At 55.4% G+C, this 140,720-nt stretch overlaps 1 protein-coding gene and 1 long non-coding RNA gene across 15 annotated transcripts; both read right to left on the bottom strand.

The window, feature by feature from the left end:
- Nucleotides 1–5,749: 5,749 nt before the first annotated feature.
- On the bottom strand, nucleotides 5,750–66,888 carry SCN8A (sodium voltage-gated channel alpha subunit 8). 9 transcript variants are annotated; one of them, XM_054183069.1, is made up of 27 exons: nucleotides 66,757–66,888; nucleotides 55,561–55,890; nucleotides 44,675–44,794; nucleotides 43,398–43,486; nucleotides 43,053–43,181; nucleotides 41,167–41,258; nucleotides 37,087–37,308; nucleotides 36,285–36,348; nucleotides 35,489–35,630; nucleotides 34,517–34,723; nucleotides 33,682–33,969; nucleotides 32,938–33,297; nucleotides 30,995–31,130; nucleotides 28,866–29,104; nucleotides 28,263–28,436; nucleotides 26,964–27,320; nucleotides 25,362–25,832; nucleotides 24,870–24,987; nucleotides 23,294–23,448; nucleotides 22,221–22,394; nucleotides 17,692–17,814; nucleotides 14,189–14,473; nucleotides 13,703–13,756; nucleotides 12,586–12,723; nucleotides 11,794–11,898; nucleotides 10,469–10,739; nucleotides 5,750–9,579 (listed from the first exon to the last, which is right to left on the bottom strand). In XM_054183069.1, exons 2-27 carry the CDS (start codon nucleotides 55,834–55,836, stop codon nucleotides 8,432–8,434), a joined length of 5,937 nt encoding a protein of 1,978 aa, XP_054039044.1. In that variant the 5' UTR covers nucleotides 55,837–55,890; nucleotides 66,757–66,888; the 3' UTR covers nucleotides 5,750–8,431. The 9 variants fall into 9 exon arrangements, with proteins under 9 accessions (XP_054039044.1, XP_054039045.1, XP_054039049.1 ...); XM_054183070.1 differs by lacking the exon at nucleotides 17,692–17,814; XM_054183074.1 differs by lacking the exons at nucleotides 41,167–41,258; nucleotides 43,053–43,181; nucleotides 43,398–43,486; nucleotides 44,675–44,794; nucleotides 66,757–66,888 and having other exon boundaries at nucleotides 55,561–55,691.
- A 3,993-nt stretch (nucleotides 66,889–70,881) lies between these two features.
- On the bottom strand, nucleotides 70,882–79,649 carry LOC128901240 (uncharacterized). Of its 6 annotated transcripts, none has more exons than XR_008463447.1 (8): nucleotides 79,588–79,649; nucleotides 78,826–78,930; nucleotides 78,087–78,257; nucleotides 77,545–77,623; nucleotides 74,713–77,233; nucleotides 72,073–73,162; nucleotides 71,813–71,965; nucleotides 70,882–71,409 (listed from the first exon to the last, which is right to left on the bottom strand). It is a non-coding gene; the product is annotated as an uncharacterized LOC128901240 (long non-coding RNA). The 6 variants fall into 6 exon arrangements; XR_008463446.1 differs by having other exon boundaries at nucleotides 74,713–76,079; nucleotides 76,177–77,623; XR_008463445.1 differs by having other exon boundaries at nucleotides 74,713–77,620.
- Nucleotides 79,650–140,720: the final 61,071 nt, after the last annotated feature.

Below are 140,720 nucleotides of genomic sequence, written 5' to 3' on the forward strand. Positions count from 1 at the left end.
CTCTTCCCCTTCTCTGATAGATGGACCCCATCAGCCCCCAGCAGACCTGGTTTCTCAAAGCGTGTGCCATGGTCTGGGCAGCCAAACACCTGGCTGTGGCACCGGTCCTGCAGCCATTTATTGCTCTGCCAGATCCACCCGGCCCAATAAACCCCCGTCCCTTTGACTGGGAGGATTGATGGAAAAACTATCGGCGCCCCCGAGTCCCTGTCTGTCGCTCCCAGGGCTCGGTACTCCTTCTTGGTACTTCTCAGGCCATTCCTTGGAGTGTTGTTGGTGCCCACGTGAAACAACAGCAGCAGATAATAGTCAGAGGATTGCACAAGGCTTGGGAGTCTCCCGGTGAGATCCCTGATGCCCCCCAGTAGGAGGCGTAGCCTGCCGGGTGGCTGGGTGCCTCCAAACCGCTCAGCAGAGTCACCCACTGCTGGCACCAGCAGCAATTCCTGGAAAAAAATTTCAGGAATGACAACATGCAAATACAACAAAGAGCGCAAAAGAAGTGCTTAAGAACAAGACTAATTCCTAATGGCGGAATCACGGACTTTCCGAGTCGGAAGGGACCTCTAGAGATCACCCAGTCCCACCCCCCTGCCGGAGCAGGGTGGCCCAGAGCACGTCGCTCAGGGCTGCATCCAGGCGGGTCTCGAAAGCCCCCAGAGAGGGGGACTCCACACCCTCCCCGGGCAGCCTGTTCCGGGGCTCCGTCACCCTCGCCGTAAAGAAGTTTTTTCTCATATTTGATCAGAACTTCCCACATTCCGATTTGTGCCCGTCACCCCTCGTCCTGTCACTGGGAACCACTGAAAAGAGTCTGGCTCCATCTTCCTTCAATCCACCCTTTAGATACTTGTCAACGTTAATAAGGTCTCCCCTCGGCCTTCTCCAGGCTGAAGAGTCCCAGCTCTCTCAGCCTTTTAATGATATTCAAGTTCTAAGAATAAGCTTCTAAAGACCAATCTCAAACAATCCCAGCTGTGTATTCATTCAAACTCGTATTTTCCAGCCACTACTAACAGCAAGGCTCAACTCGAGCTGCTGCCATGCATTAAGGGATCTGCAAGGAGACACCTCCTTTCGTTACTGGTTTTCAATCCATACGTACAGGATTGAGTTTAACGCCTTCTAAAGCATTAATGGTTTTATTGCTAAAATTTCTTGGGTTAACGTTAACAATAGGTTTTTCTACTAAAGAAAGCACGTCTTGAAAGAGCTCAGGGGACTTTCAAGAACTTTAATACCTAATTCATTTCATGATTTATTTAGTCAGTTTTACTAGAATCAGGCCACAGGTTACTCATTTTGGGGATGCCCCATCCCTGGAGGGGTTCAAGGCCAGGTTGGACGGGGTTTGGAGCCACCTGGGCTGGGGGAGGTGTCCCTGCCCAGTGCAGGGGGTGGAATGAGATGAGCTTTAAGGTCCCTTCCCACCCAAACCGTTCTGTGATTCTGTGACTCGCATCCCCTCAGGCTGTGTTTATTTGTCCCCCTGGATCGAAGCATGCTGCCTGCCCGGGGTTCCAGAGCCAGAACCCTCCAAGCTGTCCCTTCGGAGTTTTTCCATCAGAGAAAACCAGGAGGAGGCTGGAAATAGACCACGTCTAGGTCTCACATCTTCACACGCTCATCATTGCCTTGGTGGACACACATGGACGCAAAACCCTGTAAGACTCCCAAGTTTTCCAGCCTTGATGGAGCCTGGGAACCAGAGAAGACACGCACATAGGTGACAGAACTGCATCAGCGATGATGCAACTTCGTAACTGATTTCTCCTGATATGAGAATGTCCTGATATGAATGTTAGCTAAACACTTTCATCATCAAGGAATAACAGCATTTTATTACCTGGCCCAGCCAAGCACAGACTGAGCGTACTCCAAGGTCAAATATTTTGTTTAGCTGGGCCTTCAAATATTCATGGATCCAAAGAAACATAAGGAATTAGCTTACACCTGATTGCAATTAAAAAATACTGCACACCGTTTGTGCTGCTATGGGTCACACCCTTCCAACCCTACTGCTGAGGACAGACGAGTGCTGAGCACCACCAGCCATCACCGAAAGGGTGAACTATTTATCTAATAATTATTTTTTTTCTAAATGAAATGGTGCCCACTTCCCTTAGTGGGATCTTTCCTGAAGTACTGGTGAAGCCGGTTTCTGGCGCAGTGATGCTCCTCGCGGGGCGGCTCCGGCCTGTCAGTGAAGGTCAGGGCTCAGCGGCCGCCCCGGTGCAGGAACCACAGCTCCTGGGGGGAAAAGCTGCTTCACCATCTGCCGCACCGTCCTCCGGCCCCGCGGCACGTCTGCCTCGGCCGCAGGGAGCCCACGAGCTGCTCGGTGCTGGCGGGATTGGCGCTTGGAGGATGCTGCATGTCTGATGGCATTAGGGCCAAGAGGGACAGCAGCGTTCACTCTGGAGCGGAAGGAGGGCTGGGGCCCGAGAGCTGAAGAGGCTGCTCAGGGGTTGCAGGTCCCCCTGGAGCGGTGTTTGCAGGGGTAGGTTAATGGAAGGGAGCGGTTGTGGCAGAACACATCCCCTCATGGAGCTGAGCACTTGGCCTCCCGAAAGCATGACCGGCCTGAACACACGCTGCTCAGGCTGGGGCGAGCTTGGCGTTGGGACCCTGCGGGTTTCACTGATGTGACTTTTCTCCCCTGGGATGGGGAGCCCGGCTGCTCCTCTAGGGCAGGGGCTGGACCACATTTCAGGTCAGCCCGACTTTGCAAAGTCCTGTCCCCCACTGCCAGTTTCTGCTCCAGCAGCGGTGACAATGGGCTGGGGATGATGAACCCTGGGAGACACAGTGCCGATGGGTGCTGCTCCGCAAGGGGGCCGGAATGACAGGGCAGGCAGGAAAAGCCATTCAAACAAGGTGGATGTACCCCGTGATTGCAAATTCCAAAGTAAGAAGACGTACAGTACGAAGGAACACCCTGTATGAAATTCCGCCATCAAAGCCCCAGCCCACTGTTCGACCGCGTTCCTCCTCCCTCCCTCTCCCTGTCAGCCTCGACCCCCTCCCGCCTTTGTGTGACACAGACCAGAGAATCACAGAATCACAGAATGGTTTGGGTGGGAAGGGACATTAAAGCCCACCCAGTGCCACCCCCTGCCCTGGGCAGGGACACCTCCCACCAGCCCAGGTTGCTCCAAGCCCCGTCCAACCTGGCCTTGAACCCCTCCAGGGATGGGGCAGCCACAGCTTCTCTGGGCAACCTGGGCCAGGGGCTCAGTCCCCTCACAGCAAACAATTTCTTCCCCAGATCTCACCGAAGTCTCCCTCTCCAGTGTAAAACCCTTCCCCCTCGTCCCATGGCTCCCCTCCCTGAGCCAGAGTCCCTCCCCAGCTTTCCTGGAGCCCCTTGAGGGACTGGAAGGGGCTGGAAGGTCTCCGCGGAGCCTTCTCTTCTCCAGGCTGAACCCCCCCAGCTCTCTCAGCCTGTCCCCACAGCAGAGGGGCTCCAGCCCTCCCAGCATCTCCGGGGCCTCCTCTGGCCCCGCTCCAACAGCTCCATGAATAAAAACTAAATAATAAATAAACAGTAATCAGTAAACAATAAAACTGGGGAGCAAGGGCAGCACAGGGGAAAACCCAGCGTCATGAGGAGGTGATGCCAAGGCAAAAAACAGCTCAGCCCGCCGGTGGGGACGCGATCGGATGGAGCCGGGCCGGTTTGGGACATTTGTAGCAGCGTTTTTGTCACTCCCCCCCCCGCGGTGCCTGGGATTCTCGGTTGCTAATTCCGCCTCACAGACCCCTCTGCGGGAGGGAATGAGACGCCCAGTTTACCAGCGGGTACGACTGGGGCAGGAGCCGGGAGCAGGAGCCGAGTTGCGCTTGCTGCAGGAGACGCCCTCACGCGCGCCTCAGTGATGTTACAGCACACAGCAAACTGGCAACGGGGAAATGATGTTTTAATTTTACTTGTTTAAAAAAAAAATAAAATTAAATCACACCGGCGTTGCTGTCTCGGTGTGGCACATTGCCCCGGCGATGTGCAGGACGGCACAACCATACTCCGTGTCCCGCACTCCTCGGCTGTCTGGCCTTAACTGAGCGGCAAAATTCACATTTCTTGAATAATTGGACCAAAACTCTGACAGCAAAAATAACGTCGAGGCGCAACCCTCAGCCATTTGACTGGCTTTGGGCTAAATCCTGCCCTCCAAGGAGGCAGAGCCGGTGCCAGAGCCCGGCCCTGCGGGTCCGAAGCTGGAGGGACAATGGGCCGAGAGTGGGGGGTGGGTGGAGGGGTCACCTGCTGCTGGCTGCACCCCACTATTAGACCCTCCAGCACCACTGAGCCCAGGACCCCGGGCACTGGGAGCATGTGGGCTCGTGCCCCGGCTGTGGGCAGGGTCCCCACCGACGGGTCCACGTCACTGCACGGGGACCCTGCTGGTCCTGAAGAAGAGGGAGGTGACACGGGGGTCCTGCAGCGACGTGCCCGAGCCGGGGTTGCAGCGGGAGGTCCCCCAGCACTGTCCATGGCCAAGAGCTCGCTGGCCACTCTACACCCGCCTGGGCTCGTCCGTAAGTGACTGTTACTGCAGGTGAGGGGGCTGCAGGGTCAGACGCGGCACAGCCAGGCCCTCCCCTGCCGGGGCTGGTCCAAGGTGGGTGGCGGCGGCAGGGCTGTCCCCTACACGCAGGGCAAGGGACGTCAGGGACATCTCTGGGCCAAGGGCACCCATCTCCGAGACGGAAACACGGAGCTGGTGCCAGGACAGGGAGACTGAGCCGTGTCCCCGGCACCCACCGAGACCCCGCACCGAGTCACCCCCCCAAACCACTCTAACAGCAACTTGTCCGCTCCCTTCCGCAGGCTTTGGGTAAAAAAGCCTTGAGGACATATGGGGGGGTCTGGAGGGGAAGGAGGATGCAGACAAATAACCGGGACACCGAGACAACCTTACCTTGTTCAGTGAAAAGGGTAACATTTATTTTCAGTTCTTTTGGCTTATAGTAACGCAATTGTTAATCATGTTGGGTAAGATCGTTATGAGCCACCATGCAATTTCTAATACACTAATCTTCACTATTGATCTTTTACAGCTTTAACATTTTAATTATTTTTTTTTTTTGCGGCGTAAAATTAAATAATTCAAACTCAGGTGTGGCCTCTATGTAACATCATGGTTTTATTTTAATTTGTTTCGTTCAACATTGGCTTCTATATTTTAAGAAAAGGTGAACAGGAAAAGTGAGTAAAGCAGCTTGAATTGGTATTTCTTGATCGCCCTTCCCCTCTGCTCTTTGAAGAACAGTCACAAATTAACCCAAAAGGGAGGACTTTGTAAGTGGAGGCGGGAAGAGTTGTCGTCTTGATGTTTGGCTACGACTTTTTAATTGACACCACCCCCCCTTGCTTTATTTCCACCATCCTGAACATAAATCCCCTGTAGGCACCTGAATTCAGGGGTTGGCGAATGACGCCGAAGACCCCAACGCTCTTTGGCCAACGTCTCCTCCCTGCTCTTGGCCTCCCCCGGCGCCGACGTGCGGGAACCTGGCGCTGGCAGCACCTGGAGCCATGGCCGGAGGAAACCTCTGCCCGAGGGAGGGAACTCGGGGAGAAAAACCACCCCCAAAAAACCCCCCAGGAAGTTTTTCTTGAAGCGGAAGGACTGATGGCGGCCAACCAACAGCTGAAGAACCGCTCCGCTCCCGTTCAGTCTCAGCACCGCTGGCCTCTCGCATTTAATACAGATCTGATGGTAAAAAAATGAATACATAGACATAGTTTCAAGGGACTTTTTATTTTAAAGTAATTGAGTAGCTTAATGAAATGGCCAGCACGACCGCTAAACGTACCAAGCTTCACCTACGAGCCAATAGCCCAGCTTAAGAACAATTATGAAGTTTAGCCAAATCTTGCATAGAAGTGGTCAACTTATTGCACATTGGAACCCAAAGATAGATATACTTTTGCTGTTGCAAAGATCAATTGCAATAAAGCTTTTTTTTTTAAAATCTAGGTTTTTTTGGGGGGGAGGAGGGTAGGGGTTGGTTTGTCTTTTATTTTTTTTTTTCTTTGGGGGACGTTTCCTGGCTATCTAAAGTCTAAGGAAAACAGAAGAATATTAAAAAAATAAAAATAAACATGGACAATGGCATAAGCCAGAAGCCATTCTATTATTTTTGTAGTTCTTTGTATTTACAAAAAGGCATGCCGATAAAATAAAATGATATATTACAGTATTTATAATATTCTCTTAAAAAGTTCAACCACACTTTTCAGCTATTTTTTTTTTTCTCTTTTGTGCTGTTTACAACGTAGCCTGTACATATGTATGTAGTTTTTCTTTGTTATGATACATCACATCCTAGGAGCGACTGGGGCAAGAGCTGACAGGGTACAAAAGGTTCCTGGCCGCGTTGCTGGGTGCAGGACGGCTCCGCCGAGCTGGCGATGGCGAGGGCGCCGGCCCCGGCGGCTGCTGGGCGGCTTCCTGCTGGGTTTGGGGTTTTTAAGTGACTCCTGTCATTTTCCGGGTTGTGAGATGATGCCAACTGAGGTCCCTCCTGCCATCCACTTCCGTCCTCTTGGGTTTTTGCCCCGCCATTCCGGGGAATCGACTGACACCGACCCCTCACTCTCCTTCCCTGGGCGAGCGCCCGCGCTGCGGCCCCCCGCGCAGACGCCCCTGGCCCCAACGGGAAAAAACCTGCCAGCCAGAGCGGCGGCCGAGGCCGGCTTGGCGACAAGGACAGCACGGAGCAGGACGTGGGGAGGGCCGGGCCTGGGCGCTGAGGAACAGCGAGGTTGGGCCCGGGCGCCATGTCAGCCACCGCCGCAGCAGGGCTGGGAAAGGGCAGCTCCGGCCCCCACCCGCCCCGGGGGGCCAGTGCGGCCCCCCCCCATGGAGGTGCCTGGGGAGACGGAGAAGGCTCCGGAGCCTGGGATGGGGCCGCTCCTTGCTCAGAACCCTCCCGGCCACCAGTCCCCCCACAGCGGCCACCCCCAGTGCTGCCGCAGGGCCCGGAGAGCCGGGGGTCCCGCAGCCACCCCCCGGGCCAGGGCACGGCCCCGGCCCCCAGTGTGACGGCCTCGGGGACGCTCCCCGTGTCTCCGGTAGAGATAACACACTGATTTTTCACAGCACTTATCTCTAACCGAAAAAAAAGAAAAAAAAGAAAAAGAAAAAGAGTGTCTACGCTGCAGGATGGAGGCTGAATAACGATTGGTATTAATGATAAATATTGCAGGATACAAATGAACTTACTGACTGGTATTTAAGCCCTAGATTTTGGTTTTACAGTGACAAGAGTATAACAAGCCATTCTCAGTTTTTATCACCTCCCCTCGGACGAGGTCCAGAGCAGCATTTAGTTTTGTCATATTTCAGTGTGCAAAAAGATGGCTGTACGGAAAAAAAAAGACAAGTCGTTAAACATACACACACAAGTATTTCCTCCGCTCGTTTCTTTTTGTTGGTTCCTTTTTGTTTGGTTTTTTTTTTTTTTTCCTCCTACTGGCGGGTGTAGGACCGATCGGGAAGGACGGGCAGAGGGGCCAGTTAGTGTGAAAGTTTATCTCCAAATACGGTGTACGGTAGTCAGTGGAGTGCCTGGAATTTATGGCTTAAACACACTGCTGTGGACAGATTACTGAGTGTCTTGTGGTCTAATGGTTCCTCATGCATGGTCCCTGGTCACGGCATGCCATCATGCAAGTCGCTTCTATGCATTGAACAAGCACTTTTTTTTTTTTTGGGGGGGAATCAGCCCGAGCTGCCTCCAGGCTGAAGGTACCCGATTACCCCATCTCCCAAACCAAGTAAAGCCCATGTAGAAAGTAGAATGCAGATAATAAATACCAAATAAACTATGACAATTAAATGGCATGGGCTAAATGGGTGGTTTGTTTCCTTTTCTCGTTTTTTTTTTTTTACTTATTTTAACTTTTTTTCTTTTTTTTTTTTTTTTTTGCTGCTTAACTAAATGCAAATCTAGTTTTGCATGAACAAACCCTTTAAGATTGTGACTTCTGGGTTTTCTTTCGATAATAATCAACAAAATGGGAAAATAAAATCCATTTTTGGCTGCTTTGGAAAATATATGAATCCCAGCAGCGGGTTTTGTTTCAGAGTGTGTGTGTGTGTGTGTGTGTGTGTTTTATTTCGCTTGTTTGTCCTAAGTTGCATTGACTGATGTGGAACATGCAGTATCCACCTGCCCAAACAATAGAAAATCCATTTTTTTTCCTTTTTTGTGTTTAAATGTTTGTTTACAAGGGTCCTTTAAACAGGTGGTAGGTCACTGCTTTAGATGCAACGCTGTCACACAGTAAGCAGACTATGTTTGGTATAAGATCTTCAGGTAAGTGTCTCCACAGCTGTTCTGTATTGATATATTTCAGGAAGTTTGTAAACAATCTTTTCGCTTGCAAATATTTTAATTTGTACAATTCTATTATTTTGTCTCAACACTTGGATTCCCTGACGTCTTTTTGTCTTTTCGCTCTTTCTCGTCTTCCTTCCTCCGCCCGTTGCTGTTTCTCCTTCTCGGGCTTGGTGACGCTGTCGTACGAGGGGAGGGACGCGGTAGATGGGGTGCCTTCCTTTTTCTCCCTGTTCGTTCCTCCATTTTCCAGTTTTGTGGAGACAGGCCTTCGGCTAATAAAGCCCCGTCGTGCTAAACGAGCCCTGTAAGCCCTCTGGATGACCACCGCCGAAACTTCTTCCTGCTTACGCCGGAGCGTTGTTGTGATAGGCTCATAAGACACTTTGGAAGGGTTGGACGCCACGAATCTTTCCTCCATCTGCTGTCTCAGGATATCCAGCTCTCCACTGTCCCCCAGGACGCGTTTGGTGAAGGCAAACAGGATGTCTAAACAGTGGATCCTGTCTCCACTTACCATAGGCAGGTCCATGGCGATGAGTTCGATGGTGTTGGGTTTGGGGACGCGGAGAGGATGTTCCAGAGCATCAGCAAAGTCTGCGAGCTTGCTGTACTCTATGAACTGGGTGGCGTCAGGGTCGAACTTTTCCCAGATCTCATAGAAGGTCTCAAAGTCGTCCTCACTTAGTGGATCTGCGCTCTCCTCTGTCGCCACGCTGAAGTTCTCCAGGATGATGGCAATGTACATGTTGACCACGATCAGGAAGGAGATGATGATATAACTCACAAAGAAAAATATCCCCACTGAGGGGTTCCCACAATCCCCCTTAAAACCACTCCCAGGATGCTCCTTGTCCAGGTCGCAGTCTGGAGGCCGGTTTAGGATTGGCAGCAGGAGCCCATCCCAGCCAGCTGATGTGGTGATCTGGAACAAGCAGATCATGCTGTTGCCAAAGGTCTCAAAGTTGAACATATCGTCTATGCCAGCCTCATGCTTGACGTAGGCAAAGTTTGACATGCCAAAGATGGAGAAGATGAACATGACCAAGAACAGCAAGAGGCCAATGTTGAACAAGGCAGGCAAGGACATCATTAAGGCAAAAAGCAAAGTGCGGATCCCTTTGGCTCCTTTGATCAAACGCAGGATACGTCCAATGCGAGCCAGTCGGATGACTCGGAATAGAGTGGGTGACACAAAATACTTCTCAATGATTTCAGCCAGGAACATTCCTAAAGAAGAAGAGAAGGGACAAGTGTGACAATGCAGATGAGCAGTCTGCTGCTGCTTCTCAACCTAGTCAAGGCATTGGGCACGCAGAACACCTTGGTCAGATTTTCAAAGGGGGTCTGCGATTAAGTGGCCTCACCTTCAGGCAGCTAAGTCTCAGCCAGCTGCTCTGGCTCCCTAAGCAGATCTCCGAAATGGAGAGATTCGTTCCACCTGGATAAGGATGGACGAGTTGTTTCTTGGAGGCATCTAGCTCTTGGTGCCTAACTCTGACACGGGAGTCAGGCCATGGACTCTACTTTGAAGGCGCTAAAAATATGCAAGATAAACCTTATGTCAAGCAGTAGACAAGCCTGGGTCTGAGTTTCAGACCGCAGGACACTAAATGTTGGTGGTTTGTCAGTACACCTGGGCAGAGCTGGGTGCAGCCAAGCTTTTTGAGTTACCCTGTTGTACTTGTGAGGTTATGCGTGTTTTACAGATCAGCCACTAAAAACCAAAACCCTGTTGGAGGAAACTGGTTGATTCAACATTCAACCAAACTGAAGAGTGCAAATCACATGCTGATGTAGGAAGCACTGCAATGCTATTTTCAGTGCTTAATAAGCATTATAACATTCGGATGAGGTGAGTAAAACTGTTTTTAAAGACAGGGAGAGTTAATTGTCAAGTGTTTTACTCCATACAACTGGAAATGAATGCCAGAACAGAGGGAGGAGGGCGCATTAGTCAGGACTTCAAGCTGCCAAATTCTGCCACAGTCTCTTCACAAGGCTAAAAAGAGAACCTCCAAGTGCTGGCACCTCTTCAAAGACAAGAACGTGCTCTACTCTGCAAACACCAAGACAGCCTAGCGCTCACAGACCTCTATCTAATTGGTGTTGCACTTACCCACGATGGACAGAATCACAACCACGAAGTCAAAAATGTTCCACCCGATGGTGAAATAATAGTGCCGCAAGGCGAACATCTTCAGCACACACTCACAGGTGAAGAAGATGACAAACACCAGGTTGATCCAGTAAAGGATGTCCTCCATCTGCTTGCTTTGTGTGTCCGTCTCCACCATCATGGTCACCATGTTGAGGCAAATGAGCATCATGATGACTATATCAAATGCTTGCTGAGTAACAAAGTCAAAGACAGCTCCTTGGATGCGGTTCTGTGCAACAGGAGAGAGACAATGAACCAATGAAGTTTGAACAAGAATCATAGAATCACAGAATCTTCATGGTTGGAAAGGACCTTTGAGATCATCGAGTCCAACCAAACAACCTACACTCTCTGCCACTAGAGCATGCCCTGAAGTGCCACATCTAGACGTTTCTTAAACACCTCGAGGGATGGTGACTCAACCCCCTCCCTGGGCAGGCTGTCCCAGTGCCTGACCACTCTTGCAGTAAAGTAGTTCTTCCTAATATCTAATCTAAACCTCCCCTGCCGCAACTTCAGACCATTAGTCAACAAGAATCTACCGTTAGTCAACAAATTATATCACTGTTGGTGGAAACAGGCATGGGGACATTGTTTTTTCAGTATTTTATGAAGTTTTCAAGGCAAGCTCTAGCCACGATTCAATCTGTTTGTGGGAAAGACAGGAAAATGCTATTATTTACACCCCAAACATGCTACCGCAGCCCTGTTACCAGCATATCATCCTCTTTGTTGAGACCAAAGGCAGGGTGATGCCCTTCCATTCACAACTGGAGAAGGCAGACAGGTCTACCTTGCAGTAGTACCTGCAGAGTACCTGAACTAGACTCCAACCACCTCCCTTGCGTCCCAGCAGCAGTCTAGTCCCAGCAGCAGGATGCCTTATCCACCGCAGCATCTAAGGGACTCGCCTAATGTCACGCACAAAGCCTTTCTGAAAGCAGGGAAACGTGCTTAGGTCTCGATGAACGTAACCCAAACGGCTGCCTGGGTGTCCAGGACCCCGCTCGCTAATGCCAGGAGCCCTCCTACTCTCCATCTAGAGCCTCTCAGCCAGAGAGGGCTTTCAGCTTGTTTTGTCGATTCAAGTGAGCCAACTGATTAACATCAACCGCAGCTGTAGCATTTTAACCTTTCTCAGGTCATACCTGAATTACAATGACAAGAACATGGGGATGTGGAGTCCGGCATGAAGTAGAACAAAGGATGCTTTTGGAGCTGAAGCTCCTTTGAAAGTCTACTCTGCAGGTTTTTCCCTTCAGTTCCCTTTATAACATACTCACCAGAGGTCGGGGAATAGGTTTCTGAGGTTTCTTTGAACCCAGTTTTTTCATGGCATTATAGTACTTCTTTTGTTCTTCTGTCATGAAAATATCTTGACCTCCAAAGTAAAGGGGCAAAAGGAAAACTGGTTACAATCAGCTCCTACCCCAGAAGGGAAAGGAATAACATCCTAGCTAAGTCATGAGGATACCTGCCATATGGGTAGTTGGTGGCAGCTATTTTAGACAGAAATAACTTACACTAATACCCAAGCCGTACTTATATTTCTTCAAAGAAAACAGTTTTTTTCCTATGAATAACCTGTTTTACCACGCTGCCTTCTTCCCCATCCCCTCTAGCTCATTAGTGACAAACAGGCAGCAGAGGTGCCGGGCCATTTAGCAGGAATATGTGCAAATCCTCGGCTTCACTTACAGAGAAGAAAAGCAGCGTATCAGAGAGGGGGGGGTGGGCAAGGAAGACATCTTACTTCCAATCTGTACATTTTAGTCAAGGCAAAAAAAAACCCAACCAGAAATGCACGAAAATGTAGTCTAGGGAGAATGTCTCATCTGGCTAGAGCTTTACACAAAGCTTGGGGCTGCCTCTTGGACTCCCTGAGCCTCTCGCGCCCGGCGCAGTGGGGCTGGGCAGGGAGTCACAGTGGTCCCGCAGCCCACGGCTCCAAGGGGGAGGCTCCTGCCCCAGCCTGAAGGTCCTTGGCCTGTATTTTGCAGGAAAACCCCATCATCCTGAAGACTCAACGTTCCTCCGACAGCTCCCCGACTAATGAGCAAACACAGAGCACTTATCTTTTTCTTTTGTTGATTGAAGTTGTCAATGATGACACCAATGAACAAGTTCAGGGTGAAAAAGGAGCCGAAGATAATGAAGATAACAAAATATATGTACATGTAAATGTTGTCCTCGTACTTGGGTTGCTCTTCTTGCTGAATGGGAGATAAGAGACACAAATGGCATTTCAAAGACATCGTACAAATACAGCCAAAATGAGATTGGCCATGTTTCAAGTATTCCCATGTAAGCAGACAGTCATGCTTTATAGAGCTGGAGTTATACACGGAAAACTGTGTTCTCACACTGTTCAAAGCAAAGCAAACGTATATCGTACGTATATACCAGGAGGATGGTGATCTAATTTTCAGAAATAAAACGTGCTACAGTTTAAACTGACTTTCACTGTAACTAAATGAGGCTAGTGCCCATAAAATAAATAGGTAATTCGCAAATCACAAAGGAAACGATCATTTTAGTGGCAAGCACTGTCCAAATGAAGACATCAGTCTTTCTTCTGAAGAGGGACATGTAAGACCATCAGCTGATCACAAAGAGAAGATCATTTTTCACACTGTCCTGACACGGTCACGCTACTTGTTTCCAACCCTGCACTAGGCATAGGACAAGAAAATTCATTTAAAAATCTTTGTTATAAAACCCGAGAGACGAGAAGGAAAAAAAAATTAGAAAGCAAAAAGGAAGTAATGGCATTTGCATGAGTCCAGCATGCGAGAACAAGAAGAGTGCCTGGAGAAAGAGCTCCAACCCAGACAACACCTCAACACTGGATTAAACCGACACCTGGGCTCCCATGCAGACGCAGGGCTCATGGAGCACCTTCGAGCTAATTCCTCCCCATAATTTATTCTGCTGATGAAACACACTTCACTGTACTCCCTTCTTCCCTGTATTTCTACTCCAGCAGGAGTTTCCCTGCCCCTAAAGCAACCAGGAGAACCCTGGGAATTTTCTTGAGCGGCGTTTAATTTAACACACTAACAGAGCAACTGAAACAATCACAGCATTAAATACATAACGTAAGCTTAGTTCTACAACTTTCAATCTTGATTTCACCAAAGTGAAATAGCAGAGTGAAGTATTGGGGGGTGAGACTGTGGTCACGCACTTTACCTTTCTGGAGTCCACCGCGGCGTACATGATGTCCATCCAGCCCTTGAAAGTGGCCTAGCAAAGAAAACACACCTTCTCTCAGAGAGAATTCACCCAAAGCAAAAGGCCAAGTCTGATTCGTGCCAGGTAGGTCAAGGGTTCCCTGCCACTCTTGATCGCCCCGTATGCTGAATGCCAATATTACTTAAATACTTCTCTTTTCATTTAATCCAAACAAAATGAATCAAGATGAATCTAACCAGGTTTGCTGTTGTCTCACCGAAGGTTTGGGAGACTCTTTGAAGAGCAAGAGTTGGGGCCACCCGCTCTGCTGGGAGGCCCACATTAGGCAATGGGCTAACAGAAAAAATGGCGATTTCATTCCAGACCCGAACCCCAGTGGGATGAACGGAATGCTGTATCTCATGGGGAGGGGGAAGCAGTCCACGCGCACGAGAAGCGGCTTGTATCTACCATTACCGGGGAGATGGTGAAAGCAAAACTTACAACTTGCAGAAGAGCCAGATATCCTGCCCCAACGTTGTCAAAGTTAATTTTCACGTTCTTCCATCGAATCTCAGTGGAGTTGGGTGGCATCAGCGCTTCGCAGTCTGTCTTGTTGTTAACAATATCTATTTCAAAGCGCTCCTCAGCTGTTTCATTAAAGCAGTAATGATATTTCCCGGCAAACAGGTTAACCCCCATAATGCTGAAAATCAGCCAGAAGATAAGGCAGACCAACAACACATTCATAATGGAAGGGATAGCGCCAACCAAGGCGTTGACAACCACCTGTGTTGGAAGGGGTGGGAAAAAGTTTCAGTATAAAACACGAGGCAGGAAACAGCAAGCATCAATACGGCTGGTGTTGAGGGGGGAATAGGAGGTAAGGCCACGGACACGTCTGTGGCGTTGACTCCACGCAGAAGTTGGCAGTGAACTTATTCCAAGCGGTAAAATAATTCTGCTCAAAAGCCACCCGCTGAAGCTCTGTTTTTGAAACAAAACAGGCCAGGCCGTTAGATTTGCTGGGTTCGATTTTGGATTGTTATGTCTTTAGTTAAACAACAATTATTTTAAATAATTTTATTCGCCAAAAGGGAGAGGGGGACGTCACTGAGTGAGGCTCAGACTCTCTTCTTAGTAACAAACCGGCTCCTAGCTACAATTTTCTCAGAGCCAAGTCCAAGGACACTTTTGCTGATGGATTTGAGGGGTCTCAGCAGCCAGTGGCCCTTCTGGCCATTCCCCACTTGCAAACAAGGCTGTTGTCACTTGGAAGCCGCCTCCTGCTCCCACCCAGCTCGCCAGCAAACCGGGGGACACCGACGCTGTAGGGGGGGGGACGGGACCGAGCCCGGCGTCGCTCTGTTACGACTAAGCAGCGAGTCGCTGGAAACATCGAGATCATGTCGGTGACCAAGCAAGGCCAATCATGTTGTCTCAGGCAGACAGCTGAGCATGCAGCTAGGCAGGCTCAAGAAGACAGAAAAGCCATGTTCCTTCCTCCAAACTGCAGCAAACACAGCAGGAAGCGATAATGAGTTTTGTCAGAGCTCGTATCTTCCACCATCTCCTAATTTTAGCCTTTCGGAGTGCGGGAGCACCATGTCCCTTAGCATCCCTGGCCAACACATGACAAGCTGTAAGCTCTCAGGCTTTTAATAGAGTTAGGTCAGCAGGATATTAAATCTTTTATTATGATCTCCTAATTTAGATTCCTTTAATAGATGAACAGGATCTAAACTGTTTTTACCCCTTTGCCTTAGTTTTGAAAGACTCCTCAATACACAGTGACTGGGGACTCCTCAACTGGTGCTGGCCACCGCCGAGAGTCCCCTCTCCTCCGACAACATCCGTCTGCCGGATGCAGCCACCACCCCCACGCCACTCAGCGAGCTCCTGCCCTCCGTTGCAGGAAGGAAATTGAAGAAAACGGTGATCTAGACAGTGAGGAGCATTACAACTCTAAAATGACGTCATGGATCCATCACCAGTGGGGGATAAAGACACAGATTAGAGACAGGTCCTCCAGATGGGCTCTGTGCCCCAGGTGGGATGCTCCGACACCAGCACGCCTTTTTGGTTTCAGATCCTTCGGTTATTAATACGCTGCTTATTCCAGTTTATCACGGGCAGCGAAAAAAAGGCGTCACACCCTCTTCAGGCACGGTCACCAACGCTACGTTCGTTTTATACGGTATTCGAAAAGACGCGAGAGAAGGAACATGGCTTTTGTGTGCAGACTGACAAAAACGCATGCACGTTTCACAGCATCACTGTCAAACTTCCTGAATCATTTAAGAGCAGAGCAAGCTCTTGAAAATGCAGATTACTATGGAGTAGAGAAAAGCAAAGAACTGCATGTTATGTTTCCTTTGCAAAGGCATTTCAAATCTCTATTCTCTGGCTCAGCAGAATTGTTCTGGTTGTATGGGGCAGCAACACTTGTCTTCAAGTCAAAACAAAGGAAAAATAATTGGGTTTAGGTAACTAACAGGCTGCAGTCACAAATCCCTACCAATTTAGCTCTGGTGAAAATCCCCCACTTTAAGCGTGAGAATTTCCTGATTGTGCATTAGAAATCACAGCTTCTCTCCAGCACGGCTTAAAAATAGCTGTTAATATCTACAGGGTTAGTGCTTTTTCCTTTGTGATTGTACCCTTAGGTGGGACCTGAACCCAGCCCCGCAAAAGCTCCAGCTTTGTGCCTGTTTTCATCCTTTGTGCCTGTATTATAGAATGAAGTTCAGAATTAGGCAGAGCGACACAAAGAAATAAGAGCAGGGTAACATATTAGGGAAGAAATAACCCTCTTTGGATTTGTTATGGTATCATTTTCTCCTATCACTTCCCCCCTGATCCCTTCGTTCCCTCTCTCGCGCTGGGCTTTGTGCTCAGTTACTCCACAGCAAATTCCAGGGAGATCAGAAGGATCCAAGTGGAATCACTACAGTGAAGTAAAACTCTGCGACTGCTATTCCCTTCCCTTTTTTTAAAAAATACCTAGTTTTATCTCCTATACTATCTCTAGTTGTGAGCTAACTGGGATTTAGCACGGAAGACCTACATTACTGTTCTCAGAGCAACTGGGAAAGCCATTAACCCAACATACCCTCTACTTAAGAGAAACATATAATTTTTTTGCGTGTTCTTCTAAGACTACTGCAATCCCAAATGGAAAAAAAAGCACCGGCATATAGAATATTAGTGGCCAAGTAACGAGACACTGCAGGAATTTTGAGTCCCCAAGCCAGGGGTGCCCTCTAACAATTTGAGGAAAGCTTGTTAAGTTCAATGCTTTGCTTGTGCTTCGTTGCTGGTTCCGCAGTGACAGGACAGGGGACCATAAAGCATGGTAAAAGGGAGGGAGAGGAAAGGAAAAGCTTCACTCTCAGACAAGGCTTCCAGTCGCCACCAGACTGGACCGAGAACAACAAGGTGCAACAAGAGGAATTAAACCAAAGCCTTTTTTTCAAACAGCTGAGCTCCCCGCCAGTCCCTTCCTGAAGGCCTGAGAGATCCCTTCACCCCCTCGCAGGCAGATTGCATTTTTAAAAACCCCTCCGAAAGAGACTTTCAGCCCAATTCCACCAGCGGCCAAACCCCTCGGGGGGCTGGAGACACTGCGGTGGTTCCAATTCTGCTTCTTTGCACCTGGTGATTCTCCCTAGATAAGAAGAGTCACAGCTGAGAAGCCCCCTCGGATGCTCGAGGTATAAAGCCAGGCTAAATGAGAACAGCCAAGTGTTAACATCGTCTACAAATGGCATGTGGTTTGGGCCAGTAATTAATGTAATGAGGCAGCTTAATGCGTCTCCCTTTCTTAAGAGGGGAGGGTGCGGCGGTGGGCAGGGTGCGGGGACATCCACGGTAGAGGTGATCGAGTCAGCGGCTGCGTCATGATTCTCTTTGGAATTCTCTTTCCACCAGTTTTGATCAGTTCTAGCATGCTTAAAAAAAACCGCTCCACAGGCATGCAGAAGGATCAGCTGCTAATGGCATCTTACCCTCATCCCCTCAAATCGGGACAACGCTCTTAAAGGCCTCAAAGCTCTTAGTGTCCTAAGGGACTTTATGGCACCTAGTTCCGAGTAGCCCAGGGCATTAGCTATAAGGCTGACTAAAGAGACCTACACAGAAAATAGAGAAAAAAAAAAAAGAGAAAAAAAAAGAAAGAAAGAAAGAAAGAAAAAAAGAAAGAAAGAAAGGAAAAAAAAAAAAAAAAGGAAAAAAAAGGTTCCAGACTGTTAGAGCGAATCCCCTAGCACTGATTGCCCAGCCCAGACGGCCAGCCTGGACCACCCCCGTAATAAATACCGAAGACATGACACCAGCTGCCTACTTCACTTGACTGAAACGACCTGGAAGGAAATAATGCGGTTGAGAAAGGCATAAGAAAAGGACATAGGGGAAAGATAAGTGAGAGAGAGGCAGAGACACACAGACGGAGAAGGGGGCTGTCGGAAGGAAGAGCCCAAACGATGACAAAAACCTTACCCTCGCCCTTTACTGTCTGCAGGATCCCAGCGGCGCCCATTAAATTTAAGCCAGACAAATGTTAAAGGTACCTATGAGAAAGAATACAGATAAATACACACACTGCACGAACTGCGCTCGACCTGCACAGCAGCTCACCCTGCTCCCGCCAGCGCCCGCGGCCTGCAGGGACTCTCCTGCCAAAATCCTGAAAAATGGGAGTGCTGACCCCCCCCCCAGCGCTGCCACGGCCGACCCCAACTTTTACTGCCTGAAAGCCCAGGGGCGGCCGTGTTTTCTCTGCCTGTGACACCCAGCGACGGCTGGGCACTTTTTTTTGCCTGCTTGAAGCTGCCGCCCCCTCGGCGAGCGTCCGTCCCGGGGAGGATGAGGATGGACGAGCCCAGGCGCACGGCGATGGTGAGGGTTCCTCGGGCTCGGGCACCAAACGACAACACAGCTGGGGACAGCTTTCCTACATCCCCTTTTCCTGACCGCTTTATCCCTTTCTTTCCTCCCTCTATCCCTTTTTTTTTCCTATATCCCCGTTTTCTTTTTCTATATCGCCATTTCTTTTTTCCTGTATCTCCCTTTTCTTCTCCTATATCCCTGTTTCTTTTCCTATATCCCCCTTTCCTTTTCCTGTATCTCCATTTTTTTCCTATATCTCCATTTTTTCCCTATTTCCCCTTTTTCTTTTCCTATATCCCTGTTTTTTTTCCTATATCCCCCTTTTCTTTTCCTATATTCCTGTTTTTTTCTATATACCCTTTTTTCTTATATCCCCGTTTTTTTCCTATATCCCTGTTATTTTCCCTATATCCCCGTTATTTTCCCTATATCCCCTTTTTCTTTTCCTACATCCCTGGTTCTTTTCCTATATCCCCTTTTTTTCCCTGGTATCCCTTTTTCAACACCGTAACCACACACAAGCTATCTTCTCTAGCGGCCTGGAACCAGATTTAGGCTTGATGCTCTTGAATTATCGAATATCCTCCACCGGCCGGTTTGGGGGCAGCGCCGGGTCCCGCCGGATCGAGCCCCGACAGTGCGGGGCCATCGACCTTACACCCGGCACCTGCGTTCGGGGCCGGAGTCTGCTCCCCCCGCCGACCCCCCGAAAACTCTTTGGATTAGATCAGACACGACTTGGCCATGTGTAAATAGCATCTACAGACACCATTTCATCCGCGTCGCACTATGGTCTACTTTGGGCCGGTATCACATTACAGGCATGGATAAGAAACAGATACGTCTTTTTTAAGGAAAAAGAAAAAAAAGACATCAATATACAGTAACAAGTAATGGGAAAACATGAGACCTCCTCCGATAACAGGTGTGGGGGGTTTAGCTTAATTCTCAGAATAGGACACTTCCTATTTCTCATTCTGTTTTGAAAAAGGGATATTAAGATAATAGTGTGAAATTAATTATAAGAACAATTCTTATTGCACCCATATTCCAGGGAAATTTCAGGGAGACTTCGAACGCATGAACATGTGGGAAAACTTAAGAGATTTCATCTTATTCTGCTGTTTGTGCACGTGCCCCACGCTTTTTCTGTCTTCGTATCCGCCCCAAAATAAGTGGTCGCAATATATCACAACACGGTTTTTCCATGTGGTTTTCTGCTTTTAAAAATACACCGATTCAAAACACGCCAGGGGCGTCCCAAAGATTTACAGTGAAGCCTTTGTGAAGCAAAATCAGCCTCCTCGGGACGGGACCAAGCCCGGGACGTTGATGTCCTGGTCCCAAATTTCAGAACACAGATAGGATTTGGAGGTGCGGGCTGTAAAGGTCCATATACAGAGAAATTGAGCATTTTACCCCGTAAACGTAACACAGGGTAGAGGCTTCACTGAATCCTCACTTTCAGAGCTTCCTCCCCTTGGGATAACGCCTGGCTCCCCAGCAGGGCACGAACACAACGCCGTGACACGGCCAACGGCGGGGTTGGCTCTCAGGGGGCTTCCAGCGTTATTCTCTGGGGACGCTCCGAGAGAAGACACAGCAGGTGCCGATGTCGGACAAAGGGCATTCCAGATTGACTGAAAAGCAGAAGCCTTCATTATTACCCAGGAAAAGACTTTGTCTTCACAAACGCACCCAGCAAGCTTTGGGAATCAGAGCGGGAGGGTTATCTGACAATGCTATCAAACCTGAAAAATAACATTCAAGAGCGTTGTTACGATGCAAAGGCTTATTCTCTATTAGTTGCGGCTGCCATCCTGGCTTCACTCGAACCCCATCTACGTCACATTAGAAAACTTGTTGAAAAAAAAGTGATTTAACAGATACAGGACACCACGCACAGCTGAGATTTTGCCGAGTAATACCTTGGCATCTTAAATCCACATTCCAGGTTCTGTGCAGAGAAAAATGTGCAACTCTCCTGTCTACCACCCCGAGTGAAAAGCGGAATTTCTGCGAAAGCACTGGGAATTCTGGCTCCTTGTACTTGCTCACTGCCTGTAACCGCGTTACCTGCCCGGGAAGTTCCTCATCTTTACCCCAGCAGAGGCAGACACTGGGGAAGCAGATGAAGCCCGTGACACCTCTGCCAAGTAACCTGCACTTCGCTCGTTCCCAGCAGCTGGAATCTAACTCACAACACGAAGCACAAGGACCGCGAGTGCTATTTTTGCGCTCAGCCGCTGGTCGAGTTTTTAATTCGGTACCCCAAAGAATTTCGTTTGCTGAGACACCCTCCTGAAGGCGGAACGGAAGAAGAGATGGTATCTGGCATGAGCTCCCGCGTTAGCACTTGTGCTTCATCTTAAGGCAGTGAGAGAGATAGAGGGTTATTTTCAGAAAAGAAGAGTTATTTCTTCAAGATGTGTGTTAAAAAGAAAGGTGTTAAGGGGATCAGAGAGGACTTTTTAAAAAAAAAAATAAATTTAAAGATTCAGTTTTCCACAGGAAACGTAGACATCTTGAGTCACTTCTGCCCCTGAGCTCCAAGCATAGTTCCTCCACCTACTCAGAAATATTTCCAGAGTGATAATGTCACTGAACAGCAACTTGGCATAACTGAATCATATTCAAAACGTTCCAAATGAGAAGCTTGGAAAAATTTTAAATTTTTTTTTTTTTTTTTTTTTTTTATACTTGCTCTTGGGGCATTCACTGAGAACACCGATTCACAACTGGATGTGATGAAACGTTTTAAAAGAATCCAAACACTTGGGAGCCTAAAGTTCCTTTTTTTGCAATTCTTTAGACTTCACATCCTATTGAATTCCGTAATTTTCTGCCACTTTTGACAACGTAAATTCCATTTATTTTAAATGCTCTTGTTGTGCTTCAGAGCCAAATTTATTGCTAAGACTTCTCTCTATTGCCTTTGTTCTTTTAATTCTCGAATTTATTCTGCCTGCCAAGATGTTCTGCAGGGGAATTCCAAGGCAATGATGTGCTGAAGTGTCAGATCGAATATTCCCCCTGTTCGTGCTACGATCTCTTACCAGCAAAGCTGCCTTGGTTGTTTGATACCGTCCTGACCTTCCTCTCCTGCGCGTTACACCTTTTCACCAGAAGAAGGATGACGTTGAACTTCATTTCGCATAACAAGCAAACGCACGCGCCCAAGGCCCAGAACCACAGAGCTCGTTAGGTTGGGGGGGCGGGGAGATTTTGCCACCCTCATCGTCCCCCGTTGTTAATAACGCAAGCAAGGGATTACAGAAAGAGGGTGTCACCAAGGAGCAGCACGGCTGCACAAGTTCTCCCACCGTTAGCACATTCCGGTAGCTCAACATGCAGGCAGGACTCTTAGAAACAGTATTTTTAGCGGAGCAAAAGAGCCAAGGGTTGGAAAACCCTCCTTTGTCTCCACAGGCTCATTAGGACCCACAGGGCAGAAATTCCAGAGTTGCGTAGCAACACTCAACTGGCTCAAGGGTTTCATCCTGGGTTTGGAAACTTACAGATACCTGGGACTGAATCCTCATTAAGTATATGATTCAGTTAGGACACTTCTCAGGAGAAAACATTACCCCAGCAATCTTCTAACGTTTTTTTTTTTCCCAACCAGAAATAAGGAGGAGAGGATACCTACAGCCACAATGAGGAAATCCAGCCAGCACCAGGCATTCGTGAAGAACTTGACGAATCCGTAAGCACACCATTTCAGCAACATCTCCAGGATGAAAATGTAAGTGAAGACCTTGTCCGCGTACTCCAGGATGGTCCGGATGGTTTTCCTCTGTTCTATGTAAATATCCTCGAAAGCCTGGGAAATAACCAGGTGCTCGTGTCATTATATCAGATTTATTCCACAGATCAATGTCGTTATCCAGAAGCTTATTCAAACTGCGATGAGCGATGGAATCGCATTTCTTATACAGTGCACCTGATCTGCTCTAGCAACACTGCAATGCCAAACCAAAGAAATCAACCCCCCCAAAAAAAAAGAAAGTGCTGAATAACTAACACAAGAACTTCTCTGCCTTTTAGGGATCCGAGTACCAGCCTTTACATCTAAACGTTCAGCGACAGCTATCGCTACGGTCACACACGGGCAGGTTTTCTCCACAGCTCAGCACAGCCAGAAGGGCTGAGTCCGCTGGCCGTCAGACTGTTCATCGCTACGAAAGCCGGGCGCGTGAAGAAAACCAGGCTGCTGCTGGGGGATCCCAGTTGTTGTGGACTTCTGTCCTAAAACCCGTGAGCAACGCCTGCTTGAAGCTGTTTGCTGTATAACGCTGGCTACTAAACAGTGCGCTGTGTGAAAACACATACAGTGATTATTTGTGTCTATGGAACGCCAGGAGGTCAAGAAGCTCTGCAGACATGGGAAAGTGAAGAAAGGGAAATATAAATGTTCTTGCTCGATAATGTCAAAATGAGACATAGATACAGCCTGACTTTGTCCAAAATCCTCACGTTTCTAGTCAAGCTGTGAGCAGAACCCAGATTTGCAGGCTTTCAGTCTCCATTTTCCATTTAAACTAAACAGAAATCATCAATACAGGCTTTTGTATGGTACCTACCACAACGGAGCCGTGTTGTTTTCCAGGCAAGAACCGTCACAGCTTGCTTTTTCACCAAATCTCCCGTACACAGCTTTCCCAATTAGCTGTCACCTCGCTTAGCACTGCGGGGCTACACGTATTGCTGTATTTTACTCACCAGAGCACCGCTGCTCAGCAGGATCATAAAGATGATGAAAGTCTCAAACCAGTTGTGCTCCACAATCAGAAAACAAGTCTTCCTCAAGGTCCACCAAGACTTCCCCAGCCCTTCCTCGATATTGACCTGGCAACATTTGCAGCGCTGCATGCAACCTGCAATGGGGACAGTGCACACAGGAGGATGAGCCCAAATTCTCTTTAGTAACAGGTGATTTAATGTAAGAACGTAAAATTGTCATTGTTTAGAAGCAGTTCTGATGCCAACAATACTAAACACACTGAGTTTCAGCTAAAACTCTTGCGCTCTTGAGGAATTTATGATTACTTTTGCCACTTCTGTACCTGGGCACCCGAATTAACATCAATTTGTGAACAGATTGTTCTATTTGGTGAGGTATCCATGCACTTGACAGAAGAGGAATGGAAAACTTGCTGATAAAATAACCTTGAACCATTTAAAATATCTTTGCCATGGGAATACCCGTACTGGAACAGCTGCTGAAAGACATTGAGGCCAGCAACAGAAGGGGAAAAGAAAACCCGACCAGAAGCCAGATTCTTCTGCTTCTACGTACTCAAGGCACCAGTTGTACGAAAGATGAACCTGCCCCACCGACAGGGCACCTACATCCCTGCGATGGCCACTGCATCTCCGAGGCCTTGACTTTGCAAAGTCTTCTGAACTAGTTCACCTCTGACGCGGGGTCCAAGGAGGGTCTCAAAATAAGCTGAGAGCCATCCCTGACCCAGACTGAGACCGAACTTTAAGGTAAGCTTAGAGCAGAGAGGTCCCCAGAACAGCTTGGTGGCTTCCCATCGGCTGGGATGTACCCTGCTGGGGAGCAGCTCTACGGAAAGGGACCCGGGGGTCCTGGTGGACAATAAGCTCAACACGGGTGAACAGTGTGCTGCTGCAGCAAAGAAACCCAACGGGACGCTGGGCTGCATCACCAAGGGCATCGCCAGCAGAGAGAAAGAAGCCATTATCCCACTCTATGCAGCGCTGGTCAGGCCACACCTGGAATATTGTGTGCAGTTTTGGTCCCTGCTATACAAGACAGATGTGGCCAGGCTGGAGAGGGTCCAGAGAAGGGCCACCAAGACAATCCAAGGACTGGGAAGCTGCCATATGAGGAAAGGCTGAGAAAACCGGGTCTCTTCAGCCTTGAGAAAAGAAGGCTTAGGGGAGACCTTATCACCACGTTTCAGTATTTAAAGCCTGGCTACAAAGAAGACGGAGACTCCCTTTTTACGAGGAGTCACGTGGAGAAGACAAGGGGTAATGGGTACAAGTCACTCCTGGGGAGATTCTGATTGGACACAAGAGGAAAATTTTTCACAGAGAACAATCAGCCACTGGAATAATCTCCCCAGGGAAGTGGTGGATTCCCTAACATTGGAGACTTTCAAGGTTCGGCTGGGGAGGGTGCTGGGCCACCTTGTCTAGACCGTGCTTTTGCCAAGAAAGGTTGGACCAGACGATCGTTGAGGTCCTTTCCAACCTGGGATTCTATGATTGATTCCTTCTACAACTTAGAGTTAGAGTTAGTTAGTAACTTAGAGAGTCAGCTTACCTTCTGTGAAGCACGCATCAGGGTCCAGATACTCCTCCGGTGCCTCCACAGGGACTTCTTCCACTTCAGGCTTTATATCAATGGTGCTACCTTCAGAGGAGCTGGTCTCGTCGAGTTTCTTGAACACAAAATAAAACACAATCCAATCTAGAATTAGTTCCCAACAAATATCAATCATGATGACTCAGCAATCTGTTCACCAGATTTACTGTAACAAAAGTTGTTTCCTCACTTCACCTCATTAAGGTCCTGACATGGGTTACATCACATGTTAACAGGACAGACAGTATTAAGTATTTATATTATATGTAAGTATTTGTGGCTCTCCACAGAGCAACTAGCACAAGAAATTTCTGTCTTGAGTGCAAAGACAATGTTGCAATATGAACAGAAGTTTTGTGCTGGAACTATCTAGTTCTCCCTTCCAACAAGCTTCCAGGCACTTGCATGAGGGTCAAATGACTCAAATGAATTTTTAGCATTTCATCCTACCTCTTTGCTGCCATCGGGATCTGTATCGCTGCTGAAATCTTCTGTGTTGAGATTTTCAAAATCCGATTCCCCTACAGCAATAGGCACCCGGACAGTGAGGTTGGGGTTATTGATGAAGGACATGTGATCTTCATCTATGATATACTTCTCCACACTGCTCCCAATTCCACTCGTCGTGCCATTGCCATTCTTCTGATAATCAATGTCTCTGTTGATATCAGCCCCCGTATGGTTAGCAATGCAGTTCACCTTCTTGTCGTACAATTCATCCAAGGGTTTGACCTCATCTGCCTCTCTCTGCTTGAAATGAGCCTGCATGAACTCCCGCACTTTCGCCTTGGTCCAGGCAATGCCCTTCTTGATGCGAATAACAGAAATCTGCAGGTTGTTCATCTCCCCGTCGTCATCTGTTGCTGCCAAGTTGTCCGCACTGAAGGAGCTCAGTAGCAAAGCTAAGAACAGGTTCAGCACCTGAAGGAGAAGAGGTGACGCTTGGCAGAGCTGAACGTAAGGGTTACGTTTCCAAAGCTGAAGATGAGTATTTAACCACCCAAGTCCTGCTGCTGTTAACAGGGAGCTCAGTCTCTAAACACCACAGTGAGAACCAGCTCTGGTGTCCCACGGACCTACTGAGGTTCCCAGGAATCAAGGAACAAGACCCTGATCCTGCAACGCGTGCCGTGAGCGGGGCAGCCCTGCGTGGCACACAGCTCTGCTGGGTCAGAGGGGCTTGGAGCAGGTCCCTCCACAGAGCCCCTTGCAGGAGCCAGACTGCGGGTGTCAGAGAGGGATTTAGGCAGCAGCCACCCAAGGGACTGAAATTCAGTGTTACTGGTTTAGTCCCATCTCTGGCTCAAAGGAAACGGGCCAAATCTAGGCATTTTCAGTGATCACTCCCAGCTGTTTCCTTGCCCACACCTAGTGATTGCCCCCGAGACTTATTTTGTTGAAATCCCTTGGCGAGACAAGTCCTCTCAGAGAGAGCTCACAACACTACTTTGAAAGCATGCAACTGCTCACAGTACTTCATTCTTGCTTACGTTTTCCTCCATAGGCTTTTCTTCATAAAATTTAAGACCAGAAGGAAACATCATGATCTAGTCTAACCTCCCACTCAACAGGCCGTGCAGCTTCACCAGCTGCCTCTTGCACACCGCCACACCTCATGATTGAGCTAGTGGGCACATTTTAGAAGAAACTTCCAACCTAATTTTAACACCTCAGGACCTTCCCTTTCATACCAAATTATCACCTCTTCTGGCATTTGAAAAGACAGGTTTTCCTTCTTTTAAGCTTCTTTTACCCCCTCAGGCAAGGTGTGGGTCTGTCCCCTTTGACTGAGGGCTTCGTACCTCCAGCTTTTATTGCAAAGTGCTCGCATGCTTTACTCCTGGGCAGCTGTTTAAGGCCCTAATCAAGCAAAGCACACCCTTAATACGGTGCTACCGAAGTCAACAGGACTGTTCATCTGTCAAAGGCCATGAAGGACCCCACCAGAGCTGGAACAGGCTCATAAACCGTCACTCCCTAGTGCTGTGGCCTCCCCGTGTTTTACCCCACCCAGAGGCAACCAATAAAGACCATCAGTAACCATTTACTGACCACTAAGTTTCCGATGACCATGACCATCATGAAGACAATCAAGCACATGGCCTGTCCTGCTACTTCCATACAATCCCACATGGTCTCAATCCATTCCCCACACAACACACGGAAGACAATAAGGAAGGAGTGGAAGAAATCGTGCATGTGCCAGCGGGGTAGCTCACACTCCGGATTGATCTTGCAGACACACTCCTTGTAGCTTTTGCCGAAGAGCTGCATGCCCACCACAGCAAAGATGAACACGATGATGGCTAGCACCAAGGTCAAGTTCCCCAAAGCACCCACTGAGTTACCGATGATTTTTATCAGCATGTTCAGAGTGGGCCAGGACTTAGCCAGTTTGAAGACCCTCAGCTGCAGAAAACAAAAACCAAAAAACAGAACAGACAAATGAAAATTTAATTTCATCTTAAACAAAGAGGAAAATCAGGCAGAACTTTGTAAACGGCAACCATCTTGTATTTTACATCAACATAAGCCCCTGCTTCTGCTACTGAACTCAGCGGCAGCAGGGCATGCTGAACTTCTCCTTGAACGTGGCCTCCTGTACTTTGTACTTTGTTATCCCCCACGTGGGATCCCCCATCTCCCTTTACAAAGGAAAAGCATGAAGCTTCCAGCTCGCTTTCAAAACCTGCAACATTAAGGAACTCAGGAGACTTGTTTGAAGGGTGTATCACAAAAAATTACTTTTTTCTTTCCTGAACGCTTCACATCTTCCCCGGAAAAAAAGGCCATCTCCTGGCACATCCAGAACACACTATCGAGTTTAACTTCCAGAGAATCTCATTTGGAGACAGACTTTCTGAAGCTGGATATAAGCGGGAGCTCCCGAGTACTGTGCTCCTTAGAAAATCCGACCTCAGCTGTGGTTCTCTGTGTTCAAAAATCTAACCTTGAGGTTTTCATAATGTAATTTTCAAAAGCTTAACCAGTGACAGCACAAGTTAAAGCACGCGAGGGTTGTACACATTCAGCACTTTTATCAGACTGTAACATACAACCTACCAAATTCGACTGCATGAAATAGAGGTGCCTTCTAACGCGGTCCATGTCCAGCCACATTAAGTGCTCTACACCAAGACACCTCCCAAGTCACCCCTCACCGCCTCAATGCAACGAGCTGTTGCTCAGACCTCGCCAACAGCAGTTGCGAAGTAAGAAGAGACCACAAAAATGACACTACTCCATCTCTGTCCTCCCCCCCAAAAAAGCGGGTTTTGCCTTTTCTTATGTAAAAAGCTTTCTAGTAGCTCGAAGATAGTAACGTTCAAAAAGAACTGGAATATGGAATACCAATCGGAAAGATCGCAGCACAGAAAGTCCTTCCACATCTGCCAGACCCAGTTCCATTAAACTGAGGGAGACAATAAATCCATCAAAGATGTTCCAGCCTTCTTGGAAATAATAGTAGGGATCCATGGCGATGAGCTTCAGGAACATTTCTGCTGTGAAAATTCCAGTGAAAACCTGGAGCGGTGAGGAGAGAGACAGACAAACAAAGAACGGGCAAAGATTCGCTTTTGTTCATTTTCTGATCTTCAGGCTAAATATGAAACGATGCGATCCCTTACACCAATTCCAACGTGCAGCCTATGCAATGCCACCTGCTCGTCCACAACAGGCTTTTCCCCCCCCGGCCAGCACAAACGTCATTGACCTACTCAGGCATCCCAGGAATGAATAGATGGATTTTTAAGCAGTAACAAATTCTGACCAGGGAAGCGCACCCTCAGCAAACATCTCTGAGTAGCCACAGAGTGCAGCGAGGACAAGCTCTCGCCGCTCAGTGTCTTCTAGAGCCTGAAGCAGCAGTTCTTTCAGTCTAAGTCCACACCAACAAGGAATGTATCCCAGTAGGAGCAGATCCGTAAGGAATATTTACCAATAGTATCTTACCAGATTTCCTACGGAGAGCACGTGCTCAAACTCTGGGGTCATAGGATGGTGCTCCATTGCCATGAACAAAGTGTTCAGCACAATACAGATGGTGATGGCCAAGTCAACAAAAGGATCCATGACAATTAAGTTCACGATCTCCTTCAGCTTGATCCAGTACGGGTGGCATTCCCAGATCAAGAACGTGTTGGCAAATTTGTACCAGCAAGGGGGACACTTCCTCTGGGACTCCTCCAGCTCTGCAGCCCCAAAACAAAACAGCAACAAGAGTTCAGCCTCCACCTCTAGGGCTGCGTGATCCACCTGGCCCTCGGCACGGCTAAAATACCACCCGACCTCGGCTGTCAGGAACCCCTCTCGCGTCTCCCTGCTTCCACAACAATATTCTTGGGCCAAAGACACGTTTTGCCGTACGTACACACAGCACTCGAAACCAAAGACCTGCAGGATGCTCAGCAGTGGCTTCAGACAAAGAGTTACGAAGCCACGAACTTTATGGCCACAGCCCATGACGCGCCAGGAGAGGCCGGGCAAGTTTTTGGACTGAGTTTCTCCCCCGGCCCTCGGCGAGAGCTGCACCGTGTCTGCAGGAGGTCTCCAGGAGGGGCAGTTCTAAACCCCCCCCGACAGTCTGCCTGGGTCTTAGGATTCTGTCCAAATTATTTGAAATGAAGGGATATATTTAACTCGGGACCCACCAAGGTAAAACGGCGTGAATCAAAGCTACAGATTCTAAACTGTCTTTGGTGCCAGTTTTTAAATAACTTAAATGAATTCTGCTCTGAATGCAGACGTGGTCTAAAAGAGGAAATATATGACATAATGCTGCAAAGGATTTTAAACAGGAATAACCCGATTAAGACTAACCACATCCATTTACAGAAACCTAACATGATGTTGTGTCCGTTTCTGTTTTGTTTTTTTTTTTTTTTACACTGGCTTCTTTAAGTGCTTAGGGGAAAAAAAATACAAATCAGGAGTTCCCCCCTCTATTCTTTGCCTTGCAATGGTTCCATTCAGGCTCTACAGCTGTTCATGCTGAAGTTTTATTTTTTTATGGGCAGGGAAAGGACCACCGCGCTCACTTTCTCATTGGTTCTCTGGTTGCTTAGTATTTAGTTGCCTTGGAATTTCTAAAGTTAAAAAGCAGGACCGTAGCACTGTAGCCTGTAGGCGTTTGCGCAGGAGGGAAGCAGCAGCAGAACCTTGCTCTGTTTCTAAGTATATTTAGTTTTCATACAATTTTATTACAGGAGGCAGCAGGAATTTGAGATCATCAACCTCATATGGCTGCTGTTCATAAATTCTTGCCGGCTCCTGCATAACGTATTTGGAAATCTCATCTCCGCGTGCTGTCCATTTCAGAATTTCCGTCATCCCGAAGTCCCTTTCTCTTCTGACAGCTGCCACATCTCGGCTCTCAGCGCAGCTCAAACCTCCTTCTCCCAAGGACTGTGAGCAAAGGAGGGTCTCCAGTCCTCGGGAGACAGCAGAAGACACACCACCCGTGTCCAACGCTAACTCTATAATCTCCACACTGAATATTCATCACTGTAAAATTACAACTCTTTGTTGTCTTTACCTCTGTATCTGTGTAATTCAGATGGAAAACCAAGTAAAATAAAGTCTAATAAATACTTCTGTACCAATGATGACTCAAAAGAAGCAGGTTTAGGCAAAACCAGTGCATGAATCCGTACTACTTGAAAGCAGGGATAGCCGAGTTCTGTGTGTCTGAGGGGCACGCGCGTCCCCTCTCCGGTACCCAAGGCTCAAACCTCATCTCTGGGGTACAGCCGTGCCCAGACAGAGGGGGCCTGACCCGAGCCTGTGCTCCTCACCCCGCTCCTACAGACCGGCTATCGCTCTGCTCCCACGAACCCATCTCACCAAGCTGTTACCACCGGGCATCCTCTTGGACAGACTGACCAGACGCACGCGTTCATACCCGTGTTCTGCGCCGTGCAGAGGGACAGCCCGCCCAGCTCCAGCACAGGGAACCCGGGGCAGATGTAGTGTGAGGAGCTACCCGTAACGGCCAGGCGGACGGGTCTGTCTTCCTACAGCACACCACGAGAGGGCAATGGATACGTACCTACTGGAAAGACAAACCTCCAAGCCATACCTACCCTCAACAAGGGTATTTGTCAACCCCGTCATTACACTGTTGGTTCGATCCTTTCTTCCATAGGATGCGTTCACCTGATCCATCGAGACCAGGAGAGACCCGCCAGGCTTCTTTCTGATTTCAATTTCAGTAGTACCCTGCAAAATTCATACAATGATTAATACAAACTCTTAGCCTTCCCAGTATTTCACCAACTCTTAGCCTAGAAATACGGCACACACACCCAAGAGAGAAGAACACCTTTGTTCCTGCGATCCTCCTCGCCTTCTTGCATTAGGTAAGTGGTCAAGCCAACGCTCGAGCCCTCGTTTCTGCTAGCACCAGCACTTTGCAGCCTCACACAAATCACGGACTACATTTTAAAGAAACTTTCTAATGAAGACTGCTGTAGGACAAAGTAATTTACTCTCTGTACTACTACCCAATGGCACAGACGGGCAGTGACTCTCTTACCCAGCCCACCTTACGAGCCCTCTGGTGAGAGTGGGAACTCCACCCCAGCCTCCTTGGAGCCACCCACATTAACCAGGTTTAGGAACCAAGCATCTGACAGTATTAACGTTCATTTCAAAATCTGCATCTGAAAATTAGGATAAGAGAAGCTTGGCCACATCGCTCTCCGAGAACCAGTGGGGATTTCTCCCACTCCGGCCCATTATGAAGCTGATTTTCCGACACAGCGGGGAGATGAAACCACGTCTGGATCTTGCCCTGGTGAAGGATGACCTCGCTCTCCCCAAGCCAAAGAACTTGTAAAGACACCTCACAGTTTCCCTCCCAGCATCTCTCTGGAAACGTCAGTCTCTGTTAGGCACGGATGATCTTGTGCACTAACAGATAATTGGGTTTTTTTCCTCGTTACAGGAATTTGCTGCTGTCTGCTTGTGAACTGAGGTCTCTGCGCAGCCCACGCTCTCCTACCACGACGCTTAATTGCTTGTTGAACCCTCTCTACATAAAGAGTTCGCAAAAGAACTGCTAAGTAATGTATCCTCTTTTACGCATGCAGCACGCAGGTTACAGTTCCTGCCACGTTCGTGCTGTGTTAGGAAGAGAATTAAATACTGAAGCAAACACTGTATTAACATGCTAACTAGGGAAGGAAAAAACAGGGCGTGACTGATGCTTCACGTAACTAAGGTCAAACAGGTTGCAAGAATTGAAGTAACTAAAACAAGAAAACAGCTTGGAATTTATAGCCATGGTAACCAGACTTTTCTCAGAAAAAAATCGATTTAGGTATCTCTCAAATGACGTCGTTTCAATCTTGTTCAGACTCTTTTATGCCCCACTAACTAATATTCTATTTTTTGAGCTTTGTTTCCCTCCCGCTTTCTGGAATGCCGATCCACTAAAAAGGTGACTCGATACCACTTCAGTCAACCAATTGCAAAAAGCCAGTCAAGGAAAATTCAAAAATTAAAAAATAGTATTTAAAAAAAAAATCCTTATTTTACTAACAGCTTCCCTTGCAAACTTGAGTGAGAGCTAAAAGATTGTATTTCTTTTTGAAGCCTTAAATATTTTATCTTATTGTGGAGAACATCTGCAGCAGACTTTGTGCGGTTTCCCCATTCCCATCCTTTAAATAGCTCCTTACAAATTGCCCCGACATACACCAAGGGCTCCTACTATTATTAGCCCTTTAATTAAGGGCTCAATTCCGAGCCTTTTTTTCCCAGGAAGCTGGGGGGGGAGCGGGGGGAGGAGGAGGGGGGTCACTGAGTTTGAGAAGGAAAGAGGGGACGCTGAAGCGTAGGGTGCTTGATCCGGTACGGATTCATGGCCTGAGGTGGGACAGAGGGACGCTGGTCCTGCCGGGGAGCCCGGTGCGCTCGGAGGGCAGCGTCCGGCAGAGCAGAGAGGACGGGCGGCCATGCCTACGCTATCTACTCTCGCTGCCTTCCTCATACTGTCATCAGCAGCTGCCTGAGCTATTTTCACCTCAGGCAGAAGGCGTCCCCCGGGCATGCTGGAAGGCGGGCCGCCGATGAGGGACACCACACCGTTGCAGTCCACCGTGCTGTTCCTCTTCACGTTTCGGCGGAGGTTGGGGAAGATCCGCGAGGAGCGGCTGCCTTGGCTGTAGCCGCTGTAGCCGCTGTAGCTGCTCCGGCGGTCGCGGCCGCGGATGGGGATGAAGAGGGAATCTCTCCTGCCTTCGCTTTCCTCCACGGTGCTGTGCTCGTCATCCGCAAACTCGTTCTCCGAACCCGGGTCACGAAACCGCCCCTTGTAGCTGAAGATGCTGCTCTTGCTGTTGTGTCGGGAGAGAAAAGGGGAGCCTGGGATGCTGAGGAGAGACTGGGAGGGAGAAAAGAAAGAATGACAAAGCGTGAAGAGTACGGAAACAAAGTGCTGCAGTGCTGACAAGTGCTGCTAACATGGTTTCGCTCCCTCTCCAGGTCTACACAAACCATCGCCACTTCGGCGGCGGCTGTACTTGAAGAGTTGTTCACCCTTGGCAGTTGGTGAAGAAGTTTCCTGGTGAGATTCCCCCGTCTCAGGACAACATACGCCAGGGTAGGTGTGTGTGAGGGCTGTAAACTTGGCCCGTAAGTGTCCTCCCGATCGACTGCGAGTTTACGACAGTGGGCAGATTCCCTTGACATGCAAATCAGGATCTAAACTACAGTATTATCCTGACTACAAGCAAGCATAAACATTAGCGAAGGAAATGAAAACTACCTGGTTCATGATGGAAAACTTCCTTCCTAGCCTGTTATCTGGTAGCCTGAATGCTTTCCTCCTCATGCCATCCTCAGACTCCGACTTAAACACCTTCTCATTGTCACACTTCTCATCTCCTTCTGACAGTTCCTTGTCCTTTCGCTTTTTCCTTCGGTTTCGACGCTCCTTGGCGCTCTTGGAACTGAGTTTGGAAATCTCAGAAGAGCTCCGAGACATCCTCCCCCCACCGTCGTCTTCCACAGCATCCTCAGAGACGGTCCCTGCCGAAGTGACCATGGCGGCAGCCTGAGGGCGAAGGCAAGGGAAAGGGAAAATAAATCAGATCTTACTGTGATTAATACTCCATTTTCTGCTTTAAGAGTGTGGCTGAGTGCATACAAGCACAAGTCTTTGGGACAGGACCGGGAAGCTTATTCTTTCTCTTGCAAGAAACTTGTAGCCAGGACTCCTCTAAATTTTTACTGTCGACTTTTGCAGGTGGTAAAAGCTCTCTCAGTCCCTCAGCTTTGTTTACAAACATTTGGTAAAGGACCAACAAACACGTAGGTGTCTGTCTTGCAGTGATGTTCCCACACTTAACTAGAAACGCTGGGATTGTTTAAAAATTCCTTAACAGAAGGAAGTTTTCCCATACGAAATAAACACAGCGAGCTTCAGGAAAAACCAGCAGCAGCCAGGAACTGAGAGCAAACAACGTCACCCCAGTCAGCAGAGGACACGATGCCAGGGCACTGCTGCATTTTTCAGTTACACACCACCGCTCTGTAATAACGGGCAAGGAAATCTTAAAATATGTAAATGCATCAAAAAAATATACCATCGGAACACTCACCTGTGCTTCTTCCTGCTGCTTTTTCAGTTGCTCCAACATGGCCTTAAATTCCGCCTCTTTCTGCTCTGCCTCCTCCAGCGTGGCCTGGTTCTGCTCTTCGTAAGCCATAGCCACCACAGCCAAAATGAGATTAACCAGGTAGAACGATCCCACAAAGATCACCAAGACAAAGAAGATCATGTAGGTTTTTCCTGCTGCTCGTAAGGTCTGGGAGAAGAGCAGCGCGGTAGAGGGAAGAGAAAAGGAAAGGGGAGAGCAATTTCAGCGTGACACCTGATAGGGGAACTGATCCCAAGTTTCTTGACCTGAATGCTTCTAAGAAAATACAGCCGTGCTGAATATTTAACTTCTCAGCACTTCGCCTGCAAAGCACTAAGCTGCTGCACATCCATTAGCCATAAACACAGAAGGTGACATCCCTCCTCCTCTCCTAAGGGAACATCCAACAGATGCAAACTGAAAGGATTCACAAGTACGCTGTGAAACTCAATGCTTGGAGTCCTTTAAAACCAAACAAAAAAGAAGAAAAGCCATCTCAGCAAGGTCCCCAAACCGTCCTCGGGCTACAAGGAAACACTCTGCCCTCCAAAGTGCCCCAGCACCTTCTGAGAGCAGAGCTGAACCACTCACAACCCCAGGATGGTTTGGGTTGGAAGGGACCTTCAAAGGTCACCTAGTCCAGCCCCCTGCCAGGAGCCACCTCCTGCAGCAGGCAGCCAGGTCCTTCCAGAGGTAATTCCCAGCTCAGCTGCCGGCACCCTGGGGACCTGCCGTCCCTCCTGGGCTTAAGAGTCCAACACCCGCTCCCTGGTGACACCCCGTCCTCCTCACCACTCGCCACCTCCTTGCGCAGCTCTACTCGCCGTTACTCTTTCAGACAGCAGCAATGCAATAAAGCTTGACACGTTTTTCTTTCCTGTGCTGTCCCCACATTCTCGTCTTGGACAACACCGAAGCAAAGCGTTTACTTACTAATTGATACAAGTTTTCCCAAAAGTCCTGAGTCATAAGGCGAAATAAAGCCAGAAAAGCCCAGCTGAAAGTGTCAAAGCTTGTGTAACCGTAGTTGGGGTTCCGTCCTGCTTTCATGCACGTGTAGCCCTCCGGACATTGGCTGTGAAGAGGACAACAGCCATTTCAGGGCACGGAGGCAGTCAAAGGGATAGAGCAAGTTGACAACACGCACATTACCCGTGCCCATGGAGATTTTTCACAACCCTCCTAACAAACGGCATGAATTTTGCTCTCCATGTCAGGTAAGACCAGCAGACACGGAGACCGACAGAGAAGATCTCAGAAAAGCCCCGTTTTCTTTGTCCTACGTAAACAAGATGCGGCAACATGCAGCTTTTCACCCAACGTCAGGCAGAAGGACGAGCTTTTGCCCTAAGTGCCTTTAGAGCTGAAGGACTGGGTGAAAAACCAGTTGGAGCCAATTAACACATGGAAATTTTCCATTTCTGAACCTCCCTCCCCTGCTCCTCTGGTGATTCCTGTGATTGGATTCAGTGGGAAGTTAATGCCACCCGTGATCACCATCAGACACACCTGCCCCATGGGAGGACACGGAAAATGTCAGCTTACATTATATTAGTCAAACGGATAGTAACAATGGATTAATAATTAGATAAGAAACACGAAACCTTTTACGTGCAAAATAACACCAGAACCAACAAAGGAAGCAACAGGAAACATTCCAAAGGTTTTGCCATCACCAGCCGACACCGACGGTAATTAGTCTCTACTCTGAATAAAGCTCAGCACTCACCCCGCATCCGAGCTGTTACCACAGAGCAAAGGATCAGGGGCGCCAGGAATTATGTAAAAGTTTGCTGAAGAAGATAAAAAAGAAAAGATTACATGCGCACACATCTGGAGTTAGAGGATTTAACATACCATAGCGCTATAAACACCTTCCCTGAGGATCCCTCTAGATCCCCTACTGATAAACGCACTGGTAAACTAACTCAGCTTTAAATAACGTTAGCCCCACTAACCATGCCTGAGTTTAAACACCTTTCTGGAAGTCAGTACAGCATCACGAATAAAAATTTAAAAGGAGCTGACTGCAGAATACAGAAGCTCAAAGTGAGAAGGAAGGAAGAAATTAAGCTATAAAAACTTGGAGGGTGGTTCCTCGATCCTCCGCAGCATCATTTCCAGCTCTGAAATGATTCTCCAGCATCATTTCCAGCTGGCGCGGGAGGATGCTGCAAAGCAGAGACAGGTACCAACAGCTTCGCGGGCGTTCTCCGGAGAACCAGCAAACTCAGCGAAGGACCTGACACTCAGCCCAGGGGTTTAAGTGGGCAGTTACTTCCCTTTTACTGTATTTAAACAGTTTTTAATTGGAAATAAAACAGAAAAAAAAAAAAGTATTTTTGACAAAGTATTTAGCTGAAAGAGTCCAGCTAGAAACACCTTAACAAAAAAACTGAGAAGTATCTGAGCAAGGGGTTTTTAGCGCGCAAAGCTGGACGCGCCATGTTATAAGCCATGTCAGAAATCCCGGTCAGCAGCATTAAGTCAAATAAAGTGGTTTTAGGGAGTATCACTGCAGAAATACCTACACATATTGTTGGTGTATTCCTCCCAGTCAAAACCCTTTGAGCCGTTATCCAGGAAAGTCTCATTCACATTAATCGGCCATATCACACACTTGTTCCTTAAATTGCCCATAAAGAGCTGCAACCCGATGAGAGCAAAGACACTGAGGCAAAACACTGTCAAGATCATTACATCCGACAGCTTCTTCACGGACTGAATTAGGGCACCCACAATGGTCTTCAGGCCTGCAGAGAAGAAAACAAGACTAGAAATCACTCCTGGAGAACAAAAAGACACCGAAAATTCAAATACATACAGTACCTGGCAACCGCTACAGGGTGGCAAGAGATTGTTGCCATAAAACGGGAAACCCGTTCTCCTGGGGACCGCCACCGGCACTCGGGTTTGTCCCCACGGGACAGGGAAGGTGCTGGATGACCCAAGCTCACCGGTTTCGATGGTGAACTAGCAGTAGTTAGAACAAGAGAAGGCACCAGGCTTCACCATGGAACAACGGGGCCTGGTGGGGAGTCTCTGCCATGGGAGGGTTTGTCCAGACAGAGACGCTGAATTACGGTGTTCTGCTACAAACCCCCCGCTGCGGTGAAACCTGGCTCATCGGCATGAACTACAACCACTTACAAAGACCAAATACCTTTCGACCTGCCTACGTCTGAAGTTCCCACTGCTGCACCGCACCGTTTCCGTGCTTCCCTGTTCCCTGCGGGAGCCGGACCCATCATTCAGAGGAGGGGTTTGTGACGGGCAGGGCTGCGCCCCCAGCGCCGGCTCTTCGGGCCATCGGGATGGGTAAAGGGCAGGGCTCAATACAACAAGGGAGCCCAGGCACAAGCCAAGAACCCCGCTGGTTCTCCAAACCGGTCTGGTCCGTTAAGAGGAACCTCCCAGGAGCCGGGGGAAGAACGCAGCGCTCCTGCTGTCGGGAGACAGATCTCAACAAGCAAGAGTCTGGGCTGCAGAAACCGTACAGAATTCAGGCTTTCATCAGCCTCTCTGAGGTCAAGTAGGATGATCCTGCATTTGTGAGTGAGCAGTGAAGGAGGCTGAAGGGAGGAAGGAGAGAAAAAAAACCCTAAAAATCACAGCTCCAGCTGAATTTGGGGCTAATCGGATCCAAGGCTGTGGTTTATTTCTGCAATAAACCTTTGTCAGGAAACCCTTCTATACCAACAGAGGGTTGAGCCATACCAGGAACATAAAGATTCAAAACCACATAAATAGGATGGAATTCTTACGGAGGAATAATTTTTTAAAACATCTTTTCCTTTGATCTTCAACACTTTTAATCAACGCCAAAGCCCTACTCTCACACGAAGCGGTTCTTTGCTGTTCGTTCTGGCAGACAAATGGCTGTTCCAGCGCTCGCTCGCAGGCCCCCGCGCCCGGGTCCGCGTTTCTCCCCTGGGGGTGGCACCACGAGGAGGGACCGGCAGCGCTGGCATTGCCAGCGCGGCACAGGACAAGGGGGAGGGCCATTGCCCTTGTGCTCTGCAGACCCAGAGTCCCCCGGCCCTGCTTAACACAGGTGTCACAGGCCGCCAACGCACGGGACCAACGGCATCAGGCAATTAAAAAACACCAATCACTCAAGTGCCAATAAAAAAAAAAAAAAAATATCTTCACCACAGAGTTCCACATGGTCTGCCAAGCCATACCACGAAAGCAGTATTTTGACATTTTAGCTCATAGGTGCCACAGTCTACTCCTGCCACACAAATCCACACAGACCCTCTACCTGCCTGGCGTTTTGTCATATTCTGGTAATATTTCCCATTTTTATGGGAAAAATTAACACCAGGATGAGTTTCTCATTAGCTCAGCGCAGTATTAAAATTCCCATTCCATTCCATGTGCTGGAGCAGAAAGGCAACCAACTTCGTATTTTAATAAAGTGTATTCTAAAAATCGCTTCTTCCCCAAGACGTGATAGCACTAAAGCCCATAAAGAGCACTCTGTGCCCAAGGTCATACTCAATAATCCAAAAGGCTAATTACACAAAGGCTGTACGTTCCTCGCTTTGCCAGTCGGAACAGGGAGAGGGGAGCAAGGTTTGTGCTGGACCCACGTGCCACAGAACCCAGCCGGGGCAACCCAGCCCCAGCACAAAACCAGTGCAAATAACCACAGTTTTGCCATTTACGGTTCCAGTCACGGTGCGTTCAGCGTGCCGGCCTCTCGGGCAGGATCCCCTTTAATAAAAGCATGCAGCAAACCAGCCCGCTAATAAAAAGCAGGGCTGCACTGAATTTAGAAGGGCTCAGACCCCCCCGCCCTTTGCTGTCTTTTGGAACAAAAGGAAAAGTCCGTTAGTTTTGGGCAGGATGGAGAGAACGACAGAACGGAACCGTTCTGCTCCTTTCCCCGGGCAGGCAAGGCATGCTGTCACACATTTCGTAACCAGCTCATTAAAGCTGCATCATCTTCACTTTGCTACGATTATGAAAGCAAAACACATACGAAACTGAATTTAACATCGACGCTTTCCTTCGAGCAAGGCAGTTAATACCTGTAGCAGCCTGACAGAATCGCAACTGCACTTCAGATCCGTCTAGCGCACTGCTAACAGCAATTACCAAACAGCGTTTGCTCTCTGAGTGCGCACAAACGTTAGGGAAGGCTAAGAACGAACACGACTCGAGCATTCTCTCATTCGGTGCAAGGGAAGCGGGTGCCATTAAGAACATCATGCACAACAGCCATGGACAGCTGATGGGTTTAGCAGTCTGGAACGGGGACAAAAGTGACGGCCCCTACAATTCCACAGGCTCTTTTCTGGCAAACGTATGTGCAAGTGTAGCCTGAGAAAGCAAAAGAACCATTATCAGTTAATACGTTAGGAAACAAAACACAAAGATATAGAAGACCAAAACTCTTCCAGTGATTATTTCGGGTGCCCACCTTGAGACAGGTCAAGCACCTGAAAAATGGAAAGCTACAGATGCTTCAGTGCCCACGAAAACCGAGCCTTGAAATTAGGGACACTTTTGAGAAACCATCTGCACAAGACTTTCCTATACAGGATCGGGATCAGAATTCATATTCATCATATTCTCCGTCCACAATGGCTCCATAGTCTTGTGCGATAAAGGAAGGGCTATTGCTCAGCCTCTGACTCCCACACTGAGCTAGAGCAGAAGTGGCTTCCTAAGTGATGGTCCTGCAAAGCCCAGGACAGGGGCAGGTCTACGAACCAGGACTTGTGGCTCACTGAAAGCACAGCTTTGGGCCACACACTATGGCACTGGCAGCTGGCAACCACTTCCACTACAACATACGAATGCAAAAGCTGGTAGTGCCAATGCTCCATTTAGCTTATTCTATCGCAAAATGAGCACCAGCCCTTCCTGAAGACAGGAGGCGAGCTTCTTGCCCTTACCTAGAAGACAACCTGCCTAGATCCCGTCTTGACTCCAAGGAACTGAAGTAGCTTCATGCAGAAAGGTTTTAATCTTGTTTGGGTTTTGCTCACTTGCTTTACAAACTTATTCCTAAACCAGCTCTAGAAACACCGATGATAACGGGATGACTCGCTGAGCCAGAAACTGCTCAGCCTGACCTGAGGAGCCTGATCCTCTATTCATGGAGTCATGAAATGCTTTGGGTGGGAAGGGACCTTAAAGCCCACCCAGGGCCACCCCCTGCCCTGGGCAGGGACACCCCCCACCAGCCCAGGTTGCTCCAAGCCCCGTCCAACCTGGCCTTGAACCCCTCCAGGGATGGGGCAGCCACAGCTTCTCTGGGCAACCTGGGCCAGGGGCTCATCCCCCTCACAGCCAAGAATCTCCTCCTGAGATCTCACCTAAATCTACCCTCTGGAACTAACCTTTAGGCCTGGCGCTCATTTCAGAGCTCGGGTGGCCACACGCATGCGCAGGGATAGAGAAGTACAGAACAGCAGGCTGTTTGTCTCGTAATTTGATGGCCCAGAAGCCTTAATTTCGAACTGCTCTGTTTATACAGACTGCAAAGCCCATCAAAAACATCCCAGTGCCATTTCGGAGAAATAAGCAGTGCAGGATGGCAGGGGAGATATGGAGAGAGATACACGCACGACGAGCCTTTAATGCGTAATGGTTCTCACCTGGAATAACAGAGATAGTTTTCAAAGCTCGGAGAACTCTGAAAGTTCTCAATGCTGAGACATTCCCAAGGTCCACAAACTCTGTGACATATCTGCAATGAGGGAGGTCACACACAAAAACACAATGACAATACACACACCAAAATAAAACACCAACTACAGACAAAGCAGTACATCACTCACAGGGCCTGCACCCGACAGCTAACACCAACCGGAGGCCGCCTTACCTGGAATTACAGAAATAGTTTTCAAAGCTCTCAGAACCCTGAAAGTGCGCAGAGCTGAAACATTGCCTAGGTTTACAAACTCTGTTATATACCTGCAGAATTAAACCAGAGTTAATGGCACCGTTGGGGTCACCTTCCTTTTCATACAGCTGTCCGCTTGTAGGAAACAGCTTGTAATTTAAAATGCTTTAGAACTGGCATTTAAAAGAGAGACAGACACAGAAAAACTCAGAGCCAAAGCACAGTTTAAGTCTCTCCACGCTGCAATCAGCTCGTCCAAGCGCACGGTCAGATACCTGCGTCCTCGTCTGTACAGGACTGGAAAATTTAACGCTAACTCTACATGAAACGGTAATTATAAAACTGCCAAATACGCAAGGGGATTGGTGACATCACCTCAGTTCAGTGGTTTCAGGTATATTCGCCTCCCTTCGTGTTTTTAATAAAGCATGATTGTCTTTTGCTTTGATTAGGGTCCTTCATTTTAATCCTTTACGCTTTGCTACCTGTCTGTGAGCCACAGGCGGGATGATTATCCCCACTGCGCAAGGGGATAAACCTGAGATACAGGGAGGATAAAAGGCTCAGCGTGAGGTTAACCGAGTTATATTTTACCCCAACTCAGACTATTTCCTCTGTGCTGTCTGGGGAGAAACAGAGTACGAAAAAGCAAAGAAATGCACAATATTCAAGATTCCTCCGGGTGCAGAAAGGCCACCACAAGCGCTTCATAAAACAAAAAAAAAAAGTGGAATTTCAGTAACGCAGAAGCCATTCCGGAGTCAAACTGGTCTGTCAGCGCCAGCGAGATACCCCTTATTTGCCTTTTGTGTGCAACGTTCAACTCTTTGCATATAACTTAAATACGCAACTAAAGGGCAAGTAGGAAAAAGAGCTGAAACTCAGGAAAATCAACAACCTTGGGTGCAGAATTCAGCCAAAAAAAGGCATTTTATACAGTTAAAGCATTTCACTAGAATTAAATTGCTCTGCCCACTTGAAATTTAGGCTCCTGAGCCGTCCTACGTGATCCCTCAGTTTTCATCGACTGTCATTGACTACGGGAGCCCAAACGTGCACATGTGCAACAATCCAAAAACAAATGTAAAAGGGGGAAAAAAAAAAATAAAAAAATCATCTCTTCCAGCGGCGACTCAAGACTGCGGGTGTCATACCCTGGTATTGCCCAGCCGCACCGAGCCCAAGCAACGGCCAGCGCGGGCCAAGAAGGAAAAACCCCAGAAATCCAGCGTGTATCTCCTGGCGCAGCTCCGAACTCAGACATCCCCAGGAATTCTCACCATCGGACCAGCGCAGGCTGATCCGGCACAAGGGAAAAGAATGAGGAAGGACAATAAAGAAGCTGCCACTCTGGCACGTGAGCAACCTACAGTGCCAGGCGTTACTATAAATTCTTCTATTAATAAAGGCAGTTTTCAGAAAATCATACTTTTTGCAGCAGCTCCACTAACTCCATCGAGTTGCGGTTTAGATCCGTGACTCCGTGTCAGGCTAAAGCTTTCTTTAGGAAGAAATCTCTCGGGGATTCACTTAATTTTGCCTTGAGTTACTTTTCCCTTACACACCCACCCTCTTCCTAAGGTCTCGCCCCCTCCCGCACGCCACAAATACCCCAAATAATCTGAAAACACAACTTACGCCATCATGATCACACTGAAATCTAGCCAGTTCCACGGGTCGCGTAGGAAAGTAAAGCCATCTATACAGAAACCTCTGGCAATAATTTTCACAAGTGATTCGAACGTATAGATACCAGTGAATGTATACCTGTGACGAGGGAGAGAGAGAGCCGCACTGAGAAGTTTGTAGAAATGTCATCGTAGTCATGAAAAAAGATGAATTACAAACACTTTTGTCTAAACAGAGCGGATATAGAAGACAACCCGTATTCACGTGAACTTATACGTGAGTGGGAAGAGATTTCTCAACAGAAGAGAAACAACATTCGGTAAGATTCTTAAAAACACAAGAAGCTTTACTTACTCCACATTCTTCGACCATTCGGGCGGGTTACTAAAAGTCATGAATACACAGTTGGTCAAAATAGTGCACATAATGATCATGCTAAATACTGTAGAACAAAGTCAAGGATCAACGGGACACGAGCATGGCTCCTCACATCCCCGGTGGCTCCCCACCCCGCGCCCTTCACTCTTCTGCAGTGAAATCCAACCATTTCCAGTCTGTTCTCCGGGGACTACAAATAGGAGCCAAGGTGCTTCCAGCAGCCATGGGGAATAGGAGCGGGGGCGGCTATATATAAATAGTATTTTTGCATCACCATTCAATTGATTCCATATTTTCGGGTATGTGTTAACAATTTAAAAAATCACATGCCTAAATGAAACGTCTTCCCAAATAATTCCATTTATTCAGTAACATCAAAAAAATATTTTCTGCTAATATATCCGACAGGAAAGCAGCATCGCAATCCACGGGCACCTAGGATTTACCTTGGAGAAAACCCTACGGACCTTCCCAAACACCCGGGCTCCCTCTGCACGTGCAGGATATGAGACACAAGCCACAGAAAATGTTCCTGGACTCAAATACCAAATCGAGTTTGAAAAGATGGAAAAGCTTTTACTGCAGATGAGATGCAGGGCATAAGGATATAGAAGCCTCTACACCAACAAAGGAACGGGTTTCCCTTTTACAGTCACTTTCTAAAAATAAATAAATAAACAGGGCAAAGCAGCCCATCCGATACGCTACTTTGCCCCCCCCTCTCCTAATAACACGCGCGGATGCTGCTCCCGAAGCTGCCGGAGCCGCCCGGAGCCCTGCAGCGGAACGTTTTGGGACAGCCTTGCCAGGAGAAGGGAGTTTGGGAGATGCCAAAAGAGCAAGAAATTAGTCAGGGTCTAATCACGTCTAAGGTATCTGTGGCTCCTTCTCCAGACACTAACTCTATTTAACCATTTTAGCAGCTGGTTAAAGCTCAACTCCCCTTCACGGGAAGCACAACCCTAAACCACATCCGTCCCAAAACTTATCCGTGTCTGTGCGCTGACGGAAGAGCAGACGCAGAAAGGTGCAACAGCAGGGAAAATAAACGTAATGTTTACTTGACTGGATGTGTCCAAAGGACCGTGATTTTTCTTTCAAAAACCCCACATTTTTGTGTCTGCTCTGAGGCCAATCCAACTTCACCAGGTGCAGAATTCAGAGACACTATTTGAATCGAGCAAAAAGACAACGGGCGAGAGAGTTTTCAATCAATATACAAAGGCAAAAATAACTCGGTAATAAAAAGGATATGAATGTATCAAAATTTTAATAGCTATTCTTCTAAACAGATTAAAAGGACTTAAAATGTACAAGGCAGGTGTGGCACTAAATCGGAAGAGTGTTTTCCCTCTGTTTAGTACTACAAAGGTCTGTGGAGAGACAAAGACAGAAACAAAAGAGAAAGAGAGAGAGTTAATGCATGAAAGTCAAGGCATGAATTGTACAAGAAAAGGTGAACAACCGCTATGGTAAAAAATAGCATTTTCTGCTCTTTTAAAAGAATAATCACCTTTACGAAGTTCCCATTAGGGTAAAACATACGTACCAGTACATAATGAACAATTCTACTCCAAACCGTCCATCTCCCAGATGCCTCAGAGGCAGGATGTCCCGTCTGAGAGACACCCCTTCACCGCACCGTTACCCCTCGCCCGCAGACAAGAACTGGGGCCCATGGCAGGAGCGGGACCGGACGCAGAGCCCCGGCTCCCGCCCGTCCCTCCGTGCCCCCTCCCCGGACCTGGTCCCGGCTCTGCCAGGTGGCCCCTGGCCCACACGGAGACATCGGTGGGTCGTGGGGGTGCAACCACCCCCCCGATTTTGGCCACTCGGTGCTTGGTGCGAGTCCCCGTCCCCGGGCCGCATCCCATCCTAGGGGACATCAGCGATGAATGGCGAAAGATGAGGGTGCTGAGGCACCCCCTGACCACGCCGGCTCCTGCTCCCCCATGGCTGGGGACTGTCACCCCCGAGAGCCCCGTACATCTGCACCCGGGCCGTGGCCCACAACGGACTGACACCAGAACTTGTAGATCTGGCGAGTTCCGGACTTTAACAACTGGTGAAAACTACCAGAATATCCCATTGTCCGTGTTGGGCTGGAGTGGAAAAATACCGGACAAAAGTCAATTTTCTCAGACCCTGTAAGGAGGAATTCCAGCGAGACCCTTTGAGCTGCCTCGGATCGCAGCGGGCTGTGGCCAGCACCTCCCCTGAGTCAGTAGCCACTCGGGCCAACACCTCGGGGACTGGACGGTCGGGGCGAGTCAACGCCATCGAGTCCCAGTTATCGCCCACTGAGGAACGCGGGCGCACCGGGAGTATTTGCTCCAAACTCGGAGGAAGGGAATTTTAATTCTAGGTCTCTCCTTCCTCCACCTCCCTACATGCACATGAGCAAGTGTGGACGCTCTTGTGTTTTACTGGATCCAAATACTTGTCCGTGCTCGTGTAAAAGGGGGAGCCGTTGGCACGCTGGAGTCACCCACTGTGACCTTTAGTCCTGACAGTCAAAACCCGGGTGCAGGGGGGTGTGCAACCCCTCAAGTGTTTTGTGCTTGTACGTTTGTGCATACACATATATATGTGTTCATTTGGGATACCTTACGTTAGTGTGAGTCTTGCCACTTTCAAACCCGTAACTAAGTCGCCGTTCAATTATTCTGTTAAACCATCTTGTAAATCCTTAAATCGGTTAATGATTAAGTGCTGCTAAAACGTAACTCCTGATCTACCTCAAATCATTAATAAATTCTGAATTGCCACTAAACCGTAACTGTGTCAAATATTTCCATCCGCGACACAGGTCAGCGGAGAGGACACGTCCCGGCGGGGTCCCCCCGCAGACAGGGGCCGGACACCCGCTGTCCCCGCGCGGGGACGATTCTGAGCACATCCCACCGCGCTGCGCCAACTAACGCCTGCTCTCCTTGCCTTTAATTAGCGAGATATTAAGGTTTGCTACTTTACACAGAAGCTGCAGAATGAATCAGGTAAAGGTGAGGCAGAATCGATCTCCACTCTCCATCGCCAGCCCTAAAACACAGAAACCACCGGGACAAACACCCAGAAAGAAGGAATTAGAGCTGGAGCTGCTGAACACCCGCGCGCTCCGCGCGCCAACTGCTCAGCTGGGAGGGAAAAAAAAGCAAATTTGTGCGCAGTGAGAAGCCAGAGGCCTTTCCCGCCTGCCATTCCCTGCGGGATGCGGCAAGGCCAGGGAGGCTGACGGATGGAGCGAGGCTCCAGCCCTCCGCCCGGCAGCAGGGAACCCACCAGGGCTTTCTGCCAGTGTCGCCACCGAGCTTCCCAGGGGACTCACTCACGAAATTTGTCATTTCCCTCCTAGTAAGTGAAACAGCAGATTTTAGCTCATTTGGCTAAATTAGACCATTGAGCAGTAAATTATTTGCAAAGGAAATCAACACGAGATTGCGGTCCAGCACTGAGTGAGAAAGATTAGTTACCAGAACCACTAATGCATCTCCCAACAAAAGCACTTTAAAGACAACCCCAGACAGCTCTTAAATTGCAGCATCAAGAATTAATGAGCAGATTACCTTGGCATGTAGCAAGATTCTAAAAGGCCTTAAGTTTTTCAAAACTGTGGGCTACAGACTGGTTCCAGTGACACCCAATTTTAAGAACCAGCTGTCCCTCTGTCGCGGTTTTGGCCAAATTGGCCAATGGCCGGCAACAGATGCTCCCCCCCAGCCTCTCGCGCACAGGGAGGAGGAGGAGAGATAAAGAGATTTACGAGTTTAGAAGAAACTAAACTACTTTAATGAAATACTAATAATAAAATATAAAGGAAAATAATGAAAATTTATTTCATTATCTCAGAGCTGGAGTCAGGAACACACGGATCGGGATCAAAGGCAGACGAACAGACAGGGTCCTCCTCGGACATCAGCCACTGAAGAGAGCCGACCCTTTGATCCCTCAGCTTTTATACTGAGCGTGATGCAGATGGGATGGAACACCCTGTTGGTCAGCTTGGGGTCACCTCTCCTGTCCCCTCCTGCCCGCAGGTGGGACCCCTCTGCGCTTTTCCGCTTCCCACCCTCCAACGGGGCAAATAATAAAATTAGCTGACCTTGGGTGTTTTGGCAATAAGTATAAGCAAGAGCCTCTCTGCGTACCATTCCTTGGCACAACCTGTAAACGTTGGTCTTATCACTCTGAGAACGAACCGTTTTGGGCACAACACGCTGTTAACTTCAGAGAGTGAGAAGCGGCCTAGCTAAGAAGTAAAATTACTGAACAGAAATTTGGTTCTGTTTTACCTCATACCAGGACACCCTCCGTCCCCGATAGCACCAACTTTTCCAGGCTCACAGACCATTTACTTTTAAATTGTCCTTCACTGTCCCCTGCAGAGCCTTCAGACCAGGGCACCCACCACAGGGGGATGCTCACAGGCTCCCGCTGTGCGCCCAGCACAACACCGAGGTCTCAGCTCTACCACAGCTTTTAAGCAATGAAGTCTCTGATGCGACTGAGCTGGACAAAGACAGACATTCCCCCAAACCCCCATGCAGTGGTTCTGCGAGGTGGCTCGGTTTCATTATGGATAAGGAACTGGCTGGGTGGCCGCACTCAAAGAGTTGTGGTCAAGGGCTCCATGTCCATGTGCAAACCAGTGACGAGTGGCGTTCCTCAGGGGTCAGTGCTGGGAGCAGCGCTGTTTAACATCTTTGCCAGTGACACGGACAGTGGGATTGAGGGCACCCTCAGCAACTTTGCTGACAACACCGAGCTGTGTGGAGCAGTTGACATGCTGGAGGGAAGGGATGCCATCCAGAGGGAGCTGGACAGGCCGGAGAGGTGGGACCCTGCCAACCTCCTGAAGTTCAACCAGGCCCAGTGCAAGGTCCTGCCCCTGGGTCAGGGCAACTGCAGGCACAAACCCCGGCTGGGCGGAGGATGGCTGGAGAGCAGCCCTGAGGAGAAGGACCTGGGGGGGCTGGTGGGTGAGAAGCTCAACATGTGCATGAAACACGCACTTGCAGCCCAGAAACCCCCCCACAGACTGGGCTGCATCCCCAGCAGCGTGGGCAGGGGGGCGAGGGGAGGATTCTGCCCCTCTGCTCCGCTCAGGGGAGACCCCCCTGCAGTGCTGCCTCCAGCTCTGGGGACAGCAGAAGGCCACGGAGCTATTGGAGCGGGGCCGGAGGAGGCCCCGGAGATGCTGGGGGGGCTGGAGCCCCTCTGCTGTGGGAACAGGCTGGGAGAGCTGGGGGGGTTCAGCCTGGAGAAGAGAAGGCTCCGCGGAGACCTTCCAGCCCCTTCCAGTCCCTCAAGGGGCTCCAGGAAAGCTGGGGAGGGATTCTGGAGCAGAGAGGGGAGCCACGGGACGAGGGGGAAGGGTTTTACACTGCAAGAGGGAGATTTAGGTGAGATCTGAGGAAGAAATTCTTGGCTGTGAGGGGGGTGAGCCCCTGGCCCAGGTTGCCCAGAGAAGCTGTGGCTACCCCATCCCTGGAGGGGTTCAAGGCCAGGTTGGACGGGGCTTGGAGCAACCTGGGCTGGTGGGAGGTGTCCCTGCCCAGGGCAGGGGGTGGCACTGGGTGGGCTTTAAGGTCCCTTCCCACTCAAACCATTCTGTGATTACACCTCCATTTCTACATGGGAGAAATCACCGTGCTGGAGCCCAATGGTTTGCGCAGACAGAGCCCAGCAAGCCAGCGGTAACACCATTCTTCACACAGAGACATGGGGACGTGCATGCAAGATGGAAACCAACGCAAAGGCTCCAGACCTGCACTAAAAGAGCAAGTTGGATCCAGTCAGGGAAGGTGTATGGGGGGGTCAGAAACCGCCTGTGGGGTTACACAGAAACCCACATTTTCCATAGGGATCATCCCAGAAATGTGGCATTCCCAGTTGTAATATGGTCTGTCCCATCCGGTGATCGGGGCAATCACCTACCAAACATGAACTCCACGTTCTGCTTGCCAGCTTGGTCCGTCACAGGGCAGCTCCTTGTCTTCTCTGACCACCTCTGCTCAGCTTGCTCTTTTCAGACCACAACGCTTGCTGAACTCTCTCCTCTCCATGACGCCCACCGTAGGTGGGCCTCTCGGTACGACCCTACCCAAACCAGGTGCCGTTCACTCCAGCCTGCTCACTGATTCCAAGGGTTCCCAGATCCACTGCTCCACTTCCCCTGCATGTTCCATAAAATCGTGGGTAAATCTCCGCTTGGCCTTGTCAGTAGCAAGAGGAGCACAGAAGCCAAGAAGTGTTTGGCAATTTAAAACCTTATCTTAGTTTTTTTTTATGCTGCTGACATATTAAAACTCAATTTCAAAATGGCTGCATGCTCTTAAAATGTTTGCTGGTTCAGCTCCAAGAACATCCTTAAGCCCTTTTACAATCTGCTGAGGCAAAGCTGAAAACTGGAAGAAAGGTGATACCTGGAGAACGGCATTTTGCAGTCGTCTTCTGAGAGAGGAAGGCTGGTTGAACTTCCAGAGGTCTCAGTTTGTTGTTAAAGCGTAGTGAAAAAGTCTCTGTCCACTTTAGTCTTCCTAAGGTTGGCCGGGACTCTACGCTTTACAGAAACCTTAGCAATAGTTCTCATTTAAAAAGAAGTAAGGTCACAAAAGAGAAGTCTTCTCTAAATCAGTTTGCAAAATAACGCATTAAAGAAGCTGTGCTGGAGAGCATGACAGAATTGACCACGCGATGGCAAAAAGCTTTCCAGTCCTATGAAGATTTAAAATGCTCTTGCTTCGTGCAGGTTTTACATTAAGCATTTCTGTAATGGCTGAAAAGCGAGGAGGAGTGGGCAGAAGATTTAAGGAGAAAACAGCTTTATGAACAGCCTAAGAACATATGGAACCATGTTCCTACCGTGGAAACTGATGACTGCCACACTCACAGAGCCGAGCAGGGAGAGCGACGACTTTCTGATGATGACACCCTGAGCAAGTTACTTTAACACAGCTATTTTCAAAATTAATTCACAGGGAACTGGCACCCTGTAGGCTGAAGAAGTACATACAGAATTAAACGTCAATGCAAAATATTTTTCAAGTCTGTTTTGGCTCATAGAGGTGTACTTTCTAATACAGAAACCATGTTATTCAATATTTATTTTTACATCCCACCTAAAAGGGCACAAATTTATTCTTTCTTAATAACTTATTCTTCACCACTGAAAAGCTTATATGGGAAAAAAAAGTATCTGCCACAGTTTGCTCATTCTTTAATCTCTTGTTTCAAGCTCAACGTAGGAAAAACTGTTGACATTTTCTGAAATGTATCAAATAAAAAATGACTGAAAGATATACTTTTAAAAATAAAGATTGTTCCATATGCAATATTGAGAATCTGATCTGGATTTAAGTTTTAGTGACATCACAATCTGCCTATGTAAGGAAACCCACTCTGCCGCAGAAGCAGAAATGATTCTCCTCCCGTCTGCTCACCCCAGGGGGCCACAGCCACGCAGGGGATGGCAGCAGAGACTCTCCTGGCTCCTGGTCCACGCCACGCTTGGCACATCCCGACCATAAATCAAAGCTCCGTGTGACACGGCAACGTTTGGGACTGGACACAAGAATGGCCACACAACAGCAAATGACTCCGTGACACTTCGTGTCCACCCACCCCCCAGGAAGGACGGGGGGACAATGCTCCCCTCTCTTCATTCTGCCGCGACAGCAGGGAGGAGAGCGAGGAGGGGCAGGATCCTCTCCTGCTCCTTTGGAGCCTACCGGAGAGATCGCAGACTCATAGAGTGGTTTGGGTTGGAAGGGACCTTAAAGCCCACCCAGTGCCACCCCCTGCCCTGGGCAGGGACACCTCCCACCAGCCCAGGTTGCTCCAAGCCCCGGCCAACCTGGCCTTGAACCCCTCCAGGGATGGGGCAGCCACAGCTTCTCTGGGCAACCTGGGCCAGGGGCTCACCCCCCTCACAGCCAAGAATTTCTTCCCCAGATCTCACCGAAATCTCCCTCTCCAGTGTAAAACCCTTCCCCCTCGTCCCGTGGCTCCCCTCCCTGCTCCAGAGTCCCTCCCCAGCTTTCCTGGAGCTCCTTTAGGGACTGGAAGGGGCTGGAAGGTCTCCGCGGAGCCTTCTCTTCCCCAGGCTGAACCCCCCCAGCTCTCCCAGCCTGTCCCCACAGCAGAGGGGCTCCAGCCCCCGGAGCATCTCTGGGGCCTCCTCTGGCCCCGCTCCAACAGTTCCGTGTCTGCTATCCTATTCAGGGAAGGGAATATAAAAGGCAGGAGATATTAGATGGACAAGTCATCCCCGTCCCCCCCCTGAGATGGAGCGGAAGAAAAAATAAAATGAAACATGCAAGACCTGGAAAAGGTAATTAGCTTTTGGAAATAAGGATAAAAGGCTGACTTTTGAGATGGTCCCAATTCTTCCCTCTGTTTCAGTGACTTCACCGAGATGCAAACCCCATTAACAGCATCGTGACCTTGTAGGGCCACTGCCCCGCCCTACAGAAGCTGCCAGCGAAGGCTCCTGGAGGCACATGCTGGAGCCAGACGTGCCTCCCACCAGCTGGGCTCTCACCCCCCTGCACCTTCCCCAGTTCCACGCAGCCAAGGTGACATTCCAGGCCAGAGGGCCCCTTTCCAAACTGCGCATGTGACCTGATGAAGCTGCGAGTCACTCCACTGGCACAACTGCACTGGGAAGATCCTCAGGTGCTCATCTGCAAGCTATAGGTGACCTCGGACAGTCCCGCTCTCGCCTCGGATGTTTGCAGACATACAGTCTTCTACAGCTGCGGGGCCGATTCTTCCTTTGAAATCAATCCACCTAAGCTTATAGATGGCCTCAATTCCCAGGATATTCAGGGACCTTCTACTGCCTCGTAAATGGGGTCACTGCAGGAGCACTAACACCTTTACCTCCTTCTGTAGCATGCGTGAGATTCACAGGAATCAAGTGAAATGGAAGTTCCTTGAGGAAAATGACCACAACCAGGCAAAAGTCACGTTCAGTGGGAAAGAAGAGGGTGAGAAGTTGTTTAGCAGGAATGATAGCCTAGGCCATAAACGGAAGAGAAGGAAAGAGAGGTCTAAAAGATGAAAAAATATTAAAAAACAGAAATACTAATAAGGTTGTGGAAATAAGAGGACGATGGTCCTCACCTCTTGCTTAAGCAAACACTGAGGGCAGACTAGACTATGGGCAATCGGCTGCTTTGCTTTCGTTGCCAGGGATGCTCATGCAGGCAGCTTCCCGGAATTTTGTTTGCACACATAAAGAAGGAAGATCATTACCTGCCTTTTGGGTTTTTAAATCGAAACGTTTCATGTTTCCACAACAAATACCATGAGCAAGTACTGCTTCCACGATGTGTTTGAGGCCAGGAATTGGACGGCGATTACCATCCGCAAAGCAAAGAATCATGAAAAATTCTTCTCTGGTACTTATGTAAAGAGAAAAAGGAGCTAAATCAGCTCCAAAATCTGCTACCTGTGATCAAAGGGACTTTCCTGATTCTCCCAAGAGTCATTACTCCCAGTTTGCAAAATGAAACCCAGTAAAGAACAGCGAAGTAGCTCGGACAAAACCATCGCTTGCCGGACTGGGCTCCGAACCCCAGAGTTTTGACTCCCTGTGCCACAGTTCTGTTTCTAGGTCACACTGTTTCTCCTTTAAATATCAGTTATCAGGCCACTGGAAAGTTCAGCTTCTCAGTGAAATGCAGTTTCAGTTTCCTTAGATAAACTAAGATCACCGTGTCCTACTGCAAGGAAAAGCAACCAGCTGATTTGCTCCCATGCACGCTGTACGTCTAGCTTTAACAGAGAAGAGCTATGATGCAAAGCCTTCTGGCAAATGCTGGAGAGGAGGGGAAAAAAAATAATCTTGGAAAACTTCCCATGATTCAAGCAGATTCGCAATTCCTGATGATTCAGAGAAGGGCCTTTTTTAATGGCCTTAAAAAAAACCCTTTGTGGGAAGTCACTGACTATTTGAAGCAGCACAGAAGGAGCACACGCCAAAGCTATGGCCACGCTGAGGTGGATGCGAAAGGAACGGAGCCAGTAAAATGTTATTCCAGTGTTTATGGGGAGAGCAAGGCTCTGCTCACGGAGCAGCAATGGAGGCTGGCAGGGCTGTCTCAGCTTGTCTCCCATCTCCAGAACCTTCCCCTCCATCTGCAGCTGCTCCAGCTCTGCCAAGAGCTCGTGTCCCCGCACAGCGAGCCAGCAGAGACGGCTCTCTCCTGAAGACACGACAGATGCCTTCAAAGTTGGGAATGTGGCTTATTTTTCTCTAAAAAGGAAAGATTTATTGATAGAATCATAGAATGGTTTAGGTTGGAAGGGACCTTAAAGCCCACCCAGGGCCACCCCCTGCCCTGGGCAGGGACACCTCCCCCAGCCCAGGTTGCTCCAAGCCCCGTCCAACCTGGCCTTGAACCCCTCCAGGGATGGGGCAGCCACAGCTTCTCTGGGCAACCTGGGCCAGGGGCTCACCCCCCTCACAGCCAAGAATTTCTTCCTCACATCTCACCTAAATCTCCCTCTTCCAGTTTAAAACCACTCCCCCTCGTCCCATGGCTCCCCTCCCTGCTCCAGAGTCCCTCCCCGTCTCACCTGTTGCCCCGCGTTGGGAGGCACATGCGGACACTGATAAAGCATGAGGGCTGACGGGGAACTCTCCCTCCGGCTTCTGGTGGGACACCAAGACAATCACAAAGCCCTTGCACAGCGCTCCGGGACGTGGCAGTGCCCACTGCCCTTTGGCACCGCTCTCCTATTTTAGCCAGGAAGAGCATGGCCCAGTTCTCCCACATCTCTTCAACTACGTGCGCACCAAGAGGGCACCGAGTGCTCCCGCTGGGGGCTGCAGTGACATTTTCCAACACCTCCTCTGGTCGGGCGCAAGCAGCCACGCAGCCAAAGAGACCCCGGGAACCGCTCTCCAGCTGCAGGTCTCCCTTCCACAGCCCGCCCACGCCAAAACTGGCCAGATTTGTTTAACAAAGAGAAAACCTTTGTTCGGTAAAGAGAAAATATTTCTGAGGGATAAGGTCAGCTGCCTTCTCACCAGCAACAGCAGCTGCCCCCACATCTCCTTCAGCACATCGCCATCTCAACACCAGCCTGCTCGTACTCACCACGGGCACAAATCTCTGTCCTTCGAAGCCCTGTTCTGAGCTGGCACCTCCGCTCCTGGCACCACCGACACAACAAATGAGCATTAAACTCATCGGCTATACCCAATCTAAGCAACAAATTCAGTTGGTTTCATGGGAATAATGCCCTGCCAGCCACCGAATCACTTCTGAGCTTGGCAGGCAATGTCTGCCCCAACACAAAGTCATAAAACTTGACCATTTTCCACGACGGCCGTACTACCCAGGCTTGGAACAGTCACATCAAACAACTGTCACATACGTGGTCAAACTCCAGCTTCTCGAGTGGCTCAGCCAAGCCAGAGTTACAGATGGTAATCATCTCAGCTTATTAAATTTCTATCAAAGCAAGCAATGAAATTAAACAGTAGAAAAGAACCTCAGATTTAAGTCGTCTGGCCTTCTGAGGAAATCCCTGATCGTGCTCTTCCCTATGTCACCAGCAGAAGATCCCTCCCCTCCACCTCCAGCAGAGTCTTTGCTTACTCACCACTCCCTCACGCCACCGCTTCGCTTCTTAATACATGGCGGCACCTTAGATGCCTCCTGCCGTTTCACCTTAATTCCACAGGCAAATATTTTAAAAATAAAAATTACAAAGATGAAAGTAAGTTAATTAGTTTATCTCAGGTCTGTTTTGTCATGATTCTATATCCGACTGCTTCATAACGACCAAATTCAGTATTATTCCATGCAAGTAATGAAACACACACTTAAAACCGTTACCGTTACCCCTCAATTAAATTCTTCTTACTGCATTCACGGTTAAAATTGGCACATTAGCACAACTTTATCTATTTTTAGTTTCCAGACCTTGTTCTCATAACTCCATCCAAGCAGGTGCTTAAAGATTGGTCATATCACCTCTGTTAAACCTCAAAGAAAAATATATAACAAGAAAAAACCAAACAAGCCCCATCCAAAGACTCCATTCTTTGTCTTCCACTCAAACCATACCCAAACCTGCAATTTCCTAAGAAAGAGGCGGTTTAGTGACTTCTTTCTTGCAGACTCACTTTCTGTGTCATATAATAAGGGTCAAAGTCCTCCAGCGGCACAGCAACCAGGCCTTTTGGGATGTCCCCGTAGATGAAAGGCAAATTCTTCCCTGCCTCAAGGTCACTGTTTGGTTTTGGTTTGCTGTCTTCATCGTCGTCCCGGTGGCTGCTGTCTTGCTTTGGACGCTGCTTCTTCTTCAGTTCCGCAATGTGTTTCTCGATGTTCGCCAGAGACTCCGGAGTGAAAGGTTTAAAACTATCAGGGCCTGGTGGTGCGAGCAGCCGTGCTGCCATCTTTTCATCCTGCAGCAGCTTCTTTAGTTATGTCGCACCCCGGACCGGTCAGCTCTGCGGGGAGCAAAGAGCAGAGGCAGAACAAGGTCAGTGTCGGCTGACAGACAACAGACAGACAGACAGACAGCACTGCAGAGCCAGCGGCAACAGGCGGACGTGCAGCGAGTGCTGGGCTCTGGATGAACCTGCCTGTCCCGTCCCACGGCTTCACCCAACAGCCCAGGCAGAACCGGCGCACACAGAGCTGATCATGGAATGGTTTGGGTGGGAAGGGACATTAAAGCCCACCCAGTGCCACCCCCTGCCCTGGGCAGGGACACCTCCCCCAGCCCAGGTTGCTCCAAGCCCCGGCCAACCTGGCCTTGAACCCCTCCAGGGATGGGGCAGCCACAGCTTCTCTGGGCAACCTGGGCCAGGGGCTCACCCCCCTCACAGCCAAGAATTTCTTCCCCAGATCTCACCTGAATCTCCCTCTTGCAGTGTAAAACCCTTCCCCCTCGTCCCATGGCTCCCCTCCCTGCTCCAGAGTCCCTCCCCAGCTTTCCTGGAGCCCCTTGAGGCACTGGAAGGGGCTGGAAGGTCTCCGCGGAGCCTTCTCTTCTCCAGGCTGAACCCCCCCAGCTCTCTCAGCCTGTCCCCACAGCAGAGGGGCTCCAGCCCCCCCAGCATCTCCGGGGCCTCCTCCGGCCCCGCTCCAACAGCTCCGTGGCCTTCTGCTGTTGGTGCCCCAGCGCTGGAGGCAGCGCTGCAGGGGGGTCTCACAGAGCGGAGCAGAGGGGCAGAATCCCCCCCTCGCCCCCCTGCCCACGCTGCTGGGGAAGAGCCCAGGCTGCGGGGGGTTTCTGGGCTGCCAGTGCACATCACTGGCACATGTTGAGCTTCTCACCCCCCAACACCCCCAGGTCCTGATCTCCAGCCACCGCACTGACGGCTCTCCTCGTTCAGGCACCTCCTGAACACAATCTCTGCTCTAGACTACAGAAACTGTTCTGAAAAGCAACTCTCAAAAACAGTATTTTCCTACAAAAATGATTCTACCAGTCACCGCTCTCGAGCAAACTAGTTAGATAAAAACTGATTATTAGATAAAAATTCCAAGTCAGCTCTATTCCCAGGGTGGGGACGAAGTGTCAGGTGGTGTCTAAAGAGGGCTGGCCCTGAGCACAGCACTCCCTCAACACGGCACGAAGGAGGAGTAACCCGGGGCTAGGTTTAGGAGGGCGCAGCAGCCACGTGCTGAGCTCGTTTGAAAAAAACGCTCCTTCCTGTCCTTTCAGATATTATCACAGTTAAGGAGATGCTTCTGTAATGACTTCGGCACGCGTTGGCATGGCTGTGCCGGGGAGCACACTCAACACTTCCTCAGGTAGGACCAAGACCTCAGCGGGCTCATCTCCACTGCGGGAAGTCCAATCTCACCCTTTCGTTACACACACACACATATATATACACGCACGTGTAATTATGAGAGTTTCTATTCATTTGAGGCCCTAAGAATGAAATAATTAAAAAGACTTTCATCAAGTACAATAGTAATTTCTGAAAGTTAAAGTTCTGCAACAGGCAGGTTAGACACAGGGTCGTCTTTGCATCAGATGCTGCAAAACGAACGAGCGCTTCTCCATGACAAAGAGAAGAAAGGGGAAGGGGACAGGGACTGGGAGGGGAACCTCCCCGAGCTGCCGACCCACCGAGGAGCAGAGACCCCCGACAGGACTTTCCCCCATCCCTCCAACAGGCACCTCACTCGGTGCCGCTCCGATGACAGAGCGGAGCCGGGGGACACTCACTCCTTCGAACCCAACCACCTACGAACCCTCTGCAGCTCCGCACCTCTTGCCAAGCTCCAGCAACAAGGCTATATCGCGTTTCTGAGCCAGCGGTACCTCCTCAGGCTTTTCACACCCCGGGAAGAGGCCAGGAGAGTAGAGGAACCCCAGGCGCTGATGGAGGAGCACTGCAGAGCTGGGGGCTGGAAGAGGACCCAGCCCCACACAGCTCAGCGCAACGGGGAGGAACCACACCACCAAAGCGGTGACAAATTGGAGAGGAAAGGCAAAACAACCACGAGTGTACAGCACAGAAAGAATCCAAAAACTACGCAGGATAAGGTCCCTTCAGTACAGAAAAAAAGATCATCAGTGAGGTTACATCTTTTAGACTAACACGTGCGCAGCAACAGAATTTGTATTTGAGATTTGGAATCTCTGAAAGAAGAATAACTTTTTACTCTGAGGGGGGTGAGCCCCTGGCCCAGGTTGCCCAGAGAAGCTGTGGCTGCCCCATCCCTGGAGGGGTTCAAGGCCAGGTTGGACGGGGCTTGGAGCAACCTGAGCTGGGGGAGGTGTCCCTGCCCAGGGCAGGGCAGGGGAACGAGATGATCTTTAAGGTCCCTTCCAACCCAAAGCACTCTATGATTCTATGACTTTCAAATTCCTTGAAAACCACGCTATAGGACTGAATCGCTAAGTTTCAGGTATTTTGGCACAATGCTAGGCACCAATGGTCCGTACAGCCCTTGGCTCTGAAGAACTATTTCTGTGGGAAGAGCTGACAGAGGCAGAGCTGGAGGCGGCTCTGGCCCGAAGGATGAGCTGGGACACGTCTGCCCGGCCTCGACCACAGGCACACTCTGATCTTGGGAACCACAACCTTCTACGGATCGCAGCGGAACTCATGAATAAACACAGCCCAGAAATAACGGAGTCTTTTTTTTTTTTAAGAAAACCTGGAGATCCCAGCCCTCAGCGCAGTACCTGGGGCATTTCCAGCAGCCAGAACATCTGGTGCAAAGTGCCCTTCCATGGGATTTCAGGTTATTCCTTGCAACTGCTTCGCTCTATGCCAACCTAAAGCTGCACCACATGTGGAGAACTTAATCAAACGTTGTTTCCATCTCCGGTTTTATTTGGAGATCCAAAAGCCTTAAGCATAGATCTCCCTCCTTCTGTAACCACGCAGCGCAGGCTGGGATTCTTCTCCCATCAACTTGACCAGGTATTTCTGGCGTAATAACAATAAAGACTCAAAAAAGATGGCAAAAGGGGGAGAGAAAAGCCGCCACCTTGGTCACATTATCTCCAGAAACATCACAGAACAGCCTGCTGATATTAAGGAAAAATTAATTTATTCTATTCTTGCAGCATTTGCATGCATTTAATTACCAAATTTCCCACATACTGTGAAACTATAGAGCAGCATTGGGGATGTGGTCTAATTGAATGGCACAGATAAATACACGAGGCCTGAATTTAGAAACCAAAGTAGCTCAGGGACACAGCATAAAAAAGGGGAAAAAAAAAAAAAATGACGGCACAAACGAATGCCTGATTGGTATGCACAATTACACAGCCGGCAACTGGAAGCAACCAACCGATCTGCTAAGTGGCCAGCTAAAAAACAAAATAAAACAACGTCCCCCCCAAATCTGGGTACGCAGCAGCCCAGCGCAGGGGGCTGCAGGGGCCCTGGTCGTCAGTGAGCGCAGACATCGGATGCTCTACTGACACCGGCCCTTCACTCCCAACCCCTGCTCCGGCAACGGATGCTCCCTCTCTGGGCTCCCACTTGTTCCATATAAATCCATAACTGCGATTTAATTTCTTGGGAAGTTCTTGCCTGTCCTGACTTTGTTTTCCCAATAAATGATCCCTCATTATGATAATGGACAAAACTAGGATGTAAACTGAAAGGATGGGACTGGAATGTTTATTTAATTCCTTAAATCACACCTGTATAGCACTTTTTATATCTTTGATAGCTCAGGATTACATATCCTTAGGACGACGAGCCATGCTGCGCGGCTCCAACTGCCAACCCCGATCTTTACGTTAACCCAGCGCACACAGATCGGATACTTCTGAGAGCTGTTTTACTTAAAAAAACCAAACCCATACAGACAAAGGGTTTGGAACACCTCTGCTCCAGCAGCTCCCCAGGTCACCGTGCGGGGCCAACACACCTGCAGCCCCAGCAGTGGGTACAGCTGGGGGCGAGGAGCAATCTGAGTGTTATGGAAGGAGAAAAATAGTGAGAGCGTCAAGGATGTCCACCGTCAAGATCTAACGTTTTTCTCAGCAGGAAGAAAAGAAAACCGCAAAACAACAACAAATTTTCACGTGAGGATACAATAATATTTTTCAGTATACACGGGAAGAACAGAGTGAGTTTAGAGTGTACAAATATCTGCTAAAAAAAACCACAAAACCCCTCCCAAACCAGCCACACCGAAGGCAGGTGTCAGCACATCTGCTTCTTGGGTGAATTTTGCCTAATTTGGCAAAACATTCAGCTGTAGGGGTCTCTGCGGGAAGCAGAGTCAAGAGGGTGAGCTGGCGTTCACTCCTGCCCCTTTGCGTGTGTTTCAGTTCGTTACCAGAGGGTAAACATCAGGCATCATGTAATTATTTGATTTTTAAAAATAAAACTACTCCTTAAAGACCTTTACTAAAATTAGTCCTTATCCGCATGTTGACTGAATGAAAAAATCCCAAACCATCTTCATCCTGAAGGTGTCAGGATTTAAGTAGAAAAGTTTCTCTGAGGGAAGAGACACAGAAAGGGAAAATAATTTGTCCGCGGTCACCTGGTGGTAGACCTGGCAGCTGATCACAAGCACTGGGACTCCCCCAGGCTCCAATCCTTATAATAACGGGCCATATCTAATGAACACCCACCATCTCCTCTCGTTTCTGGTGGCCTCCAACCCCACTGAGGTTCCTCCTGCCTCCGAAGGTCCGTGGCCGCACTCCCGGGGACTTTGGGGGAGTCAGGAATTCGTCCTGGAGTTGGGTGCTCAGAGCTCCCTGGGGCCAGATCGCATCTTTACACATACATTTCTCAAAGATTTTACACTAGAAGAAATGCTGTACTGAGCTGCCCATTTGCTAAGATTTAATTATTTTTTCTAAATGTTCCCAGCAGTCCATTTACTGGTACATTATGAAATATTCTAATAAATTATTCAAGCTGATTGTCAAAATAAATTAAAAATACACTTTTGAGGCAATATCTTTGCTTTAATACATTTCCTCATTTATTAATTTGCAAGATTCAGTCACTCACGTCTCTCAGTTCCTTCGAGAGAGAGCTCTTTGATGGGAGTTTTCATGTGACCCAGGCAGACACACGTGGCTTTTGGTTTGAATGCACAGGGTTGGGGCAGAAAGGCAACAGCCCCCCAAAATTCTACTGCCCCAGAGCCTAAAAAAAGCTTCAAGCCAAACCAAAATAGCCCTGCAGGAATGAGCAATCCCGTGCCTGGAAATGGCCTTTGGGAGAACTCACTGATCTTCTCCGTCTGCAGTAAATTCTGAGCCTAGAACAGGGCAATTTTATCAATGAGCAGGCACAGCAACACAACTGCTGGGGGGCATCCTGGGGGGCATCAAGAAGATCGTGGCCAGCAGGTGGAGGGAGGTCATCCTCCTCCTCTGCTCTGCCCTGGGGAGGCCACACCTGGAGCACTGGGTCCAGTTCTGGGCTCCCCGGATCAAGAAGGACAGGGAACTGCTGGAGAGGGGACAGCAAAGGGCTGCCGAGATGACTGTGGGACTGGAACATCTCTTTTGTGAAGAAAGGCTGAGGGATTTGGGGCTCTTCAGTCTGGAAAAAAGTTGGCTGAGGGGGGACCTTATCAACGCTTCTAAATACTGAAAGGGGGGGTGTCAGGATGGGGCCAGGCTCTTCTCAGTGGTGCCCGGGGACAGGACAAGGGACAACGGGCACAAACGTGAGCATGGGAAGTTCCACCTAAACATGAGGAGGAACTTCTTTGCTGTGAGGGTGGCAGAGCCCTGGCACAGGCTGCCCAGAGAGGTGGGGGAGTCTCCGTCTCTGGAGACATCCCAAACCCGCCTGGACGCGTTCCTGTGCCACCTGCTGTGGGTGACCCTGCTCTGGCCGGGGGTTGGACTGGATGATCTCCAGAGGGCCCTTCCAAGTCTATGATTCTATGACATTTTCACTTTCAAGCAACAGCTATCCTTTTGTTGCTGGTTGTTTTCCCTACCCCAGGTAGAAGATTACCGAAGTTCCCGGCAAAGCAAGTGGAGTTGAAGGGCAGAGCCCAGAGAGAGGAGGAACGTTCCTGCTCTGGGCTGAACGTGAGCACACCCCTCTACGGGTACGGGAATGAACAGCAGCGCGGGGAGGAGAGAGAACCGTGAAAGCAGAAATATTAGAAAACACATTAATATTGTGTTATCGTTTGAGAAACCCACAACAATTTATTGTCATTTAGATAATTATTCTCTCACCCAATGACCCCTCCCCACCCGGGAAGGGGAATCAGGAAAAATATAGAAACATGGGGGTTGAAATATAAACAGATTTAAAAGAGTAGGACTAAATAATTAACATTAATGACACTAAAGAACCAGTATTGATCCCGATACCAGCATAAGGATCGTACCCAGACCACTCCCTCAGCAGGAAGCCGTGCGCTGCCCACAGGGACAGACAATGCGGGACCCTGCGAGCGCTGTGGCTGCAGGAGGAAGGGAAGGGCTCAGGGCTCCGGCACCGGGGCGAGGAGTTCTCTGGACCACCACCATCAAGGAAGAGAGAGAACTTCGTGGCAAACTTTCTAATTTATATCGAATGTGATGTTCATGGTATGAAATAATCCTGGTAGCAGCTTGGGACAAGGTCTCACTCCTCCTCGTCCCCGCACCTCAAAAACACTGAGACCTTGAAACCTGCACCCCAGAGCTGGTGATAAAGTAAATATTTTCACCGATTCAGACACTAGTCTTCTAAAAGTGCAGTTTTCCCACGCACGAGAAGAGAAGTTAGTCCTGTATTGCTCAAACCAGGACGTACCGGAAGATGCTTTCATGAAAACCAGAGGAGCTGAAGACCCAGCGCTGGGGGCTCTTCCAGTCCCCGCAGTGGCAGCAGGACAGCTGGAAAGTCACCCCGGCAGCCGCAAGCGCCCACCCTGGGCTCCCCCGTCGGCCCTCGCTCAGAGCTACTCGTGTTTGTGACCAATCCCACGGGGACCTGGGGATCCGCACAGACGGAGCCAGCCCAAGGGCAGCACTTCAGCTTCCCCTTTTTAAAGCCCAACTTCTGAACAAAGAATTGTTCAAAATTGTTATCGTGCAAAGACACTAACCCAAATTCAACTCCTTGTTGGGTTCACTCAGCCTACCAGTCACCATAAAATAGGAGCGAGGTAACGGTTATTCTATACAATAAATTTGGAAGAATTCATGTAATGTTGTGGAGAACTCGGATAGCGTGATCACAAGTGGGACAAATATGAGGGAGGGGAACAAACCACCCCCCTCCTCATTCTCCGCTCCGGCACAGGGGATCTGGGAATCCCTGCAACATGCTGGAGCACAACTCACGCAGGCTGGAGCCACACCACCATCAACCCTCGTCTTCTCCCCATGCACCTCCCGTCAGGGGGGCCTACAGGAAAGCTGGGGAGAGACTTTTTACATGGGCTTGTAGCCATCGGACGAGAGGGAACAGTTTTAAACTGGAAGAGGGAGATTGAGATGAGATCTGAGGAAGAAATCCTTGGCTGTGAGGGGGGTGAGCCCCTGGCCCAGGTTGCCCAGAGAAGCTGTGGCTGCCCCATCCCTGGAGGGGTTCAAGGCCAGGTTGGCCGGGGCTTGGAGCAACCTGGGCTGGGGGAGGTGTCCCTGCCCAGGGCAGGGGGTGGCACTGGGTGAGCTTTAAGGTCCCTTCCAACCCAAACTGTTCTGTGATTCTATGATCTGCTCAGAGATGGCCCTGCCCTGGCATCAGCCGTTCCTGGCTGTCCTAACGTGACCATCCTGCCCACCAATGTCACCAGACACTCCATACAAGTCCATCTCCTGCTGCAACAGCATTGTTTGCTGCCCAGCCTGGAGAGCTCTTTCCCGCTCAGGTGGGACGGATCCCACACCGAAGGGCCTGTGCATCACACAGGTCACCTTAAACCACTGTGGTGGATTAAACCCACAAATGGCCACAGGACGCAGTACCCAGCTCTGCACCTTCCCAGTGACAGGCTCCTGAGAGGCGCTCTGATTTTTAACGATATTGAGCACTGACACCTCTTAGATTTCCGCAGAAGTGCTGGGAATTCAACTTGCCCGGAAACAAAGACAAGTTTTCATTATTCTTGTCTTCAGAACAACACTACTCTGGCCTAGCACTAGTTATAGAAACAATTTTGTCTGTGCCTGGGCATGCCCTCAGCCGGGAAAAGCAAGTTGAAGCACCGGGGACAGATCTGTAAGTGACCTGTGATGAGCTTCCACTGCTCTGGTTTTCACAGATCCTTCCTCTAAACCCAACGCCAGAAACATCCTCTCAATGGCCAAGGAGAGCCAGATATTGCAGAGTTTGCCCCAAGAAGCTGCAGCAGTTTCCACCCCCCTCCCAGGAGTCAGGCTGGTTCCCAAACACACAGAAACAGAGAACTGCGCCCAGGGGGGTTTTATCTGGTTTTAAAATGTGTATGCTAAGTTCTAGTAAAAATAAGTAACAGCGTACACATATCAAGGGGAAAAAAAAAAAAAAAAAAAGAGAGAAATGGGGATGGCTTTTAGTTATTTTCAGTATTTTCTGCTCCCTACTTCTCCAGCAATGAAGGTTTTAGTTATGGAATTTTAAGACCACCACCTGTAAAGTTCACATTCAACAATGAAAAATATTACTGCTTTTTAAAAACAAACAAACAAACAAAACAACTCTTGGAATTCACTGCTGAGAATATTTTATTTATAAATATAAACTCCTCACACCTTTCTGCTGGCACAGGAACAGCAGGAGTAACATAGAATGGGACTTTTTAGGTCTTAGATAGCAAGATTTTTGCATTTTGAAATGGCTGGTTTCAGAAAGGAGCAATTTCCCAATTTTGCCCTGCCCCCACTGGCTGCTCTTCCTTCCCGGGAATATCCTGTGTGCTAGTGTGCTCCCCTGGGCAGGACCCGCACTCTGCCACGGGGCAAGAGAGAGGGGGGAGAAGGCAGAAGTTACTCTGCCTTTGGGGCAGCGTTTAAAGAGTAGAAGATGGGGCAGAGTGTGACGAGCCAGCCTGGAGTCTCAGCTAAGGTCACGGCGGGTTTTTAACGCACCTCTGCACCCACCTCCTCTGGACTCGTGCTCTCCACGACTGCCCACCCCGCACAGAAGTGGAATAATGGGACATAAGGGGGAAAGTCTGAGCATTTCATTACTCCCGAACCCCCCAGACTGAGCCAAAAGCCCAGCAGGGACGAGCCTCCTGCCCCGCTGCCACTGTCACACGTCCCCACGTGTGGCCTCCTCTCTAGGGTTGCTTAAATTATTTTCCCCATGCTTGTTCTCAACTCCAGTGCTTCCGTTTTGTTCTTTTTCCACACCTTCTCTACCCCAAACCCTTTCTCTGAACACAACAATCAATTATTGATTCCAGCCCATCTGTTGATGCCGATGGCAGCTGTGGCGGTCGATGGTGGATGGAAATCCTGTGACCACACGGACACGGGAGTCGCATGCGGACGCTGCTGCCAACTGCCTCCCCGGTCATTGACAAATAGTGAGGATCAATTGGCATGTGAAGCCGTATCAGCTCATTTTAAGCAGAAAGTGTGCAAAACGTGCCAAGCAGAGCCCCAGCCGGAACCACTGCTGGGAGGGAGGGGATGCCGCGGTTTAGATTTTCGAGCCCCTTCGCTTTCACTCCGCGCTGACTTTGTGCCTGTCTTATTTCACCTCCTTCAGCCGAGGGTGAGAGCACACCCGCGCCTGGTGTCCTGCGACACGCCATCGCTCGCTCTTCTCTGTACTGCAAACCCAGCTCCCCCTCCACGCACAAATACCCACATCGTGGTACTCCCCCCCCCCCCCAGCACGGTATCTATACCATGATCTAGATCGGAGACATACGTGTCAGCTTATATAACCGGGGAAGGGTTTGTGATGGGGCCAGGCCCTTCTGCCTGGGGTGGGTGACAACCCTGAGAGGGGGCACACATGCCAAGGGTCGCTGTCCCCCCTCCCCCCCCCCCCGGCCTGTCCTGGGGTCAGAGGAGCCCGAAAAAGGACATTTCCAGGCCCCCTCCTTCCAGAGGGGGCTGCCAGGCACCCCCCGGGTGTAAACCAGCGCTGTCACCCGTTTTCCTCTCTTTTCCCCTAAAGATACTAATTGGGTGGCGCGGGGGGTCGGGCTCCTACAGCCCCCCCGCCCCATTACAGCCACCGGGGTGACAGGGTCCGGGTGGGCCACAGGGGCGATGCTGCAGCTGCAAAAGGGCCAGGTGATATTTCTGCACCCCACAGCCCCCCCACAGCCCCCCCCAAACCCACCTACAGCCCGTCCCCAGACCCCCAAATTCCTCCACTGTCCCCCCCCACGTCGGGCCCGCCGCCCCCCCCCAAGCCCAGCACCCCCCCAAGGGGACATCCCCAGCGGTGTCCCCCCCCACAACCGCCCCCTCCCCTCCAGCCCTCGCCCAGCTCGCCCGCAGCTCCCGCCCGCTCCCCTCCCCCACACCGGGCACCATTTGCACCAGGCGCGGGGGGGTCGACTGGGGTGGGGGAGGGGGACACACAGATTTTTAATGGAAAAAGGCTCGTGAGCGCGCAGCGGCCTCTCCCCAGGGAGGAAAAACCCCCAGTGAAGCCGAAGCCGCCCCCGCCACCCCCGGGCCTGCGGGGGCGAGGGGAGCCCCAGAGCCGCCCCGCGCACCTCCCCTACGGCGCCCTACCCCCCGCCTCCCCTGGCGGGACCGGGGAGGGCCGAGGGAGACCGGGGACGGACGGGCGGAGCGGGGACAGGCCGCCCCGGGACGCAGCGGCCTCCCGCGACCCGCTCTGCGGCAAAGCGGCGGCCGGCGGGGCGGGATGAGGAAAATAACGATAACCAGGCCCGGGGAGGAAGGGCGGGGGGAGCCCGGCCCCCCCCCCCCGCGGCCGCGGGGCTGGACTCACCGCGGCGGCGGCTCTAGCGCGTCTCCGGGCCGGACTGCGGCGGGGCGGGAGCTGCGGGGGGGACTGCGGGTGTCGCCATCTTGGTGCGCCGGCGCCACGCCCCCCGCGCGCTGCCCGCCCCGCCCAGCGCCGGCTGCCGGCAGGGGGCCGAGGGGCGGGGCCGAAGTGCCGGCTCCGCGCGCGGGGGGGCGGGGCCAAAGGCCCGGCACGGGGCTGAGGGGGCGGGGCCAAAGCGCCGGCTCAGTGCTGAGGAGGCGGGAGCAACCCCCGGCACGGAGCTAAGGGGGCGGGGCCAAACACCGCCCGGTGCGGGGGCGTGGCCAAACTCCCGGTAGGTTGAGGGGGTGGGGCCAATCCCCAAGCAGGTGACTGGGGGACGTGGTCAAATTTCCGGCGGAGGGCTGAGGGGCGAGGCCGAACCGCCAGCACCGCGCGGAGGGGGCGGGGCCAACACCCCATAGGGGGTGAGGGGGCGGGGCCAACTCCCCATACGGCATTGAGGGGGCGGGGCCAAACCCGGGCGGGGCCGCGGGGGCGGGGCCGCCACCCTTTAGGCTCTAAGGCAGAGTCCCTTTTTTTTTCCTTTTAATTTTTTTTCTTTCTTATATTACAAATTAAAATTTAATTTTCGTTTACGATGAGACACTGGAGCACCCGCGGTGGTATCTCCGACACGCCCATCCAGCCCAGGCCCCGCCACTGCCCCCGCTCACTCGCCGCGTCCTACCCACCCCCCGCTCCGGACCCTCCCCTGCGCCCCCGGGCCCGGCCCCGCGGCTGCCGGAACCTGCGCAACATCCCGCGCCCTTGGCCGGACCCGTGGGGCGTTTGCGGTGGTGGAAACATCAGCACCGACCCCGCCGCTTGACCCACGTGGAAGCGGCTCGGTAGCAAAGGCGCCGGGCGCTTTCTGCACCTCAGCGCCAGGAGACCAGAAGAATTAAGCCGAGAAGATGCCGAGCGGAGCCCAGCAGCAGGCGCGGTGCCAGAGGAGGACTCGCGGCAGTGTGGGGCTCTGGGCTCCCCGGGGCACCGCAGAGTTCCGCAGGGAGCACCCCAACCTCCGAGCACCCACCCGGGCAGGGTGCTCACTGCTGGGGCAGAGCCAGGCTCCGTCTCGTGGGCGGCTCGGGGGGCTCTGCCCTTCCCTGGGGATGGCTGGACTCCGGGCTGGAAGATGCTCCCGACTCCCAGGCAGTTCCCTTCAGGGTTCTGTCCGTGTTGGAGGCAGGGCCGAGGCCAGGAGCTCTCCAGGTCTCCTCCCAAGGCAGCTCCAGGGGTGTTTTGGCTCCTCTGGAGACGGTTGAATTCTCAGGTAGCAGCCCTGGACTCCTTGTACCTTGCTACCCAAGGCGTTTTGTCCGTGCTGGAGGCTGGTCCCTGCTCTGTACCCTGACAGGACTCCTCCAAGCGGCTTTGGAGTGTTTTGCCCTTCCCTGGAAATGGCTGAAGTCCTGGAGAGCGGACGCATGCGACTCCCAGGGGGGTACCTGAATGGTTATGTCCATGGTGGAGGCAGGTCCATGCCCGGCATCTCCCCAGGACCTCTCCCATGGATCCCCAGGGGATGTTTTGGCTCCTCCGGAAATGGCTGGATTCTCAGGTAGCATTCCCCAACTCCTCCAAGGTTTCTCCCCAAGGTGTTTTCTCCATGCTGGAGGCAGGTCCATGCTCTGCACCCTGCTAGGCCTCCTCCAAGGCAGCTTTGGAGTGTTTTGTCGTTCCCTGGATACGGCTGAAGTCCTGGATAGAAGATGCATGTGACTCCTAGATAGTTGCCTGAAGAATATTCTTCATGTGTGAGGCGGGTCCATGCCGAGGAGCTCCCCAGGTCTCCTCCCAAGGCAGCTCCATGCCGAGGAGCTCCCCAGGTCTCCTCCCAAGGCAGCTCCAGGGGCGTTGTGGCTCCTCCGGCGATGGATGAATTCTCAGGTAGCAGCCCCGGAGTGCTAAGGTGGCCCCCCAAGGTGTTTTGTCCATGTTGAGGAAGGTCCATGCTCCGTACCGTGCCATGCCATGCTGTGCTCCGCTCGCCCTGGTCCCGGGCTGGCTCCTGCATGGGCGGCTGTGCAAACAGCCGGGGGACAAAGGCGGCTCAAGGGCAAGAATTTCTAACTATTACAGCAAAACTTCATTTAGGCCAGCATTTCACCGCCGTCTAATTCACTGTCCCTGCAGATCGGACTGCAGAAATAAGCGCAAAAGTCCTGTAAGCAACGCCCAGAGTGGGGCTGGGACAGAGGGCAGCAACGGGGCCACAGGGAAACACCGTAACAGTCAAACACTTCTTCTTCTTCTTCTTCTTTTCTTTTTTTTTTTACAGTTTCAGGATAATCTAAAAGTTCAAGCGGCCATACACGCCACAGATTGCATCACCAAGAAGAGTTCCACGCTCACCCCAGAACTATCTGGAAACAGTAAGATCTTACACAAGAAATAAAAAAGTGCCAAAATGACATTGCTGTCCTACGTGCCACAATGCTCTTCGTCCAAGTGCTGCATTGGCTTCTTCCTTCTCATTGCCACTTGGGCTAACAGATCTCTTCCCGCAGGCCTTCCCCAGCAGCTGGCAGCTCACTGAAGAGCTGGAAGTCCACTACGGAATGCTGTCCTCAGCCACAACCCCATCAGATATGCAGATTTCTGGGTTTTTCCAGTAAAATAGCAAATGAGAGCACGATAATAATTGACCCAAGTTACCCTTCTTCAGTTAAGACAGACAACTCCTCCTCCTTCATACACAGAATTTATGCCTATAACATTATGCCGATAATTTATGACTGCAATTTTAGGATCAATTTTTATTGTTACATAGTTCTTGTTCTGTGTTGCTGAAAGAACACCCCAAAACACTGTATTAGGTTTCCGTTTTAGGAAAAAAATAATAAAATCCACCTTGCATAAATGTCTTCTTCAGCGAATTTTAAATCTCTGTCCTCCAAGCGGAGCTTTGGGAGCTGGGTGCTGAGCAAAGCTCGCAGGACACAGTGCTGGGATGGAGAACTCATTCATCTCACTTTACAAGTGACACGGGAGATAAATCTGCCCTCGCTTTACATTGCTGACTTTTACAGGGCTGCCCTACAGTAATGCAAGGGCAGATGCAGCCGAAAAAATGTAGCCATACAAGCCGTAACTAATCTCAAGCCATAACTAATCAAAAGGACTTACACACATTAAATAAGCTGCACAGAAAGCTACAGATTCTGAGAAATTTTCAGTCCAAATTGGACCTTCCATTGCTTGGTTCTCATTAAAGCAGATGTGAAATAAGTGGAAATAAAAGCATTGAAATATAGGAAAAATCCTCTGATCAGAAGGGGGTTCCCTGCAGGGCCGCACACCACAACCACCCCAGGAGACCTGGGCCCTGCGGGGGTTACTGCAGTTGGTACAAGGCATCTTTGGGCAAGGCGCTTAGAGAAATAAATAGGTCAAAACCCTCTGAGGTTGTAAAGCGGTAACAAAACAGAACAAAACATTCCCAAATTGCTTTCAGTGATCTGGGCACAGCCCTGGGAAGACTCTGTCCCACGACGTTCTGCACTGTCCCTGCACAGTGGCACGGTCCCGTCCACCTTCCTGTGGGAGCCAGCGAGTTCCCCATCCCTGTCCAGGGCAGAGGGAAACCTCGGAACATGTGGATACACAGAATCGGGAACTGCTTCCCAAATAATGCTGCCTTGTAAAGCTGGTAAATAGTCCAGCTCTGGGTAATGGTTTCGCTTGCCTGTCATTTTCATGGCAGGGGTTGGACTAGGTGAGCTTTAGAAGTCCCAGCCCAAACCATCCTGTGATTCCACGGTTCTATTCTCATCAAAATAAAGCTAATAAAAACAATAAACCCCTCCATGGGCTAAAAGGGAACACAACGCCCCGGCGCTTCGGCAGCAGCACTCAGCTAATTCTGCAATTCCTGCTCTGAAGCCTAACGACTGTACGCCTAAGCCTGTACCGACGCCTGCAGGGTGCTGGGGTGGCTGAGAGGCCCGCGATATCCCCCACAGCCCCCGTACAACCCCCCAGTGGGATCCCCATTGCCCTGCTCTATGCACCCCTCCTGCCCTATACATCCCCCTCGTCCTGCCCCATACAGTCCCACGGCACAGCCCCCACACCCCCTGCCCTGCACGGCCCCACAGGGTGTCTCCACCGGCCCCACAGCCCTGGGCCCCACAGGGTCCCTCACAAGCCCCAGCCCTCCTGGCCCCACACACCTCCATAGACCCTCCATAGACACCTCTATGGGGTGGCTATGGGGCAGCAGTGCCTACAGGGCCCTTCATGGGGCATCTGTGGGGCAGCTATGGGACAGCAGTGCCTATAGGTCCCTCTATGGGGTGGCTATGGGACAGTGGTGGAGCCTATAGGGCCCTCCATGGGGCATCTGTGGGGCAGCTATGGGACAGCAGTGCCTATAGGTCCCTCTATGGGGTGGCTATGGGACAGTGGTGGAGCCTATAGGGCCCCCCATGCGGTGGCTATGGGGCGGCTATGGGACAGCAGTGCCTATAGGGCCTTCCATAGGGTGCTGCGGGGCAGCCGAGGGTCCCAGCCCCATGTCTGGGAGAGGAGCTGAGGGCAGAGCCCCAGCATGAGTACAGGGCTCAGCCATCTTCCCCACGGGACGGTGGGAGAACTTCACAGAAGGATCTGAAACACATTTTAAAGGAAACTGCTCATTTTCATAGCACTATATTTAGCAAATAACATTTGCTTCTCAGTTTATTATTTTTTTCATTCTTTGTTACTTTTAAGTCACATAAGAATTTGAGCAGAGGGAAACCTCCATGGGTTGTTACCTCATTTTTATAGTTTGATGTATTGTTTTAAAGATCAACATGAGCAATTTGAAAGGAGTTAAAAAAGGATAAAATTGTGTCCCACTAACAGAAACGATGCCTTTTAAAGCTGTTATATTTAGCAACCGGTTCTATCATACGTAGAGCGAGAGAAGCAATGATAAAATATCTGCTCTGATGAAATGGGAAACTCTCCCAGCACCTGCTGTAGGTGGATAAAGCAAAGGCCACCGTAGGGGGGGTTAAAATTTCACCTGCTGATGGTGCATCATGGTGTGTTCCTTGCAGGCGCCTCTGGGAAGTTGAGCTGCTTTGCTCAGTGAGCCTGATGTTCTCCTTCATGATGTCATTTCCGATTTTTTGGCTTGGCTTTTTCACAATTTTTTGGCTTGAATTTCCATTTTCAGCTGATGAAACCAAATTGAAAATGATGCAAGAAGTCAGTGAGAATTTAGAGATAAATAAAAATACCCCTTACCCCTAAACAAACAAAACTCCACTCAAAAACTCCAACCTTTTGCAATGGCAGTCCTTCTTGTGCTTAATGTGTGTTGGTTTGATCTCTGATGTTATGTTCTTAAAATATTAATATGAGTATCTTTGTGACTTATGATTTATATTGTTATAAGTCATTGATTTTTGGTTTATATTTAAGAATTAGCCAGGTTATTGAAGAATTACAACATTTGGCTTTAGAGAGCTCTTCCATTTGATAATCTTTATTCAGCAGCATTTAAATAAAGGTGAAGTACTCGATTTTTCTTCCAATTTGTGGAAAGGTTGGACCAGATGATCCTTGACGTAACACGAAAACTCTGTATTTAAAGCTCTCTTTGATTCCGTTCAGATGTGCTTTGTGCCCCCAGGGAGCAGAGTCCCCCTGGTTCCCCTCCAGCAGGATCCCCCCCACAGTGATGGACCACCAGGTTTTGACAAGCAGCAGAAAATTACACTTTAGTTGAATACTTTGTTGTTATGTGTCTGTTCTGAAATGACAGAGAACTTGTTTTGTAGAAGTTGTTCAAGATCTCCGAATCCCTGCCATTCTCTCCATGTCTGATTTTCCAGTCACGTTGTGATTTTTAAAAAAAGTGCTAACAGAAGAAGATATGCTGTCCTTACCTGCTTTATCTGAAATGATCTTGTTTGGCACATGATACTGAAACATAAATACGCATTCCAGCCCTGTTTAATGTCTTTGGACATTTTTAAGCAAGCTTTATGCAGAGCTACACCAAACAGGTGCTGGATGCTGCAAGCTGTGCAATTTTGGTTGAGTTATAGGTGGAATTTCCTCTCTAGTGTTTTGGTTTTTTTTTTTCTGTTCAGGTTAACATAGTGGAATAATAGATTTAGAGCTCGAGTAACTATTATAAAAAAAATTAAAAGGCATAATCCTTGTTCGTGCGTATAAGCAAGCGAGCAGATGGGTTTGTGCTCGGGATGGCCCTGCCCCAGGTGCAGGACCTTGCACTCGGCCTGGCCCAGCCTCGGGAGGTTGCCACGGCCCCACCTCTGCAGCCCGTCCCTCTGGGGGCATGTTGTGGTGTTGAAGGGACACCAGAGGAACTCGGCAAGCAACGGGGCACGGCAGCATCTTATAGCTGTGGGGAGAACGTTTTGTTTGGAGTCAGGCCGTATGACAAGGAACTTGGGAAAAGACAAGCTTGAAGCCTATCACTCGCCATTGTCACATCAATGTAACTTACGTTTTCATGATTCTTCATTTTAATTAAATCTTCCCGCAGTGCATAGAACAAAATATTCAAGTAAATACCATCTTTTTTCCCTCCTAAGAGCGCAGAACGCCTCACAACCCACCTATTAACCCGCCCCCGGCGCCGCGCCGCGCCGCACCTCCCCGCCGCAAAATGGCGGCCCCGCAGCTGCCGCGCACCGCCCTCCTGATTGGCCGTGCGTGAAAGGCTCCGCCCAGAGGCTGCGTTACGAATGGCCGGCTGCTTGCGGTCGCTAAGGCAACCGCCCCTCCCTCAGCTCCTATTGGCCGAGCGGCGGGGAGCGGCGGCGCTGATTGGCGGCGGCCGAGGGGGGGCGGGGCGCGGCGGATCCCGGCTGCTGACAGAAATGGCAGCTTCTTGCGGCTGTGGAGCCCCGGCGGGGAGGGCAGCGCTGCCGCCCGGCCGGGGCCGCGTGGGAGCCGCTTCCCCGGGCGCTCCCCGCTGGAGGGCGGGAGGGAGGGAGGGCCGGTTTGTGAGGGGAAGGGCACCCCGCTGTGGGGGCAGCCCCGGGCCTCCTCCCAAGGCGCCGAGCGGAGCTTCGAGCCCCGGGAAGCGCCGTGCGGAAGCGGCCGCCCGGCGGAACAGCGACGGGCCGGGGGTGCTGCCGCCCCGCGCCCTGCTGATAGAGCGGGCTGAGTATAACCCTTGTCTATTTATATTGGAATCGGGATCGATAGCCGTTGTTAGTGTTATTAATCATTTAGCCCTCTCCCATTAAATCTGTTTACGCTTCAACCCTCGGGTTTCCTTGTTTTGCCCCAGCTCCCCTTCCCGGGTGGGGAGGGGCCATCGGGGGATGGCAGCATTGTCTGAACGGCAGTAAATCGTTGCGGGCTCCTCAAACCGGGCCCTCCCCATCCCCTGGGCAGTGAATGACCGCGTGCAGCCGCCAGCGACTCTGGTTAAACCGCTGCCGCGTCTACTGTCAAGCTTTGTTAAACCGTGGCTTTATGTCAATAAATCTATCGCTGCGTCTCTCCTACGAGCGACGCGCATCGCTCCCTCCGCGACAGCGGGTGCCCCCGGGGGGGCGCGGGTCCCGCGGGCTGGCGAGGGCCCGGTGGCTGCTCGGAGCCCGGCCCCGGCAGAGCAGCAGCCGCTGCCCGAGCACTCGTCCCGCCCCGGAGCCGCACACCCCCACCCGCCTCGGTCACCGCGGGACCGGGGTCCGCTCGCAGCGGGTGACGCCCAGGGCCGGCGGTGCCCCCGCCCGCCCCGCGCACACGCGCGCTCCCCCCTCCTCTGGGCTCAACCCCGGGTTTCCCGCAGCAGAGCATCAGGCGTCAAACGTTATAAGTAATTTAATTGTCAGGTAGAGCAGCGTCAGCCCGGGCTGGGCGCCTCCAGAGAGCGACCAAGGATGAAGAAACCCCCGGGTGACTGTCCCCTGCCATCTCCCCCTGCCCCTCACACACCTTCACCTCTCAGCCCAGTGGCGATTTTCAGTCTGGGACCTTTAACACCTCCTGGATTGTCTCTCCCGGTCCTGGATGGTGCCTGCTCTCATCTCCTGGATTCGCTGTCGCTGCCGAGGGATGGAGCCTCCCCATCTCCTGCTCCGTGCTTCTGTGCACCTGTGCTTGCTGGCGGAACGCAGGGAACTGGAAAGTCCCAGATTTAGGGAGAACCCCACCAAAACACCAGTGCAGTATTGACTTTCCCTCTAAAATACTCAGCACTGCACGGGCTGCCAGGAAAACTGCCCTATAGGCACCACGGTCCCACAAGGGCCCTGCAGGCATGGCTGGTTGTCCTGCCAGGGGCTGGAGCAGCCGAGGTTCTGCTCAGGGAGGCTCTTGCTTGGACTCGCTGCTCTGGCAGCCAGGGGCAGCTGAGGGGGTTGATTGCCCCATGGAGAGGCGGCACCTGCAGGGAGGGACAGGAGGTGACCCCAAACTGGCCAGCACGGTGTTCCATCCCATCTGCCACGCTCAGGGTAAAGCTGAGGGATCAGGGGACTCTTCAATGGCTCTTTCTTCAAGAGGACCCTGGATCTGCCCTTGATCCCAATCCGTGCTTCCAGAATCCAGTTCCCATCTGTCCCCAGGTCCAGTCTGGGCCTTCTCCAGTGCCTACCAGTGACATCTTCCTGGGAACTTGATACCGTTTTTTTAATATATATATATAAAATCATACCCTTTTTATTTTATTATTAATATTTCATTAAAGTATTTATTTTTTTCTAAACTCTTTCTCTCTTTCCTCCTCTCCATGGAGCAAGAGGTGGGGGAGAGCATCTGTCATCTCATCATTGGCCCAAACCGCGACAGATTAATTGGCACCCAACATGGGTATCAAAGAGCTTGGGGATGGAAACCTTTTGGGCTGTTTAAAAACTGAATGCCCTTCCCCTGCTGGCACCGGCTGCTCCAGTCCTGACAAGGAGCACGGTCACTGCTCTGAACCCGAGAACAGTGACAGCAGCTCCAACAGCTCCTCCAACTCCAGCAGAACCAGCACAAGTTGCCCTGGTGACCAGGAAACAGAAGAGGACATCAGCTCCTTCCCCTGCCCCTTACAACAGCAACCAGCCCGAGCCGGACAACGTGGGAGAGGGTTCTTCTGACAAAGATGAAGGAGGGTCCCGAGAGGGTCCTTCTTAGGCAGTGTTGACCCCGAGGACAACTCATACACTGCGATAATCGTTAAGTCCTTCTCTATAAAGGATTTGCAAAAAATGAGGAAGGACTTCAGTTGTCACTTATCTCCTGGCTGCTGCGAGGCTGGGACAATGGGGCTAATGTCATAGGCTCAGAAGGCAGAGGCCAAACAGCTGGGAAACCTGGACAGAGAGAGGCATCGATAACGCAACTGGGAGAAAGATGACCATTTCCTCTGGTCCTGTCATTATCCACCTGGGAGAAGAGGCCAACACCCACCTCTCTCCACCCTCCTTTCAGGTGGTTGTAGAGGGCGATGAGGTCTCCCCTCAGCCTCCTCTTCTCCAAGCTAAACATGCCCAGCTCCTTCAGCCTCTCCCCACATGCCCTGGTCTCCAGACCCCTCACCAGCCTGGTCGCTCTCCTCTGGACATGCTCCAGCACCTCAATGTCCCTCCTGTACAGAGGTATTACAAAAAGGTATTAAGTACGTAAGGGAACTGACTGTATCACAGCTAGTTTTGGTGACAGTGACTAAGTGTAGACCCCAATGAAATGCTCTGCAAAGCATCTTTGCTGAGGAGTTTGTGCAGCGTGTGCCATCAGTATGTTCCCACATATTGTCACCAACAGTCTGGGGAGGATCTGATGCTGATGCACCAACTGTAAATGCAGTGGCCAACAGCGTACAGCAGTATGAAGAGTCTCTCTTGTCCTCTCACCGTGGGTGGTCTGGGGCAATCCGGGTGCAGGACTCCAACTCCGGCCCCAGTCCCTGCCAGCAGCACAGCCACCATCCACACCCGGCGAGGGCATGTGACAGCCGGGCTCCTCCTGTGCTGGTGGGCACTTGGGTCCCCACGGGGTAGCACCTCGGAGCTCACCTACTGCAAGTGGCTTAGTGCAAGTAACAGGCTGATTCACCTGTCCAAAGTCTCCGGGAAGCCTTGCCTGGGCAGGGGAGAGCTTGGCTCCAGTGCCATGCAGCTCTGTCTCATGCATGGCTGTTTGTGACAGCTCCTGCTGCAGCTCCTCAGGTTTCTCTTCCTGTGTGGAGCCAGATGTGTTTGTGAAGCCCCTCCGGGCTTTGCTTCCCAGGCAGGAACAGCTGGGGCTGCAGCAGGACCCTGCAATGCTCCTTCCCTGGCAAACATCATTCTCGCTGCCTGTTGTTCCAAAATTAATCTTATTTACTTGTGCCCCCCTGCTCCCTGACCATTTAGACCCCTGTCTGTGCAGCTCCTCAGGTGGTTACCGATGTGGCATTCCTCCAGCAGTGACTTGATCTCAGCAATTTTATCCAGCACCTTGTGTAGGGATGCTGCCAAAGAACCCCCTAAAATAGTAAGAATTTGGGAAAATTAGCAAAAATAGGGTGCTGGGGGTGAAAAAAGGGGGATTTTGAAGTAAAAACGGGGCTTCAGGGTCAAAACTTGGAGATCTGGGGTTAAAAAGAGGGGTGTGGAGGTAAACATGGAGATTTTTTGAGTAAGGAGGAGCCTACTTGCACCCAGCCTCTGTGTTGGCTTTGGCTGTGGTGTAGAGTGCCCACAGCTTAGTCTGGTCATGGAAGACTGAGGGGGCAGAGGTGCTTAGAGGGGATAGGAGAAGGCTGAAACCCCTGGTGCCCCCCCCTCGTCCCCTCACTCTTATTCTCCGCCTGCATCTGCTTGTGTGCCTTCTGGACGCTGACCAGGTTGTGCTCGCTGGGGGAGCAATCCTCCTGCTGGGAACGAGGGGGGAGAGTGGTGAGGGTGAACTGGAGGTGGGTCTTCGCCCGCCCCCCAGCCTCAACCCCATTAGCTGCGTCTGCTTGATGAGCTGGGGCAGTTCCCCCAGCAGCTCCGCGATGCGGGAGCCAGCCTAGACCAGGACCATGGCGGCGGGCAAGGGCCTCAGCCACTAACAGGGGATGTTTACAAAATGGCGGCGGCCCCCTCAAAGATACGGGACGGCCCCATCACCCCCACTGCGCATGCGCCCCCCCCCGCCCCCGGCCCTGTCACACATTAACCCCTCGCCGCGCTGCCCCCTGGGCATCCTCATCGCCTCGGCTCCCTGATTGGCCCGCACTCCGCGCCTTCCCTCCCGATTGGCTTACACCGCCTAACCCGTCTTTCCCATTGGCCACCGCCGCACAGGCGGTCCCCTCCTCCCCGGTAACCGATCCAGTAGCGCCATTTTCTTACCGGCCGTACATGAGTTCTGTTCTCATCCTGCCGCACCGCAAGGAGCGGCCAGCGCGACCTCAGCCCGGTTCCTCTGTGGGGTCTCTTCGGGGTAGCCCAGCCCCCGCAGCCCGGAGGCCTTCAACCGTCCGTACAGCCGCTGGTACAGACTCGGGATTCGGTATATCTGTACTGCAATAATAAATAAAAGGAAAATGAAAACAAATGGCTTAGAGTCCCATTCCTGGGCGTTGACATCCATGCAAGCTGAATAATCTAAAGAATTAAGATGTCTAAGATGCAAACATAGTGTGTTAACAGCTTTGTGTAAACTGAAGGCTGAACCCCACGGGGTTCTAGACCGTTGGGGGGGGCATTTGAGGGGGTCTCCAAGGGAAAACTGAGGTGCCCCATGGATTTGGGGTGCCCTCGGGGGAGGTTATGGGGTGTCCCCATGGATTTTGGGGTGCCCAAGGGACACTTTAGGGTGCCCCGGTGAGGACTTTGATGCACACCCATGAATTTCCCCCCCCCCCCCCCCCCCCGCCCAGCCCGGCGCATCTCCGGGGGTTTCAGGGTGCTGCGGACCCCAGAGCACGCCGAATCTTCTTCGCCTTCATGGAGGGACCATCCCCTCTCCCCAGGATGCCTGCGCCCTCCCCAAGATCCCCCCAAAATGTTGGGGCCCCCTCAATAATGGGGTTTCCCCCCCAGGGATAAGCCCAAAGCCGCCCCAGTCCGTGCGTATGGCGACAGTTACCTCTGCTCCTGCGGCACCCGTACGGGCTTGAATTCCATGAAAAACCTCAGGAATAAGCGTCGCATTTCTTCAAAAAGGAACCACGCTACCAAGACAGGGAAGGCTCTAGGGGGGTATAAAAGCAGAAATTAAACGTTTATAAAGGTTTAAGCGCAACCCGTCTCCGTCGCGATGTGTTTCCGCTTCTCCGTGAGAGAAAAGCGAGTAAAAACACAGCATAAGAGAGACAAAAGCGACAAAACAGAAAGATAAATCAAAAAATACATTAAATAAAGATTTAAAAAATATGTATTAGTAATGTTTCTGAAGGGGCTGGAGAGGGGCCACGTGGATGGGGGGGGGAGGAAGAGCAAAGCAGAGGTAAAAGAGTCCCCAAATTCACATTAAAAGAACGAAAACTAATTTAAAATAAAACAACTTGATTTTTAAAAGGTTAAAATAAACGAAAAATAAAGACATCAGCACGAGGTTTATGGAGCCGGGACCGCCCACCCGCTATTTCCCGACGACGGCTCCACCCGTCGGGAGCGGGCGCCAGCGCCGGGCCCGGAGCCCGCCAGGACCCCTCCCGAAGCCCCTGTATGACCCCCCAAAATCCGGCGGAGCCACGAAACGTGCCCCCCAGGCGAAGAAGGAGCCACTATCGCTGCTCTGCGACGCCGCTAAAACCCCGATCGCCCGCAGCTGGCGGCGACGGGGGGAACGCGGGTCGGGACACCCCCACGCCGTCCCGTCCCGTCGCTTGCCCCCCCACCCCGTTACCGCTGCGATCCGCTCCCTACGCCGTCCCGCCAGAGAGTGCCGTGCCGTGCCGTGCCTCGCCCCCAGCCCTCCCATTGGTCGCTGGACGGGGCGGAGCGTGACCTCACATTCCTACCGGAAGCGCAACGACGCGCGGGAGAATAGGCGGGGGGCGGGATTATGCAAATGAGAGAGTTGGCGGGGCCGGAAGAGCGCGAGCGGGGCTGCGCTTGCTGAGGCCGGCTCTGAGGCGAGTGGGAAAGGGCGGTTTTGAGGCTGAGGGCGCCAGGAAAGCCCAGAGCCCTGTAAGAAAAATCTAAGTGTTTTTGTAGAGGAACAGCTTGGCCAGTCTGCCAAGGGATACTCATCCCTTAGACAAAGGAGAAACCAGTCTATGCCGTATCGGCGGCTTAAAAGGAGGATGAATGTTTAACTGAGACCAGCTACTGTGGGCAATAATACCAAAAAAGGGAAGAAATAAAGGTGAAGTAAGGGGTTTAGGAGGGGTGCTGGGGAGAAGTAAACAGAGGCGGAGCGAACGGAAGTAGTTTGATGCGAATCGGACAGGCTGTAAACCCTGCAGTACCTAGCCAGTGGGGAAACAGGGGAGGGAAACTTTGGCTGGGAATAAGGAATAAAAAGAAGTTATTTCAGGAACTCGGGTGTGCCTGCTTGCTGGGACACCTGTTCTTGTAAGACCCGCTATTAGCAGTATATTTTACACATTCTACCCAAGCATTCGTGTCTCCATATCCTGTTTCTATTTCAAAAGTTTGCTTCAAATCTTCAGTTTATCTAATTGTTACTACCTTTGGGTCATTTTGTGGTTTCCATTTTTCCACTATAATGGATCAGTGGTCCCACTTCCTTCTTTACTACAGTTTTGTTCTTCTTTCCTGTCCTGGTTGGAGGTAAAACAGGACGAAGTTTCTGATTTGTAATTTCGCTTTTTAGCTGGGCCTCTTCTAACTGACTAAACTCTGAAATTAACAGCGTGTTGTTCGGAAACCGTTCACTCTCAGAGTGATAAGACCTGATTATACCAAGGGACGGTGCGCACAGAGGCTCTTGCTTGTAGTTATTGCTGGAACAACCAGGGTTGGCTAACTGCGCTGCTTGCCCCGTTGGAGGGTGGGAAGCGGAGAAGCGCAGAGGGGTCCCACCTGCAGGGAGGAGCCGAGGGGACAGGTGACCCCAAACTGACCAACAGGGTGTTCCATCCCATCTGCATCACGCTCAGTGTAAAAGCTGAGGGATCAAAGGGGCAAAGGGGGCTCTGGCTCGCTCTTTCTTCAATGGCCGACGGCTGAGGAGGACCCTGTCTGTCCGTCTGCCTTTGATCCCGATCCGAGCACTCCTGACTCTAGTTCCGGAACTCAGCTCCGGTCCGTCGCTGACTCCAGTCTGGGGCTTTCCCTGTGTCTGCTGGTGACTCGATCGTCATCCTGGGAGCTGGATACGGTTTTGCATATATTGGGTACTTTTTTCCTTTAATTGTTATTATTCTATTATTATTTACTATTTTCTTATTTATTATTATTTTCATTAAAGTCGTTTAGTTGTTTTTCTGAACTCGTAAATCTCCTTATCTCTTTGTCTCCCCTCTGAGGAGAGAGAGGGGGCGAAGGGCCATCTGTCGTTCTGATCGGCCAATCCGGCCAAAACCACGACACGGCCCCAACGCCGAACCCCGGGGAACGCCGCTCGTGACCGGCCGCCGACTGGATTTAACTCCCTTCACCGGTTTGCAGAGTTTGACACTGAACCGGATGGGGGAATTGCCTTCTGGCGCTCAGGCGTTGCCGGCTGCTGAGGGCGGCGGGCTGCGGTGCTTCGGCACAGGCTGTGCTTCCCACGGCGGATTGCTCCAGAGGGAATGCCGGATTAACAGCTCAGGCTAAAGCACGGACTTTCTGAGTTGGAAGGGACCTCTAGAGATCACCCAGTCCCACCCCTCTGCCGGAGCAGGGGGGCCCAGAGCACGTCGCTCAGGGCTGCATCCAGGCGGGTCTCGAAAGCCCCCAGAGAAGGGGACTCCACACCCTCCCCGGGCAGCCTGTTCCGGGGCTCCGTCACCCTCGCCGTAAAGAAGTTTTTTCTCATATCTGATGGCGGACGCTTGTTCCAGCTTTATTAAAATCAAAGAATTCTTCAAATATACCGCCCTTTGCCAGAGGCTGATTGTCACCTGGCCAGGGCTCAGCAAAGCCAGCAGCACAGCGACCGCAGGCTCCACCCTGACGGTGGCTGTTTCCTTGGTCTTTCCAGGTTCAGCAAGGTCTGAGCTGCCAGGGACTGGACCGATGGTTCTGTGTCTTTCACCAAGGGCTCGAGGGCTGTGAGAGAAAGAAAGAGAGCAGTGGTGAAACCCCGCTGTCCGCAGAGACATCCCCCCCCGCCCCCGCCATGCCAACCCCGTCCGTCTCTTTCTCTGGCCAGGAGGAGCAGCTGAAAGCTGATGCTGAGGAACGCCCGCTGTGCCCCGACGTGTTCCTCTACTCCTGAAGCTCCTCTTGGATAGATCGGATCCATGGGCCAATGCTAACGGGATGAGGTTCAACCAGGCCAAGTGCCGCGTCCTGCCCTTGGGCCACAACAACCCCATGGACACGACAGGCCGGGGGCAGTGTGGCTGGAGAGCTGCGAGGCAGAAACGGACCTGGGGGTTCTCATTGACAAGCGGCTGAACATGAGCCAGCAGTGCGCCCAGGTGGCCAAGAGGGCCAACGGCATCCTGGCTCGTATTTAGAAATGGCGTGACCAGCAGAAGGAGAGAGGGGATTGTCCCCCTGTACTCAGCACTGGTGAGGCCACACCTGGAGTATTGTGTCCAGTTCTGGGCACCTCAATACGAGAGAGAGATCACAGAACCATAGAACCATAGGGTGGGAAGGGACCTCTGGAGATCATCTCCTCCAACCCGCGGCCAGAGCAGGGTCACCCACAGCAGGTGGCACAGGAACGCGTCCAGGCGGGTTTGGGATGTCTCCGGAGACGGAGACTCCCCCACCTCTCTGGGCAGCCTGTGCCAGGGCTCCGACACCCCCACAGCAAAGAAGTTCCTCCTCATGTTTAGGTGGAACTTCCCTTGCTCAAGTTTGTGCCCGTTGTCCCTTGTCCTGTCCCCGGGCACCACTGAGAAGAGCCTGGCCCCATCCTCCTGACACCCCCCCTTTCAGTATTTAGAAGCGTTGATAAGGTCCCCCCTCAGCCGTCTTTTTTCCAGACTGAAGAGCCCCAAATCCCTCAGCCTTTCTCAATCAGAGAGATATTCCATCCCCTCAGCATCTCGGTAGCCCTTTGCTGTCCCCTCTCCAGCAGTTCCCTGTCCCTCTTGACCCAGGGAGCCCAGAACTGGACCCAGTGCTCCAGGTGTGGCCTCCCCAGGGCAGAGCAGAGGGGGAGGATGAACCTCCCTCCACCTGCTGGCCACGCTCTTCTTGATGCCCTCCAGGATGCCATTGGCCTTCTTGGCCACCAGGGCCCATCGCTGGCTCATGGGCATCCCGTCATCCCCCAGCACTCCCAGGTCTCTTTCCACCTCCATATCGAGGTGCTGGAGCGAGGGCAGAGGAGGGCATCGAAGCTGGTGAAGGGCCTGGAGAATAAATCTGATGAGGAGCGAGTGAAGGAGCTGGGACTGTTGAGTTTGAGGAAGAGGAGGCTGAGGGGAGACCTCATCGCTCTCTACAACTACTCGAAAGGCCATTGTAGAGAGGTTGGGGCTGGTCTCTTCTCACAGGTCATTAGCGACAGAACAAGAGGGAATGGCTTCAAGCTGCACCAGGGGAGGTTTAGGCTGGACATTAGGGAAAAATTCTTCGCAGAAAGAGTGGTCGGACACTGGAATAGGCTGCCCGGGGCGGTGGTGGAGTCGCCATCCCTGGATGTGTTTAAGAGCCATTTTAGGTGTGGCGTTGGGGGATGTGGTGTAGGGGAGAACTCTGGAGAGTGGGGGCCGATGGTTGGCCTCGATGATCCCAAGGGTCTTTTCCCAACCGGAGTGATTCTACGACGATTCCATGAAGCGGTTTCCTGCAGCGGGGCCAGGGATGGCAGCCCCCTGCCCAGGCTCCCTCCCCTGCCCCGCCAGCCCCGGCCAGCACAGCGCCGCCCCTCACTCACCGTTGCAGATATCCTGCAGCTTCTTCCTATCTCGGTCCCTCAGGGGCTGCGCGCCGAGCCCTAGGCACAGAGCGCCCGTCAGACCCCCTGCTCCCCGGCACGCCCCGGCAGCACGGCCCCCAGCCACCCCAGCCCGGCTGCGCGCCCCCTCCTGCCCCTCGGCAGGGCTGACCCCGGGGAAGGACGGTCCCCGAGGGGCGGTGGGACTGAGCAAGGCTAACAGCCAGCCCGCCTGCGTGGAGGGCCCTCCTCGGGGCAGCCGGGGGCCAGGCTGCCAAAAGAGGGACCCCCGGGGGAGGCGACTCACCGATGAACCTGACGGCCGCCTCTCGCAAGGTGGACTGAGTGTTGTGCAGGTACACCAGGCTCTGAAACAGATATTCCTCCACCCTGCTCCTGCCGTACGCTAACTGGAGAGAGAGGCACAAGGGAACGGGGCTGGCACAGATCCCCCCCCAGCCATGCGGAGCCATCCCTCCTACCCGCACCCACCCTTCCCTCCCGGCGCTTCCCGTCTCCCAGCGCTGTGGGGCTGAGGTCCAGAGGGAGCTGCAGGCAAAGGGGGCTGGGGGTGGTGAGACCCCCGCTGTCCCACCCCCAGGGCCAAGATGGGCCAGGGTCTCCTTCAGCTCGCCGGGGGGCAGGGCAGGGAGAAGGGCCTGGAGAAGAGCCCGTGGGGGCTCCGTGCTTGAGGGCAGGGAAGGAGGATGCAGCTCCGGGCTGGAGCAGGGAAGGAAAGGCAGAGCCATACAGCCCAGCCCGCGGGCACCCGGGGCAGCCTTCGTCCCACCCGGCTTGGGGGTTGTCCTCACCAAGGACTCTGCGATCCGGTGCGTCTGCTGTGTCTTGGCCAGGTGGCCGAGCTTCTTCCACCCCAGGAACTCCGTACAGGCGAGGAGGGCGTCCCTGGAGGCCTGCAGAGAAGCAGAGGCTGGGAGATGGCACCAGAGCCCAGGGACGGAGACCTGGCATCCTCCTCCTCTTGGCCAGGCTCCGAGCCGTTCCCAGCCCCTTACGGGAAGGAGCAGCGGGGGACCGAGGTTGAATTGGGTTCAGTGCCCAGGGCAGGGACAGGGGGCAACCACCACCTTGGGCGCCTCATGCTGCCGGCCAGCAGAAGAGAGACCCTCACGAGCTGCCGCCAGGGACGGGGGTCAGAGCTGCGGGCCCTCGGCTGTAGGCAGCCAGGGCTGTAGTCCTGGAGGCGGCGGGGCAGGACCGGGCCAGCAGCACCTCCCGTGGGCAGCACCCCCCAGCGGGACGCTTGGCTGCCCAGCTGGGGCTGCCCCAGCTCCTTCACGGCCGTGCTCGGGGTGGGCAGAGCTTCGATGCCGGGACGCAGGGCCAGGCGGCCGCCGGCTGCATCTCCCCACCGCTCTCCCCGCCCCGGGCTGGGGAGCACGCTGGCTCTCCACCCCTTGCGGGCACTCCACCTCTCTGCAGAGACCAAGGTGAGTGGGACCTGGGCGAGCAGAGCTTTGCTCCTGCAGCCATCCTGCTCTCGGGGAGCTGGGACGTGCCCTGGCCCAAACATCTGGGGGGCTCGTGGGCACAGCCCTGGGGGACAGGGAACGGGGCTCAAGCCCTGGCCTCCCACACTTGCAGGGACAACTGGGAAGCCTGTAGGGACCCGGGTGTTCGGTGGCCATGGGCTGCTGTCGAGCCCTGCTCGACCAGGCAGGGCTGGTTTGGCCACGCCGCCTTCTCCGTCCTTGCTCACGCTGGGTCTGCGGGGACCCTTCCGGGCTGCGCTGGAGGAGGGCTGAATGGGGGGAGCGGGGCTGGGAGGGCACCCCGGCACCCCGTCTACCTCTGCAGCACGGGGGGAAGGGGAAAGCAGTGGCGAGACCAGCGCAGGGAAGGAGGGGAGCAGTGGGACCCCGAGATGACACATGTTGCCAGGCTCTGATCTCCCGCAGCCCTTGCCCCTTATGCCCAGGCCACCCCCGCGGTGTCAGCACGCCCTTCCCCAATGACACCGGTCACCGCACCTTGGCCACGCTCTCGTTCTCGTCATTTATATGCAGGAAGAGTGGGAGCAGGACCCTCTGCACTGTCTTCTTCATCATTCTCTTCTTTCTCCCCACCACGGACTTCAGCGCATCTTTGAAGAGGTTGATGGAGAGTTTCCGCACCTGGCTGGACTCCTGGTAGGGAGGAGGATGGGGGGGACTTCATCAACAGCCACTCCCTGCCCACAGTCAGCAAGGGCTTTAGCGTGGCTGATGTGAGGGGAGATGCTCTGGGCTCGGATCCTGAACGCAGGAGCTGTGGGCGCGTTGGGCAGCTGAGGCTGAATGGCCCCGGAGCCCTGAAACGCCAGGCGAGAGGGGCGAGGAATCAGAGGATCACAGAATCTTCATGGTTGGAAAGGACCTTTGAGATCATCGAGTCCAACCAAACGACCTACAATCTCTGCCCCTAGAGCATGCCCTGAAGTGCCACATCTAGACGTTTCTTAAATACCTCGAGGGATGGTGACACAACCCCCTCCCTGGGCAGGCTCTTCCAGTGCCTGACCACTCTGTCAGTAAAGTAATTCTTCCTAATATCTAACCTAAACCTCCCCTGCCGCAACTTCAGACCATTTCCTCTGGTCCTGTCATTATCCACCTGGGAGAAGAGGCCAACACCCACCTCTCTCCACCCTCCTTTCAGGGAGCTGTAGAGGGCAATGAGGTCTCCCCTCAGCCTCCTCTTCTCCAAGCTCAACGTGCCCAGCTCCCTCAGCCTCTCCCCACATGCCCTGCTCTCCAGACCCCTCACCAGCCTGGTCGCTCTCCTCTGGACACGCTCCAGCACCTCAACGTCCCTCTTGTACAGCGGGGCCCAGACCTGAACACAGCACTCGAGGTGAGACCTCACCAGCGCCCAGTACAGAGGCACCATCACTTCCCTGCTCCTGCTGGCCACGCTGTTCCTGATACGAGCCAGGATGCTGTTGGCCTTCTCGGCCACCTGGGCACACCGCTGGCTCACGTCACCCTGGCCGTCCACCAGCACCCCCAGGCCCTTTTCTGCCGGGCAGCTTTCCAGCCACTCTGCCCCAAGCCTGTAGTGTTGCTTGGGGTTGTTGTGGCCGAAATGCAGGACCCGGCACTTGGCCTTATTAAACCTCCTAGAGTTGGCCTTGGCCCATGGATCCAGCCTGTCCAGGGCCCTCTGTAGAGCCTTCCTACCCTCCAGCAGATCAACACTCCCACCCAGTTTGGTGTCATCTGCGAACTTACCGAGGGTGCACTCAATCCCCTCATCCAGATCATTGATAAAGATATTAAACAAAACAGGCCCCAAAACTGAGCCCTGAGGGACACCACTGGTGACCGGCCGCCAAGAGGATTTCACCCCATTAATCCCAACTCTCTGGGCACGGCCATCCAGCCCGTTTTTAACCCAGCGAAGAGTACACTTGTCTCTGCCACGATTCGCCAGCTTCTCCGGGAGAATGCTGTGGGGGACGGCGTCAAAGGCCTTCCCGAAGTCCATATAGACAACGCCCACAGCCTTCCCCGCGTCCAGAAGGCGGGTCGTAGGAAGAGATCAGGTTGAGAAACCTGCCCTGAGGAGGGCAGCCCGGCCCGAGTGCTGCCCACCGGGCTGGGCTGAGGGGCGGCTGTCTGCGCAGAGCGCCCATCGGTAGGGCTGAGGTGCCCACGGCAGCCTTACATCGTCAAAGAGGGGTGGGAGCTTCTCCACCAGCTGCAGAGCAGTGCGTCTGGCCTCCTTCTTCTTCATGCGCTCCACCATGTTCCTCAGGAATACCAGGGCCTTCGTCTTGACGTCAGCGTTGCCACCCTGCAGGTTCTCCATGATGTCTGGCAGCAGGACCTGCATTTTTCTTGCCTGTACGAAACCCACGGTTTCCTTCTTGAGAAGCCGTGAAAGGCCACCCTGGCAAAAACGTACTGGTGGCTGAGCACCAGCCTCCCGTCCCCTTCCCGGCAGGTGGCACAGGAGTCACTGCAGCGGCCTCCTGGCCGGCACTGGCCGCTGACGGCATGCGGGGAGAGCAGGAGGACGGGAAGGGAGTTGCGGGAGAGCCGTGTTCTCTTACTCAGCCCCCCCCTTTTCTGACTGGCCAGAAGGGGCAGGTGGACTGGTAACCCTCTGTGCCTGGGGGGGCTCCCCAGGCACCCGCCAGCCCCCTCCATGGCAGGGAGGTGGTTGGAGCTGTCGCCCCACCTTCTGCCTCCCAGCCACGGCCAAGCCACCGCGTCACCCGCTGCCCCAGGCTCCGGCCGGCTGCCGACGTGGCTCCGCTCGGCTACACCCCTGCTCACCATCTTCCGTGTCTTGGACAAGAGCGTGATGAGAGCGCTGAGCACCAGCGAGAGCATCACCCAGCTCGGACGCCTCAGGTACCTCTGGGCTCCGTACAGGGCAGCAAACTCCTCGGCGTCAATGTCAGAGCGGAGCAGCAGCTAAACGGAAGGCGGCGGTGAGAGAGCGGCAGAGCCCGCGGGGTTCCCTCCGCCGCGCCGGCACGACGGGCGCACGGCACGCGGGCAGTGGCAAATAGACCCTCTCCCCAGACTTGAAGCCCCCCCGGGCTGTGCAGAGGCCATGTCTCTGGCCCAGGGCCAGCACCTGGCCCGGCTCTGGCTTCTGCCCCTTTCTCTGCCCCAGGATTCCAGGCTCCAGAGCAGGGTGGGGGGATGCAGGCAGGGGATGCAGGCAGGGGATGCAGGCAGGGGGAAGCCGGCAGGGGGATGCAGGCAGGGGATGAAGGCAGGGGAAACCAGCAGGGGATGCAGGCAGGATATGCAGGCAGGGGATGCAGGCAGGGGGATGTAGGCGGGGGGATGCAGGCGGGGGGATGCAGGCAGGGGATGCAGGTGGGGGGAGGCAGGTGGGGGGATGCAGGCAGGGGATTCAGGCAGGGGAAGCAGGCAGGGGAATGCAGGCGGGGGATGCAGGCGGGGGGATGCAGGCAGGGGGATGCAGGCAGGGGATTCAGGCAGGGGAAGCAGGCAGGGGGATGCAGGCGGGGGGATGCGGGCAGGGGATGCAGGCAGGGGGATGCAGGCAGGGGATGCGGGGGGGGGAAGCTGGCAGGGGGATGAAGGCAGGGGATGCAGGCAAGGGGATGCAGGCGGGGGATGCAGAGGGGGAGAAGGCAGCAGGGGGATGCAGGCAGGGGATGCAGGCAGGGGATGCAGGTGGGGGAATGCAGGCAGGGGATGCAGGCAGGGGATGCAGGCAGGGGGGATGCAGGCAGGGGATGCAGCCGGGGGATGCAGGCGGGGGATGCAGGTGGGGGGATGCAGGCGGGGGATGCAGGCAGGGGGATGCAGAGGGGGAGAAGCCGGCAGGGGGATGCAGGCAGGGGATGCAGGCAGGGGGATGCAGGCAGGGGGGATGCAGGCAGGGGATGCAGCCGAGGGATGCAGGCGGGGGATGCAGGCGAGGGGAAGCGGAGTGCTGCCCGGGCCGGCGCAGGCTTTGTGTTTGTGCACCGGCTCCAAAAGTGCAGGGGGCAGCCCCACACGCCTGGCAGGGGCTCTGGATGGTGCTGGGCAGCCGCTAAGGGGCTGTGTCCGTCTGTACGGGAGGAGGTGGCCATGTGGAAGCAGAGGTTGTCGCCCGTTTCCCTGGGGAGGCAGGCGCAGCCCCGAGGATGAGCAGGGTCACTCACAGACAAGAGATAGATGCAGGCGTCCTCGGCGGCACAGCCGAACACCTTGCGCACCCGCTGGTCCCGAAGCACGTTGAGCAGCTCCGTCAAGACAGTCCACAGAGCCCAAGGCACGGAGATCATCACCTCCCACATGGCCAGGGCAGCGCTGCAGGCCCAGAGCGCTGGGTCAGCGGGGCTGCCTCGGCCCCTGCACCGTGCCTGGGGCGGCCTCGTACAGTCATAGAGTCACCCCGGTTGGAAAAGACCCTTGGGATCATCGAGGCCAACCATCGGCCCCCACTCTACAGAGTTCTCCCCTACACCACATCCCCCAACGCCACACCTAAAATGGCTCTTAAACACATCCAGGGATGGCGACTCCACCACCGCCCCGGGCAGCCTATTCCAGTGTCCGACCACTCTTTCTGCGAAGAATTTTTCCCTAATGTCCAGCCTAAACCTCCCCTGGTGCAGCTTGAAGCCATTCCCTCTTGTTCTGTCGCTAATGACCTGTGAGAAGAGACCAGCCCCAACCTCTCTACAATGGCCTTTCGAGTAGTTGTAGAGAGCGATGAGGTCTCCCCTCAGCCTCCTCTTCCTCAAACTCAACAGTCCCAGCTCCTTCACTCGCTCCTCATCAGATTTATTCTCCAGGCCCTTCACCAGCTTCGGTGCCCTCCTCTGCCCTCGCTCCAGCACCTCGAGATCTCTCTCTTGTATTGAGGTGCCCAGAACTGGACACAATACTCCAGGTGTGGCCTCACCAGTGCTGAGTACAGGGGGACAATCCCCTCTCTCCTTCTGCTGGTCACACTAGTTCTAATACGAGCCAGGATGCCGTTGGCCCTCTTGGCCACCTGGGCGCACTGCTGGCTCATGTTCAGCCGCTTGTCAATGAGAACCCCCAGGTCCGTTTCTGCCTCGCAGCTCTCCAGCCACACTGCCCCAAGCCTGTAGTGCTGCATGGGGTTGTTGTGGCCCAAGGGCAGGACCCGGCACTTGGCCTTGTTGAAGCTCATCCCGTTAGCATTGGCCTATCGATCCGATCTATCCAAGTGTCTCTGTAGAGCCTCCCTACCCTCATGTAGATCAACACTCCCGCTTAGCTTCGTGTCATCTGCAAACTTGCTGATGATACACTCTATGTCCTTATCAAGGTCATCAATAAAGATGTTGAACAGAAACGGTCCCAACACCGAGCCCTGAGGGACACCACTTGTGACCGGCCGCCAGCTGGATTTAACTCCATTGACCACCACTCTTTGGGACCGCCCATCCAGCCAGTGCTTGATCCAGCAGATCGTATGCTCATCCAGGCCATGAGCCGCCAGTTTTTCCATGAGAATTCTATGAGGAATGGTGTCAAATGCTTTTTGAAAGGACCCCTCCGGAGCCCGGCTGTGCTACAGCCCTGGCCCTGCCTGCCCCCTTTCCTTGTGGGTGCCTGGGGGCCCTGACCGGGCAGGCGGGAGGGGGCTGCGGTGGTGTTCCCCGTGGGCCTGGGAGGAGCGTGGTGGTGGAGAGCCCCACCACCACGCTCCTGGCTTGGCCAGCTCTGGCTGCTGCCGGCCTGGGGACCCACTGGGTCTGGGAAGGGTGGTGGGATGGAGGGTCCTGCTCCTCGGGGATGTCCTGCAATATTGCTTGGGTCTGGCAGCCAGAGAGTCTCCAGGCCCCTCTACCCACAGGGAGCAAGCCCTCAAGGCTGTCGCGGCTAGTACCTGTCACACGTTGGTGAGATCTTCAAGAGGCTCCTGACCACTTCCCCGGGGTACCAATGGGTCATTAGGAGAAGGAGTGAGTCCAGGCTGCGGCGGGCTGGCTCCGTGCGGATGCACTCCACATTTTTGTGGATGTACCTCATGAACTTCGGCACCTGGAGAGGACACGGGTGAGGATGGGGCGGCCACTGGAGTGCAGCCATCTCCCCGGTTGCCACTGAAACTGCTGCCCTTCCCGTCCCTCTCTGTTGCCTTGGAAAGGCTTCAGGTGCCTGAGAGAGCTGGCGGCGGGAAGAAGGGAAGAGCAAGGTCCGACAGGGCAGCCCAGCCACAGGGCACTTACGTCCGTCAGCCAGTAACTGGGGTCTAGCACAGCCATGGCTAGGATTTTGCTGCCCGTCTGCCTGTCACAGGTGTCGTCTGCTGTCAAGGCCTCAATGGCGACGAGGACCGTGTCCGTCACCTGAGAAGGCTGGAGGTGTCCAAACACCTACGGGAGGAAGGGAGGGAGGGAAGCCGTGTCACACTGAGCACCCCGATGGTGCTGCTGGGCCGAGCGCCCGAGGAGCTCTGCCGACAGACGCCTGGCACTGCTGTCAGCGGCGCCCGCAGGAAAGGCGGCAGCGGGGGCCGCAGCCTCCGCAGGGCAGAGGGGGAGAGCGGAGGGTCCCCAGGGTGAGGGAGGAGGCTTGGCCTCATGGACACAGCGTGCTGGCCCGGCAGAGAGCCAGGGCTCGCTGGTGGCCAGGAGGGCTGGAGCTGCTGTTGGGGCACCGGAGTGGCCGCCCTCGCACAGCTCCCTGCGTGGGGACAGCAGGAACCCTCTCACCGGGGACAGGGAGGCCACGCGAGAGCCGCCGATTCTGGGTCCCTTGGCTCACACAAGCCTCCTGCCGACGCCACGGACAAGAGTGCCAGGAAGAAGACAGCCCGTTACCGTGGTCATGTTGCTGAAGTTAAGTGAAGAAAGCAAGAAGTTGCTCTCGGAATCCCATCCCGGTTCAGGCTCTGGATGCTCTGGATTCTGCTCCGGCAGCATCTCGTCTACAAGGAGGGGAAACACAGGAGAGTCGGTAGGACGCAGCATCGTCGCCAACGAGCTTCCCAAAGGGCGAAAAGAGCTTTCAGCTCGGCACGGCTGAGGAGGAGGAGGAGGCTGTGCTGGGGAGGGCTCCCAGCCCCGAGCACCCCTGTCATTCAAGCACCGCTTTGCCCCCTGCCCGTGGGACCCCTGCCGCCGGTGTGCCGCGGAAACGGGATTCCGGCATCGAGGCGGTGGTGCTTGCTGGCCCTACCAGTCCCGCAGGGGCTCCTCACTCACCCATCTGCAGCGGCTGGACCGCGGTCACCTCGTAGGGCTCCGCTGGAGAGCTGGTCTCCTGGGGAGCCGCCACCTCCTCCCAGGCCAGCCTGGGGCTGCTGGGGAGTGCCTCCACCATCCTGCCAGGTGGAGGAAAGTGGGGGAGAGCAGGGAGGGCAACTTTAAGGGAAACGCCTCGCGGCCGCGGGGCTGCCGGGGCGGCAGAAAAGACGTGGGCTGTGCTCGGGGGCTTCTCGCCAGCTCCGTCCTCCTGCCCTGTCCCTTCGCCGTCCTGCCGGACACTGCAGGGTCGCGGCCACCCTGGCTTTATGTGGTGCCGGGGGTGTGTGATGTCACAGAGGGTCCCACTGAGACCCACTGCCCGGGCCAGGAGGGGCAGGGCGTCCACTGCAGGGGCCAGGGAGCCAGCTCGCCAATGGCCACTGGGTCCTCTCGCGTGGCCCCAGGCCCCCATCTGCCCTTATGTCCCCTCAGAACTTTCCTGTACCCTCCGGTTCATCCCAAAGCCGTGTGCTCGCACACCCCGGCGTGGCCCCAGGACCTCCCCGGGAGAATCCCGCTTCTCCCCGTCCGTGTGGTGCTCTCTTCGCATCTCTACAGTTTCTGGCATCTCACAGTTACGTCCTTTCCCCGGCTCTGAAAATCTCCTTCAGTACCAGGAAGCAAAAGCTGTTTGCACCCGCTCCTCTCCCAGAATCACAGAATGGCAGGGGCTGGAAGGGACCTTTGGAGACCATCCCGTCCAACCCCCTGCCAAAGCAGGGTCACCCACAGACGGAGGTGGGAGAGGATCATGTCCAGGAAGGTTTGGAATCTCTCCAGAGCGGGAGACTCCGCACCCTCTCTGGGCAGCCCGTGCCAGGGCTCTGCCACCCTCACGGGAAAGATGTTGTTCCTCATGTTGAGATGGAATTTCCCGTGTTCCAGTTTGTGCCCGTTGCCCCTTGTCCTGTCCCCGGGCACCACTGAGAAGAGTCTGGCCCCATCCTCTCACCCCCCGCCCTTTAGCCATTGCTGAGCGTTGATGAGACCCCCCCTCAGCCTGCTCTTCTCCGGGCGGAACAGCCCCGGGGCTCCCAGCCTTTCCGCAGCACAGAGATGGATGCTCCAGCCCCTCAGCATCTCCGTAGCCTCCGCTGGACTCTCTCCAGGACTTCCCCGTCCTTCTGGAACCGGGGAGCCCAGAACTGGACCCAGTGCTCCAGCTGTGGCCTCCCCAGGGCAGAGCGGAGGGGGAAGATGACCTCCTTCGCCCTGCTGGCCACCCCAGGAGAACATTGGCCTTCTTGGCCACCAGGGCCCATCGCTGGCTCGTGGGCATCCCGTTGTCCCCCAGGACTCCCAGGTCTCTTTCCACAGAGCTGCTCTCCAGCAGGTCACCCCCCAACCTGTCCCGCTGCGGGGGGGTTGTTCCTCCCCAGGCGCAGGACCCTACACTTGCCCTCATTGAACTCCATGAGGTTCTTCTCCACCCAACTCTCCGGCCCGGCCAGGCCTGCCTGGATGGTGGCACAGCCTTCTGCTGTGTCGGCCACCCCTCCCGGTTTCGTGTCACCAGCAAAGTTGCAGAGGGTGCGCTCTGTCCCCTCATCCAGGTCGTTGATGAATGTGTTGAACAAGACTGGCCCCAGTACAGACCCCCAGGGAACGCCGCTCGTTACAGGCCTCCAACCGGACCCTGCGCCGCCGATCACAACCCTCTGAGCTCCGCCATTCGGCCAGTTCTCAATCCGCCTCGCTGTCCGCTACGGACAAAACCCCTCGGGCAGCTAGCCTGGAGAAGTCTGGGGCTGCTCCCTGACCCTTCAGCTCTGTCCACAAGGGGCCAAAAACTTCAGGGAGATTCCTGGGAAGGGTCTGGAGGAGATAACTGGCAGGGACCTGCCCCTAACAGGTACAAAACCCGTCATGCAGCGCCGTGTACCTTCCCCAACAGACACAGCGCTCTTCGAGTAGGAACCTTAGAGGAGTTGGGGGCTCCTGCCTGGGAGTTTGCCTTTCTCCAGAAGTAAAACAAAATGCTCCTGGAGATTCCTGGGAGGAGTCCCCAGGGAGCTAACAGGAATGAACCTGCCCCTAATACTGACAAAACTCCTACCTCGCAGGAGCCTGGGGACCTGCAAAATCCACCCATCTCCTCAGGAGGCCAACACACTCCTGGAGATGCGGCGGAGGAGTCCTGGGGAGCCACCAGGCATGGACTTTCCCCCAACATACACAATGCTCTTCAAGCAATTACTCCTGAAGAGTCTGGGGAACTGGGAGCCTGGGAATTCCAGCTCCAGAAGAAACCCAAATGCTCCTGGAGATGCCTGGGAGGAGTCCTGGGAAGCTACCAGGCACGGACCTGCCTCCAACGTGAACAAAACTCTCCAACCAACTACTTTGGAGAAATTTGGTGCTGCTACCCAGGACTTCATCTGTCTCCAAGGCAAGCCAAAATGTTCTTCTGAGATACCTGGGAGAAGTCCCTGGGAGCTACGGAAAACGGACCTGCCTCACACATGAAGAAAACTTTTCAGGTAACTCCATAGGAGGAGTCATACGCAGCTGTTTATCCAGGACTTCAGCGGTCTCCAGGCAAGCTCAAAACACTCCAGAGCTGCCTGGGAGAAGCACCCACCAGATTGCTACAGGGCATGCACCCACCTCCTCCAACGTTGACTAAAAGTCCAGTGTCACCCCCGTGTCACCCGCAAAGTGCCTGAGGGTGCGCTCGATCCCCTCGTCCAGATCATTGATACAGGTATTAAAGACACCCGGCCTGTCCTGGTTGGAGGTAAAACAGGACGAAGTTTCTGATTTGTAATTTCGCTTTTTAGCTGGGCCTCTTCTAACTGACTAAACTCTGAAATTAACAGCGTGTTGTTCGGAAACCGTTCACTCTCAGAGTGATAAGACCTGATTATACCAAGGGACGGTGCGCACAGAGGCTCTTGCTTGTAGTTATTGCTGGAACAACCAGGGTTGGCTAACTGCGCTGCTTGCCCCGTTGGAGGGTGGGAAGCGGAGAAGCGCAGAGGGGTCCCACCTGCAGGGAGGAGCCGAGGGGACAGGTGACCCCAAACTGACCAACAGGGTATTCCATCCCATCTGCATCACGCTCAGTGTAAAAGCTGAGGGATCAAAGGGGCAAAGGGGGCTCTGGCTCGCTCTTTCTTCAATGGCCGACGGCTGAGGAGGACCCTGTCTGTCCGTCTGCCTTTGATCCCGATCCGAGCACTCCTGACTCTAGTTCCGGAACTCAGCTCCGGTCCGTCGCTGACTCCAGTCTGGGGCTTTCCCTGTGTCTGCTGGTGACTCGATCGTCATCCTGGGAGCTGGATACGGTTTTGCATATATTGGGTACTTTTTTCCTTTAATTGTTATTATTCTATTATTATTTACTATTTTCTTATTTATCATTATTTTCATTAAAGTCGTTTAGTTGTTTTTCTGAACTCGTAAATCTCCTTATCTCTTTGTCTCCCCTCTGAGGAGAGAGAGGGGGCGAAGGGCCATCTGTCGTTCTGATCGGCCAATCCGGCCAAAACCACGACACGGCCCCAACGCCGAACCCCGGGGAACGCCGCTCGTGACCGGCCGCCGACTGGATTTAACTCCCTTCACCGGTTTGCAGAGTTTGACACTGAACCGGATGGGGGAATTGCCTTCTGGCGCTCAGGCGTTGCCGGCTGCCGAGGGCGGCGGGCTGCGGTGCTTCGGCACAGGCTGTGCTTCCCACGGCGGATTGCTCCAGAGGGAATGCCGGATTAACAGCTCAGGCTAAAGCACGGACTTTCTGAGTTGGAAGGGACCTCTAGAGATCACCCAGTCCCACCCCTCTGCTGGAGCAGGGGGGCCCAGAGCACGTCGCTCAGGGCTGCATCCAGGCGGGTCTCAAAAGCCCCCAGAGAAGGGGACTCCACACCCTCCCCGGGCAGCCTGTTCCGGGGCTCCGTCACCCTCGCCGTAAAGAAGTTTTTTCTCATATCTGATGGCGGACGCTTGTTCCAGCTTTATTAAAATCAAAGAATTCTTCAAATATACCGCCCTTTGCCAGAGGCTGATTGTCACCTGGCCAGGGCTCAGCAAAGCCAGCAGCACAGCGACCGCAGGCTCCACCCTGACGGTGGCTGTTTCCTTGGTCTTTCCAGGTTCAGCAAGGTCTGAGCTGCCAGGGACTGGACCGATGGTTCTGTGTCTTTCACCAAGGGCTCGAGGGCTGTGAGAGAAAGAGAGAGAGCAGTGGTGAAACCCCGCTGTCCGCAGAGACATCCCCCCCCGCCCCCGCCATGCCAACCCCGTCCGTCTCTTTCTCTGGCCAGGAGGAGCAGCTGAAAGCTGATGCTGAGGAACGCCCGCTGTGCCCCGACGTGTTCCTCTACTCCTGAAGCTCCTCTTGGATAGATCGGATCCATGGGCCAATGTTAACGGGATGAGGTTCAACCAGGCCAAGTGCCGCGTCCTGCCCTTGGGCCACAACAACCCCATGGACACGACAGGCCGGGGGCAGTGTGGCTGGAGAGCTGCGAGGCAGAAACGGACCTGGGGGTTCTCATTGACAAGCGGCTGAACATGAGCCAGCAGTGCGCCCAGGTGGCCAAGAGGGCCAACGGCATCCTGGCTCGCATTTAGAAATGGCGTGACCAGCAGAAGGAGAGAGGGGATTGTCCCCCTGTACTCAGCACTGGTGAGGCCACACCTGGAGTATTGTGTCCAGTTCTGGGCACCTCAATACGAGAGAGAGATCACAGAACCATAGAACCATAGGGTGGGAAGGGACCTCTGGAGATCACCTCCTCCAACCCGCGGCCAGAGCAGGGTCACCCACAGCAGGTGGCACAGGAACGCGTCCAGGCGGGTTTGGGATGTCTCCGGAGACGGAGACTCCCCCACCTCTCTGGGCAGCCTGTGCCAGGGCTCCGACACCCCCACAGCAAAGAAGTTCCTCCTCATGTTTAGGTGGAACTTCCCATGCTCAAGTTTGTGCCCGTTGTCCCTTGTCCTGTCCCCGGGCACCACTGAGAAGAGCCTGGCCCCATCCTCCTGACACCCCCCCTTTCAGTATTTAGAAGCGTTGATAAGGTCCCCCCTCAGCCGTCTTTTTTCCAGACTGAAGAGCCCCAAATCCCTCAGCCTTTCTTCACAAAAGAGATGTTCCAGCCCCTCAGCATCTCAGTAGCCCTTTGCTGTCCCCTCTCCAGCAGTTCCCTGTCCCTCTTGACTCAGGGAGCCCAGAACTGGACCCAGTGCTCCAGGTGTGGCCTCCCCAGGGCAGAGCAGAGGGGGAGGATGAACCTCCCTCCACCTGCTGGCCACGCTCTTCTTGATGCCCCCCAGGATGCCATTGGCCTTCTTGGCCACCAGGGCCCATCGCTGGCTCATGGGCATCCCGTCATCCCCCAGCACTCCCAGGTCTCTTTCCACCTCCATATCGAGGTGCTGGAGCGAGGGCAGAGGAGGGCATCGAAGCTGGTGAAGGGCCTGGAGAATAAATCTGATGAGGAGCGAGTGAAGGAGCTGGGACTGTTGAGTTTGAGGAAGAGGAGGCTGAGGGGAGACCTCATCGCTCTCTACAACTACTCGAAAGGCCATTGTAGAGAGGTTGGGGCTGGTCTCTTCTCACAGGTCATTAGCGACAGAACAAGAGGGAATGGCTTCAAGCTGCACCAGGGGAGGTTTAGGCTGGACATTAGGGAAAAATTCTTCACAGAAAGAGTGGTCGGACACTGGAATAGGCTGCCCGGGGCGGTGGTGGAGTCGCCATCCCTGGATGTGTTTAAGAGCCATTTTAGGTGTGGCGTTGGGGGATGTGGTGTAGGGGAGAACTCTGGAGAGTGGGGGCCGATGGTTGGCCTCGATGATCCCAAGGGTCTTTTCCCAACCGGAGTGATTCTACGACGATTCCATGAAGCGGTTTCCTGCAGCGGGGCCAGGGATGGCAGCCCCCTGCCCAGGCTCCCTCCCCTGCCCCGCCAGCCCCGGCCAGCACAGCGCTGCCCCTCACTCACCGTTGCAGATATCCTGCAGCTTCTTCCTATCTCGGTCCCTCAGGGGCTGCGCGCCGAGCCCTAGGCACAGAGCGCCCGTCAGACCCCCTGCTCCCCGGCACGCCCCGGCAGCACGGCCCCCAGCCACCCCAGCCCGGCTGCGCGCCCCCTCCTGCCCCTCGGCAGGGCTGACCCCGGGGAAGGACGGTCCCCGAGGGGCGGTGGGACTGAGCAAGGCTAACAGCCAGCCCGCCTGCGTGGAGGGCCCTCCTCGGGGCAGCCGGGGGCCAGGCTGCCAAAAGAGGGACCCCCGGGGGAGGCGACTCACCGATGAACCTGACGGCCGCCTCTCGCAAGGTGGACTGAGTGTTGTGCAGGTACACCAGGCTCTGAAACAGATATTCCTCCACCCTGCTCCTGCCGTACGCTAACTGGAGAGAGAGGCACAAGGGAACGGGGCTGGCACAGATCCCCCCCCAGCCATGCGGAGCCATCCCTCCTACCCGCACCCACCCTTCCCTCCCGGCGCTTCCCGTCTCCCAGCGCTGTGGGGCTGAGGTCCAGAGGGAGCTGCAGGCAAAGGGGGCTGGGGGTGGTGAGACCCCCGCTGTCCCACCCCCAGGGCCAAGATGGGCCAGGGTCTCCTTCAGCTCGCCGGGGGGCAGGGCAGGGAGAAGGGCCTGGAGAAGAGCCCGTGGGGGGCTCCGTGCTTGAGGGCAGGGAAGGAGGATGCAGCTCCGGGCTGGAGCAGGGAAGGAAAGGCAGAGCCGTACAGCCCAGCCCGCGGGCACCCGGGGCAGCCTTCGTCCCACCCGGCTTGGGGGTTGTCCTCACCAAGGACTCTGCGATCCGGTGCGTCTGCTGTGTCTTGGCCAGGTGGCCGAGCTTCTTCCACCCCAGGAACTCCGTACAGGCGAGGAGGGCGTCCCTGGAGGCCTGCAGAGAAGCAGAGGCTGGGAGATGGCACCAGAGCCCAGGGACGGAGACCTGGCATCCTCCTCCTCTTGGCCAGGCTCCGAGCCATTCCCAGCCCCTTACGGGAAGGAGCAGCGGGGGACTGAGGTTGAATTGGGTTCAGTGCCCAGGGCAGGGACAGGGGGCAACCACCACCTTGGGCGCCTCATGCTGCCGGCCAGCAGAAGAGAGACCCTCACGAGCTGCCGCCAGGGATGGGGGTCAGAGCTGCGGGCCCTCAGCTGTAGGCAGCCAGGGCTGTAGTCCTGGAGGCGGCGGGGCAGGACCGGGCCAGCAGCACCTCCCGTGGGCAGCACCGCCCAGCGGGACGCTTGGCTGCCCAGCTGGGGCTGCCCCAGCTCCTTCACGGCCGTGCTCGGGGTGGGCAGAGCTTCGATGCCGGGACGCAGGGCCAGGCGGCCGCCGGCTGCATCTCCCCACCGCTCTCCCCGCCCCGGGCTGGGGAGCACGCTGGCTCTCCACCCCTTGCGGGCACTCCACCTCTCCGCAGAGACCAAGGTGAGTGGGACCTGGGCGAGCAGAGCTTTGCTCCTGCAGCCATCCTGCTCTCGGGGAGCTGGGACGTGCCCTGGCCCAAACATCTGGGGGGCTCGTGGGCACAGCCCTGGGGGACAGGGAACGGGGCTCAAGCCCTGGCCTCCCACACTTGCAGGGACAACTGGGAAGCCTGTAGGGACCCGGGTGTTCGGTGGCCATGGGCTGCTGTCGAGCCCTGCTCGACCAGGCAGGGCTGGTTTGGCCACGCCGCCTTCTCCGTCCTTGCTCACGCTGGGTCTGCGGGGACCCTTCCGGGCTGCGCTGGAGGAGGGCTGAATGGGGGGAGCGGGGCTGGGAGGGCACCCCGGCACCCCGTCTACCTCTGCAGCACGGGGGGAAGGGGAAAGCAGTGGCGAGACCAGCGCAGGGAAGGAGGGGAGCAGTGGGACCCCGAGATGACACATGTTGCCAGGCTCTGATCTCCCGCAGCCCTTGCCCCTTATGCCCAGGCCACCCCCGCGGTGTCAGCACGCCCTTCCCCAATGACACCGGTCACCGCACCTTGGCCACGCTCTCGTTCTCGTCATTTATATGCAGGAAGAGTGGGAGCAGGACCCTCTGCACTGTCTTCTTCATCATTCTCTTCTTTCTCCCCACCACGGACTTCAGCGCATCTTTGAAGAGGTTGATGGAGAGTTTCCGCACCTGGCTGGACTCCTGGTAGGGAGGAGGACGGGGGGGACTTCATCAACAGCCACTCCCTGCCCACAGTCAGCAAGGGCTTTAGCGTGGCTGATGTGAGGGGAGATGCTCTGGGCTCGGATCCTGAACGCAGGAGCTGTGGGCGCGTTGGGCAGCTGAGGCTGAATGGCCCCGGAGCCCTGAAACGCCAGGCGAGAGGGGCGAGGAATCAGAGAATCACAGAATCTTCATGGTTGGAAAGGACCTTTGAGATCATCGAGTCCAACCAAACGACCTACAATCTCTGCCCCTAGAGCATGCCCTGAAGTGCCACATCTAGACGTTTCTTAAATACCTCGAGGGATGGTGACTCAAACCCCTCCCTGGGCAGGCTCTTCCAGTGCCTGACCACTCTGTCAGTAAAGTAATTCTTCCTAATATCTAACCTAAACCTCCCCTGCCGCAACTTCAGACCATTTCCTCTGGTCCTGTCATTATCCACCTGGGAGAAGAGGCCAACACCCACCTCTCTCCACCCTCCTTTCAGGGAGCTGTAGAGGGCAATGAGGTCTCCCCTCAGCCTCCTCTTCTCCAAGCTCAACGTGCCCAGCTCCCTCAGCCTCTCCCCACATGCCCTGCTCTCCAGACCCCTCACCAGCCTGGTCGCTCTCCTCTGGACACGTTCCAGCACCTCAACGTCCCTCTTGTACAGCGGGGCCCAGACCTGAACACAGCACTCGAGGTGAGGCCTCACCAGCGCCCAGTACAGAGGCACCATCACTTCCCTGCTCCTGCTGGCCACGCTGTTCCTGATACGAGCCAGGATGCTGTTGGCCTTCTCGGCCACCTGGGCACACCGCTGGCTCACGTCACCCTGGCCGTCCACCAGCACCCCCAGGTCCTTTTCTGCCGGGCAGCTTTCCAGCCACTCTGCCCCAAGCCTGTAGCGTTGCTTGGGGTTGTTGTGGCCGAAATGCAGGACCCGGCACTTGGCCTTATTAAACCTCCTAGAGCTGGCCTTGGCCCATGGATCCAGCCTGTCCAGGGCCCTCTGTAGAGCCTTCCTACCCTCCAGCAGATCAACACTCCCACCCAGTTTGGTGTCATCTGCGAACTTACCGAGGGTGCACTCAATCCCCTCATCCACATCATTGATAAAGATATTAAACAAAACCGGCCCCAAAACTGAGCCCTGAGGGACACCACTGGTGACCGGCCGCCAAGAGGATTTCACCCCATTAATCCCAACTCTCTGGGCACGGCCATCCAGCCCGTTTTTAACCCAGCGAAGAGTACACTTGTCTCTGCCACGATTCGCCAGCTTCTCCGGGAGAATGCTGTGGGGGACGGCGTCAAAGGCCTTCCCGAAGTCCATATAGACAACGCCCACAGCCTTCCCCGCGTCCAGAAGGCGGGTCGTAGGAAGAGATCAGGTTGAGAAACCTGCCCTGAGGAGGGCAGCCCGGCCCGAGTGCTGCCCACCGGGCTGGGCTGAGGGGCGGCTGTCTGCGCAGAGCGCCCATCGGTAGGGCTGAGGTGCCCACGGCAGCCTTACATCGTCAAAGAGGGGTGGGAGCTTCTCCACCAGCTGCAGAGCAGTGCGTCTGGCCTCCTTCTTCTTCATGCGCTCCACCATGTTCCTCAGGAATACCAGGGCCTTCGTCTTGACGTCAGCGTTGCCACCCTGCAGGTTCTCCATGATGTCTGGCAGCAGGACCTGCATTTTTCTTGCCTGTACGAAACCCACGGTTTCCTTCTTGAGAAGCCGTGAAAGGCCACCCTGGCAAAAACGTACTGGTGGCTGAGCACCAGCCTCCCGTCCCCTTCCCGGCAGGTGGCACAGGAGTCACTGCAGCGGCCTCCTGGCCGGCACTGGCCGCTGACGGCATGCGGGGAGAGCAGGAGGACGGGAAGGGAGTTGCGGGAGAGCCGTGTTCTCTTACTCAGCCCCCCCCTTTTCTGACTGGCCAGAAGGGGCAGGTGGACTGGTAACCCTCTGTGCCTGGGGGGGCTCCCCAGGCACCCGCCAGCCCCCTCCATGGCAGGGAGGTGGTTGGAGCTGTCGCCCCACCTTCTGCCTCCCAGCCACGGCCAAGCCACCGCGTCACCCGCTGCCCCAGGCTCCGGCCGGCTGCCGACGTGGCTCCGCTCAGCTACACCCCTGCTCACCATCTTCCGTGTCTTGGACGAGAGCGTGATGAGAGCGCTGAGCACCAGCGAGAGCATCACCCAGCTCGGACGCCTCAGGTACCTCTGGGCTCCGTACAGGGCAGCAAACTCCTCGGCGTCAATGTCAGAGCGGAGCAGCAGCTAAAAGGAAGGCGGCGGTGAGAGAGCGGCAGAGCCCGCGGGGTTCCCTCCGCCGCGCCGGCACGACGGGCGCACGGCACGCGGGCGGTGGCAAACAGACCCTCTCCCCAGACTTGAAGCCCCCCCGGGCTGTGCAGAGGCCATGTCTCTGGCCCAGGGCCAGCACCTGGCCCGGCTCTGGCTTCTGCCCCTTTCTCTGCCCCAGGATTCCAGGCTCCAGAGCAGGGTGGGGGGATGCAGGCGGGGGATGCAGGCAGGAGATGCAGGCAGGGGGATGCAGGTGGGGGATGCAGGCAGGGGATGCAGGCAGGGGGATGCAGGTGGGGGATGCAGGCAGGGGATGCAGGCAGGGGGATGCAGGTGGGGGGATGCAGGCAGGGGGATGCAGGTGGGGGGATGCAGGCAGGGGATGCAGGCAGGGGGATGCAGGCAGGGGGATGCAGGTGGGGGGATGCAGGCAGGGGATGCAGGCGGGGGATGCAGGTGGGGGCATGCAGGCGGGGGGATGCAGGCAGGGGATGCAGGCGGGGGATGCAGGCAGGGGGATGCAGGTGGGGGGATGCAGGCGGGGGGATGCAGGCGGGGGGAAGCGGAGTGCTGCCCGGGCCGGTGCAGGCTCTGTGTTTGTGCACCGGCTCCAAAAGTGCAGGGGGCAGCCCCACACGCCTGGCAGGGGCTCTGGCTGGTGCTGGGCAGCCCCTAAGGGGCTGTGTCCGTCTGTACGGGAGGAGGTGGCCATGTGGAAGCAGAGGTTGTCGCCCGTTTCCCTGGGGAGGCAGGCGCAGCCCCGAGGATGAGCAGGGTCACTCACAGACAAGAGATAGATGCAGGCGTCCTCGGCGGCACAGCCGAACACCTTGCGCACCCGCTGGTCCCGAAGCACGTTGAGCAGCTCCGTCAAGACAGTCCACAGAGCCCAAGGCACGGAGATCATCACCTCCCACATGGCCAGGGCAGCGCTGCAGGCCCAGAGCGCTGGGTCAGCGGGGCTGCCTCGGCCGCTGCACCGTGCCTGGGGCGGCCTCGTACAGTCATAGAGTCACCCCGGTTGGAAAAGACCCTTGGGATCATCGAGGCCAACCATCGGCCCCCACTCTACAGAGTTCTCCCCTACACCACATCCCCCAACGCCACACCTAAAATGGCTCTTAAACACATCCAGGGATGGCGACTCCACCACCGCCCCGGGCTGCCTATTCCAGTGTCCGACCACTCTTTCTGCGAAGAATTTTTCCCTAATGTCCAGCCTAAACCTCCCCTGGTGCAGCTTGAAGCCATTCCCTCTTGTTCTGTCGCTAATGACCTGTGAGAAGAGACCAGCCCCAACCTCTCTACAATGGCCTTTCGAGTAGTTGTAGAGAGCGATGAGGTCTCCCCTCAGCCTCCTCTTCCTCAAACTCAACAGTCCCAGCTCCTTCACTCGCTCCTCATCAGATTTATTCTCCAGGCCCTTCACCAGCTTCGTTGCCCTCCTCTGCCCTCGCTCCAGCACCTCGAGATCTCTCTCTTGTATTGAGGTGCCCAGAACCGGACACAATACTCCAGGTGTGGCCTCACCAGTGCTGAGTACAGGGGGACAATCCCCTCCCTCCTTCTGCTGGTCACACTAGTTCTAATACGAGCCAGGATGCCGTTGGCCCTCTTGGCCACCTGGGCGCACTGCTGGCTCATGTTCAGCCGCTTGTCAATGAGAACCCCCAGGTCTGTTTCTGCCTTGCAGCTCTCCAGCCACACTTCCCCAAGCCTGTAGCGCTGCATGGGGTTGTTGTGGCCCAAGGGCAGGACCCGGCACTTGGCCTTGTTGAAGCTCATCCCGTTAGCATTGGCCTATCGATCCGATCTATCCAAGTGTCTCTGTAGAGCCTCCCTACCCTCATGTAGATCAACACTCCCGCTTAGCTTCGTGTCATCTGCAAACTTGCTGATGATACACTCTATGTCCTTATCAAGGTCATCAATAAAGATGTTCAACAGAAACAGTCCCAACACCGAGCCCTGAGGGACACCACTTGTGACCGGCCGCCAGCTGGATTTAACTCCATTGACCACCACTCTTTGGGACCGCCCATCCAGCCAGTGCTTGATCCAGCAGATCGTATGCTCATCCAGGCCATGAGCCGCCAGTTTTTCCATGAGAATTCTATGAGGAATGGTGTCAAATGCTTTTTGAAAGGACCCCTCCGGAGCCCGGCTGTGCTACAGCCCTGGCCCTGCCTGCCCCCTTTCCTTGTGGGTGCCTGGGGGCCCTGACCGGGCAGGCGGGAGGGGGCTGCGGTGGTGTTCCCCGTGGGCCTGGGAGGAGCGTGGTGGTGGAGAGCCCCACCACCACGCTCCTGGCTTGGCCAGCTCGGGCTGCTGCCGGCCTGGGGACCCACTGGGTCTGGGAAGGGTGGTGGGATGGAGTGTCCTGCTCCTCGGGGATGTCCTGCAATATTGCTTGGGTCTGGCAGCCAGAGAGTCTCCGGGCCCCTCTACCCACAGGGAGCAAGCCCTCAAGGCTGTCGCGGCTAGTACCTGTCACACGTTGGTGAGATCTTCAAGAGGCTCCTGACCACTTCCCCGGGGTACCAATGGGTCATTAGGAGAAGGAGTGAGTCCAGGCTGCGGCGGGCTGGCTCCGTGCGGATGCACTCCACATTTTTGTGGATGTACCTCATGAACTTCGGCACCTGGAGAGGACACGGGTGAGGATGGGGCGGCCACTGGAGTGCAGCCATCTCCCCGGTTGCCACTGAAACTGCTGCCCTTCCCGTCCCTCTCTGTTGCCTTGGAAAGGCTTCAGGTGCCCGAGAGAGCTGGCGGCGGGAAGGAGGGAAGAGCAAGGTCCGACAGGGCAGCCCAGCCACAGGGCACTTACGTCCGTCAGCCAGTAACTGGGGTCTAGCACAGCCATGGCTAGGATTTTGCTGCCCGTCTGCCTGTCACAGGTGTCGTCTGCTGTCAAGGCCTCAATGGCGACGAGGACCGTGTCCGTCACCTGAGAAGGCTGGAGGTGTCCAAACACCTACGGGAGGAAGGGAGGGAGGGAAGCCGTGTCACACTGAGCACCCCGATGGTGCTGCTGGGCCGAGCGCCCGAGGAGCTCTGCCGACAGACGCCTGGCACTGCTGTCAGCGGCGCCCGCAGGAAAGGCGGCAGCGGGGGCCGCAGCCTCCGCAGGGCAGAGGGGGAGAGCGGAGGGTCCCCAGGGTGAGGGAGGAGGCTTGGCCTCATGGACACAGCGTGCTGGCCCGGCAGAGAGCCAGGGCTCGCTGGTGGCCAGGAGGGCTGGAGCTGCTGTTGGGGCACCGGAGTGGCCGCCCTCGCACAGCTCCCTGCGTGGGGACAGCAGGAACCCTCTCACCGGGGACAGGGAGGCCACGCGAGAGCCGCCGATTCTGGGTCCCTTGGCTCACACAAGCCTCCTGCCGACGCCACGGACAAGAGTGCCAGGAAGAAGACAGCCCGTTACCGTGGTCATGTTGCTGAAGTCAAGTGAAGAAAGCAAGAAGCTGCTCTCGGAATCCCATCCCGGTTCAGGCTCTGGATGCTCTGGATTCTGCTCCGGCAGCATCTCGTCTACAAGGAGGGGAAACACAGGAGAGTCGGTAGGACGCAGCATCGTCTCCAACGAGCTTCCCAGAGGGCGAAAAGAGCTTTCAGCTCGGCACGGCTGAGGAGGAGGAGGAGGCTGTGCTGGGGAGGGCTCCCAGCCCCGAGCACCCCTGTCATTCAAGCACCGCTTTGCCCCCTGCCCGTGGGACCCCTGCCGCCGGTGTGCCGCGGAAACGGGATTCCGGCATCGAGGCGGTGGCGCTTGCTGGCCCTGCCAGTCCCGCAGGGGCTCCTCACTCACCCATCTGCAGCGGCTGGACCGCGGTCACCTCGTAGGGCTCCGCTGGAGAGCTGGTCTCCTGGGGAGCCGCCACCTCCTCCCAGGCCAGCCTGGGGCTGCTGGGGAGTGTCTCCGCCATCCTGCCAGGTGGAGGAAAGTGGGGGAGAGCGGGGAGGGCAACTTTAAGGGAAACGCCTCGCGGCCGTGGGGCTGCCGGGGTGGCAGAAAAGACGTGGGCTGTGCTCGGGGGCTTCTCGCCAACTCCGTCCTCCTGCCCTGTCCCTTCGCCGTCCTGCCGGACACTGCAGGGACGCGGCCACCCTGGCTTTATGTGGTGCCGGGGGTGTGTGATGTCACAGAGGGTCCCACTGAGACCCACTGCCCGGGCCAGGAGGGGCAGGGCGTCCACTGCAGGGGCCAGGGAGCCAGCTCGCCAATGGCCACTGGGTCCTCTCGCGTGGCCCCAGGCCCCCATCTGCCCTTATGTCCCCTCAGGACTTTCCTGTACCCTCCGGTTCATCCCAAAGCCGTGTGCTCGCACACCCCGGCGTGGCCCCAGGACCTCCCCGGGAGAATCCCGCTTCTCCCCGTCCGTGTGGTGCTCTCTTCGCATCTCTACAGTTTCTGGCATCTCACAGTTACGTCCTTTCCCCGGCTCTGAAAATCTCCTTCAGTACCAGGAAGCAAAAGCTGTTTGCACCCGCTCCTCTCCCAGAATCACAGAATGGCAGGGGCTGGAAGGGACCTTTGGAGACCATCCCGTCCAACCCCCTGCCAAAGCAGGGTCACCCACAGACGGAGGTGGGAGAGGATCATGTCCAGGAAGGTTTGGAATCTCTCCAGAGCGGGAGACTCCGCACCCTCTCTGGGCAGCCCGTGCCAGGGCTCTGCCACCCTCACGGGAAAGATGTTGTTCCTCATGTTGAGATGGAATTTCCCGTGTTCCAGTTTGTGCCCGTTGCCCCTTGTCCTGTCCCCGGGCACCACTGAGAAGAGTCTGGCCCCATCCTCTCACCCCCCGCCCTTTAGCCATTGCTGAGCGTTGATGAGATCCCCCCTCAGCCTGCTCTTCTCCGGGCGGAACAGCCCCGGGGCTCCCAGCCTTTCCGCAGCACAGAGATGGATGCTCCAGCCCCTCAGCATCTCCGTAGCCTCCGCTGGAATCTCTCCAGCACTTCCCCGTCCTTCTGGAACCGGGGAGCCCAGAACTGGACCCAGTGCTCCAGCTGTGGCCTCCCCAGGGCAGAGCGGAGGGGGAAGATGACCTCCTTCGCCCTGCTGGCCACCCCAGGAGAACATTGGCCTTCTTGGCCACCAGGGCCCATCGCTGGCTCGTGGGCATCCCGTTGTCCCCCAGGACTCCCAGGTCTCTTTCCACAGAGCTGCTCTCCAGCAGGTCACCCCCCAACCTGTCCCGCTGCGGGGGGGTTGTTCCTCCCCAGGCGCAGGACCCTACACTTGCCCTCATTGAACTCCATGAGGTTCTTCTCCACCCAACTCTCCGGCCCGGCCAGGCCTGCCTGGATGGTGGCACAGCCTTCTGCTGTGTCGGCCACCCCTCCCGGTTTCGTGTCACCAGCAAAGTTGCAGAGGGTGCGCTCTGTCCCCTCATCCAGGTCGTTGATGAATGTGTTGAACAAGACTGGCCCCAGTACAGACCCCCAGGGAACGCCGCTCGTTACAGGCCTCCAACCGGACCCTGCGCCGCCGATCACAACCCTCTGAGCTCTGCCATTCGGCCAGTTCTCAATCCGCCTCGCTGTCCGCTACGGACAAAACCCCTCGGGCAGCTAGCCTGGAGAAGTCTGGGGCTGCTCCCTGACCCTTCAGCTCTGTCCACAAGGGGCCAAAAACTTCAGGGAGATTCCTGGGAAGGGTCTGGAGGAGATAACTGGCAGGGACCTGCCCCTAACAGGTACAAAACCCGTCATGCAGCGCCGTGTACCTTCCCCAACAGACACAGCGCTCTTCGAGTAGGAACCTTAGAGGAGTTGGGGGCTCCTGCCTGGGAGTTTGCCTTTCTCCAGAAGTAAAACAAAATGCTCCTGGAGATTCCTGGGAGGAGTCCCCAGGGAGCTAACAGGAATGAACCTGCCCCTAATACTGACAAAACTCCTACCTCGCAGGAGCCTGGGGACCTGCAAAATCCACCCATCTCCTCAGGAGGCCAACACACTCCTGGAGATGCGGCGGAGGAGTCCTGGGGAGCCACCAGGCATGGACTTTCCCCCAACATACACAATGCTCTTCAAGCAATTACTCCTGAAGAGTCTGGGGAACTGGGAGCCTGGGAATTCCAGCTCCAGAAGAAACCCAAATGCTCCTGGAGATGCCTGGGAGGAGTCCTGGGAAGCTACCAGGCACGGACCTGCCTCCAACGTGAACAAAACTCTCCAACTAACTACTTTGGAGAAATTTGGTGCTGCTACCCAGGACTTCATCTGTCTCCAAGGCAAGCCAAAATGTTCTTCCGAGATACCTGGGAGAAGTCCCTGGGAGCTACGGAAAACGGACCTGCCTCACACATGAAGAAAACTTTTCAGGTAGCTCCATAGGAGGAGTCGTACGCAGCTGTTTATCCAGGACTTCAGCGGTCTCCAGGCAAGCTCAAAACACTCCAGAGCTGCCTGGGAGAAGCACCCACCAGATTGCTACAGGGCATGGACCTACCTCCTCCAACGTTGACTAAAAGTCCAGTGTCACCCCCGTGTCACCCGCAAAGTGCCTGAGGGTGCGCTCGATCCCCTCGTCCGGATCATTGATACAGGTATTAAAGACACCCGGCCTGTCCTGGTTGGAGGTAAAACAGGACGAAGTTTCTGATTTGTAATTTCGCTTTTTAGCTGGGCCTCTTCTAACTGACTAAACTCTGAAATTAACAGCGTGTTGTTCGGAAACCGTTCACTCTCAGAGTGATAAGACCTGATTATACCAAGGGACGGTGCGCACAGAGGCTCTTGCTTGTAGTTATTGCTGGAACAACCAGGGTTGGCTAACTGCGCTGCTTGCCCCGTTGGAGGGTGGGAAGCGGAGAAGCGCAGAGGGGTCCCACCTGCAGGGAGGAGCCGAGGGGACAGGTGACCCCAAACTGACCAACAGGGTGTTCCATCCCATCTGCATCACGCTCAGTGTAAAAGCTGAGGGATCAAAGGGGCAAAGGGGGCTCTGGCTCGCTCTTTCTTCAATGGCCGACGGCTGAGGAGGACCCTGTCTGTCCGTCTGCCTTTGATCCCGATCCGAGCACTCCTGACTCTAGTTCCGGAACTCAGCTCCGGTCCGTCGCTGACTCCAGTCTGGGGCTTTCCCTGTGTCTGCTGGTGACTCGATCGTCATCCTGGGAGCTGGATATGGTTTTGCATATATTGGGTACTTTTTTCCTTTAATTGTTATTATTCTATTATTATTTACTATTTTCTTATTTATTATTATTTTCATTAAAGTCGTTTAGTTGTTTTTCTGAACTCGTAAATCTCCTTATCTCTTTGTCTCCCCTCTGAGGAGAGAGAGGGGGCGAAGGGCCATCTGTCGTTCTGATCGGCCAATCCGGCCAAAACCACGACACGGCCCCAACGCCGAACCCCGGGGAACGCCGCTCGTGACCGGCCGCCGACTGGATTTAACTCCCTTCACCGGTTTGCAGAGTTTGACACTGAACCGGATGGGGGAATTGCCTTCTGGCGCTCAGGCGTTGCCGGCTGCCGAGGGCGGCGGGCTGCGGTGCTTCGGCACAGGCTGTGCTTCCCACGGCGGATTGCTCCAGAGGGAATGCCGGATTAACAGCTCAGGCTAAAGCACGGACTTTCTGAGTTGGAAGGGACCTCTAGAGATCACCCAGTCCCACCCCTCTGCCGGAGCAGGGGGGCCCAGAGCACGTCGCTCAGGGCTGCATCCAGGCGGGTCTCGAAAGCCCCCAGAGAAGGGGACTCCACACCCTCCCCGGGCAGCCTGTTCCGGGGCTCCGTCACCCTCGCCGTAAAGAAGTTTTTTCTCATATTTGATGGCGGACGCTTGTTCCAGCTTTATTAAAATCAAAGAATTCTTCAAATATACCGCCCTTTGCCAGAGGCTGATTGTCACCTGGCCAGGGCTCAGCAAAGCCAGCAGCACAGCGACCGCAGGCTCCACCCTGACGGTGGCTGTTTCCTTGGTCTTTCCAGGTTCAGCAAGGTCTGAGCTGCCAGGGACTGGACCGATGGTTCTGTGTCTTTCACCAAGGGCTCGAGGGCTGTGAGAGAAAAAAAGAGAGCAGTGGTGAAACCCCGCTGTCCGCAGAGACATCCCCCCCTGCCCCCGCCATGCCAGCCCCGTCCGTCTCTTTCTCTGGCCAGGAGGAGCAGCTGAAAGCTGATGCTGAGGAACGCCTGCTGTGCCCCGACGTGTTCCTCTACTCCTGAAGCTCCTCTTGGATAGATCGGATCCATGGGCCAACGCTAACAGGATGAGGTTCAACCAGGCCAAGTGCCGCGTCCTGCCCTTGGGCCACAACAACCCCATGGACACGACAGGCCGGGGGCAGTGTGGCTGGAGAGCTGCGAGGCAGAAACGGACCTGGGGGTTCTCATTGACAAGTGGCTGAACATGAGCCAGCAGTGCGCCCAGGTGGCCAAGAGGGCCAACGGCATCCTGGCTCGTATTTAGAAATGGCGTGACCAGCAGAAGGAGGGAGGGGATTGTCCCCCTGTACTCAGCACTGGTGAGGCCACACCTGGAGTATTGTGTCCAGTTCTGGGCACCTCAATACGAGAGAGAGATCATAGAACCATAGAACCATAGGGTGGGAAGGGACCTCTGGAGATCATCTCCTCCAACCCGCGGCCAGAGCAGGGTCACCCACAGCAGGTGGCACAGGAACGCGTCCAGGCGGGTTTGGGATGTCTCCGGAGACAGACACTCCCCCACCTCTCTGGGCAGCCTGTGCCAGGGCTCCGACACCCCCACAGCAAAGAAGTTCCTCCTCATGTTTAGGTGGAACTTCCCATGCTCAAGTTTGTGCCCGTTGTCCCTTGTCCTGTCCCCGGGCACCACTGAGAAGAGCCTGGCCCCATCCTGACACCCCCCCTTTCAGTATTTAGAAGCGTTGATAAGGTCCCCCCTCAGCCGACTTTTTTCCAGACTGAAGAGCCCCAAATCCCTCAGCCTTTCTCCATCAGAGAGATATTCCATCCCCTCAGCATCTCGGTAGCCCTTTGCTGTCCCCTCTCCAGCAGTTCCCTGTCCCTCTTGACCCAGGGAGCCCAGAACTGGACCCAGTGCTCCAGGTGTGGCCTCCCCAGGGCAGAGCAGAGGGGGAGGATGAACCTCCCTCCACCTGCTGGCCACGCTCTTCTTGATGCCCCCCAGGATGCCATTGGCCTTCTTGGCCACCAGGGCCCATCGCTGGCTCATGGGCATCCCGTCATCCCCCAGCACTCCCAGGTCTCTTTCCACCTCCATATCGAGGTGCTGGAGCGAGGGCAGAGGAGGGCATCGAAGCTGGTGAAGGGCCTGGAGAATAAATCTGATGAGGAGCGAGTGAAGGAGCTGGGACTGTTGAGTTTGAGGAAGAGGAGGCTGAGGGGAGACCTCATCGCTCTCTACAACTACTCGAAAGGCCATTGTAGAGAGGTTGGGGCTGGTCTCTTCTCACAGGTCATTAGCGACAGAACAAGAGGGAATGGCTTCAAGCTGCACCAGGGGAGGTTTAGGCTGGACATTAGGGAAAAATTCTTCGCAGAAAGAGTGGTCGGACACTGGAATAGGCTGCCCGGGGCGGTGGTGGAGTCGCCATCCCTGGATGTGTTTAAGAGCCATTTTAGGTGTGGCGTTGGGGGATGTGGTGTAGGGGAGAACTCTGTAGAGTGGGGGCCGATGGTTGGCCTCGATGATCCCAAGGGTCTTTTCCCAACCGGAGTGATTCTACGACGATTCCATGAAGCGGTTTCCTGCAGCGGGGCCAGGGATGGCAGCCCCCTGCCCAGGCTCCCTCCCCTGCCCCGCCAGCCCCGGCCAGCACAGCGCCGCCCCTCACTCACCGTTGCAGATATCCTGCAGCTTCTTCCTATCTCGGTCCCTCAGGGGCTGCGCGCCGAGCCCTAGGCACAGAGCGCCCGTCAGACCCCCTGCTCCCCGGCACGCCCCGGCAGCACGGCCCCCAGCCACCCCAGCCCGGCTGCGCGCCCCCTCCTGCCCCTCGGCAGGGCTGACCCCGGGGAAGGACGGTCCCCGAGGGGCGGTGGGACTGAGCAAGGCTAACAGCCAGCCCGCCTGCGTGGAGGGCCCTCCTCGGGGCAGCCGGGGGCCAGGCTGCCAAAAGAGGGACCCCCGGGGGAGGCGACTCACCGATGAACCTGACGGCCGCCTCTCGCAAGGTGGACTGAGTGTTGTGCAGGTACACCAGGCTCTGAAACAGATATTCCTCCACCCTGCTCCTGCCGTACGCTAACTGGAGAGAGAGGCACAAGGGAACGGGGCTGGCACAGATCCCCCCCCAGCCATGCGGAGCCATCCCTCCTACCCGCACCCACCCTTCCCTCCCGGCGCTTCCCGTCTCCCAGCGCTGTGGGGCTGAGGTCCAGAGGGAGCTGCAGGCAAAGGGGGCTGGGGGTGGTGAGACCCCCCGCTGTCCCACCCCCAGGGCCAAGATGGGCCAGGGTCTCCTTCAGCTCGCCGGGGGGCAGGGCAGGGAGAAGGGCCTGGAGAAGAGCCCGTGGGGGCTCCGTGCTTGAGGGCAGGGAAGGAGGATGCAGCTCCGGGCTGGAGCAGGCAAGGAAAGGCAGAGCCGTACAGCCCAGCCCGCGGGCACCCGGGGCAGCCTTCGTCCCACCCGGCTTGGGGGTTGTCCTCACCAAGGACTCTGCGATCCGGTGCGTCTGCTGTGTCTTGGCCAGGTGGCCGAGCTTCTTCCACCCCAGGAACTCCGTACAGGCGAGGAGGGCGTCCCTGGAGGCCTGCAGAGAAGCAGAGGCTGGGAGATGGCACCAGAGCCCAGGGACGGAGACCTGGCATCCTCCTCCTCTTGGCCAGGCTCCGAGCCGTTCCCAGCCCCTTACGGGAAGGAGCAGCGGGGGACCGAGGTTGAATTGGGTTCAGTGCCCAGGGCAGGGACAGGGGGCAACCACCACCTTGGGCGCCTCATGCTGCCGGCCAGCAGAAGAGAGACCCTCACGAGCTGCCGCCAGGGACGGGGGTCAGAGCTGCGGGCCCTCGGCTGTAGGCAGCCAGGGCTGTAGTCCTGGAGGCGGCGGGGCAGGACCGGGCCAGCAGCACCTCCCGTGGGCAGCACCCCCCAGCGGGACGCTTGGCTGCCCAGCTGGGGCTGCCCCAGCTCCTTCACGGCCGTGCTCGGGGTGGGCAGAGCTTCGATGCCGGGACGCAGGGCCAGGCGGCCGCCGGCTGCATCTCCCCACCGCTCTCCCCGCCCCGGGCTGGGGAGCACGCTGGCTCTCCACCCCTTGCGGGCACTCCACCTCTCTGCAGAGACCAAGGTGAGTGGGACCTGGGCGAGCAGAGCTTTGCTCCTGCAGCCATCCTGCTCTCGGGGAGCTGGGACGTACCCTGGCCCAAACATCTGGGGGGCTCGTGGGCACAGCCCTGGGGGACAGGGAACGGGGCTCAAGCCCTGGCCTCCCACACTTGCAGGGACAACTGGGAAGCCTGTAGGGACCCGGGTGTTCGGTGGCCATGGGCTGCTGTCGAGCCCTGCTCGACCAGGCAGGGCTGGTTTGGCCACGCCGCCTTCTCCGTCCTTGCTCACGCTGGGTCTGCGGGGACCCTTCCGGGCTGCGCTGGAGGAGGGCTGAACGGGGGGAGCGGGGCTGGGAGGGCACCCCGGCACCCCGTCTACCTCTGCAGCACGGGGGGAAGGGGAAAGCAGTGGCGAGACCAGCGCAGGGAAGGAGGGGAGCAGTGGGACCCCGAGATGACACCTGTTGCCAGGCTCTGATCTCCCGCAGCCCTTGCCCCTTATGCCCAGGCCACCCCCGCGGTGTCAGCACGCCCTTCCCCAATGACACCGGTCACCGCACCTTGGCCACGCTCTCGTTCTCGTCATTTATATGCAGGAAGAGTGGGAGCAGGACCCTCTGCACTGTCGTCTTCATCATTCTCTTCTTTCTCCCCACCACGGACTTCAGCGCATCTTTGAAGAGGTTGATGGAGAGTTTCCGCACCTGGCTGGACTCCTGGTAGGGAGGAGGACGGGGGGGACTTCATCAACAGCCACTCCCTGCCCACAGTCAGCAAGGGCTTTAGCGTGGCTGATGTGAGGGGAGATGCTCTGGGCTCGGATCCTGAACGCAGGAGCTGTGGGCGCGTTGGGCAGCTGAGGCTGAATGGCCCCGGAGCCCTGAAACGCCAGGCGAGAGGGGCGAGGAATCAGAGAATCACAGAATCTTCATGGTTGGAAAGGACCTTTGAGATCATCGAGTCCAACCAAACGACCTACAATCTCTGCCCCTAGAGCATGCCCTGAAGTGCCACATCTAGACGTTTCTTAAATACCTCGAGGGATGGTGACTCAACCCCCTCCCTGGGCAGGCTCTTCCAGTGCCTGACCACTCGTGCAGTAAAGTAACTCTTCCTAATATCTAACCTAAACCTCCCCTGCCGCAACTTCAGACCATTTCCTCTGGTCCTGTCATTATCCACCTGGGAGAAGAGGCCACCACCCACCTCTCTCCACCCCCCTTTCAGGGAGCTGTAGAGGGCAATGAGGTCTCCCCTCAGCCTCCTCTTCTCCAAGCTCAACGTGCCCAGCTCCCTCAGCCTCTCCCCACATGCCCTGCTCTCCAGACCCCTCACCAGCCTGGTCGCTCTCCTCTGGACACGCTCCAGCACCTCAACGTCCCTCTTGTACAGCGGGGCCCAGACCTGAACACAGCACTCGAGGTGAGGCCTCACCAGCGCCCAGTACAGAGGCACCATCACTTCCCTGCTCCTGCTGGCCACGCTGTTCCTGATACGAGCCAGGATGCTGTTGGCCTTCTCGGCCACCTGGGCACACCGCTGGCTCACGTCACCCTGGCCGTCCACCAGCGCCCCCAGGTCCTTTTCTGCCGGGCAGCTTTCCAGCCACTCTGCCCCAAGCCTGTAGCGTTGCTTGGGGTTGTTGTGGCCGAAATGCAGGACCCGGCACTTGGCCTTATTAAACCTCCTAGAGCTGGCCTTGGCCCATGGATCCAGCCTGTCCAGGGCCCTCTGTAGAGCCTTCCTACCCTCCAGCAGATCAACACTCCCACCCAGTTTGGTGTCATCTGCGAACTTACCGAGGGTGCACTCAATCCCCTCATCCAGATCATTGATAAAGATATTAAACAAAACAGGCCCCAAAACTGAGCCCTGAGGGACACCACTGGTGACCGGCCGCCAAGAGGATTTCACCCCATTAATCCCAACTCTCTGGGCACGGCCATCCAGCCCGTTTTTAACCCAGCGAAGAGTACACTTGTCTCTGCCACGATTCGCCAGCTTCTCCGGGAGAATGCTGTGGGGGACGGCGTCAAAGGCCTTCCCGAAGTCCATATAGACAACGCCCACAGCCTTCCCCGCGTCCAGAAGGCGGGTCGTAGGAAGAGATCAGGTTGAGAAACCTGCCCTGAGGAGGGCAGCCCGGCCCGAGTGCTGCCCACCGGGCTGGGCTGAGGGGCGGCTGTCTGCGCAGAGCGCCCATCGGTAGGGCTGAGGTGCCCACGGCAGCCTTACATCGTCGAAGAGGGGTGGGAGCTTCTCCACCAGCTGCAGAGCAGTGCGTCTGGCCTCCTTCTTCTTCATGCGCTCCACCATGTTCCTGAGGAATACCAGGGCCTTCGTCTTGACGTCAGCGTTGCCACCCTGCAGGTTCTCCATGATGTCTGGCAGCAGGACCTGCATTTTTCTTGCCTGTACGAAACCCACGGTTTCCTTCTTGAGAAGCCGTGAAAGGCCACCCTGGCAAAAACGTACTGGTGGCTGAGCACCAGCCTCCCGTCCCCTTCCCGGCAGGTGGCACAGGAGTCACTGCAGCGGCCTCCTGGCCGGCACTGGCCGCTGACGGCATGCGGGGAGAGCAGGAGGACGGGAAGGGAGTTGCGGGAGAGCCGTGTTCTCTTACTCAGCCCCCCCCTTTTCTGACTGGCCAGAAGGGGCAGGTGGACTGGTAACCCTCTGTGCCTGGGGGGGCTCCCCAGGCACCCGCCAGCCCCCTCCATGGCAGGGAGGTGGTTGGAGCTGTCGCCCCACCTTCTGCCTCCCAGCCACGGTCAAGCCACCGCGTCACCCGCTGCCCCAGGCTCCGGCCGGCTGCCGACGTGGCTCCGCTCGGCTACAACCCTGCTCACCATCTTCCGTGTCTTGGACGAGAGCGTGATGAGAGCGCTGAGCACCAGCGAGAGCATCACCCAGCTCGGACGCCTCAGGTACCTCTGGGCTCCGTACAGGGCAGCAAACTCCTCGGCGTCAATGTCAGAGCGGAGCAGCAGCTAAACGGAAGGCGGCGGTGAGAGAGCGGCAGAGCCCGCGGGGTTCCCTCCGCCGCTCCGGCACGACGGGCGCACGGCACGCGGGCGGTGGCAAACAGACCCTCTCCCCAGACTTGAAGCCCCCCCGGGCTGTGCAGAGGCCATGTCTCTGGCCCAGGGCCAGCACCTGGCCCGGCTCTGGCTTCTGCCCCTTTCTCTGCCCCAGGATTCCAGGCTCCAGAGCAGGGTGGGGGGATGCAGGCGGGGGATGCAGGCAGGGGGATGCAGGTGGGGGGATGCAGGCAGGGGATGCAGGCGGGGGATGCAGGTGGGGGCATGCAGGCGGGGGGATGCAGGCAGGGGATGCAGGCGGGGGATGCAGGCAGGGGGAAGCCGGCAGTGGGATGCAGGTGGGGGGATGCAGGCAGGAGATGCGGGGGGGGGGAAGCTGGCAGGGGGATGAAGGCAGGGGATGCAGGCAAGGGGATGCAGGCGGGGGGATGCAGGCAGGGGGATGCAGAGGGGGAGAAGGCAGCAGGGGGATGCAGGCAGGGGATGCAGGCAGGGGGATGCAGGCAGGGGGGATGCAGGCAGGGGATGCTGCCGGGGGATGCAGGCAGGGGATGCAGGTGGGGGGATGCAGGCGGGGGGATGCAGGCGGGGGGAAGCGGAGTGCTGCCTGGGCCGGCGCAGGCTTTGTGTTTGTGCACCGGCTCCAAAAGGGCAGGGGGCAGCCCCACACGCCTGGCAGGGGCTCTGGATGGTGCTGGGCAGCCCCTAAGGGGCTGTGTCCGTCTGTACGGGAGGAGGTGGCCATGTGGAAGCAGAGGTTGGTGCCCGTTTCCCTGGGGAGGCAGGCGCAGCCCCGAGGATGAGCAGGGTCACTCACAGACAAGAGATAGATGCAGGCGTCCTCGGCGGCACAGCCAAACACCTTGCGCACCCGCTGGTCCCGAAGCACGTTGAGCAGCTCCGTCAAGACAGTCCACAGAGCCCAAGGCACGGAGATCATCACCTCCCACATGGCCAGGGCAGCGCTGCAGGCCCAGAGCGCTGGGTCAGCGGGGCTGCCTCGGCCGCTGCACCGTGCCTGGGGCGGCCTCGTACAGTCATAGAGTCACCCCGGTTGGAAAAGACACTTGGGATCATCGAGGCCAACCATCGGCCCCCACTCTACAGAGTTCTCCCCTACACCACATCCCCCAACGCCACACCTAAAATGGCTCTTAAACACATCCAGGGATGGCGACTCCACCACCGCCCCGGGCAGCCTATTCCAGTGTTCGACCACTCTTTCTGCGAAGAATTTTTCCCTAATGTCCAGCCTAAACCTCCCCTGGTGCAGCTTGAAGCCATTCCCTCTTGTTCTATCGCTAATGACCTGTGAGAAGAGACCAGCCCCAACCTCTCTACAATGGCCTTTCGAGTAGTTGTAGAGAGCGATGAGGTCTCCCCTCGGCCTCCTCTTCCTCAAACTCAACAGTCCCAGCTCCTTCACTCGCTCCTCATCAGATTTATTCTCCAGGCCCTTCACCAGCTTCGGTGCCCTCCTCTGCCCTCGCTCCAGCACCTCGAGATCTCTCTCTTGTATTGAGGTGCCCAGAACTGGACACAATACTCCAGGTGTGGCCTCACCAGTGCTGAGTACAGGGGGACAATCCCCTCCCTCCTTCTGCTGGTCACGCTAGTTCTAATACGAGCCAGGATGCCGTTGGCCCTCTTGGCCACCTGGGCGCACTGCTGGCTCATGTTCAGCCGCTTGTCAATGAGAACCCCCAGGTCTGTTTCTGCCTCGCAGCTCTCCAGCCACACTGCCCCAAGCCTGTAGTGCTGCATGGGGTTGTTGTGGCCCAAGGGCAGGACGCGGCACTTGGCCTTGTTGAAGCTCATCCCGTTAGCATTGGCCTATCGATCCGATCTATCCAAGTCTCTCTGTAGAGCCTCCCTACCCTCATGTAGATCAACACTCCCGCTTAGCTTCGTGTCATCTGCAAACTTGCTGATGATACACTCTATGTCCTTATCAAGGTCATCAATAAAGATGTTGAACAGAAACGGTCCCAACACCGAGCCCTGAGGGACACCACTTGTGACCGGCCGCCAGCTGGATTTAACTCCATTGACCACCACTCTTTGGGACCGCCCATCCAGCCAGTGCTTGATCCAGCAGATCGTATGCTCATCCAGGCCATGAGCCGCCAGTTTTTCCATGAGAATTCTATGAGGAATGGTGTCAAATGCTTTTTGAAAGGACCCCTCCGGAGCCCGGCTGTGCTACAGCCCTGGCCCTGCCTGCCCCCTTTCCTTGTGGGTGCCTGGGGGCCCTGACCGGGCAGGCGGGAGGGGGCTGCGGTGGTGTTCCCCGTGGGCCTGGGAGGAGCGTGGTGGTGGAGAGCCCCACCACCACGCTCCTGGCTTGGCCAGCTCTGGCTGCTGCCGGCCTGGGGACCCACTGGGTCTGGGAAGGGTGGTGGGATGGAGGGTCCTGCTCCTCGGGGATGTCCTGCAATATTGCTTGGGTCTGGCAGCCAGAGAGTCTCCGGGCCCCTCTACCCACAGGGAGCAAGCCCTCAAGGCTGTCGCGGCTAGTACCTGTCACACGTTGGTGAGATCTTCAAGAGGCTCCTGACCACTTCCCCGGGGTACCAATGGGTCATTAGGAGAAGGAGTGAGTCCAGGCTGCGGCGGGCTGGCTCCGTGCGGATGCACTCCACATTTTTGTGGATGTACCTCATGAACTTCGGCACCTGGAGAGGACACGGGTGAGGATGGGGCGGCCACTGGAGTGCAGCCATCTCCCCGGTTGCCACTGAAACTGCTGCCCTTCCCGTCCCTCTCTGTTGCCTTGGAAAGGCTTCAGGTGCCCGAGAGAGCTGGCGGCGGGAAGGAGGGAAGAGCAAGGTCCGACAGGGCAGCCCAGCCACAGGGCACTTACGTCCGTCAGCCAGTAACTGGGGTCTAGCACAGCCATGGCTAGGATTTTGCTGCCCGTCTGCCTGTCACAGGTGTCGTCTGCTGTCAAGGCCTCAATGGCGACGAGGACCGTGTCCGTCACCTGAGAAGGCTGGAGGTGTCCAAACACCTACGGGAGGAAGGGAGGGAGGGAAGCCGTGTCACACTGAGCACCCCGATGGTGCTGCTGGGCCGAGCGCCCGAGGAGCTCTGCCGACAGACGCCTGGCACTGCTGTCAGCGGCGCCCGCAGGAAAGGCAGCAGCGGGGGCCGCAGCCTCCGCAGGGCAGAGGGGGAGAGCGGAGGGTCCCCAGGGTGAGGGAGGAGGCTTGGCCTCATGGACACAGCGTGCTGGCCCGGCAGAGAGCCAGGGCTCGCTGGTGGCCAGGAGGGCTGGAGCTGCTGTTGGGGCACCGGAGTGGCCGCCCTCGCACAGCTCCCTGCGTGGGGACAGCAGGAACCCTCTCACCGGGGACAGGGAGGCCACGCGAGAGCCGCCGATTGTGGGTCCCTTGGCTCACACAAGCCTCCTGCCGACGCCACGGACAAGAGTGCCAGGAAGAAGACAGCCCGTTACCGTGGTCATGTTGCTGAAGTCAAGTGAAGAAAGCAAGAAGCTGCTCTCGGAATCCCATCCCGGTTCAGGCTCTGGATGCTCTGGATTCTGCTCCGGCAGCATCTCGTCTACAAGGAGGGGAAACACAGGAGAGTCGGTAGGACGCAGCATCGTCGCCAACGAGCTTCCCAGAGGGCGAAAAGAGCTTTCAGCTCGGCACGGCTGAGGAGGAGGAGGCTGTGCTGGGGAGGGCTCCCAGCCCCGAGCACCCCTGTCATTCAAGCACCGCTTTGCCCCCTGCCCGTGGGACCCCTGCCGCCGGTGTGCCGCGGAAACGGGATTCCGGCATCGAGGCGGTGGCGCTTGCTGGCCCTGCCAGTCCCGCAGGGGCTCCTCACTCACCCATCTGCAGCGGCTGGACCGCGGTCACCTCGTAGGGCTCTGCTGGAGAGCTGGTCTCCTGGGGAGCCGCCACCTCCTCCCAGGCCAGCCTGGGGCTGCTGGGGAGTGTCTCCACCATCCTGCCAGGTGGAGGAAAGTGGGGGAGAGCGGGGAGGGCAACTTTAAGGGAAACGCCTCGCGGTCGCGGGGCTGCCGGGGCGGCAGAAAAGACGTGGGCTGTGCTCGGGGGCTTCTCGCCAACTCCGTCCTCCTGCCCTGTCCCTTCGCCGTCCTGCCGGACACTGCAGGGTCGCGGCCACCCTGGCTTTATGTGGTGCCGGGGGTGTGTGATGTCACAGAGGGTCCCACTGAGACCCACTGCCCGGGCCAGGAGGGGCAGGGCGTCCACTGCAGGGGCCAGGGAGCCAGCTCGCCAATGGCCACTGGGTCCTCTCGCGTGGCCCCAGGCCCCCATCTGCCCTTATGTCCCCTCAGAACTTTCCTGTACCCTCCGGTTCATCCCAAAGCCGTGTGCTCGCACACCCCGGCGTGGCCCCAGGACCTCCCCGGGAGAATCCCGCTTCTCCCCGTCCGTGTGGTGCTCTCTTCGCATCTCTACAGTTTCTGGCATCTCACAGTTACGTCCTTTCCCCGGCTCTGAAAATCTCCTTCAGTACCAGGAAGCAAAAGCTGTTTGCACCCGCTCCTCTCCCAGAATCACAGAATGGCAGGGGCTGGAAGGGACCTTTGGAGACCATCCCGTCCAACCCCCTGCCAAAGCAGGGTCACCCACAGACGGAGGTGGGAGAGGATCATGTCCAGGAAGGTTTGGAATCTCTCCAGAGCGGGAGACTCCGCACCCTCTCTGGGCAGCCCGTGCCAGGGCTCTGCCACCCTCACGGGAAAGATGTTGTTCCTCATGTTGAGATGGAATTTCCCGTGTTCCAGTTTGTGCCCGTTGCCCCTTGTCCTGTCCCCGGGCACCACTGAGAAGAGTCTGGCCCCATCCTCTCACCCCCCGCCCTTTAGCCATTGCTGAGCGTTGATGAGATCCCCCCTCAGCCTGCTCTTCTCCGGGCGGAACAGCCCCGGGGCTCCCAGCCTTTCCGCAGCACAGAGATGGATGCTCCAGCCCCTCAGCATCTCCGTAGCCTCCGCTGGAATCTCTCCAGCACTTCCCCGTCCTTCTGGAACCGGGGAGCCCAGAACTGGACCCAGTGCTCCAGCTGTGGCCTCCCCAGGGCAGAGCGGAGGGGGAAGATGACCTCCTTCGCCCTGCTGGCCACCCCAGGAGAACATTGGCCTTCTTGGCCACCAGGGCCCATCGCTGGCTCGTGGGCATCCCGTTGTCCCCCAGGACTCCCAGGTCTCTTTCCACAGAGCTGCTCTCCAGCAGGTCACCCCCCAACCTGTCCCGCTGCGGGGGGGTTGTTCCTCCCCAGGCGCAGGACCCTACACTTGCCCTCATTGAACTCCATGAGGTTCTTCTCCACCCAACTCTCCGGCCCGGCCAGGCCTGCCTGGATGGTGGCACAGCCTTCTGCTGTGTCGGCCACCCCTCCCGGTTTCGTGTCACCAGCAAAGTTGCAGAGGGTGCGCTCTGTCCCCTCATCCAGGTCGTTGATGAATGTGTTGAACAAGACTGGCCCCAGTACAGACCCCCAGGGAACGCCGCTCGTTACAGGCCTCCAACCGGACCCTGCGCCGCTGATCACAACCCTCTGAGCTCTGCCATTCGGCCAGTTCTCAATCCGCCTCGCTGTCCGCTACGGACAAAACCCCTCGGGCAGCTAGCCTGGAGAAGTCTGGGGCTGCTCCCTGACCCTTCAGCTCTGTCCACAAGGGGCCAAAAACTTCAGGGAGATTCCTGGGAAGGGTCTGGAGGAGATAACTGGCAGGGACCTGCCCCTAACAGGTACAAAACCCGTCATGCAGCGCCGTGTACCTTCCCCAACAGACGCAGCGCTCTTCGAGTAGGAACCTTAGAGGAGTTGGGGGCTCCTGCCTGGGAGTTTGCCTTTCTCCAGAAGTAAAACAAAATGCTCCTGGAGATTCCTGGGAGGAGTCCCCAGGGAGCTAACAGGAATGAACCTGCCCCTAATACTGACAAAACTCCTACCTCGCAGGAGCCTGGGGACCTGCAAAATCCACCCATCTCCTGAGGAGGCCAACACACTCCTGGAGATGCGGCGGAGGAGTCCTGGGGAGCCACCAGGCATGGACTTTCCCCCAACATACACAATGCTCTTCAAGCAATTACTCCTGAAGAGTCTGGGGAACTGGGAGCCTGGGAATTCCAGCTCCAGAAGAAACCCAAATGCTCCTGGAGATGCCTGGGAGGAGTCCTGGGAAGCTACCAGGCACGGACCTGCCTCCAACGTGAACAAAACTCTCCAACTAACTACTTTGGAGAAATTTGGTGCTGCTACCCAGGACTTCATCTGTCTCCAAGGCAAGCCAAAATGTTCTTCCGAGATACCTGGGAGAAGTCCCTGGGAGCTACGGAAAACGGACCTGCCTCACACATGAAGAAAACTTTTCAGGTAGCTCCATAGGAGGAGTCGTACGCAGCTGTTTATCCAGGACTTCAGCGGTCTCCAGGCAAGCTCAAAACACTCCAGAGCTGCCTGGGAGAAGCACCCACCAGATTGCTACAGGGCATGGACCTACCTCCTCCAACGTTGACTAAAAGTCCAGTGTCACCCCCGTGTCACCCGCAAAGTGCCTGAGGGTGCGCTCGATCCCCTCGTCCGGATCATTGATACAGGTATTAAAGACACCCGGCCTGTCCTGGTTGGAGGTAAAACAGGACGAAGTTTCTGATTTGTAATTTCGCTTTTTAGCTGGGCCTCTTCTAACTGACTAAACTCTGAAATTAACAGCGTGTTGTTCGGAAACCGTTCACTCTCAGAGTGATAAGACCTGATTATACCAAGGGACGGTGCGCACAGAGGCTCTTGCTTGTAGTTATTGCTGGAACAACCAGGGTTGGCTAACTGCGCTGCTTGCCCCGTTGGAGGGTGGGAAGCGGAGAAGCGCAGAGGGGTCCCACCTGCAGGGAGGAGCCGAGGGGACAGGTGACCCCAAACTGACCAACAGGGTGTTCCATCCCATCTGCATCACGCTCAGTGTAAAAGCTGAGGGATCAAAGGGGCAAAGGGGGCTCTGGCTCGCTCTTTCTTCAATGGCCGACGGCTGAGGAGGACCCTGTCTGTCCGTCTGCCTTTGATCCCGATCCGAGCACTCCTGACTCTAGTTCCGGAACTCAGCTCCGGTCCGTCGCTGACTCCAGTCTGGGGCTTTCCCTGTGTCTGCTGGTGACTCGATCGTCATCCTGGGAGCTGGATACGGTTTTGCATATATTGGGTACTTTTTTCCTTTAATTGTTATTATTCTATTATTATTTACTATTTTCTTATTTATTATTATTTTCATTAAAGTCGTTTAGTTGTTTTTCTGAACTCGTAAATCTCCTTATCTCTTTGTCTCCCCTCTGAGGAGAGAGAGGGGGCGAAGGGCCATCTGTCGTTCTGATCGGCCAATCCGGCCAAAACCACGACACGGCCCCAACGCCGAACCCCGGGGAACGCCGCTCGTGACCGGCCACCGACTGGATTTAACTCCCTTCACAGGTTTGCAGAGTTTGACACTGAACCGGATGGGGGAATTGCCTTCTGGCGCTCAGGCGTTGCCGGCTGCCGAGGGCGGCGGGCTGCGGTGCTTCGGCACAGGCTGTGCTTCCCACGGCGGATTGCTCCAGAGGGAATGCCGGATTAACAGCTCAGGCTAAAGCACGGACTTTCTGAGTTGGAAGGGACCTCTAGAGATCACCCAGTCCCACCCCTCTGCCGGAGCAGGGTGGCCCAGAGCACGTCGCTCAGGGCTGCATCCAGGCGCGTCTCGAAAGCCCCCAGAGAAGGGGACTCCACACCCTCCCCGGGCAGCCTGTTCCGGGGCTCCGTCACCCTCGCCGTAAAGAAGTTTTTTCTCATATCTGATGGCGGACGCTTGTTCCAGCTTTATTAAAATCAAAGAATTCTTCAAATATACCGCCCTTTGCCAGAGGCTGATTGTCACCTGGCCAGGGCTCAGCAAAGCCAGCAGCACAGCGACCGCAGGCTCCACCCTGACGGTGGCTGTTTCCTTGGTCTTTCCAGGTTCAGCAAGGTCTGAGCTGCCAGGGACTGGACCGATGGTTCTGTGTCTTTCACCAAGGGCTGGAGGGCTGTGAGAGAAAGAAAGAGAGCAGTGGTGAAACCCCGCTGTCCGCAGAGACATCCCCCCCTGCCCCCGCCATGCCAGCCCCGTCCGTCTCTTTCTCTGGCCAGGAGGAGCAGCTGAAAGCTCATGCTGAGGAACGCCTGCTGTGCCCCGACGTGTTCCTCTACTCCTGAAGCTCCTCTTGGATAGATCGGATCCATGGGCCAATGCTAACAGGATGAGGTTCAACCTGGCCAAGTGCCGCGTCCTGCCCTTGGGCCACAACAACCCCATGGACACGACAGGCCGGGGGCAGTGTGGCTGGAGAGCTGCGAGGCAGAAACGGACCTGGGGGTTCTCATTGACAAGCGGCTGAACATGAGCCAGCAGTGCGCCCAGGTGGCCAAGAGGGCCAACGGCATCCTGGCTCGTATTTAGAAATGGCGTGACCAGCAGAAGGAGAGAGGGGATTGTCCCCCTGTACTCAGCACTGGTGAGGCCACACCTGGAGTATTGTGTCCAGTTCTGGGCACCTCAATACGAGAGAGAGATCACAGAACCATAGAACCATAGGGTGGGAAGGGACCTCTGGAGATCATCTCCTCCAACCCGCGGCCAGAGCAGGGTCACCCACAGCAGGTGGCACAGGAACGCGTCCAGGCGGGTTTGGGATGTCTCCGGAGACGGAGACTCCCCCACCTCTCTGGGCAGCCTGTGCCAGGGCTCCGACACCCCCACAGCAAAGAAGTTCCTCCTCATGTTTAGGTGGAACTTCCCATGCTCAAGTTTGTGCCCGTTGTCCCTTGTCCTGTCCCCGGGCACCACTGAGAAGAGCCTGGCCCCATCCTCCTGACACCCCCCCTTTCAGTATTTAGAAGCGTTGATAAGGTCCCCCCTCAGCCATCTTTTTTCCAGACTGAAGAGCCCCAAATCCCTCAGCCTTTCTTCACAAAAGAGATGTTCCAGCCCCTCAGCATCTCAGTAGCCCTTTGCTGTCCCCTCTCCAGCAGTTCCCTGTCCCTCTTGACTCAGGGAGCCCAGAACTGGACCCAGTGCTCCAGGTGTGGCCTCCCCAGGGCAGAGCAGAGGGGGAGGATGAACCTCCCTCCACCTGCTGGCCACGATCTTCTTGATGCCCCCCAGGATGCCATTGGCCTTCTTGGCCACCAGGGCCCATCGCTGGCTCATGGGCATCCCGTCATCCCCCAGCACTCCCAGGTCTCTTTCCACCTCCATATCCAGGTGCTGGAGCGAGGGCAGAGGAGGGCAACGAAGCTGGTGAAGGGCCTGGAGAATAAATCTGATGAGGAGCGAGTGAAGGAGCTGGGACTGTTGAGTTTGAGGAAGAGGAGGCTGAGGGGAGACGTCATCGCTCTCTACAACTACTCGAAAGGCCATTGTAGAGAGGTTGGGGCTGGTCTCTTCTCACAGGTCACTAGTGACAGAACAAGAGGGAATGGCTTCAAGCTGCACCAGGGGAGGTTTAGGCTGGACATTAGGGAAAAATTCTTCACAGAAAGAGTGGTCGGACACTGGAATAGGCAGCCCGGGGCGGTGGTGGAGTCGCCATCCCTGGATGTGTTTAAGAGCCATTTTAGGTGTGGCGTTGGGGGATGTGGTGTAGGGGAGAACTCTGTAGAGTGGGGGCCGATGGTTGGCCTCGATGATCCCAAGGGTCTTTTCCCAACCGGAGTGATTCTACGACGATTCCATGAAGCGGTTTCCTGCAGCGGGGCCAGGGATGGCAGCCCCCTGCCCAGGCTCCCTCCCCTGCCCCGCCAGCCCCGGCCAGCACAGCGCCGCCCCTCACTCACCGTTGCAGATATCCTGCAGCTTCTTCCTATCTCGGTCCCTCAGGGGCTGCGCGCCGAGCCCTAGGCACAGAGCGCCCGTCAGACCCCCTGCTCCCCGGCACGCCCCGGCAGCACGGCCCCCAGCCACCCCAGCCCGGCTGCGCGCCCCCTCCTGCCCCTCGGCAGGGCTGACCCCGGGGAAGGACGGTCCCCGAGGGGCGGTGGGACTGAGCAAGGCTAACAGCCAGCCCGCCTGCGTGGAGGGCCCTCCTCGGGGCAGCCGGGGGCCAGGCTGCCAAAAGAGGGACCCCCGGGGGAGGCGACTCACCGATGAACCTGACGGCCGCCTCTCGCAAGGTGGACTGAGTGTTGTGCAGGTACACCAGGCTCTGAAACAGATATTCCTCCACCCTGCTCCTGCCGTACGCTAACTGGAGAGAGAGGCACAAGGGAACGGGGCTGGCACAGATCCCCCCCCAGCCATGCGGAGCCATCCCTCATACCCGCACCCACCCTTCCCTCCCGGCGCTTCCCGTCTCCCAGCGCTGTGGGGCTGAGGTCCAGAGGGAGCTGCAGGCAAAGGGGGCTGGGGGTGGTGAGACCCCCGCTGTCCCACCCCCAGGGCCAAGATGGGCCAGGGTCTCCTTCAGCTCGCCGGGGGGCAGGGCAGGGAGAAGGGCCTGGAGAAGAGCCCGTGGGGGCTCCGTGCTTGAGGGCAGGGAAGGAGGATGCAGCTCCGGGCTGGAGCAGGGAAGGAAAGGCAGAGCCGTACAGCCCAGCCCGCGGGCACCCGGGGCAGCCTTCGTCCCACCCGGCTTGGGGGTTGTCCTCACCAAGGACTCTGCGATCCGGTGCGTCTGCTGTGTCTTGGCCAGGTGGCCGAGCTTCTTCCACCCCAGGAACTCCGTACAGGCGAGGAGGGCGTCCCTGGAGGCCTGCAGAGAAGCAGAGGCTGGGAGATGGCACCAGAGCCCAGGGACGGAGACCTGGCATCCTCCTCCTCTTGGCCAGGCTCCGAGCCGTTCCCAGCCCCTTACGGGAAGGAGCAGCGGGGGACCGAGGTTGAATTGGGTTCAGTGCCCAGGGCAGGGACAGGGGGCAACCACCACCTTGGGCGCCTCATGCTGCCGGCCAGCAGAAGAGAGACCCTCACGAGCTGCCGCCAGGGACGGGGGTCAGAGCTGCGGGCCCTCGGCTGTAGGCAGCCAGGGCTGTAGTCCTGGAGGCGGCGGGGCAGGACCGGGCCAGCAGCACCTCCCGTGGGCAGCACCGCCCAGCGGGACGCTTGGCTGCCCAGCTGGGGCTGCCCCAGCTCGGGGTGGGCAGAGCTTCGATGCCGGGACGCAGGGCCAGGCGGCCGCCGGCTGCATCTCCCCACCGCTCTCCCCGCCCCGGGCTGGGGAGCACGCTGGCTCTCCACCCCTTGCGGGCACTCCACCTCTCCGCAGAGACCAAGGTGAGTGGGACCTGGGCGAGCAGAGCTTTGCTCCTGCAGCCATCCTGCTCTCGGGGAGCTGGGACGTACCCTGGCCCAAACATCTGGGGGGCTCGTGGGCACAGCCCTGGGGGACAGGGAACGGGGCTCAAGCCCTGGCCTCCCACACTTGCAGGGACAACTGGGAAGCCTGTAGGGACCCGGGTGTTCGGTGGCCATGGGCTGCTGTCGAGCCCTGCTCGACCAGGCAGGGCTGGTTTGGCCACGCCGCCTTCTCCGTCCTTGCTCACGCTGGGTCTGCGGGGACCCTTCCGGGCTGCGCTGGAGGAGGGCTGAATGGGGGGAGCGGGGCTGGGAGGGCACCCCGGCACCCCGTCTACCTCTGCAGCACGGGGGGAAGGGGAAAGCAGTGGCGAGACCAGCGCAGGGAAGGAGGGGAGCAGTGGGACCCCGAGATGACACATGTTGCCAGGCTCTGATCTCCCGCCGCCCTTGCCCCTTATGCCCAGGCCACCCCCGCGGTGTCAGCACGCCCTTCTCCAATGACACCGGTCACCGCACCTTGGCCACGCTCTCGTTCTCGTCATTTATATGCAGGAAGAGTGGGAGCAGGACCCTCTGCACTGTCTTCTTCATCATTCTCTTCTTTCTCCCCACCACGGACTTCAGCGCATCTTTGAAGAGGTTGATGGAGAGTTTCCGCACCTGGCTGGACTCCTGGTAGGGAGGAGGACGGGGGGGACTTCATCAACAGCCACTCCCTGCCCACAGTCAGCAAGGGCTTTAGCGTGGCTGATGTGAGGGGAGATGCTCTGGGCTCGGATCCTGAACGCAGGAGCTGTGGGCGCGTTGGGCAGCTGAGGCTGAATGGCCCCGGAGCCCTGAAACGCCAGGCGAGAGGGGCGAGGAATCAGAGAATCACAGAATCTTCATGGTTGGAAAGGACCTTTGAGATCATCGAGTCCAACCAAACGACCTACAATCTCTGCCCCTAGAGCATGCCCTGAAGTGCCACATCTAGACGTTTCTTAAATACCTCGAGGGATGGTGACTCAACCCCCTCCCTGGGCAGGCTCTTCCAGTGCCTGACCACTCTGTCAGTAAAGTAATTCTTCCTAATATCTAACCTAAACCTCCCCTGCCGCAACTTCAGACCATTTCCTCTGGTCCTGTCATTATCCACCTGGGAGAAGAGGCCAACACCCACCTCTCTCCACCCTCCTTTCAGGGAGCTGTAGAGGGCAATGAGGTCTCCCCTCAGCCTCCTCTTCTCCAAGCTCAACGTGCCCAGCTCCCTCAGCCTCTCCCCACATGCCCTGCTCTCCAGACCCCTCACCAGCCTGGTCGCTCTCCTCTGGACACGCTCCAGCACCTCAACGTCCCTCTTGTACAGCGGGGCCCAGACCTGAACACAGCACTCGAGGTGAGGCCTCACCAGCGCCCAGTACAGAGGCACCATCACTTCCCTGCTCCTGCTGGCCACGCTGTTCCTGATACGAGCCAGGATGCTGTTGGCCTTCTCGGCCACCTGGGCACACCGCTGGCTCACGTCACCCTGGCCGTCCACCAGCACCCCCAGGCCCTTTTCTGCCGGGCAGCTTTCCAGCCACTCTGCCCCAAGCCTGTAGCGTTGCTTGGGGTTGTTGTGGCCGAAATGCAGGACCCGGCACTTGGCCTTATTAAACCTCCTAGAGTTGGCCTTGGCCCATGGATCCAGCCTGTCCAGGGCCCTCTGTAGAGCCTTCCTACCCTCCAGCAGATCAACACTCCCACCCAGTTTGGTGTCATCTGCGAACTTACCGAGGGTGCACTCAATCCCCTCATCCACATCATTGATAAAGATATTAAACAAAACCGGCCCCAAAACTGAGCCCTGAGGGACACCACTGGTGACCGGCCGCCAAGAGGATTTCACCCCATTAATCCCAACTCTCTGGGCACGGCCATCCAGCCCGTTTTTAACCCAGCGAAGAGTACACTTGTCTCTGCCACGATTCGCCAGCTTCTCCGGGAGAATGCTGTGGGGGACGGCGTCAAAGGCCTTCCCGAAGTCCATATAGACAACGCCCACAGCCTTCCCCGCGTCCAGAAGGCGGGTCGTAGGAAGAGATCAGGTTGAGAAACCTGCCCTGAGGAGGGCAGCCCGGCCCGAGTGCTGCCCACCGGGCTGGGCTGAGGGGCGGCTGTCTGCGCAGAGCGCCCATCGGTAGGGCTGAGGTGCCCACGGCAGCCTTACATCGTCAAAGAGGGGTGGGAGCTTCTCCACCAGCTGCAGAGCAGTGCGTCTGGCCTCCTTCTTCTTCATGCGCTCCACCATGTTCCTCAGGAATACCAGGGCCTTCGTCTTGACGTCAGCGTTGCCACCCTGCAGGTTCTCCATGATGTCTGGCAGCAGGACCTGCATTTTTCTTGCCTGTACGAAACCCACGGTTTCCTTCTTGAGAAGCCGTGAAAGGCCACCCTGGCAAAAACGTACTGGTGGCTGAGCACCAGCCTCCCGTCCCCTTCCCGGCAGGTGGCACAGGAGTCACTGCAGCGGCCTCCTGGCCGGCACTGGCCGCTGACGGCATGCGGGGAGAGCAGGAGGACGGGAAGGGAGTTGCGGGAGAGCCGTGTTCTCTTACTCAGCCCCCCCCTTTTCTGACTGGCCAGAAGGGGCAGGTGGACTGGTAACCCTCTGTGCCTGGGGGGGCTCCCCAGGCACCCGCCAGCCCCCTCCATGGCAGGGAGGTGGTTGGAGCTGTCGCCCCACCTTCTGCCTCCCAGCCACGGCCAAGCCACCGCGTCACCCGCTGCCCCAGGCTCCGGCCGGCTGCCGACGTGGCTCCGCTCGGCTACACCCCTGCTCACCATCTTCCGTGTCTTGGACGAGAGCGTGATGAGAGCGCTGAGCACCAGCGAGAGCATCACCCAGCTCGGACGCCTCAGGTACCTCTGGGCTCTGTACAGGGCAGCAAACTCCTCGGCGTCAATGTCAGAGCGGAGCAGCAGCTAAAAGGAAGGCGGCGGTGAGAGCGCGGCAGAGCCCGCGGGGTTCCCTCCGCCGCACTGGCACGACGGGCGCACGGCACGCAGGCGGTGGCAAACAGACCCTCTCCCCAGACTTGAAGCCCCCCCGGGCTGTGCAGAGGCCATGTCTCTGGCCCAGGGCCAGCACCTGGCCCGGCTCTGGCTTCTGCCCCTTTCTCTGCCCCAGGATTCCAGGCTCCAGAGCAGGGTGGGGGGATGCAGGCAGGGGATGCAGGCAGGGGATGCAGGCAGGGGGAAGCCGGCAGGGGGATGCAGGCAGGGGATGAAGGCAGGGGAAGCCAGCAGGGGATGCAGGCAGGATATGCAGGCAGGGGATGCAGGCAGGGGGATGTAGGCGGGGGGATGCAGGCGGGGGGATGCAGGCAGGGGATGCAGGTGGGGGGATGCAGGCAGGGGATTCAGGCAGGGGAAGCAGGCAGGGGGATGCAGGCGGGGGGATGCAGGCAGGGGGATGCAGGCGGGGGGATGCAGGCAGGGGATGCGGGGGGGGGAAGCTGGCAGGGGGATGAAGGCAGGGGATGCAGGCAAGGGGATGCAGGCGGGGGGATGCAGGCGGGGGATGCAGAGGGGGAGAAGGCAGCAGGGGGATGCAGGTAGGGGATGCAGGCAGGGGAATGCAGGCAGGGGATGCAGGCAGGGGATGCGGGGCAGGGAAGGCGGCGGGGGGATGCAGGCAGGGGATGCAGGCAGGGGGATGCAGGCAGGGGGATGCAGAGGGGGAGAAGCCGGCAGGGGGATGCAGGCAGGGGGGATGCAGGCAGGGGATGCAGGCGGGGGATGCAGGCAGGGGGATGCAGAGGGGGTGAAGCCGGCAGGGGGATGCAGGTGGGGGGATGCAGGCAGGGGGATGCAGGCAGGGGGGATGCAGGCAGGGGATGCAGCCGGGGGATGCAGGCGGGGGATGCAGGTGGGGGGATGCAGGCGGGGGGATGCAGGCGAGGGGAAGTGGAGTGCTGCCCGGGCCGGCGCAGGCTTTGTGTTTGTTCACCAGCTCCAAAAGGGCAGGGGGCAGCCCCACACGCCTGGCAGGGGCTCTGGCTGGTGCTGGGCAGCCGCTAAGGGGCTGTGTCCGTCTGTACGGGAGGAGGTGGCCATGTGGAAGCAGAGGTTGTTGCCCGTTTCCCTGGGGAGGCAGGCGCAGCCCCGAGGATGAGCAGGGTCACTCACAGACAAGAGATAGATGCAGGCGTCCTCGGTGGCACAGCCGAACACCTTGCGCACCCGCTGGTCCCGAAGCACGTTGAGCAGCTCCGTCAAGACAGTCCACAGAGCCCAAGGCACGGAGATCATCACCTCCCACATGGCCAGGGCAGCGCTGCAGGCCCAGAGCGCTGGGTCAGCGGGGCTGCCTCGGCCGCTGCACCGTGCCTGGGGCGGCCTCGTACAGTCATAGAGTCACCCCGGTTGGAAAAGACCCTTGGGATCATCGAGGCCAACCATCGGCCCCCACTCTACAGAGTTCTCCCCTACACCACATCCCCCAACGCCACACCTAAAATGGCTCTTAAACACATCCAGGGATGGCGACTCCACCACCGCCCCGGGCAGCCTATTCCAGTGTCCGACCACTCTTTCTGCGAAGAATTTTTCCCTAATGTCCAGCCTAAACCTCCCCTGGTGCAGCTTGAAGCCATTCCCTCTTGTTCTATCGCTAATGACCTGTGAGAAGAGACCAGCCCTAACCTCTCTACGATGGCCTTTCGAGTAGCTGTAGAGAGCGATGAGGTCTCCCCTCAGCCTCCTCTTCCTCAAACTCAACAGTCCCAGCTCCTTCACTCGCTCCTCATCAGATTTATTCTCCAGGCCCTTCACCAGCTTCGGTGCCCTCCTCTGCCCTCGCTCCAGCACCTCGAGATCTCTCTCTTGTATTGAGGTGCCCAGAACTGGACACAATACTCCAGGTGTGGCCTCACCAGTGCTGAGTACAGGGGGACAATCGCCTCTCTCCTTCTGCTGGTCACACTAGTTCTAATACGAGCCAGGATGCCGTTGGCCCTCTTGGCCACCTGGGCGCACTGCTGGCTCATGTTCAGCCGCTTGTCAATGAGAACCCCCAGGTCCGTTTCTGCCTCGCAGCTCTCCAGCCACACTGCCCCAAGCCTGTAGTGCTGCATGGGGTTGTTGTGGCCCAAGGGCAGGACGCGGCACTTGGCCTTGTTGAAGCTCATCCCGTTAGCATTGGCCTATCGATCCGATCTATCCAAGTGTCTCTGTAGAGCCTCCCTACCCTCATGTAGATCAACACTCCCGCTTAGCTTCGTGTCATCTGCAAACTTGCTGATGATACACTCTATGTCCTTATCAAGGTCATCAATAAAGATGTTGAACAGAAACGGTCCCAACACCGAGCCCTGAGGGACACCACTTGTGACCGGCCGCCAGCTGGATTTAACTCCATTGACCACCACTCTTTGGGACAGCCCATCCAGCCAGTGCTTGATCCAGCAGATCGTATGCTCATCCAGGCCATGAGCCGCCAGTTTTTCCATAAAAATTCTATGAGGAATGGTGTCAAATGCTTTTTGAAAGGACCCCTCCGGAGCCCGGCTGTGCTACAGCCCTGGCCCTGCCTGCCCCCTTTCCTTGTGGGTGCCTGGGGGCCCTGAGCGGGCAGGCGGGAGGGGGCTGCGGTGGTGTTCCCCGTGGGCCTGGGAGGAGCGTGGTGGTGGAGAGCCCCACCACCACGCTCCTGGCTTGGCCAGCTCTGGCTGCTGCCGGCCTGGGGACCCACTGGGTCTGGGAAGGGTGGTGGGATGGAGGGTCCTGCTCCTCGGGGATGTCCTGCAATATTGCTTGGGTCTGGCAGCCAGAGAGTCTCCAGGCCCCTCTACCCACAGGGAGCAAGCCCTCAAGGCTGTCGCGGCTAGTACCTGTCACACGTTGGTGAGATCTTCAAGAGGCTCCTGACCACTTCCCCGGGGTACCAATGGGTCATTAGGAGAAGGAGTGAGTCCAGGCTGAGGCGGGCTGGCTCCGTGCGGATGCACTCCACATTTTTGTGGATGTACCTCATGAACTTCGGCACCTGGAGAGGACACGGGTGAGGATGGGGCGGCCACTGGAGTGCAGCCATCTCCCCGGTTGCCACTGAAACTGCTGCCCTTCCCGTCCCTCTCTGTTGCCTTGGAAAGGCTTCAGGTGCCTGAGAGAGCTGGCGGCGGGAAGAAGGGAAGAGCAAGGTCCGACAGGGCAGCCCAGCCACAGGGCACTTACGTCCGTCAGCCAGTAACTGGGGTCTAGCACAGCCATGGCTAGGATTTTGCTGCCCGTCTGCCTGTCACAGGTGTCGTCTGCTGTCAAGGCCTCAATGGCGACGAGGACCGTGTCCGTCACCTGAGAAGGCTGGAGGTGTCCAAACACCTACGGGAGGAAGGGAGGGAGGGAAGCCGTGTCACACTGAGCACCCCGATGGTGCTGCTGGGCCGAGCGCCCGAGGAGCTCTGCCGACAGACGCCTGGCACTGCTGTCAGCGGCGCCCGCAGGAAAGGCGGCAGCGGGGGCCGCAGCCTCCGCAGGGCAGAGGGGGAGAGCGGAGGGTCCCCAGGGTGAGGGAGGAGGCTTGGCCTCATGGACACAGCGTGCTGGCCCGGCAGAGAGCCAGGGCTCGCTGGTGGCCAGGAGGGCTGGAGCTGCTGTTGGGGCACCGGAGTGGCCGCCCTCGCACAGCTCCCTGCGTGGGGACAGCAGGAACCCTCTCACCGGGGACAGGGAGGCCACGCGAGAGCCGCCGATTCTGGGTCCCTTGGCTCACACAAGCCTCCTGCCGACGCCACGGACAAGAGTGCCAGGAAGAAGACAGCCCGTTACCGTGGTCATGTTGCTGAAGTTAAGTGAAGAAAGCAAGAAGTTGCTCTCGGAATCCCATCCCGGTTCAGGCTCTGGATGCTCTGGATTCTGCTCCGGCAGCATCTCGTCTACAAGGAGGGGAAACACAGGAGAGTCGGTAGGACGCAGCATCGTCGCCAACGAGCTTCCCAAAGGGCGAAAAGAGCTTTCAGCTCGGCACGGCTGAGGAGGAGGAGGAGGCTGTGCTGGGGAGGGCTCCCAGCCCTGAGCACCCCTGTCATTCAAGCACCGCTTTGCCCCCTGCCCGTGGGACCCCTGCCGCCGGTGTGCCGCGGAAACGGGATTCCGGCATCGAGGCGGTGGCGCTTGCTGGCCCTGCCAGTCCCGCAGGGGCTCCTCACTCACCCATCTGCAGCGGCTGGACCGCGGTCACCTCGTAGGGCTCCACTGGAGAGCTGGTCTCCTGGGGAGCCGCCACCTCCTCCCAGGCCAGCCTGGGGCTGCTGGGGAGTGTCTCCGCCATCCTGCCAGGTGGAGGAAAGTGGGGGAGAGCAGGGAGGGCAACTTTAAGGGAAACGCCTCGCGGCCGCGGGGTTGCCGGGGTGGCAGAAAAGACGTGGGCTGTGCTCGGGGGCTTCTCGCCAACTCCGTCCTCCTGCCCTGTCCCTTCGCCGTCCTGCTGGACACTGAAGGGACGCGGCCACCCTGGCTTTATGTGGTGCCGGGGGTGTGTGATGTCACAGAGGGTCCCACTGAGACCCACTGCCCGGGCCAGGAGGGGCAGGGCGTCCACTGCAGGGGCCAGGGAGCCAGCTCGCCAATGGCCACTGGGTCCTCTCGCGTGGCCCCAGGCCCCCATCTGCCCTTATGTCCCCTCAGGACTTTCCTGTACCCTCCGGTTCATCCCAAAGCCGTGTGCTCGCACACCCCGGCGTGGCCCCAGGACCTCCCCGGGAGAATCCCGCTTCTCCCCGTCCGTGTGGTGCTCTCTTCGCATCTCTACAGTTTCTGGCATCTCACAGTTACGTCCTTTCCCCGGCTCTGAAAATCTCCTTCAGTACCAGGAAGCAAAAGCTGTTTGCACCCGCTCCTCTCCCAGAATCACAGAATGGCAGGGGCTGGAAGGGACCTTTGGAGACCATCCCGTCCAACCCCCTGCCAAAGCAGGGTCACCCACAGACGGAGGTGGGAGAGGATCATGTCCAGGAAGGTTTGGAATCTCTCCAGAGCGGGAGACTCCGCACCCTCTCTGGGCAGCCCGTGCCAGGGCTCTGCCACCCTCACGGGAAAGATGTTGTTCCTCATGTTGAGATGGAATTTCCCGTGTTCCAGTTTGTGCCCGTTGCCCCTTGTCCTGTCCCCGGGCACCACTGAGAAGAGTCTGGCCCCATCCTCTCACCCCCCGCCCTTTAGCCATTGCTGAGCGTTGATGAGACCCCCCCTCAGCCTGCTCTTCTCCGGGCGGAACAGCCCCGGGGCTCCCAGCCTTTCCGCAGCACAGAGATGGATGCTCCAGCCCCTCAGCATCTCCGTAGCCTCCGCTGGAATCTCTCCAGCACTTCCCCGTCCTTCTGGAACCGGGGAGCCCAGAACTGGACCCAGTGCTCCAGCTGTGGCCTCCCCAGGGCAGAGCGGAGGGGGAAGATGACCTCCTTCGCCCTGCTGGCCACCCCAGGAGAACATTGGCCTTCTTGGCCACCAGGGCCCATCGCTGGCTCGTGGGCATCCCGTTGTCCCCCAGGACTCCCAGGTCTCTTTCCACAGAGCTGCTCTCCAGCAGGTCACCCCCCAACCTGTCCCGCTGCGGGGGGGTTGTTCCTCCCCAGGCGCAGGACCCTACACTTGCCCTCATTGAACTCCATGAGGTTCTTCTCCACCCAACTCTCCGGCCCGGCCAGGCCTGGCTGGATGGTGGCACAGCCTTCTGCTGTGTCGGCCACCCCTCCCGGTTTCGTGTCACCAGCAAAGTTGCAGAGGGTGCGCTCTGTCCCCTCATCCAGGTCGTTGATGAATGTGTTGAACAAGACTGGCCCCAGTACAGACCCCCAGGGAACGCCGCTCGTTACAGGCCTCCAACCGGACCCTGCGCCGCCGATCACAACCCTCTGAGCTCTGCCATTCGGCCAGTTCTCAATCCGCCTCGCTGTCCGCTACGGACAAAACCCCTCGGGCAGCTAGCCTGGAGAAGTCTGGGGCTGCTCCCTGACCCTTCAGCTCTGTCCACAAGGGGCCAAAAACTTCAGGGAGATTCCTGGGAAGGGTCTGGAGGAGATAACTGGCAGGGACCTGCCCCTAACAGGTACAAAACCCGTCATGCAGCGCCGTGTACCTTCCCCAACAGACGCAGCGCTCTTCGAGTAGGAACCTTAGAGGAGTTGGGGGCTCCTGCCTGGGAGTTTGCCTTTCTCCAGAAGTAAAACAAAATGCTCCTGGAGATTCCTGGGAGGAGTCCCCAGGGAGCTAACAGGAATGAACCTGCCCCTAATACTGACAAAACTCCTACCTCGCAGGAGCCTGGGGACCTGCAAAATCCACCCATCTCCTGAGGAGGCCAACACACTCCTGGAGATGCGGCGGAGGAGTCCTGGGGAGCCACCAGGCATGGACTTTCCCCCAACATACACAATGCTCTTCAAGCAATTACTCCTGAAGAGTCTGGGGAACTGGGAGCCTGGGAATTCCAGCTCCAGAAGAAACCCAAATGCTCCTGGAGATGCCTGGGAGGAGTCCTGGGAAGCTACCGGGCACGGACCTGCCTCCAACGTGAACAAAAGTCTCCAACTAACTACTTTGGAGAAATTTGGTGCTGCTACCCAGGACTTCATCTGTCTCCAAGGCAAGCCAAAATGTTCTTCCGAGATACCTGGGAGAAGTCCCTGGGAGCTACGGAAAACGGACCTGCCTCACACATGAAGAAAACTTTTCAGGTAACTCCATAGGAGGAGTCGTACGCAGCTGTTTATCCAGGACTTCAGCGGTCTCCAGGCAAGCTCAAAACACTCCAGAGCTGCCTGGGAGAAGCACCCACCAGATTGCTACAGGGCATGGACCTACCTCCTCCAACGTTGACTAAAAGTCCAGTGTCACCCCCGTGTCACCCGCAAAGTGCCTGAGGGTGCGCTCGATCCCCTCGTCCGGATCATTGATACAGGTATTAAAGACACCCGGCCTGTCCTGGTTGGAGGTAAAACAGGACGAAGTTTCTGATTTGTAATTTCGCTTTTTAGCTGGGCCTCTTCTAACTGACTAAACTCTGAAATTAACAGCGTGTTGTTCGGAAACCGTTCACTCTCAGAGTGATAAGACCTGATTATACCAAGGGACGGTGCGCACAGAGGCTCTTGCTTGTAGTTATTGCTGGAACAACCAGGGTTGGCTAACTGCGCTGCTTGCCCCGTTGGAGGGTGGGAAGCGGAGAAGCGCAGAGGGGTCCCACCTGCAGGGAGGAGCCGAGGGGACAGGTGACCCCAAACTGACCAACAGGGTGTTCCATCCCATCTGCATCACGCTCAGTGTAAAAGCTGAGGGATCAAAGGGGCAAAGGGGGCTCTGGCTCGCTCTTTCTTCAATGGCCGACGGCTGAGGAGGACCCTGTCTGTCCGTCTGCCTTTGATCCCGATCCGAGCACTCCTGACTCTAGTTCCGGAACTCAGCTCCGGTCCGTCGCTGACTCCAGTCTGGGGCTTTCCCTGTGTCTGCTGGTGACTCGATCGTCATCCTGGGAGCTGGATACGGTTTTGCATATATTGGGTACTTTTTTCCTTTAATTGTTATTATTCTATTATTATTTACTATTTTCTTATTTATCATTATTTTCATTAAAGTCGTTTAGTTGTTTTTCTGAACTCGTAAATCTCCTTATCTCTTTGTCTCCCCTCTGAGGAGAGAGAGGGGGCGAAGGGCCATCTGTCGTTCTGATCGGCCAATCCGGCCAAAACCACGACACGGCCCCAACGCCGAACCCCGGGGAACGCCGCTCGTGACCGGCCGCCGACTGGATTTAACTCCCTTCACCGGTTTGCAGAGTTTGACACTGAACCGGATGGGGGAATTGCCTTCTGGCGCTCAGGCGTTGCCGGCTGCCGAGGGCGGCGGGCTGCGGTGCTTCGGCACAGGCTGTGCTTCCCACGGCGGATTGCTCCAGAGGGAATGCCGGATTAACAGCTCAGGCTAAAGCACGGACTTTCTGAGTTGGAAGGGACCTCTAGAGATCACCCAGTCCCACCCCTCTGCCGGAGCAGGGGGGCCCAGAGCACGTCGCTCAGGGCTGCATCCAGGCGGGTCTCAAAAGCCCCCAGAGAAGGGGACTCCACACCCTCCCCGGGCAGCCTGTTCCGGGGCTCCGTCACCCTCGCCGTAAAGAAGTTTTTTCTCATATCTGATGGCGGACGCTTGTTCCAGCTTTATTAAAATCAAAGAATTCTTCAAATATACCGCCCTTTGCCAGAGGCTGATTGTCACCTGGCCAGGGCTCAGCAAAGCCAGCAGCACAGCGACCGCAGGCTCCACCCTGACGGTGGCTGTTTCCTTGGTCTTTCCAGGTTCAGCAAGGTCTGAGCTGCCAGGGACTGGACCGATGGTTCTGTGTCTTTCACCAAGGGCTCGAGGGCTGTGAGAGAAAGAAAGAGAGCAGTGGTGAAACCCCGCTGTCCGCAGAGACATCCCCCCCCGCCCCCGCCATGCCAACCCCGTCCGTCTCTTTCTCTGGCCAGGAGGAGCAGCTGAAAGCTGATGCTGAGGAACGCCCGCTGTGCCCCGACGTGTTCCTCTACTCCTGAAGCTCCTCTTGGATAGATCGGATCCATGGGCCAACGCTAACGGGATGAGGTTCAACCAGGCCAAGCGCCGCGTCCTGCCCTTGGGCCACAACAACCCCATGGACACGACAGGCCGGGGGCAGTGTGGCTGGAGAGCTGCGAGGCAGAAACGGACCTGGGGGTTCTCATTGACAAGCGGCTGAACATGAGCCAGCAGTGCGCCCAGGTGGCCAAGAGGGCCAACGGCATCCTGGCTCGTATTTAGAAATGGCGTGACCAGCAGAAGGAGAGAGGGGATTGTCCCCCTGTACTCAGCACTGGTGAGGCCACACCTGGAGTATTGTGTCCAGTTCTGGGCACCTCAATACGAGAGAGAGATCACAGAACCATAGAACCATAGGGTGGGAAGGGACCTCTGGAGATCACCCCCTCCAACCCGCGGCCAGAGCAGGGTCACCCACAGCAGGTGGCACAGGAACGCGTCCAGGCGGGTTTGGGATGTCTCCGGAGACGGAGACTCCCCCACCTCTCTGGGCAGCCTGTGCCAGGGCTCCGACACCCCCACAGCAAAGAAGTTCCTCCTCATGTTTACGTGGAACTTCCCATGCTCAAGTTTGTGCCCGTTGTCCCTTGTCCTGTCCCCGGGCACCACTGAGAAGAGCCTGGCCCCATCCTCCTGACACCCCCCCTTTCAGTATTTAGAAGCGTTGATAAGGTCCCCCCTCAGCCGTCTTTTTTCCAGACTGAAGAGCCCCAAATCCCTCAGCCTTTCTTCACAAAAGAGATGTTCCAGCCCCTCAGCATCTCAGTAGCCCTTTGCTGTCCCCTCTCCAGCAGTT

Source organism: Rissa tridactyla, chromosome 24 (assembly GCF_028500815.1).
Source record: "Rissa tridactyla isolate bRisTri1 chromosome 24, bRisTri1.patW.cur.20221130, whole genome shotgun sequence".
NCBI lineage: Eukaryota > Metazoa > Chordata > Aves > Charadriiformes > Laridae > Rissa > Rissa tridactyla.

What these genes read in the sequence shown, in the direction of transcription:
- SCN8A (XM_054183069.1), bottom strand. Translation starts at nt 55,836, where the DNA reads ATGGCAGCACGGCTGCTCGCACCACCAGGCCCTGATAGTTTTAAACCT. An exon ending in TGGTCATCGGAAACTTAGTG is followed by an intron (nt 25,833 to 26,963) that starts GTCAGTAAATGG and finishes CTTCTCCTTCAG; the next exon opens with GTGCTGAACCTGTTCTTAGC. An exon ending in TGGATTTCCTCATTGTGGCT is followed by an intron (nt 17,815 to 22,220) that starts GTAGGTATCCTC and finishes TTTTCTGTGTAG; the next exon opens with GTCTCTTTAGTCAGCCTTAT.